The 113,902-nt window shown below is 46.5% G+C and overlaps 6 protein-coding genes, 2 long non-coding RNA genes and 1 pseudogene across 12 annotated transcripts; 6 read left to right on the top strand and 3 right to left on the bottom strand.

The window, feature by feature from the left end:
- The first annotated feature begins 21,795 nt into the window (after positions 1-21,795).
- LOC136495468 (uncharacterized) lies at positions 21,796-35,425 on the top strand. Of its 2 annotated transcripts, XM_066491401.1 has the most exons (22): positions 21,796-22,515; positions 22,725-22,879; positions 22,960-23,032; positions 23,123-23,245; positions 23,351-23,520; positions 27,768-27,926; positions 28,312-28,458; positions 28,647-28,707; positions 29,304-29,608; positions 30,244-30,372; positions 30,470-30,583; positions 30,665-30,751; positions 31,265-31,387; positions 31,514-31,607; positions 31,693-31,827; positions 31,929-32,063; positions 32,239-32,387; positions 32,469-32,600; positions 33,322-33,645; positions 34,035-34,175; positions 34,251-34,416; positions 34,750-35,425. In XM_066491401.1, exons 2-20 carry the CDS (start codon positions 22,796-22,798, stop codon positions 34,167-34,169), a joined length of 2,679 nt encoding a protein of 892 aa, XP_066347498.1. In that variant the 5' UTR covers positions 21,796-22,515; positions 22,725-22,795; the 3' UTR covers positions 34,170-34,175; positions 34,251-34,416; positions 34,750-35,425. The 2 variants fall into 2 exon arrangements, with proteins under 2 accessions (XP_066347498.1, XP_066347497.1); XM_066491400.1 differs by lacking the exons at positions 33,322-33,645; positions 34,035-34,175; positions 34,251-34,416; positions 34,750-35,425 and having other exon boundaries at positions 22,743-22,879; positions 32,469-33,149.
- A 173-nt stretch (positions 35,426-35,598) lies between these two features.
- LOC136495469 (agmatine deiminase) lies at positions 35,599-39,101 on the bottom strand. Of its 2 annotated transcripts, none has more exons than XM_066491402.1 (10): positions 38,828-39,101; positions 37,817-37,930; positions 37,613-37,708; positions 37,452-37,530; positions 37,005-37,048; positions 36,829-36,907; positions 36,596-36,730; positions 36,249-36,483; positions 35,980-36,148; positions 35,599-35,851 (listed from the first exon to the last, which is right to left on the bottom strand). In XM_066491402.1, exons 1-10 carry the CDS (start codon positions 38,918-38,920, stop codon positions 35,759-35,761), a joined length of 1,137 nt encoding a protein of 378 aa, XP_066347499.1. In that variant the 5' UTR covers positions 38,921-39,101; the 3' UTR covers positions 35,599-35,758. The 2 variants fall into 2 exon arrangements, with proteins under 2 accessions (XP_066347499.1, XP_066347500.1); XM_066491403.1 differs by having other exon boundaries at positions 35,980-36,135; positions 36,248-36,483; positions 38,828-39,098.
- Positions 39,102-41,303: 2,202 nt separating this feature from the next.
- On the top strand, positions 41,304-46,717 carry LOC136497205 (probable inactive ATP-dependent zinc metalloprotease FTSHI 3, chloroplastic). Its single transcript, XM_066492986.1, has 5 exons — positions 41,304-42,438; positions 43,411-43,734; positions 43,827-44,127; positions 44,475-44,689; positions 46,079-46,717. The coding sequence occupies exons 1-4, from the start codon at positions 41,521-41,523 to the stop codon at positions 44,669-44,671; spliced, it is 1,740 nt and encodes a 579-aa protein (XP_066349083.1). The 5' UTR covers positions 41,304-41,520; the 3' UTR covers positions 44,672-44,689; positions 46,079-46,717.
- Positions 46,718-47,864: 1,147 nt separating this feature from the next.
- On the top strand, positions 47,865-48,855 carry LOC136498100 (uncharacterized). The gene is made up of 2 exons (XR_010769516.1): positions 47,865-48,324; positions 48,459-48,855. It is a non-coding gene; the product is annotated as an uncharacterized lncRNA (long non-coding RNA).
- Positions 48,856-50,608: 1,753 nt separating this feature from the next.
- On the top strand, positions 50,609-52,831 carry LOC136498417 (uncharacterized). Of its 3 annotated transcripts, none has more exons than XR_010769618.1 (3): positions 50,609-51,622; positions 52,004-52,056; positions 52,588-52,831. It is a non-coding gene; the product is annotated as an uncharacterized lncRNA (long non-coding RNA). The 3 variants fall into 3 exon arrangements; XR_010769617.1 differs by having other exon boundaries at positions 51,746-52,056; XR_010769616.1 differs by having other exon boundaries at positions 51,746-52,056; positions 52,512-52,831.
- Positions 52,832-78,168: 25,337 nt separating this feature from the next.
- LOC136495863 (probable receptor-like protein kinase At2g42960) lies at positions 78,169-79,857 on the top strand. The gene is made up of 7 exons (XM_066491667.1): positions 78,169-78,178; positions 78,258-78,371; positions 78,490-78,609; positions 78,765-78,983; positions 79,082-79,197; positions 79,273-79,536; positions 79,621-79,857. Exons 1-7 carry the CDS (start codon positions 78,169-78,171, stop codon positions 79,855-79,857), a joined length of 1,080 nt encoding a protein of 359 aa, XP_066347764.1.
- A 739-nt stretch (positions 79,858-80,596) lies between these two features.
- Positions 80,597-83,173, bottom strand: LOC136497314 (uncharacterized). Its single transcript, XM_066493108.1, has 4 exons — positions 82,707-83,173; positions 82,366-82,446; positions 81,947-82,086; positions 80,597-81,038 (listed from the first exon to the last, which is right to left on the bottom strand). Exons 1-4 carry the CDS (start codon positions 83,022-83,024, stop codon positions 80,780-80,782), a joined length of 798 nt encoding a protein of 265 aa, XP_066349205.1. The 5' UTR covers positions 83,025-83,173; the 3' UTR covers positions 80,597-80,779.
- Positions 83,174-85,891: 2,718 nt separating this feature from the next.
- Positions 85,892-88,710, bottom strand: LOC136495861 (probable RNA-dependent RNA polymerase 2; annotated as a pseudogene).
- A 14,394-nt stretch (positions 88,711-103,104) lies between these two features.
- LOC136498609 (snakin-2-like) lies at positions 103,105-104,147 on the top strand. The gene is made up of 3 exons (XM_066494499.1): positions 103,105-103,323; positions 103,441-103,513; positions 103,637-104,147. The coding sequence occupies exons 1-3, from the start codon at positions 103,249-103,251 to the stop codon at positions 103,819-103,821; spliced, it is 333 nt and encodes a 110-aa protein (XP_066350596.1). The 5' UTR covers positions 103,105-103,248; the 3' UTR covers positions 103,822-104,147.
- The last annotated feature ends 9,755 nt before the right edge of the window (positions 104,148-113,902 follow it).

Below are 113,902 nucleotides of genomic sequence, written 5' to 3'. Positions count from 1 at the left end.
GCTCGTGGGCTGATCGGACGCACCCCAGTGTCCAGTTGGCTAGCGTCCGGTTGCCCTCGGCTGTCCACATGTCCTCATTCCAACCTCGCATGTTCATCTCCAATGGTCAAGTCCTGAGTGCTCGCCTTGTTAAAGATTGACCGGACGTGTTGCTCATCGTGACCTGACGTAGAAGCACACGACGTCCGTTCATGTCCAGTAAGCATCTAGAGCCAGTTTTTAATGACCGGACGTGTCAGATCAAGTGTGACTAGACACATGTCCATTCTTCTCTATGCTCACCCATGATGCAAACATCGACATACGTCAGCTCGACCTGACACGGCCCCTACGTGTCCGGTCGCAACAACTTCCCAGCGTTCAGTCATGAAGCTGCCCTGCTCCTTCTCTACGTGTGATGACCGGACGTGACGCTGGAGTCGGGTCCAGCGTCTGGTCGCTATACAATGCTCTCGGCCAAACAACACCTCCTTGCTATAATTGACCGGACACGCCCAGGGTGAGTCTGGTCACCCCATGACCAGAGTCTGGTCACACACCTTTGCCTCCTTTTCTTTTTCTAAGTCCACAACCACTTCGCCCTTGCTTCGAACTTGCTAACCACAAAGTATAGAACTTGTGTGCACGTGTGTTAGCATTTTTTTCAAAGCATTTTACAAGGGTCAAAGTTAGCACACTAGGTTTCTAAATGCATATGTAAGAAGCATGTCACCTAGTGGCACTCGATAACCGCTTAGCCAAAGATTTTCCCTCTTTATAGTACGGCTATCGATCCTAAATCACTCACACCCTCTATGGTGTCTTGAGTGCAAACTAAAAATGGCTCCTATCAATATATCTTAGCCTTGAGCCCATTTTTGTTTTTCTCTTTCTTTCTTTTTTCAAATGTGAAGCACTTGATCATCTTTTGGTCATCACCGTCCACCATGATCATCCTCTTGCTCCACCACTTGGCATGGGGCCATCCTTTCATGTCTACAAACTTAGTACAAGGATTAGTCCCTAGGTTTCATCAATTATCCAAAACCAAACTTGGTCTTTCATCCGCGTGTCAGGCTTTGCATCCATTTCCTAAAGTTCATAGCATAGCACTAGAATTGGACACATGCTAGAGCGCGACCGAGTGTGGAGGGGCCACATGTGGCCAATGGCGGGGTAGTGTCTAGGCGGCGTGCGCATGATTGGCAATAGGTTGCATAGGCCAACGGCTGGGTGGAGTCCACGCGGTAGGCTAGGGCATGCGTGGTGGTGGAGATAATATTGTTGGTTCTCTAGGCACTGGTGTTTCTTCTTCTTTTTGGTTATGTGAAAATGGCAACATTGTTGGATGCTAATGGGGTCATGATAATTGAGGCTATCACTATCGTTTGCCCATTGTTGGTGGTCAAAACTAGCAGTGATCAGTGGCGAGCCAAGATTTTAATCTTGGGTATTCTATGGCAGAACTGCCCGAAATAGCACACCTTCAAAGGCACTCATCTTCCACTAGACACTAAGCACCCCAAAAGTTGGCTACATCGGATAGTTCCATCGAGCACACCCCATGGGAGAACTCGAACAATCCACATTTTTCATCTAGAATCTAATAATGAGAACAAGTTTACAATACTTAGTCCATTTCATACAACATGAGTTCTCGGAAATACATTATTACAATACCAAGTTCAGAGTGTGGAATTTAAACAGCGGAATTGAAATATACATCTAACGATAAGATACAAGGATCCATCTATTCCCACTAGAACAATCCTCCACACAACAGCCACTCCTCAAGCCGCACCTACAATAGGAGTAAATAAACCCTGAGTACACAATGTACTCGCAAGACTTACCCAACTGGTGGAAATAATTTCCTGACTCCAAAGAATATGATAAGCTTTATGGTTTGCTGGGTTTCCTTTTTGTGAAAAGCATTACTAGTAGTGAATCCTTATGTATGTGTTTTATTAGCAGTCATGATTAGTTCATTAGCTAACCATTCTATGTAAGCACTTGTTCTACTTTTGAGCAAGTGTTGAGTAATCAGATCCATTCATCCCCTTTCATCTACCAGTTCTTACTATGGTGCTAGACCATAGCCAAGTCATACCATATCACACGGTGATTCGTGAACCAATGTATCCTAGCTAGGTACCCCAAAACACACGCCCCGCTTATACCCCAAGCACAAGCAAGACCAACCCACCACTCTTCTATCAAGGGGTCCAGGTCCCCATCCAAACTTGGACTCCAAGCCCCCACTCCTAAGTCCCAGACTCAGTGTGGTGCTTAGACCTCCACCATCCCCACCTCCAATCAGTCGGTCCAGAAAGAGCCGGAACCCACGACAAAAGAGCAATGAGCCTTCCCGCTCCCATAAGCAAGTATGTGCTTAGGATAATAAGTCTATGACCTGACTACCATCCACAACAACGAATGGTCCTTAACCAACATGGACAGGGAAAATAGTGTAACCAAGCTATGCCCCGTTGACCGTGGGACATAACCTATTACACCCACTAATACTCATACAATATCCCTGCCCGGTCTCCATTTCCTTTCACCATTTTATCATGAGAGTAATAATAATAATCAACTATTGTGAGTAATGGTAGGTTACTCACGCTATCAATAGCCTAAGCATAGTAGCTACTCGACCTATGCTAGCAAGACTCACAGGTAGGTTTATCTATGTATGTAGTTTTAATATAAACCATGTAACATAAATGCACATCACATATATATCCAGTGATTATTCAAAATAAGGGTTATGCACCGGGGCTTGTCTTGGGCAGACGGATTGTCAGCTATGTCAGTCATCAGTGGCTCTGAGGCTTCCTCCTATACGAGAACCTCCTCCTCGTACTCCTTGATCACCTCCTCATACTCCTGCTCTCCGGTGGTCACGAACTCCACCAACTCGTTCTCTACATGCATGCGATGATGATGCAACACTTAACATTTATGCAATAGCAACTCTTAAAATAAGAATACGCATACTAAGCTACTAAGCTAGCTATAATGACTAAGGCACTAAGCTAACTATCAGCTTTACCAAGCAAACTGTTGGGATCAACTAACAAACACCTAGCTTTATAAATGAATGGTATATCTTTATTTCTACTAATGATTTAATGTATATTTGAAATAAAGAACATTTAACTACCCTTATGTTTAGTCTATTCTAAAGCTACAAAAATTACAGTGAGCACTTAATAATACCACAATGCTGCTAAAATTTTTAGGGCTAAAGCTATCGCCAATTTACCACAAAAATTCCTACAATAATTCTCCTAACAATATTAAACATTTTCAAATGATTTAATAGCTCCTGGTATCAACATGTATATATATGAACTAAGTACACTAACAGATAGAGCACAATTTTAGGAACTTAACAAAATTTGTTTTATAATTTTTGGACACCTACATGATTTTATATGATTTACCAAAGACCAGCTCAAAAATTATAATAGAAAATTATTTCTAATTCCTTATGAAAAAGAAAAATGAATTCTCCCTGCGCGGCCCACACGTGCGGCCCACGTGGAGATAGCCCGCGATGGGGAAACCCCACGCGCGCTAACGTTTTTGTAAAATAGACCTCACACTTCTCCCAAATTACAACTAAATACTAACACTATTTCCCCCTCTCTCATAATTTCTTACTTAACCCCTTGGCCTTTCCCTAATTCACCCGCGTGTACCCCTGACGACTCAGTGCACGGCGGCGCGGTGAGCGGCGGCACTGAGCAGCCTACTGCCGGCCACCTAGGGACCTACACGGGCCCACCTAACGGGTCGATCTCCATCTCTGATCCAAGCGGCTATGCTAAGAGGCGGTGTAGGGTGACACGACTGGCTGGGGAAGGTTGCAGCATCGCGTGGCCATCCACGATGGTGATGCCACTAGTTCTAGTGGGCTGGGGTAGCTACAGGCCTAATTGATTAGCGCAGTGAGCGTCAGGAGGCTACCATGGACCAGGCTAAGCTGATAGTTGGGGCAGAAGATGATGGAGGAAGGCTAGGCCACGTGCGATCCGAGCCGTGCAGCGGTGCACCATGGTGGCACGGTTGCGTTAGTGATGAAGGGGAGGCAGTAGCGGTTTGACCAAGACGCGCAAGGTGGATAGGGAGTCAAGGCTGATGCTAGTGGATGCAGGTGAATTGGCTCGGGAGGGACGATGGGAGAGCTATGCCCACACCCGCGTCCGGACGTGGCCTTATCGGCATGGCGGCGGGGAAACTCCAAAATTGGAGCTCGACCGGGAGCTATTCAAGGTGGGGTGGGGATATGTAGCTAGGCAGTTGTACGATAGAGCCAACAACGTGATAAATCAACTTGAGACGATCTCTCCCTGATGAATTTAATGGCGTGGCTCGGTGGCGGCGACAGAGAGAGAACAGAGAGAGAGAGGGAGCGTGGGGGAGGGGCAGCCAATGACTCGGCAAGGGCGTGCCTTGGCGGGACACGGTTGGCGTGACCGGTGCAGCTCGTGGCCAGGCACTAACTGACAGACACGCACGCTCATGACTAGCGTGGCCCGCGCGCCGCAATGCCATCAATGGCAAGGCAGCAGCGACACGGCCACGTGCGTGCAGCGTCAAAGCGGGTCAGCAGCGCAGCACAGCGGTAGGCGTGCAGCGTGGTGATGCGACGGTGGCGGCAGTGGCGGCATCGCGGTGCGGGCATGGAGGAAGCAACAGCACAAGCGGCAGCTGCGGTGACAGGGGCAGTTAGGCGCAGAGCGGACCGGTGGCCTAGCCGTGTGGCCAGAGCAGCCAAGCCATGACAAGGCCACGGCAGGCCATGGCCAGCCGGTGCGCGGCCACGCGTGCGCGCTACGTTACAACCGCACTGGCGACGTGGGTCAGCCACGCATGGTGATCACGCGCACGGCGTCAGACATCACAAAGTTGTGACGTGCACGAATTTTAAAGCGTTGATCACGACCAAACCGTTGCTCCTAAACCTAAACCTAGCTTCACTACACTCAGGATGGCATATGGAACTACTAAATCAAATTATAGCACTACACCACTCCTCAACCCAATCTCTCCAAATAAATTGCTAAACATAGCAAGCTTCTAGCTATCCACAAGCTTAGAATTTTCTAAGTGTTTGAGCTAATCTTAATTTCAGATTGCATTTCTAAGCTACTGAAAATATTAGTTAGCAATATTCTTTTTCAATACCAAGGATTTCATTATCATCTACAAAGTTCACATTTTAAACTTCATTTTAAGTGTCACATACATGTTCTATAGTCATTTTTGCTTAATAAAAATTGGTTTTAAACCATACTTGATATACCTGAACTATTGAATCAACTTTCGTTTAACATTTTATTAATCATTTTAAGTTATAAGAAATTGATCTACATACTTTATCACATGCATTAACACATAAACATGAATGCTCATGACATATTTTAGTAAATGATTTAGGGTGTAACACCGAGGGTGTTACATATTCCTACATAAAAAGAAAATCCAATCCATAGATTCAAAACACAATTCAGAGTAGTACGTTACCTATAATTAAAATACATGACTCAGCTAATCTTTGCTTTATAGTAAATGAAATATCCATGAATGTACATGACTCTAGATCAGTAAATCCTCAACCAATCTTTGCTTTCTAGTTGCAAATTGCAAATGCATACTACAATAATAACTCTCATTGCTTTGATTGCCTACGCTCTGTTCACTACCACTTGCTAGTGCCTGGTGGGCTGCCGCTGGCTCCTGGCCGTTGCACAGCCTAGGCACGGAGGCCTCAGGCCACGTCTGTGTGCCCACGCTATGCAGCTCGCGCCGCCGCGCCGGGATCTTGAGACGCTGTCACGCCGCCACGTCGGTTGGCATAGAGTTAGAGATTTTTTTTAGGGGAGCCTAGAGTTAGAGATTTGGGAATGTGGATTTGTATGTGTCGGTCTCGCTTTGCACTCGTGACTCACATGGTCGGGGAGTCGAGTTGGTAGCAGGGCGTGAGAGCACCATCGCAGAAGGGGAGGAGATACCTCATGGGCCTAGTGCGCCGACCTATTGGCAGTGATGTATGATTATGTAGTTGTGACTCCCAATATCGAAATTAGCATAGAAACATTAAGGGTCTATTTCTAAAAGCTCCAACTCTGTAAAAAAACAGCTCCTAGAGCACTCTCTAAAGTTTAGAGTGGGCCTACCACATGAAGCTGTTACACTCGTTTGGCTTGAAACTCGCCTCCAAATATAGAGAATGAAGGTTTTGGTGGGATGGTCATTCATGCCCTTGGGAGGTAGCATGGTTAATATTTTGGCATATCTAGCATGCTGAGTGAGTGATATTATTTGAAAAGATCTTTGTAAAAAAAAAGGGTGGATTATTATGGTCTTCTTTTCCTTTTAGTTAAGAGTATTAACAAAAAAAGTTCATGGTCGGTCATTTAACTTGGTAAGGAATGTCATCATGGTCCTTGTACTCTGAAAATACAATTTTTGTGTCCCTAAATTTGGTTTTGGGTCCAAATGGGGATTAACCCACTCCATACACTAACGTGGTACGCTGACTGTGCATTAGCACTGACCTAACATGTGGGGGCCACATGTTAGTTATAGAGTAAAGTTCACGGCCAGTCCATGAACTTGGGTTACACCTGGCAAGTGATATATCGTTGTCGGTTCATAGCTATGACCGGCAGTAAAAACCTACCTATCAAGACAAACTTTATACAAAACAACAAAGATATAAAACTTTTAGTTGATAACTTTTAAATTTAAGATGGTCTACTATGTTAAAATATGCAATACTAGTTCTCTGGACCTGTTAAGCAATCTCGGATGGAGACAAAATAAACATCAAATTGTTAGTACTCCATGAAATCTACAACTTTATAGTTATTTTTTTTTCATTTGAGATCATTTAGAGTGTTAAATATACAATATAAGATCTATAATAAAATGTGATTTAAAAGAATAACGTCAGTTATATAGTCACAAGTTGCTACTTAGCTGATATGATAAGAACACTATGCGCGAGGCTTGAGGTCCATCATAGTAGTGTTACCATTGCCATGTTATAATCTGGCAATCATCAATGGCCCTGTTCGCTTCACTGAAAAGCTATGGCTGAAAGTACTTGTTGGTGCGAAAAATGTCCAACAAGTAAATATTTATAGTTTTATCGTATGTTGTGATCAGATGTGGCCTAGCACTCAATAACACAGGAATTTATACTGGTTCAGGCAACGTGCCCTACATCCAGTTTCAGTCGGTCGGTGACTTTATTCCTGAGCCCAGGTGCTCAAAGTTTGCTGTGGGGTTACAAACGAGTAGGAATAAGAAGGGGGTGTTAAAGGCCTGGTCGGACTCTGAACCGAAGGGCTGAGAGTGACGGGGGCTCTAACGTGCGCTAAGTATTGAAGCGTGTACTCTATGTAGCTTTAGAGTTCTAGAGCTATGGAGCTGTTCGAATGCTCAGATTGTCTAGAGCTAGCCAGAGGAGAGAGAGAGAGTCTGAACAACCATCCCTGTTGGGAGAGCGCATCCCTTTTATAGGTGAAGGGGATGACCTTACAAGTTAGAGAGAGAGAGTATGTACGTGTGCTACCTAGCCTTGTTGCTCACGCCATCGGGTACAAGACGATTGTCGGCGCCCACGATACTATTGATGCCCAGATGCGTCTGGCAGGTTTTACCATGTTCGCCTGGTATGGTAAATGTCGGCGCCTACAGTACTTTAAGGCAAATGTCGACGCCCACAACACTGTTTGGGTTCTGACACGCCTAGAAGGTTGCATAGTACCCGTCTGGTATGGCCTGATGGCACTGTCCTGCAGGTGTGCAGGGTGTGGCAGGGTACGGTCCTCGGCATTGCGGTTGACTTGAGTGTCTTATCTTATCTGCTTCACCTGATCCTTGGGTCCTCACCGAGCGGACGTTCCCGGCCGGCCGTTCCCAGTCGGCTCCGACCGTGTCGGTCGGGGAAGAATCACGAGCGGAGGTCCGATGTATCCCCGGTCAAAAAAGCAGGTCAAAGTCGAACTGTGTCCCCTCCTTGGCTAGGCCTTCCGGTGGGAGACCGGATCATTCACCCGACCAGTCGTTAGGTAACTGGGTTGGCCCGGGAGACGCGCGTTGTCGATACGCCGTCTGCTAGGCCGAGTTTTTGCTGGGAAGCGGGTCCATTGGGGACCCCGGTTTTAGGAACCCGACAGTACTGTTCACTGATTTGTTGTGAGAGAAAAATAATGTTCCTTCCAAAAAAATGGATCATAAGACAAGCGAACAGGAAATATCGGTTGTCCACCACCGGTTCTAAAACCCGCAATGATGCATTACTATGCATATCTTTTTTTAGCGGACGGCTCCGATCTCTCAAGTAGGTTGTTCCCTTAGGGGCTAGGGCACATACAACGGGCCTTTTTGAGCCGTCTGCATCGGGAAAATTTGCAAAAACATCCCTCGCGTGCAGCAGACGGGGATGGTGTCATCGTCTCATGAGACGCCGGCTTCGACCAGTGCTCCGAGGAATCAGCTACGGATCAACTGATCTCGTGTGGGTGAGAGGTGAGAGCGACGCAGCCGCCCAAGTGTTTCGTTAGCTTCTTGTCCTTTTCTAAAGAATGCACAAATTTACTAAAATTTATATATAAAATCCATATAAAATCAAATTTGAATCTAAAATTATGATTCAAATTTTGTTAGTTTCTTTTTTACCAGAACTATAACCTACAAGTGATACAACACATGTTACACCTTGAAGGTCCTCTATATATTTTATTTTGTAGAATCATTTGTATATTTTTTAAAAAACTATTTTGCTCAATAGAAAATCAAAAATTACTGTAACCTACTCGTATCAGTAAAATATATTCATAATTGATTATGTTGCCAAAGTTACTAGTCTAAAAATATTGTAATTATATTCAACGTAACTATGCTTGATCTGATTTGTAGCAGCAACTATTTGGTTGTCTGTGCGTGAGTTTTAAAAACTTAGAGACAGTAGACTATTTATGGGTTGTACATGCCCTTAATTGCTTCAACCGCACGTATGTTTTGTTCCACACATCTGCCTTGTTCGTTTGGGCTTGTTTGGCTTATAAGCCATGGTTGAAAGTACTGTTGGCTGGTTTGGTGTAAGAGAAAAATATTGTTCATTGACTGATAAACCATGGCTTATAAGGCAAATACGACCAAGCGAACAGGCTGATCCATTGTACAAGATTCCTATGTTTCTAAATCCTCCATTTTTTACTTGTACTAGGCGAATACCCAGCGCGTTGTTGCGGGTATTTAGAAAGTAATGTCTTATGAATGGCAAATGAATTAATCACGCAAGAAATTGCTTTAGAATTTCATGAAAATGGCACCTTGAATGCCATTGTCGACTTGCACAAAAGTGAAATAAAACTTTACAGGTGAGTTGATCCATCAAAGTAGTACATACACATGAAGATCAATGTCAAATAATTCCCTGGGGCTGAAGCTAATTATAACTATGAAATAATGACCAAACAGGATTGATACGAAAAGTGATGCGGAAGAAACACTAACAGTTGAAAAGTGCTGCAACATGTGTGGGCAAGGTACTTCTCCTTGTGCTAATTTTGCCCCTGGGAAACAACAGTGAAAAAAATGAACCATGCATTCAGCAGAAAAGTAGAATTATCGATCTCACACTGTAACACCCGTGTTTTTGCATCATAATAAAAACCACTAAAAATTTAAACTTTTTAAAACCTTACAACAAATTAAAACTTGATTAATTTATTTTTTGCAAAACCACTTTTAAAATAAAATGTTTTTCTAAAACCCCGCATCAAAATCCACCATATGCATGTCTCGTAGGATTTAGTTGTAGCGCTAGGAATATTTTCTAGGTTTAGAAAAGCGCCTCGTATTTTAAATTTCATTACTTACACCTTGATTGCATGAATGCTTGTCTGAATGCTTGCTTGAATGTTTGAATGTTGCTTGAATGCTTCAACGATTGCATGCATGTGTATAACACCTCTGGTGTTACAAGCTTGCTTAGCACCTAGATTTAGGTCCGAGAGGGATTAGCATAACAAGTTTTCGGGTTTTAAAAATTTATAACGTACGTGAAATGATAAGCCAACCCTATGTAACTCACTTTTGTGGACTCAAATAAATATCTAAGGTAACTTACTTGGTGCGTAAAAGTGCTAATGAAAATCCTAACAAGAAACATGGGATAAGTTGTTTTAATTGTTTGGCATGAAAAATAATTTATATAAACAAAAATAAAATATAACTTGTGTGTAGTACTTAAGTAAAGATGACGAGCAAGTGGTGTAGTTGAAGATGCAACTTTAATTTGTGAAAACAAATGTTGTTAACTAGTGATCTTGGGAGCTCAAAAATCAAATTTGACATTAAGATAAGCTCTTTTCGTTAAGTCGGCAAACACTTGAACCATTGTGTAAAATACCATTTTTGGCTAATTATATTGAGCAAAATAGTTAAATGACGCTTAAATATCTTGCTCCTATGGGTTAGTATAAGGTATGGACTATTGCATGAAATACTTGTTGGTAGCAGTTAATAGGGTTGAGGCCTTTTAAAAATTATAACAAAAGTGTCAATGGTTGTTAGTTCGAACTGAACCTTAAACTTTTCTAAGTATGGGACAAGTAGTAAGACAATCCTATTTGACATTTAATTTCTAACAAAAATGTTTAAACACTAGATCCATGTGTTTTGTTCCGTTGGTTGCTTCTAAGTAAGCACTTGAGCATGGTGTAGGTCGAAGTTGTGTTGGATGTCACGTTGCTCTCGTAAAAATTACCCAAACCTCCTTAGAACGCGTTGTAACCGCGTTGTTGGCGCTCTGTTCGTGAACCAGCACTCCAGCGATGAGCCTATGTTGGCTTCCTTTTATCTCCCTCTATGGTTGCTCTATGGTCGTGACGATTGCTTCGCTAGATGGCTGGCAGTGTTGGCTATGGGTCAGTAAAATTAGTTGAGTTTCAATCGAGGTAACTAGCCACTTTTGCTTTGCTTTTAAAATACGTGCATGACACCGAGCACACCACAAGATGCTTAAAATATGTGCACTACACCAACTCTAATATTGGGAAAGATCAATGCACATGAGATGTATATGCACATCACACCACAAGATGGCTCTTCTTCCACCAAGAAAAAAGACTTGACATTCAAGGCTAACTAAGAGAACAAGGGTAAAGCAAGAGTTGAACATGAGAGCTCAAGTAATGATGAAATTAATGATGCAAGTCTTGCTCTCATGGTGAGAAGAACTGTCAAGATGCTTAAGAAGTTCAACAAGAACGGTGTCAAGTTTGATGGAAAGAAGAAGAAGTTCTTCACTAGCAATAGAGGGAAGCCAATCTCTGAGATGGATTACTATAATTATAGAGAACTTAGTCATCTAGCTCATCAATGTCCTAAGTCCGCAGTCACAGTGTGCGCGGACGCTGTGGGCGTCGGTCTCACGCCATGGCCGGGTCATGGCCGCAGACCAGCTCATGTGCACAAAGGGTGCCACGCAGCGCCTTGGCCTGCCCCGGCTGGCTGCGGTTTGGCTCCTGTTGTGTCGTGCGCTGGCCGAGCCGAGGCTACGGCTACCGTTGCTCAGTCGAAGTGGCTTCTGCCTCACCCCTCGTTTCACCTACCATGTCAAGCATCTAGGTAGGTGTCAATGCCACCATGTCTAGGCCAATGACCTCGGTCGCTGGGGCGATGGTGATGTCCCTCTGCCGCGCTTGCCCCGCTAGCCGACGCCGGTGCGACCTGCTCGGGTCCCGCCGCTCTAATTCAAGCATTTTGTGCCAAGCCTCTAGGTCTCGTCATCTATGCGCATGTGCACGTACTACTGCCATCAATCAGGGTCACCTTGTCTTAATCCGCTCGGGCTCACTCGTGTAACCTCCCCACAGCCACACCATGTGCAGAGCCATCGTTCCATCCTCTTCCTAATCACTAGCTCAGGCTCCGCAGCGCAATTCCCCACATCAGTGGGTGGCATAGGTAGTCAGCTAGGTGCCATGTTCTCCTCATGCCTAGCCGATCACTACCAACCAACAATTTGGCGTTTTGCTCACCGCCGACCATGGGCGCCTTCAAATCGGTAGGTTGGGAGGTAAGGCATGTAGGAGTGGTAGCAGTTCGATTGCTCATAATCCTGAGTTTGCCTTGACTCCCTCCATCCGGTGCTCGTGTTACTTTGGCTAGGATGCTCGACGACGGAGTGTGGGCGCATCGGTGCCACGCTCGGAGCGCCGCCACGTGGTGCGGGCACACGTGGCTAGACCGCCACAGCGCTCCCCTACTTCAACCATCAGTAGGGCATACACCATGGCGAGCTACGGATGCTTCTCTGCCGTCTCTACCTTTCTGTGAGGGCATAGGCTCACTGGAACAATTGCGTCACCACCGTGGATAGCCACTTGCCGTTGTAGCCTATGACAGTGCACCTTTGAGTCCCTAACTGCCAACCATCATAGCATGTTTAGCCTTAGCTGGCAACCGACCTACTAAATGGGTCTGCGTAGGCCCCTGGTGGCCAGCGTGGAAGCCCAGTGCCCCACTCGCCATGCCACCGTGCACGGGGTGGCCGAGGGTGCGCGTGGGGAAATTTGGAAAAATCTAGGGGTTAAGTGAATTCGCTAGAGAAAGGAAGAAATAGTATTAGGACCTAGTTGTGGTTTGGGAAAAGTCTGAGGGCTCATTTGCTAAAGTGCCAGCGTGGGCTCCCCGCAGTGGGCCATCTCGCGCATGGGCCGCGCCCCGTGCTGGGCCGCCGGGCCGAATGGTGGCCACCGACTATTTTCCTTTTCTAAGCATTTTCTAATTTAGTTTGTAAGGTAAACTTGTAAATTCAATATAAAATTGTGTAGTTAACCAAAAATTATGATACTATTTTTGGTAGGTTCCCAAAATCATGATCTATCTGCTAGTATATTTGGTTCACATAGTTTTATAATATTTTCAGAAGTGATCTAATTAATTTGAGAGGCTTAATATTATTAAGATATAAACTTGAAGGAATTTTTGTGATAAAGTGGTGATAGTGTTGGCTCTAAAACTTTCACAGTAAATTCCTAACATTATTAAGTGCTCACTATAGTTTTTGTAGCTCCATAATAATTAGTTTGTTAAGGTAAATGAGCCCTAGTTCGAAAATATATATTTAATCAATAAAATGCCAAAGCACCATAGGGTTGTAGAACTAAAACATTTTTCGGAAATAAGGTCTTACTTGATGAAGTGGATACATAGACTGGTACATTAGTCATTAAAGCTAGGTCGTTAGCTTGTGGAGCATAATCGTATTTTAGAGTTGCAATTGTCGTTGGTTAATTACGTTTTCTGCGTTGCATCCACGTATATCATAATAGGAACAACGATGGATCATGGAGTCGACCGAAAAAGTAGAAAAGATGGTGCCTGATGATTGTGTCGCCATGATGGAATGCTAATTGTTGGTTATATCTTACCCAGGTAAGCCCCGGTGCATAACCCCTATTATTCTGCACTTTATTTTATGCTTGTGCATTAAGTTTTAAGGAGTTGAATGTAACCACTTGCATATATATATATATATATATCCTTATCCTATGAGTCCTACTAGTATGGAAGGATAGTGTAGATTGCTCTGCTATAGGACCCGATAGAAGTTGAGTGATTACCTATCACTCGCGAGAGATAGGAAAGATATTATTGTTGTTATTATATTACTATCACATGGAATATATATGAATGATAATTAGAGATCGGGCGGAATGGTACTTTGGATCTAGACTTGGTTAGGCATTCGAGCGAGGCTCGGATGGCATTTGTTCCGCCTATGTTGATTGAGAACCATCCGTTGCTGTGGATGGTAGTCAGGTCATAGACTTATTATCCTAAGCACATACTTGCTTATGGGAGTGGGAAGGCTCGTTACGCTCTTGTCGTGGGTTCCAGCTCTTTCCGGACTGACTGATTAGAGGCGGGGAAAGGTGGAGATCTAAGCACCATACTGAGACCGGGTCTCAAGTATGGGGGCTTGGAGTCCAAGTTTGGATAGGGACCTGGATCCCATGACAGGAGTATAATGGGTTGGTCTTGTTTGTGCCTAGGGTACAAATGGGACGTGTGTTTTGGGGGTACCCAACTAGAATACATTGGCTTGGGCCATCTTCTCATGTCGCGACGTCGGTGCGCTGGGCGCGCGTGCACGCGCGCATGTGGCCATGCTGGCCGGTTGCTACTGCTGTAGCCTGGCCGTGGTGGGCACGCTGTGAGCCACCGCGCCCACCGCTCACCTACGCCTGGCCGTCCTAAGTCATGCCGCGTTGTTGTCGTTGTCGTCGCGCCCGCCGCTCACCTACGCCTAGCCATCTTGCCACTGTGTCGTGCTGCTGCCGCTACCGTCATGCCGCTTGGGCTTGGCTGAGGACGGCTGCAGTGAGCCGCTGGTCCTGTGCCCTATAGCTCTGCCTCGCACTGCCATCTTGGGTGCTATCATGGCTGTGTTGTGCTGCCATCACGCCCGTACTACTCGCATCGCAATGCTGTCGCTGCCATCGCATCTTCATCGCGTCCGCACCGGTCTGCTACATCTCTGCGCTGTTGTCGGTACTGTGCGTGTCGCCTCTGCCGCACACACGTGGGCGAGCCACCGTTGCCATGCCATTTATGGCATTGTGGCTGCGTGGGCCATGCCAGTCAGGCACGCACGCTCATTGGTTAGCGCCAGTGTGTGGGCCTCCTGGTCCCGCCACTAGCGTTCCGCCAAGGCGTGGATGAGCTGAGCCCACCTGTCGCGCCGTCTCTCTCTTTCCCCCTTTCTTCCTATGTTTTCCGCCACCGTCGCATCACGTCATAGTGAAGCTAGAGAGCGAACACCTCTCATCAATTCCTTGTGCTCGCGTCTCTACCTTCACACCCCCTCTCCAGCCGACCCCACCACGCCATGACTCGCGTCATGTCGAGCTCCAATTTTGGAGCTTTGCCCACCACCATGCCGTTAAGGCCCCTCACCGGCCGCGTCGTGGCCTGCCTCCACCACTTCACCCGCGTCAATTCCTCTATACCACTAGCTCGCCTTAGCTCCCTCTTCATCGTGCGCACGCTAGTCATAGCTCTAGTGCCACCTCCTCATCGCTGACGCGGTCGTGCCTTTGTGGTTCGCTATTCACCTCATAGCACGCACATGGCCAGCCTCGCTCGGGTCGTCTCTGGCCAAGTCGGCTTCTCGGCAAGGTCACTGGTGAGTTGTCGTTGCTCACCCGTTACCCCTACCGCCTTGTTGTTGTTGCGGCTCACCAAAACATCATCGCATTGCCGCAGGGTACCCACCATTGTGGAAAGGTCCTTCTACGGCGTCCAGGCTCGTGCAACCGCCGCCTATCATCTTGCATCGAACCCTAGGTGATCGTCGACCACGTAGATAGGTCAGCGTGGGTCCTGTGTGGCCGACGTAAGCGTCAGTGCCATCGCTCGCCGTGCCGGCGCGCACGGGGATGGTCGAGGGCCTTGCCGTTGTAAAGAGGAGAAGATCCGAGGGTTTCGTTGCAAAGTCACTGATTATAGAAATAGTACGTGTAGTGTTCACGCTATTTTCTGATAATGTGAGGGCGTTTTTGCTAATGTGCCAGCACGCATGGGATCTCCCCACCGTGGGCCGCCTCGCGCTGCAGGCCGGCCTCGCATGGGCCACGCCTAAGGGCCACCGCGTGCTCGCGCGCACGCATTACGCTGCGTGGGCCGCGTTGGGCTGAAATCAGTTTAGCTTTTTTGTGGAGAATAGAAATAGCTTTTCATTTTAATTATGTGCTGAACTTTGGTAATTAATATAAAATAATGTAGGTATTCAGAAATTGTGAAACCAATTTTGTTAACTTCCTAAAATTATGCTATATCTGTTAGTGTATTTAATTCATATATATACTTGTCGATACCAGGAGATATTAAATCATTTGAGAGTGCTTAATATTATTAGGTTAAATATTGTAGGAATTTTTGTGGCAAAATGATGATTGCTTTAGCTTTGAAAATTATGCAGTAGCTTCATGATATTATTATATGCTCACTGTAATTTTTGTAGCTTTAGAATAGATTTAACATAAGGATAGTTAAATGCTTTTTGTTTCAAATATACATTAAATCATTAGTAGAAATAAAGATATATACTTCAATTGTAAAGCTATGTGTTTGTTAGTTAAACCCAACACTTTACTTGATGAAGATGATAGTTAGCTTAGTATCTTAGTCATTAGAGCTAGCTTAGTAGTTTACCATGTGTATTCTTATTTTAAGAGTTGATGTCGCCAAAATGCTAAGTGTTGCATCGTCATCGTATGCATGTAGAGAACGAGTTGGCGGAGATCATAACCATCGGAGATCATGAGTTCGAGGAGGTGATCGAGGAGTATGAGGAGGAGGTCTCGGAGCCACCACTGACTGACTACGCTGACACCACGCCTGCCCAAGGCAAGCTCAGTGTATAACCCTTATTTTGAATGATCACTAGATATATATATATGTGATGTGCATTTATATTACATGATTTATATTAAAACTACATGCATAGATAACCTACCTATGAGTTCTACTAGTATAGATCGAGTAGCTGCTATGCTTAGGCTATCGGTAGCGTGAGTAACCTGCCATTACTCACAATAGGTGATTATTATTATCACCCTCATGATAAAATGGTGAAAAGAAATGAAGACAGGGCAGGGATATGGTACGAGTATTGGTGGGTGTAAGAGGTTGTGTCTTACAGCCAATGGGGTATAGCTTGGTTACACTATTTTCCCTATCCGTGTCGGTTAAGGACTGGCCATTACATTAGATTCTAGTCAGGTCATAGACTTATTATCCTAAGCACATACTTGCTTATGAAAGCGGGAAGGCTCGTTGCTCTCTTGTCGTGGGTTATGGCTCTTTTTGGACCGACTAATTAGAGACAGGGATGGTGGAGGTCTAAGCACCACACTGAGTCCGAGACTTAGGTATGGGGGCTTAGAGTCCATGTTTGGACGGTGACCTGGACCCCTTGATAGGAGAGTGGTGGGTTGGTCCTGCTTGTGTCTAGGGTATAAGCAGGGAGTGTGTTTCAGGGTACCTAGCTAGGATACATTGGTTCGCGAATCATCGTGTAATATGGTACGACTTGTCTATGATCTAGCACCGTGGTAAGAACTAGAAGATAAAAGATGGTAAAATGGATCTGATTGCTCAACTCTTGCTTGAAAGTAGAACAGGTGCTTACATAGAATGGTTAGATAATGATCTAATCATGACTGCTAATAAAACACATACATAATGATTCACTACTAGTAATGCTTTTTCGCAAAAAGGAAACACAGCAAACTATAAAGCCTATCATATCCTTTGGAGTTGGGAAATTATTCCCATTAGTTGGGTAAGCCTTGCGAGTACATTGTGTACTCAGGGTTTGTTCTATCCTGATGCAGGTGCAGCTTGAGGAGTAGCTGTTGTGTGGAGGATTCTTTTAGTGGGCACAGACAGATCCTTGTATCTTATCGTTAATGTTTATTTTAATTTCGCTGTTTAAATTCCGCACTCTAAACTTGGTATTGTAATAATGTATTTATGAGAACTCTTGTTGTATGAAATGGACTAAGTATTGTAAACTTGTTCTCATTATTAGATCCTGGAGGAAAAACGTGGATTGTTTGAGTTCTTCTTTAGGGTGTGCTCGACGGAACCATCCGATGTAGCCAGCTTTTGGGGTGCTTAGGGTCTGGTGGAAGATGAGCGCCACCGGAAGCGTGCTATTCCGTGCAGTTCTACCACAATAGCCTTAGCTAACAACCCATCACCCAATAGGACCAACATGTCTAGGATCATTGATTGCTTATGCTTGTTTTACATGCCTTGCTTGTTATTTTCATGTTTGTGCTTTCTTGCTCGTCGACGCTAGACCACATAGGATAGAAGACGTGGAGAACCCGATGAAGCTCAGAAGATAGGAGCAAGAGGTATAGGAATTAGACGATGATATAATCGTCAGCGAATGGAGACAAGTCCTAACACCTACCCACCCATATCCCTCCACCATATATGCCATCCCTTAACCACCTCCCTTCTACCACCACCACACTTTGCTAGCCTCCACCAAAAACCCTTCGCACTCCATCCCCACCAATTAATTATTGTAACTTATAACACTTAAACCCTTATTGAGAATTATAATGAATTGAGAACTTGATTATGATAATGTGCATAATAATATGGTAAATGGTTACCTAGATATGACATGAGCTTAATAAATTTGACGATAATAACTATGGAACCTAAACTGGTAAAACTTGACTAAACGCCGACAGGGGGCGAGTGAAGGGTAATTTGTGCAGTACAAGTTACCTTGGCAGGTTTGCCTAGTGAGGGTTCCTATTGTGAGATACTCACCTCGGTCACATAAGGACCGGTTCATAGTCCCTCTCGCCTAGTGCGATATTACGTACAACCACATGTCTGTATGGGTAGACTTGATCTCACACGCTGTTAGATAGAAGTATAATTTCTACTAGGAGATCGGTGTTGGCAGTGGAATATCAGGAGCAGACATAGATGCTATGTGATCTTCCATGGTCCGGTTGGCGTGGTTGCTATGTGATCTTCCACGTTAAGCCCCTTGACTTGGCCACGTTCGAGCCCATATTATTATTGTTTATTTTGATGATTTGGTATCATCGGCACTATTATGTTGGGATGATTCGGCATCGTCCGAGATTATATGATGGGATGACGTGTTGTGATTTAGGATTATGAGATGGGACGGTTTGGTATCCTCTCGAGATTAGTGTGTTTTTCAACCCATGAGAAGTCGCGGTAGAGTTATATGGAAATCTGAGGATGCATCCCTTCGGGTACAAGGTCTCGTTAGGCCTATCGCGCCACTAGCCCTGGTGTCGACTACGCCTATCTTGTGGGGAAATTTGTACACCTCTGCAGAGTTTATTGAATCTATTCGAATAGCCATGTCCTTGGAATGGGCAGATGCTAGGATGGGATGCTATGATTAGACTTCTGCAACTGTGATAATCTTGTAAGATGTATTTTACTAATTTGGTAACTCATAATTAACTTCAAAAACTAGTGAGAATGGTAATACTTTGCCAGGGTCCAACCTATAATTATAATTACTTCACCCTACCACCTTTATCTTAACCACCTCCACCACCTCCACATATAACCTTTCCCCTTTCCACCTTCCTCCACCCAAAGTTTAGGGCTTGCTGAGTACTCTATGTACTCAACCCCCTCCATTCTACATTTTTAGAAGTTAAGCTACAAGAGGACATACTAGGATGGAACTTCTGGAGCTACGCCTGGATAGGATACCCAGAGTATACTCAAAGACGGAGCTGTGCGAAGAAGCTATGCTAGGACCGCGACGATTAGGAAATAGGAGCACGCTTAAGGAATAAGGCTAGGGTTACGTCCGCACTCCAAATTGACGTAGGAATAGAGCCACGTTGACATAGGACCGTTGTCTTAAAACTATGATATACGATATGAGGTCGGTGGCCCAAGCTACCCGAACCGTGTAATATGTTTTTCCCATTAGCAATAAAAGTATAGTTTTTTATATCAATCTTGTTCGAATTATGCGTATCAGTTACTGATCTAGGGACTGATACATGATGCACAGAGGATCCTAAATTATAGGGTCCGACACACACCTTCAAAACTCTGAAACCAACATGAAGAAGAAACATAAGCTCTAAGCATTTGCCTGTGGTTTGTCCCCTTCCTTCTGTGTGTAGCACTGTAAATATAGACTGAGAAGCTGAATGAAGTATTATAGTGGAAAATAAAGGCAGATGGCCATGCGTTAGTGGAGGAAAGTGGAGGAGTGGAATGGCATGTTGCATGTGTAATAGTAGATAGAATGTGAAGATCAAACGTAAACCATGAAAAGGCACGATGAATTGTCATGCGGCATGAATGTAGCAATAGAAATAGAAAGGCAGGATGGAAATTAAATAAATTGCCGGTGCATGATGCATGCATGTGGCAGTAGAATGGAAAAGGATTCTACATAAAGCATCTTGAGTTAATGACACAAGTGCTAGGAATAAATTAGGATAGAAAAGGATTCTACATAAAGCATACTTGAGTGACATCAAGTGCTAGGAATAAATTATTGGTGTCATCAGTTAACAATAGAGGTGGAAATGGAAACCGAAGACAAATGATGTTCCCGATGAGCTATTTTCTGTTACATGTCATTAGGTGGAGGTAGATGTGTGAGGCATGAGAGAACGATGACGTGGAGGGCTATGGGATGAGAAAAATAGGTTAGCGGAGTTTTGCTTTATAAGAGTTTAAGGCCCTGTTCGTTTAGCTAAAAATTGACTTATACTAATACATATGCTGTTTTTATTACGAGAGCATAACACTGTTTGTTCGCTCAAAAATACTGTTGAAGTAGTTCCAACAACCTGTTCTTGCTTGAACTTATCAGCTAGTTTATGAACTAAAATTTATAATATTTTTTTTATAATAAAATAGTTTTAACCGGTTTATCGGTCAGCTTTAATACCAACCGAACAGGTTTATAGAGCGTGTCTAGCGTGTTGGGCTTGCGAGAGAACGCACTAGCAGTGGCTCTGTGTCGCCCCGGACGTCGTCCATGCCATCCCAGACGTCGTTCATGCCGTCTGCCGCTTCCCACGCGTATCCAATGCGTAACACCCGATTTACTTACTTTTGAAACATCCAGATACAATAGTTGTAATATAAAAAAAGACAGATAAAACACTTGAAACAAGCGTCTGAAACACTTGCGAAAACGTCTAAAAAACATTTGAAATTCATTGCAAACATATGCAACATTCAAATAAAACACTTGCAAATATACATATGAAACACCTGAAAACACTTGAAACATATGCTTGCAACGTGCATATATATGCAACATACAGATCTACTTTTGTAAGATCTAGACAAATAAAATACTGGTAACATTCGTCTGGAACAGATGAAACATTTAGAACATACACTTGAAACATACGTGCATAGCCATTATAACATGTGCAGCATCCCGATCTACTTTTGCGACATCAATATACAACACTTGCATACATCTAAAACATCTGAACACTTGAAACATATTATTACACCACGTGTTTTCAGCGTAGCATCTACTCGTTGTTTGGACGAATGAAGGCTCGTCGATGTGGAGCTCGAAGCCGCTGAGTGGCGCGGAGATCGTCGGTGTAGAGCTCGTTGGTGACACGGACCTCGATATAAGTAGAGGCAGACAGATAGAGCGCGGTCGTGTCGGGAGGCCTGAGTTAGGAAACGAGCTAGCAAATGCCTAGCGTGTCAGGCTCGCCATGCCCGGCGCGGGCGGACGCCAGGTGCGCGAGCGGAGGTGACATGGGCGAGGATGAGGTCGAGGTCCGTTCTACAAGTAGAGCAAGCGGGTGACGCAGGCGGGGCGGCGTGCATGGGCGAGCCTTTCCGTTCGCCTGAACTCTCGGCACGGCCTCCTGGCTCAACAGCTCGCTTATTCTGCAACTATCGCAAATGCACCGAGTCTACAAGTCTACTCCGAGCAAATTTCTATCACCACTACATCGTGCATACACGCGCCCAGCTGGATGAGCCGAGAAAGCTTATGTACTCAAACAACAGGCCACAAAATATTAGCCAGATTAAGCAAATATATTTTTTAGATTAATAAGGAATAAAACATCCCGGCCTTGTTAAGCAAATAATTTTGGCTCTGTTTAGATCTACAGAACTAACAACTAGTTAACTAATTTTTAGTCCCTAAATACTAAATAGGTAGACTAATTCTTAGTTCACTAGTCATAGATTAGTTGTTAATTCCCTGGTTCACTCATATAAGCTAATAGGACTAGTTGTTAGTCTTAGTTCATCCAAACAACTCCTTAATGTACCAAATCTCGCTAAACAGCAGACCCATGCCTAATCTGAGTGTCAACAATAAGTTTTGAACTTGATTGTTGAATCTAACTTTATACTAAATTGCAGGGCAAATTGAATGGTAGTTTCTTGAATTGCTAGATGAATTTTGCCAAATTATATGTGATGTTTTTTTGTGCGGCGTACTGAAAAAATTGGTAAACTCTTCTCAATCTCGTCCTGGTTCGAATTGTTTTCTATTATTACAGGCCGCATGTTATGGGCCTGTCAGCCTGTGGGCCGTTACATATCTCAACCCTCTCTCTTGGTCTGCCTGTCCATCCCGGCAAAGGCCTCCGCCTCCGCCGCCGCCTTCCGCCTGTTCTCAGCCCCTCCCGCACAGGCACAGCTGCACTCGTCCTGCTTCTCGTTTTCTCCCCGAACGGCTGAGCCCTAGCGAGCAGGTAGCGGCGGCCGGTGGCGGGCAGGGGCGCTGGGCGCAGGGCAGCCGCGAGCCGCCACTGCAGTCGGGAGCGCGTCGGCGTCGACGGGGGCTCACCGGCAGCGGCAGGGGCACTAAGGGCCGCGCGTCGGGCGGACGGCAGAGGGCGGCAGCACCAGCACAAGCGCAGCAACGACTAGCGAGGCGCGAGTCTGAATTTCCCTCATTCTGTAAGTTCAAACAGAGACATTCAGTTTGTCCCCAAATTACTTAGTCAAATATGTGTTAAAGAATTTCAGTTCATGCTCAATTATGTGTTATATATTTTCTATACGTATATTATGCAATTTCAACCATGCGGCATTATACTTATACATGTCAAATATTAGTTTTTTTTTGTTGTGAATTTTTTATATCCCTGTACATTTCTAATAACCAGCCCAAAATCCTGGGCCAGCCACTGCCCTCGAAGTGCCAGCGCAGTGAACACCGCTCTCCCATACCAGCGCCATGGGGCGCCCAAAGGGTGGCGCGGCGTCCTCCTCGAAGAAGGCGAAGCCGAAGCAGAAACAGCGAGGTGGCGTAGACTTCAAGGTACCACCAGCCCACCGATTTTGCTCTCTCCGAGACCTGATTCTAGGTTGCCGTGTTAAACCTTTTTCTGGCGGTTGCAGAAGTACAAGCACAAGGTCGGGCGCAAGCTTCCGCCGCCGAAGAATGCCACCAACACGGAGATCAAGTCCAAAGGTACGCCAGCCAAGGCAACCTTTTTTCTATTCTTTTTTGCCCTGCAATTTTAGGTTTTGTATTGTGAACTCGTGTTGTGTGTGCGTCCAGCGATCGTGCTGCCGGAGCAGAGCATGGCCTCGGAGAGGACGGGCATAGCAGTGAACAAGCGCGGGCTCACGCTGCGGGAGCTCCTGCAGCAGACGGGGCACTACAATGCCAATGTGCGTCGAGGTGAGTTTTTTCTCTAGTCTGTACGATGACACATTGGATAAACTAACATGATGCTCAATGCATCCTTAGCATCTAACTGTGTATATGTTTTTCTTTACGCTGAAGCTGCACTGAATGGAATAAAGGACATTGTTGTCAAGCACCCAACAGAGCTTAAACTGCACAAGGTTGCTATAATTGAGAAGCTGCAGGAAAGGATATGCGATACCGACAAGGTGGTCCGTGAATCACTATACACTATACTGCAGTCTCTGATCTTCCCATCTTTGAAAGAGGTATATCTCTTTCTCCCCCTTTTCTCTACTTTTGCTTGATTAGATAGATCTTTTAATTGAAATGGTTACTCATGATTGTTAGACTGCTATATTATGGGCTATTAGCATTGTCGTATGGGCTGTTATGTCCTGGGCTTGGGCTATAGGCGCCCCTTGGGGTTTTATGGTAGATGATCTTGGTTTATGCAAGGATCACCATTGATTGGGTGTTTCTATAAACCCTTGACAATCCTTGCCTATATATTGTACTCATTTGGTACCTCCATAATCAATCTACTAAGTTTTCCCGAGCCATCTCTTCTTTCATGGTATCAGAGAGTCTGGGTATTCCTGATTCTACCTCCGCTGCCCTAGCGCGCCTCCTCTCCTCGGCTGCGCTCCTCCCCAGCGCCCCCCCCTCGGCTGCGCTCCTCCCACCCATCTGGCTCCCTACTGCGATGCCTGGACTCCTCCCCCCCTCCCCAACACAGCCGCCACCCGCCGGGCCGCCGGCCAATCCAATTGCTGCCGAAAGAAATCCCCACGTGTTTCAAGCCTGGACAATCGATGCCAGCATAATCACGTTTAGATCTGCACTTCGTCTGTCCAAGTCTCGAGGCCGAATGGCGAAATTGGTATTTCAGTGGTGGCCGATTTTGCCGATGGAAAAGTGGTTGCGCTGTCTGCTGCCGATGCGATGCGCGCGCCTGCCGCAGCAATCCAGCTGCAGCATGCAGCCCCGCAGCCGCCGCTGAAAGGAGCCCAGGCTGCCGCTTTGGAGCGCGCCGCCGACCGCCCATGCTCGCGACGCCTGGCAGCGCCGAGACAGGAACGCGCCGACGCTGGCTCCCGCGGACGGGGATGATGAGGACGACCTCTCCGATCACGCCTCCAACCACAACGACAACACCGATCTGCATCAAGCCCTCCTTCTGCAAGAGGCTGCTGCAATCGCCAACCTCCACTCCTAGGCTGTTGCGGTCCAGAACATCTGCAATCTTGTCACGGTTGTTCTCGACCTCAACGCCGGCAATTTCAATCGGTGGCGCGATCAGTTCCTCATCGTTGGGAAGTATTCCCTTCAACACCATGTCCTGCAGGACTTACCGGCGCCTGGTTTCCCTGACTGGCAGGGCATGGATTGCGTTGTCAAGTCATGGATCCTCTGCACCATAGTTTTTACGGCGGCGTGGTGAGGCGCGGCGACCCACCACCTTCACACCTTTACAGCGTCTATGGCGCGCGGCGTGGCGACGCCATACACACATCGGCGTGGCGAATACATACATTATAGTCTAGGATATTAGAAAATTATATTGACAAATGGTAATGCAAATGTAGCTTAAAAGGTATAGTCTACAATATTAGCAAATCAAAATAGCAATGTAAATGTAGCACAAAAGACATAGAACTCTCTCATCTCTCAAACTTCCAAATCTCTCATCTCTCAAAAGTCGTCCCATGCATCCTAACTCAACCGCCTCGGTAAATCAGGCCTAGCCCGCTAGCCCACACCAGTCCACTACCATCACCAATATATAAACGAAATCAGAAACCCTAGAGACTCCACCCTCTCTCCTCTCCTCACTCCACTCTCCAGAGCGACGACGCTCAAGCGCGACTCCCTCTCCTCCGAGCGATTGCGCTCAAGCGCGACTCCCTCTCCTCCGAGCGACTCCCCCTCTCCCCCAGCGACGGCGCACAGGACCGCGCCCCTCTCCCTCCCCCACACCCTCCCTCTCTCCCACCTGACCGCGCCCCTCCGACCGGAGCCAGCTCCCTCTTCTCCCTCTCTGACCGGTGGCATCGGCGCGTGTGGAGGCCGGATCCGGCGGCGGCGAGGCCAGATCTGGCTCAGCTGCCTCGTCTCCCTCCCTGAGCAGCGCGGATCCGTGGCGCGCAGGGGCGGCCACGGCGGCGCAGCGCAGGAACCCTCCACCGACGGCGGGCTCGCGGTGTCCTTCCACGGCGACGGCTAGCTGGTCGCGAGCACGGGGGCGGGCGGAGGGCGACCGTCCCGGCGGCCGACGGCGGCGGCGACTCGGAGGGCTGCTTGCGGTTGCGTCTCGGGCTCGGTCTCGGAGGGCTCCAATCGGCCACTCGGCCTATACAGGTACCCTCACGGCCTCACCCTCACCCTCACCGATGTCACCATCGCCTGCACGGCCACGTGCGGCACCGACTTCTTCGACCTTGCCGTCACCTGCAGCTTTGGCCGAGCCGCGCGGACCTCCGCTCGGTTTCCCACCGCTGCCCGTCCTCCCGGTGCCCGCAGTCCGTCACGTCTACACGCGCCGGGAGCGCCCAGCTACTGTCCGACCACCTGCTGCTGCTGTTCAGTCAGCCGCTGTTCCGCCAGCTGCTGCCCCTACGCCGCGCCAGGAGAGCCCAGCTGTTGAGCGCCCAGCTGCTGCACCTGCGCCATTGCCTAAGGGTGCTGTTGCTGTCCCCCCAGTGATCAACCAGCACCCCATGGCCACGCGCGCGAAGACCGGCTTCCGGATTCTGCTCTGTATCATGCTACGCCACTGTCTCCAATGCCCAAGAGTCCAAGACCTTCCGCAGCGCACTCGCCGATCCGAATTGGCGTGCTGCTATGGAGGAAGAACATGCTACTCTTCTCCAAAACCACACATGGGATCTTGTTCCCCACCCCCCTCGGGCTAATGTGGTCACTGGGAAGTGGATTTTCAAGCACAAGTTCAACGCCGACGGGTCACTTGAGCGGTACAAGGCACGCTGGGTCCTTCGTGGCTTCACTCAGCGGCCTGGCGTGGATTTTTCAGAGACTTTCAGTCCAGTTGTGAAGCCTGCCACAGTTCGCACCGTGCTTTCTCTGGCTTTGTCTCACCAGAGGCCCGTGCACCAGCTCGATGTGAAGAATGCCTTCCTACATGGCACCTTGTCAGAGACAGTGTATTGTGTACAGCCGTCTGGCTTTGAGGATCCCACCCACCCGGACTTCGTGTGTCAGCTCAACAAGTCCTTGTATGGGTTGAAGCAGGCTCCTCGCGCTTGGTACAGTCGGTTCGCCACTTTTCTGTTGTCTCTCGGGTTTGTCGAAGCCAAGTCAAACACCTCGCTCTTCGTCTACAGGCGCGGCTCAGATATTGCCTATCTCCTCCTGTATGTGGATGACATCGTCCTCACAGCCTCCTCCTCGGGTCTCCTTCGACGGATCATTTCGGCCCTCCAACAGGAGTTCTCAATGAAGGATCTTGGCAAACCGCATCACTTTCTCGGTATGCATGTTCAGCAGTGTGGTGACGGTCTCTTCCTTTCACAACAACAGTATATGATGGATGTCTTGGACCGTTCTGGGATGGCTGAGTGTAAGTCGTGCTCTACTCCAGTCGACACAAACCCCAAGGTTGCAGCTGCTGATGGTCCTCCTGTGGCTGATGCAACAGATTATCGAAATCTTGCTGGCGCATTACAGTATCTGACCTTCACACGGCCTGACATCGCCTATGATGTCCAGCAAGTCTGCCTTCACATGTATGACCCACGGGCACCACACTTGGCAGCACTCAAGTGCATCCTTTGCTATGTTCGGGGCACTCTCCACTTGGGTCTACTATTGCGGCCATCTCCCTCCACTGATCTTGTGGTCTACACTGACGCTGATTGGGCTGGTTGCCCTGACACGCGCAAGTCCACCTCGGGCTACACCGTGTTCCTCGGTGATAATCTCGTCTCCTGGTCCTCCAAGCGTCAGAATACAGTCTCCAGATCCAGTGCTGAAGCTGAGTACCGCGCAGTGGCCAATGGTGTTGCTGAGGCGTCTTGGCTGCATCAGCTCCTGCTCGAGCTCCATGCCCCCCTTCGGCGAGCTACTTTGGTCTATTGTGACAACATTAGCGTTGTCTACATGTCTTCCAACCCGGTTCAGCATCAGCGCACCAAGCACATCGAGATTGACCTCCATTTCGTTCGGGAGAAGGTTGCCGCTGGTCATGTTCATGTCCTGCATGTGCCAACCTGATGTTCTTACATGTTGCATTGCATCTTGACATTCCAGTTTTCTGTAAATACACCAGTAACAAACTAATAACAATTAATATTGTTCGTGTGGTATCATGCTCTCTACTAACCACAGTATGACGCCTGCTTATTTGTTGCATTCACAAATATATCGTAGAAGTTTATCTTTTTATTTTTGGCAATTTCAAGCGCATCGTTCTTTATTTGCGTAGCTTTGTTATGCCTTGCCCAGTTAATTTTTCTAGCTTTTGGCTTCAGATGTGAGACTATATTTCTGCTTACAGGATAATGCTATATCTATGCGGAGTACACTGTTTTTGCTGATGGCTAATATTCTGAATGGAACGACCCATCTCTCTGTGGATATCCAGCTAATGGCTTTCAGGTTTTTGGAGCTTGTGGTTCTTAATTTCTCGTCATCCTTTTCTAGTTATGCTGAACAGGTAAGTGAGCTGCTTTCACAGTTGGTGTATTGAATGATGAGACACTTCTATTGTTCTGAGAAAATTATTTTGCTGTGAGATGTATATTCCTTGCTTCTATTGCTTAATTAGTTGTACTATCTCCATCCATTAATATCTGACATTGGTTAGTTCAATTTTGAACTAACCAGTGTCAAATGTTAATTTATGGAGAGAGTACTTTTTTCTAAAACTTGAATCTGTTGACTACCACAACTTGTTTCATAGTCCAGCTTTTATCAAGTAACTATACCTACTAAGGAATATATGTTTTATTCGAATTGCTTCTCACTCCTAGAAATTGTATATTTGCTGACCATATCCATTACCAACTTATAGTTTCATTTGTATTATCTTTTTATGACAGACCTTCAACAATTTTGTTGCCGTACTGAGCAATGACAGAATCAACCTACATGATAGGAATAAACTTAACAGTGTCCTTAGTGGGCTTGGGCACTGCCTTTCCTTGGTTTCTAAAGCGATAGAAAATGATGATACATCAAATCGACAGGTTTGTATGCTGAACTCAGTAAATAATCTTTTGTATTTTTAATAGAATAAAATGTACATTCCTCGCACGTTTGTAGCTACAGTGAGAAACTTGATGAAGTAGAAAATCTGTGTGTTCTGGAATGTGTATGTGTTAAAAAACATTATAGCTATACTCCATTGATGAAAGCCTTTGCTCATCGCCTACAGGCTCATAACCTCTCTGCAAGGGAACTTTGGAAATTTACCACTGATGAAGACAGCGCAGGAGGTAGCTAAGCCTTCCCAACTCTCTCCTCCTTATCTTTTAGTTATAGAATCTGCTATGCAATTTATGTTGTTGAGCCATCTTTTATTGGGACAAAGTAGCACTTGAATGTGAATTTAATGTTGCCTGCCAATATCCTCAGAGATTGCTCGAGATGAACTACACAAATCACTCACAGTTTGCTACATTTATTTTTGTTTTCATGGTACTTCTAGTTTGCTGGTCTTCCTAAAATGAATGACAGAATGTTAAAAGTCGTAAATCTTGCATAATATTAGATGGCTCTGTTAGAGTAGCACTTCTGTTTTCTTTCTTATCATTGGATTGGTAAGTGTTCAATCAGCATTCGGGTTACTTAATGGAGAGTTTATGGAAATTTTGGTACTTTTAATTCATATACCAAGAGTGCAGACAATATTTTTAAAGAAATGACTCTCTTAAGGATCATTAATTCATCATAATATAAACAGCTGTTTCAACCCTTCCAGATCTTTTTTCCTTTTTGAATCACTGTACTTACTACCTGATTTGATGTTATTTGTTTATGTCCCGTTCATTCAACTTTGTTATTGTTATCATATACTTCTTCTGTACTGCAGGGGCATTTTCAATGTCCAATTTATTAGTGAAGCTTCAGAACCTTGTCCAAATCCTCATTAATTCTGTAGAGGTTTCAGCTTCAGATCTCTGTGCAAAGTCGGCTCTTGATGCTCAGTCAAGTGAAGCGTTGCTATCAGCCCTTCATTGTCTGGATCTAATATGTAGGATATTTGTTCATGAGGTGAAGAAACCTCAGTTGAAATTCCCCATATCCAAAACTCAGTGTGGGCCTGACTGGTTGAGAAGTTCCTTACTGGTACATCTAAAGAATTTATGGGGAGTGAAGCGTTTGTTTCATGGAAAGGTACGAAAGTTGTTCCCTTGATGTTACCACCACCAACTGGTTTTAGAATAACTTCTTGATCAACCCAAAAGAGAGTAACATAAGTATTCTTTTCCTTGCAAAGAAAAAGAAGAAACATGCATGGTTTTGATTTGCTAGACTTAGGTAGAGTTGTAGGAACTGAGTACCTTTTCATGGAACTCAGGAGCAACAATATACCATGCTACGGTTGTGTTGTATTTATGTATAATTGCATATGCTTAAGCCTAATCAAGCTATGCTTGAGTTAGCTCAGCGCAGCTGAGTCTAAGGCATGGGCTCAAATGGCTTGTTGAGCTTGAGCATTTTTGGCAGCGCTACATGCATCACATGTTTTGAGGGCTCAGTTCATGTTTGAGCATTTTTTGCTGCCCTATGAATACACAGACTTCATGCACTGACGTTTGCTTTGTTTCTAGACTTGTTAATTGTAAAAATGATAGTTCCGGGACAACACTTGGATCATGACTAGACAACCATTCCGCTGGATTTTGTCGCTGATGATGTGTTCCTATCAAGATTTAATTTTCTGATTTAGATATCTGTTTATGCTTTAGAATAAAATTATGGTTGTATCTTTTGCACCTTACTTATTGCAAACTTCTTTCTCATGGCAGGGAGACGACAAATTTTTCATTTTCAATTTAAGGATTGCTGAAATATTTCTGCGTTCGAATGTATGGATAGATAACACTGTGTTTTCAGCTGAAGAATTTTGCCTTTTTGTGTCTTCTCTGTTCGCAAAGGTTGTTCCTTGCTCATCAATTTTAACTGCATGGATACTGTTTTGTCATTATGTTATGTATTTGCATTATCTATTTAACATCCTTTTGTTTTTATCAGGCAAAAACACTTCGCAATAAGGATCTCATCGAGATGTATTTGAGCCCACTTATAACTTGCATTCCAGGTCTTATATCCAATGCCCCAGATGACTCAAAAGGCTATTTGTTGGAGGTATTGATTGATTTGCTTTCTAGTCTGTAACATTTTTATATTATTGCATTTGCCAAAATAAAACACTTTGTTCAAGTGCAGGCATTTACGGACGCATTTAGAGATTGCAAGGTGGATTCCAAGCTAATTTTGCCATATTTGGATGCAGTTGGAGAAATGCTGCTTCCTGTAGGTTCTTTATCTGACACTATGCTAAACATACCATTTACATGCTTAAGTATTAATTATTCTGTATGTAAATGTATGGCATCTTGAACAAGATTCAATCAAACCTTTAAAAATTGACTACTAATATTATGAGAAAATATATCCAGATTAAAGATTGACTTGTTGCTTGACTGGAAGTAAAGATATGTTCTTTGTAAAAGATGCCTTCGTCACACAATGTTTTTGTAGGTTTCACTAGCACATTGCAATTAAAGCAAAGTTGGCTCTTTGAAACCATTGGAGGTCTAAAATGCCTCACATTTTTATACATACAACAGTAAGTAGGGCTTGAAGGAGAGCATGTGGCGTGCCCAATGAAAACCACTAAATCATTGATGATACGCAAAAAAAGAAGAAGATAATTTAGCTAAAAGATAATTACACCTAGAACTTCTTGGTAACAGTTACACAAAAAAGAGATGTTTGTGGATCCTGACATATGATGTATAATATCTTCCCCTTGTCTATGGTTAGGAGAAAACAGGCATATGGCTTGCTGAAAATGATTCAGGTGTGTTAGGCTATCATGACGCATGGATACAGGAGCTACCTGGAATTTTGCTACAATCAATTGATAAAGCCCCCTTAGTTACAAAGGTCTGCTATAGGTTTTATTTATCCACTAAGAATCGTTATGCTTGATATGTGATCTGGAGTTTGTATACTTTGAGCATACTAAAGCTTTGTCGCTTGTCTATTCCATGGCTGTCTGGATTATTTTAGGTTGCTTTGGAGCTTCTTCTAAGAATTGGGCAATACTTCCCCACAGTGGACTGTGGAAGCCTGCGCCCCTTCATAAAGTTATTTGGTGTTGAATGTAATTACTACACAGTGATCATCTTACCGTTTTATTTTATTTATCATTCTTTTTTTTGTTTTGAACTAATGTCTTTTACTGACAGCATTACCAGGAACTATGGATCTTGGTCCTTTTGTTAAACTTCCTCACGATTGCCAAGAACTTGCCATTTCATGCCTTTATTATTTCCCCAGTCTGCTCCCTGACATCGTTGGGCCATTGGCCTCAGCTTGCTTAAGTAAGCTATTTTGCTTAAGTTGTCGCCACTTGATTTTGTAGCACTATAGTTGATTTTCATGTTATAAATTCTGGGTACTCCATATAACCTATGAAATCCAGGTGATGTGCTGGAACCCACCATACTGTTCAGGGTCATTGAGGTCCTACAGTCAACATACAAGGCTGGTAGTTTACATATAACAGAGCAACTCAGTTTCTTGTTGCTGCTAATGGCAAGATTCAGAGTTCATCCTGGTGATTACTGAACATTCTTTCCATTTACTGCCGTCTGCTAGTAAAATTCAGATGTTGCTCTTAATGGATTGATTATTTTATCTGAATATGTGTCTTCAATAATTCTGGTGTTTCATTACCTGGGCCTCTTTGTTTTCCTCTGACAAGTATATTTTATTTTATTAAATTAATCTAGGGGACTTAGTTACTCTGGAGGGTTCTAGCAAGGTCTCAAATTGGGATACTTTCAAGTCGTTGAATCGCCTAATTTTGACTTCCCTATCTGAAATGGGTGATGGCTCTCTGGTCCTTGAATTGATATGGAATAACTTATCTAATGCAATTGTGAGTTTTTCTAAACTTTGCTTCCATTTCATGTTTTATCGCAACAACCATTAAACTCACCTGTCATTTGCTTTATTGCAGGCTCAAAAACCATCGTTGCATAACATGAATGGTTTGTTTAGAATTATTGTTACACTTGATGCCGGAACTAGTAAGCTCATGAATGGCGATGTTGTAAAGCTTATAGCTGGTTACTTGGTTGATGCATCTTTGGTGCGTACTTTTTTCCAATTTTAGAGCTCTGACACTCATACTTGGGTGATTTGATACATTTTTTCCATTATTTTGCTCTAACTAATCTTCAGGAGAACAGGGAGGCATATTATTTTATTGAAAATTCAAAAGGGTGGTTAAGTTGGCATGGGAGCAATATTATTTTACTCGAAATTCCGAAAGGATTTGATACATTTTTCCCCATTATTTTGCTCTAACTAATCTTCAAGGGAACAGGGACACATAGTATTTTATTCAAAATTCAAAAGGGTGGTTAACTTGGCACGGGAGGAATAGTATTTTACTCAAATTCCGAAAGGGTGATTAGGTTGGCGTCTCCCAAGTCCCAAATATAAATCACAGTTTCAATGATAGTGCATACTTTGTAGTGAGATTGAAAAAATCATATTGAATCGTATAATGGCCAATACTCGCATTATCTAGCAAGTCCAAGGATATGGCACACCCTGTTCGCTTCGCTGAAAAGCCATAGCTGAAAGTACTGTTCGCTGATTTGTTGTGAGAGAAAAACACTCTTCCTTCGCTGAAACAGTATGGCTCATAAGACAAGCGAACAGGGCCAATTGGATGCGAAGCACCACTCTTTTATTTAGCTGAACTGGCTGCAGATGTTCCCAGTTCCCGCGATTGTTTTATACTGTACATTCTGGTTCTGAATAGGAATATATCTCACCCCCACTGAATATGTTTTTATCTGCAGATCTGTCTAAAACCATTGAATTTGGGTTTTCAACCCGATAAGACAAGACTATTTCAGTACTTTATCAAGCCATGCACCATCATGTTTGACAAGAATGACAAGGTTCTTCGCAGCACATTGGAGATACTCAAATCTTTTGTAACAGGAGATGATCATCTGCTTTCATCTATCTCCAAATTAAACTACCCAGGAGAGCTGTCATGTCGAGTTTGCATTGCCACAACCATACTCATTTTCCTATGCAATGACCAGAAACTCCATAGGAATCTTTCTCTTGGCAAATCGGTTATTAAAGGCATCCTGGAATATGTAAGGCATCAGCTGGTAAGTGATGGTTAGCAATTACAGAAATGGTTTTGTTTAATTGTCATATTGATTAATAAATTTAAATTTCCTAGCCATAAAATTGTTTTTTTTATTTAATGTCAGTTTGTGGATGAGTGTATCCCCCCCCCCCCCCCCCCCCCCCCAAAAAAAAAAAAAGAGAGGAGGGAAGTCCCAACAGAAATCGTTTTGCTTGTTGATGTCTCAATTAATTACGGATTTCCTAGCTTAAAAAAACTGTTTGACTTGTGCTAAGCTAAATCAGTTTCTTGATTCTTGATTTATCATGCTCAAATGTAGTTGTGGGAGTTTGGGATATATACTACTGTTCAAAGTTCATGCAGACTTGTTCTTCTAATTGTTTCACATTATGTTGATTCCTGCTGCAGGATTCTAGTGTGCCTGATGTAACACATGTAGAAAAACAAAAGTTAAAATCTGCTTTTGAGCAACTCAAGACCAAAGCATTGCAGTTGAATTGCTGGGCTAGAAGTGAGCTGGAGGGGCTTTCAAGTGCTACGTGATGTAAAGTGAGTTTTTTTTTTGTGACTATATGATGCTACTAGTTTTGTTGAATGCAAATGAGCAATTCAATTGTATTCCAGGATATGGGCAACACCATATTATTGTTTCTTCCACATGATTGACAGAGATGGATAGAGTTTCACAAGAGAGGATTGGGGTCGCCATTCACAGTCAGGGTGCATGCCATTTTCTAACTTGATACATTTGTGCACCCCAGGTTCTGGCTGTTACGGATAGGGTACAAAGGTCAGTATTTAGAATTTTGGATACACATGATAAGTGCTTACGTATATCAGCCAATTAAGTGGGTTTCATCAACCCCCAGACTTTAGTAGTCTAATCGAACCAGTATAACACAGGAAGAAATGGTTCTTGTTTATCGATGTACCCATATATACCCGTTTTCTTAATTTTCACATATATAGTTGTAATGGCCAACAAACCTGTTACCACTCATCAGTTAACTAGTAGCTCTGGATTCTGAAGCACAAACCGTCCAGTAGATCTATAATAATGATCCTGCTTGTAGTTTGCTTACTTGTACTCCCTGTTCATCCAATAACAGTCCTATTACTGCAGGTGTGACCTGCCTCTTATCAAAGTATCGAACAATTCAATGTTCATGTCGGCAATGTGTTGAGTGCCCGAAACGCTGATCACCAACTCCAAGTAGACTAGCTGATGCGATGACCTCATAGGTGGACTTGAACAAAACTCTGTACCGCTATGTAAATGCAGAAATTTTGATATCACATTTATTTCAGGCCTCCAGTCTCATTGGTTGTCCCAGTTTATTTTCTTTTGTTCCTGAAAGTTTTGGTGGCCTATCGGTCAATCGGTCATCATTTGATCTGATTGCTTGCCCCAGATGCACGGCTGGTTCTGTAGGCGCCGTTTGCGGGTGTGGTTAGGAGGCGCCAGAGGGCCAGCTAGTTTGGTGACTGCTGTCTGCTGTGCTTTTTGGAGTGGGGACTTAAAGGCACGACTATTAAAGAATTGTTGCCGTTATAGATGACGAAGGATTGAGGTGGTTAAACTCTAATGCAGACCAATGCGTCTATTTTATGCAATGGTTTCACTTTCACCACTCTCTATTCATGGAAATCTCATTGGAAGCCAATGCTAGCTTTTTAATCCTCTCTTTGCCATGTGAGTTCCTCTTCGTTCTGACAAAAGCGCTACGAGTTTACAACACGCGGTGGCTTGCGTTTTAGGTTAGGTGAAGCCATCGCTCTCGCTCCTTGTGCCTTAATAAGGCCAACTTGAGTTGATCCGGATGCATATACATGGTGCGGATGTGGACTCCGGGACTACCGGACCCGTAGCGTTGGGCGTGGCCCAACTACCTGAATAGATCTCATTACATAACAGTCGAATAGGTGGGGTCTTTCTGCGTGGCGTCTGTACCGTATATAGTACTCGTATATAGTATTTGACTATTCGTCATCGTCAACGAACTGATGACGGGTCTTATTTCCCGCGCATGTTGGCGAGCGTGATAACGACCAGAGATCAATTCACCTACTAAATACTAGTAGTATACACAATGATGCTACCAGCACGCTCTTTATCGCGACGTTGGTTTCACCTAGGACGACGGGCGCACGGGTTGCTGCTGCGTGATGCAGTGAATGTTCCCGCCTCCCAGCACGATCTCTCGTGCGCCTTCAACCATCACCACCTGCGTGCCAAACCACACCCTTCATCACACCATGCTTCTAACCTCAATTAAGTTCCACCGCACACAATGCGAGCCGCCTTAAGCCCTTAAACGTTTGGAGGTAGAATGCACAGTCAAGATAATACTACCTCGTGATCAGGAAACGCCTTCTGGAGAACCGCATGTGCCTCCTTGTCCCGCTTGTTGTCGCTGAAAGAAGGCGCTATAATCCCGCCATTGGCGATGTAGAAGTTCACGTACGAGGCGGCCAATCTCGTGCCCGGTTCCCTCGGACAAGCATGCCCCTGAAACCCCGTCCAGACATCTTCGCTGTTAGCAACCCCTAGGATCGATACTTTCATGCAAAGGGCAGATATATACCAACACGGATAACCAGTGTAGCTGTGTGATACTGACCGTTGAAACAACACCCGCTGCCTCTTCTTCTGTCATGTACAGAGGCCCCGGGACGTGGATCTTCAGCACTTGGAGCTGCCGTCCTTTCGCGTCAACGGACTGAGAGAGAACAGCCAGTGCCTCGACTGACCGTTCATACTGAGGGTCCTTCTCATCATCGGTCCACGACAGTAGGATCACACCAGGTTTAATGAAACAGCACATATTGTCAACGTGGCCATTTGTATCCTCATCACCTGGGGCATGGTCAAAGGCTTATTTATCAAGTAATAAGGCGAGCACCCAGATGTAGGAAACAGAAATGTTTTTACAGTATAGCACATCTTTAAGAGCCAATTTTGTGTTTACCGTAAAGTCCACGAGGTATCCAGATGACCTTTGAGACTCCAAGAAAATCCTTCAGCTCATTCTCTATCTCTAGTTTCGTCATGTTGGGGTTTCTGTTAGGATTCAACAAGCATTCTTCTGTTGTAATGCATGTACCTGATGAAATGTGACCATTAATCATGAAGGAAATAATAGAAGACATAAACTGATAAACTATCTATACATTGACAAAGATAGGAACATATCGGCCAGACCTTCTCCATCTACATGAATGCTTCCACCCTCAAGGATTATTTTTTGCGGAAACCTAGGGATCCTCTCAATCTCGACTATCTGGAATCCACGACCGAAACAGTAAAGAGAGCAATCAGCACGGAAAATAGTCTGGCACAAACATCAGTTTGTTCTTGAACAGGGCTCAGATGCTTACTTTCTTGGCAACATCGCTGTCAAGACTCCAATCGTCATAGATTCCTGTAGTGCAGAAGTAACAAAACTCGCTTATTTGTTCGCAAAAAAAAAAGGAGAAAAAAAAGCTGGTTTTTTTCATGAAAATAAGGTAATTGATATTGGGGTCATCAGTTTATAATGTTAAGAAAGTCTTATTCCGAAAACAAATAAGTGCTTCTATGCATGCTCTCCTAGAGCAAACCAGATCCACGGCCTTGTATTACCTTTGGAAATCACTTGCTGGTTGCTACTAAAATTAGTTATGTTGTTAAGTATGGATTAAGAATTGGAAATTTGGAACCTTTGCGTGAACAATAGTAGTAGATATTTTGTGAGGAAAAGAAACCATCATCAGAAAGACATCATAACTGAAATAAGCAGTATGAAAAAAATGCAGAACAAACATGCATAGTTCAATTAAACATACCTCCCCAGGCATTAAATTGCCAATCAATTCCTGCTATTGTTTGTTCTGCGTTTCCTGAGTCACCTTTACGAGTGATAAACTAAAAACCAGGAACACTGTTAGCAAGTAAAAACACCGGACTGAAAAGAGAATAAAAGAAGACAAAGATTTAAGTGGCGCACAGTGGGTCCCATGTCGCGGAACCAGGAATCATTCATGCTCATCTCAACCACCCTGATGTTGGTCTGATGTTCCATCAGCTCGTGGACTTTGGGGTACTACCAGAAACAAAAATGTGAAAATGAGTACCAGTGTTACTGTACCATGTATGGTAATGAAGTAGCCCACAACACAGTTGAAATTGCAGAGATGAGACCATCTGATACCTGCTTGGCACTTGCACATAACGTGACGTGTTCAAACTTTGAAATGGCAATTGCAGCTCTCACAAATACCTCTTGAGCTGGACCAGCATTCTCCCTCCAGTTATCTGGACGCTCCTGGCATTCAAAAGAAATATGAAAATGTGTATAATGATAATGCATCTAGAAATGTTCACGGGAGTCTTATAAGCACATTCATATAATGGTTAGTAGTGGAAGATAGAAGGGACGGAAAATTATTAGGACCATCCTATACTATGCTTGCACGTTCTCTTTGGTACAATGAACATCAGGTTCAGTTTAGTATATATGTTGGAAAGTAGCAGGACCAGGTTATTTATGTATTCCCATAGGCCATCATCGGCAGATTAGGATATGGTATGTTACACATCAGAGTTGGTGTGCCTGCTTACGATTCGGTGAGCACTGCGGCCGCACATGATCGATCCAGACTATGCAGTTCACCCGGACTGAACCTCTGTTCTGATAGACGGCAAGCCAAGAGACTAGCTTCTGTCAGACAAGTCTTGGTGGCGCAAAAGCAGTTGGAAAGAATCATCCTACTTTTGGTTTCTTTTCCTAAAAGCTCCGTCTCATGTTCCGGAGTAGGCGAGAGAAATTCCTCGCAAAAGGAAGCGAGAAATCGCACGCGCAGCACTGAATCTCATAACCCTGAACCATGATTCCACAAGCACAAGCAACCATTTCCCAACCAAACATTTGACGCACTGTCGAGATCAGAACCAGCCATTTCCCAATCAAACATTTGACGCACTGCCGAGATCAGAACCAGCCATTTCCCAACCAAACATGTGACGCCGTGTCGAGATCAGAATCAGATTCCTGCGTCACAAGCACAAGACACGGATGGCTGCAACTGCAACCCCGCAACACGGAGCCCCAAAATGAAATCACGAAGAACATGGAAGGAGCAACACGAATATGAGAGGCGAATCGGAGAGGGAGAAGCAGGGGGGGGGGGGGGGGGGGGGGGGGGGGGGGCGGCGTACGTACGGGCCATCCCATCCAGCACTGCTCGTGCGGCTCCCACTCCGCCGGCATCCGGAACCCCATCTTGGCCGGGCGCCCCTCGAGGACCTTCAACATCTCCGCTCCTCCTCTCTAAACCCTGGAATCGGCCGCCTCGACTGATCTGCCGCTGGGCTGGTGCTTGCCTGCTCCGTGCTCCCGCGGGCCGCTTTTATATAGCGCGGCCTGACAGAAAGACGGAGGAGGAGGATTTGGAGGAAGAGAGGATCGGGAGGCACGTGACGGCGTTGCCCCCGGCGATGCCGATGCGCCTGGGCGTTTTCTGCTGCGCCGCGCCTAAGGCTGGACGAAAAACTTCTCGTTAGCTCGTTCGGCTTGTGGCTGGCTCGACTCGGCTCGGCTCGGCTCATAACGAGCCGAGCCGAGCTAAGATTTTAGCTCGTTAGCTATAATGAGCCAACTCGAGCCAGCTCGCGAGTCGCTCGCGAGCTAAACGAGCCAAGCTTCCAGGAAAAAAAGTATCAAAACTTGTATTAGTTTTTGTATTACTTCATGTCTTGCACTTTACAATTGACTGGTAACTGGTCTAGACCCTATAAATTGACTGATAACTGGTCTAGATGCATTTCTTTTGTATTATTATTATTCTCAAACTTTAGATAAATGCAAATATTATATTTTGTGTATTTTTTATACCTGGCTCGCGAGCTTAACGAGCCAGCTCGAGCTTTTAACGAGCCGAGCCGAGCCGAGCTGGCTTTCTAGCTCGTTAGGATAACGAGCCGAGCCGAGCTAGCTCGTTATCTTAACGAGCCAGAACGAGCCGAGCCCAAACGAGCCGAGCCGGCTCGTTATCCAGGGCTAGCCGCGCCGCAGCCTCACTGGCCAGTGGGGCCGCCGCTGAGAGACGGGCGCTCGGTCAGGCCGCGAGCCCCAACGGTGCAGGGAATCCGACGAAGGACTCAAGGGACGCAGCGATAGAGATGGGCAAGTGAATCTCACACTGGCCCGTGGGACCGATGCCGCGAAGATATGCCTGTGAGTAGAGCTGGCTGAAAAGGGTACGGATTTTTTTTTTAGGGGTAGAGATCTTTATGTATCTGAGTCCAAATATTCAACATTCGATACCATATCTGTATTTAAATACTCAAATCGTGTATTTATAATGTCAATATCCAACCGTATCATATCCAATATGGTTGACAGTATTCGTATTCGAATATAAATCCGAACATAAATATGAAAATAAATGTAATATCAGTGATATCCGTATCTAACTCGTTTTCATCCCTGGCTGTGACTACTGCAGTGCTGCCAGTAGAGGAGGATGAATCCAACCAGGGCCCACCGGTCAGGCCGCCTGTGTGCGCGACACTTGCCAGCTGCAAGGCACAAGCCGACACAGAGGGCAAGGAAAGCTGATTGCCCAGCAAGGAAATCCTTGCCAACGAAGGCAAGTCAAATCGGCTCGTCGCCTGGGCAAGGCCGCCATTGAATCGAAGTCCTCAGCCACCCAAATCAGCCTCCACTGCCACCGAATTGGCCCGTGTCACCATCGAATCAGCCTCTACCCTACAGATCGATCTCCGATCCTTTGCCGCTGAATTAGAGTCTGAATCGGCTTCTAAAATGACATCGGTGTTACTGCTGAGGGCTAACGGTGTTAAACATAAGGTAAAAAGACCATATTACTCCTCTGTATGTATGGTTGGATATATGTACTGTACAATAAGTATGACTAGATATTATATATATATGCACTGACCAGACAACATTTTTTATACAGAAAATACAATGGACAACCATAACAAATATATATAGGTGCTTTAAGATAGCAATTAAGATCAACAATTCACATGAGCTTAGAATTAGAACAAGTGCATACAAATGGGTTTTCCATACATAAATAAGTTGGACACAAGTTTTAAAGTTCACACATACACAAACATCTAAAACTCATGGCACAACTTCATACATAAACAGTGTTAGGATATTCATATTGAGATCATAGGCTAAGCCAACTTTTACTTTTTGTGGCCGTTGCAGGGCTGGCAAAGGCTATTGTTTTGCTTCTTGTGGCTATTCTTGGGCTGTCAAATGGCACAATATCAATCTTTGCACCTCCTCTAGCAACATCTTTGCTATTCGCTTTGGTCTTCATATTTCTTTTTGGCATTTGCCTTCACAAATTTTTTCGCATTGACCTTCACAGGAAACTCAACAGAAAATGGTTCGGGCTGATTTGAACCACTAAAAATATGTTTTTTTTAGAAACACCTTCAAATATGTATGTATCAAAAGATTATCCGGTGCGAAATGCAAAAAAACTTTGGGCTGATCGGGAGTTGGCCAAATTCAAACACGTCTCATCCATACCGGGCTGGTCGCCTGGCCCAAGCTGGACCTTCACCCGTAACCACACAGCCCATGGATCAGCCGAATCAAGAAGAGCCCACGGTGACCAATTTCTTCTTCCACACAAAAAAAATCTCCTCGGCCATATCCGTCGATCAGTCGCCCAGCAGAGCAATCTCAGAATTCGGACATCACACGAGCACACGCTGCAGAACCCAATCGAGAGTCGCCGCACGCTTTGCTCCGCCGTCTCCTCCTCCGCGGAGTAATTCCGTCGAACGCCTCGCGAGCACGCGCTCTCGCACCGCCCTCGTCCTTTGTCCGATCGAATGCCGTAACGCCGCGGAAGGGCGCGCGCGGCGATGCTTGCCATGGCTTCGCTCTGCCCCTTGTCCGCCGCGCCCACTTTCCCGCGCGCTCGTCGTGCCGCAAGCTTCAGGAGCCCCGCTTCCTGGAGCGGCCTCGCCGCGACCGCGAGCAATGCCAATGTCTGCGGCTGTGGACTTCTGCCCACCGGAGGCTACGCGAGGCTGCGGTCGCGGTTAAGGAGCCCCGTGCGCGCCAAGATCGACGAGGCGGGCAAGGACACGGGCGCCGGTCTGGGCTTCCCCCCGCCCCGCCGCAGGAAGCTGCGGCTGCGCCTCCGGCCGCGGCTGCGCCTCCTGTGGTGGCGGCTCCGGCGGCTTTCGCCGCGGGAGCTCGCGGCCGACGCCGGGGCCGCGCTGTGGCGCGCCGTCCGCCGCGTGCCCCCCGCGGCCGCGGCGCCGGTCGTCCTGGCGCTTCTCCTCGCCGCCGCGCGGCTCGCGCTGCCCAAGAACGTGGCCCGGGAGGTGGCCTACTCGGACCTCGTCGCGGGGCTCCGCGAGGGCGCCGTGGCCGCCGTCGCGTTCGAGGAGGACTCGCGCCGTATCTACTTCAGCAAGAAAGATGGGGACGACGGTGGCTCCGACACGAGCGAGGCCGGTGAGAGCGCTGCTGTGGCGGCGCCGAAGTGGCCGTACTACGCGCGGAGGGTGCCGCACGATGAGGGCTTCCTGCTCGGGCTAATGCGGGAGGGCGGGGTGGACTACCGGTCGGCGCCGCGGCCTGCTGGGAGGCTGCTGGTGGACATGCTGAGCACGCTGCTCACGCTCTGGGTCTCGCTGGTGCCCATGATGTGGTTCATACAGCGGCAGATGTCTGGTGGGGGCGGTGCTGACAAACGACGCAAACCGAGGAAGCAGATGGTGGGCTTTGACGATGTTCAGGGCGTAGATGAAGCGAAGGAGGAGCTTGTTGAGGTATATGTGGTTTTCGCATTGCTTACTCATTGACTGTTCTTTGTGATGCTTGATGAATGTGGGAAGACAAAAACGATTAAACAAGAGACTTTTCATCTTAAATGAAAGGCAATTAGACATAGCTTTAAATAGGAACAGAGATGGAATATCCACATTTGATATAGCAGTTTAGGAAATGTCAATCAATCATACTGTATTGCCGTGGGCTTGCTTTTGTTTTGTATTTTCACAATTACTAGGAATGTATCTAATGACACTCACCTTTACCATTTAATCATGTGCGTACATCACAGCAGAACTATGATCCATTTATAATTGAAAATGGAAATGCCAAAGTTTGATTTTGCCTTCACTCGCTCTTGCGTTATGCATTAATCGGATAGTGTATGACTTCAAACTTCTGCAATGTCTGTTTCACATTTGTTAGACTCCTAAGAGCCTACTTCGTCCATTATGACACAAATTTAAAGGCTTCATGCACCATTTGGGTCAGTGATCACTTTGAAGTAATTTTTGTCACATCATAAGAAGAAGCAAAACTTTGTAATACAAATGTTACAATAGGATCTTTTAAGTTTCATTGAGGGGAATGAAGCCTGGTTGCCCTGTAGTTTCTAAATTTTACAATGTGCTGCAAGTAGTTCATTGATGAAAATTGCAAATGCTGGGAGCACTCTGAAAATGAACAGAGATGTGATAGCTCCTGGAAGTCTGGGACTACAGGACAGATATAAACTGTTGGATGATTAATTCGAACTTCTATCTTGCATTTATATTGGCCTAAAAAATATCCCTTAGTAAGTGACTAAGTGTTGAATGCTGCTTTTCTTCCAGTAACTAGGAATTGCGTATTTGTGTTGGACTGAAGTTATTTATTTTTCCATTGGAAGAATTAGTTTTGTATTAGTGTTTACTCAATCTGGATGATGATCATTAAGAACCTTAGTAAAACATGGCAATTTTCCAATGTAGATAGTGAGTTGTCTGCATGGTTCACTGAACTACAAGAAGCTTGGAGCAAAATTGCCCAGGGGTGTTCTGCTTGTTGGCCCTCCTGGAACTGGGAAGACTCTGTTAGCAAGGGCAGTTGCTGGAGAGGCTGGAATTCCATTTTTCTCTGTTTCTGCTAGTGAGTTTGTTGAAGTTTTCGTTGGACGAGGTGCAGCCCGAGTCAGGGATTTGTTCAAGGAGGCCAAAGAGGCTGCCCCGTCAATCATTTTTATTGATGAACTTGATGCCGTGGGTGGAAGTCGAGGTAGAAGTTTTAATGATGAGAGGGACCAAACTCTAAACCAGGTGTGGTTTTTGGCACTCTTATGATCTTTCATATCCTGCATCTAATGACATCACTAAAAGTATATTTTCTTGATTTTCTCTATGATGAATAGCTGCTTACCGAAATGGATGGTTTTGACTCGGACATGAAAGTTATTGTCATGGCTGCTACTAACAGGCCAAAAGCACTGGATGCTGCTCTTTGTCGACCTGGCCGCTTCTCCAGAAAGGTTGTTGTTGGTAGGCCTGATGTGGAGGGCCGCAAAAAGATTCTGGCTGTTCATCTAAGGAATATTCCTTTGGAAGAGGATCGCGAAGTAATTAGTGATCTGGTTGCTAGAGTAACCCCAGGATTGGTCGGTGCAGATCTAGCAAACATTGTTAATGAAGCTGCTCTACTAGCTGCACGAAGAGGTAAGTAAGATCACTTATCTAAGGTACTGAAAGGTAGATTACATATCATTTGCTGCTCATGCATCAGATATGTGTTGATACCAATGAATTTTTTTCTAGATTCAGTGGTGCTTTGAATTACATGGTTTAAAACTTAACAATTTTTTTGTCCATGTTTGAAACCTGTTACTGGGATATTTTTCCTACTATGCTATTGGAAATTATTACTGGAGTAGTCATAATTCCACTTACTGTTCGTGTTCTACTTGTGTACTTCAAAATGAGGATTGGTTAATCTCTAATGAATGGGTTTTAAGGCAATTGTAGAATATATATTAATATGGAACTTATTGGTGTTGATCTTCCAGGTCGGAATACTGTGTCCCGGGAGGATATTATGGATGCAATCGAGAGGGAGAAATACGGGGTCAACGGGAGACAAGAAATTGATGATTCTGAAAGGCAAGGCCTCACCAAGTTATTTCCGTGGCTACCTAAATCTGGAAATAAACCATCAAGCCCTGACGATTTCCGAGGACTGATGGGTTATCATACATTAAGCTAACTTAGCAGCTCTTGCAAGGTATGTTCAGATTTGAGCACAGCCTCACTTGTTTCTATCCCCTCAGAATAACACTGCCTCATATTCTTGATGTTCATCAAAATGTTCCTTTCAAACTCATTTAGTTGGGTTTACTTGGTCAGTTGGATCAACTCTATTCACTATTTAAAAGTACTTCCTCCATTCCAAATTTTAAGTTGTTTTGGCTTTTTTAGATACATAGCTTTTGCTATGTACCTAGATATACGCTATGTCTGTATATACAGTAAAAACTATGTATCTAGAAAAGCCAAAACAACTTACGATTTGGAATGGAGGGAGTACTTAAAAGATGTCATTGATGTTACTTAACAGCATTCCTTTGGGAAAAAAATTGCATTTGAGAAATTGGTGTAAACTGTACTAATATTTTGCTTTCCAAAATGTACATATAGTCTGGGTTTTTACTTACCTTGCCTGGTACGACTGTGCCATTTGTTCAGATTTTCCCTGTGTTTGATGCTGATTCTCCAAACCTAGCTAGAGCTCTGTTGCTTGCTAGTGAGGAGCTTATATTTTGGGGTTTGTCAGGGGCACGAGGTATGGTATCAATTACCTCCTTGCCCTGGGGCCGAATGGGAGTTAATTTTGGGCCGAGGTCACCTACTTTGTGTGATAAGGGTGTGTCTGTTTAATTTGAACACATTGGTGTGAGTGGGTGTCTTGTATGGGTTCCTTTCCCATTTTTTCTTCTTAATATAATGATGAGCAGTTCTCCTGCGTGTTCGAGAAAAAAAAAATCCCTAATACATCCTTTCGATGGATCAACAGAGCTTGTATATATTTCCCACCTTTCCCCCTCAGCTTCAGCTTTTTGGTCACCTTATTGGCACATGAAATCACCTAAAAATATGTAGCATGGAAGCCTATGCACATGTAAGATCAACAACTCAAGATCTATCATGCACCTTTGAAAGGAAAAAATGTAGCAGGCAAACTCAATAACGCCTGAAACCAGGATGTTTCCAGGTCTAACCAGATCCTGACCAGTTTTGGGTCCACACTGTGTAGGTTTGGGGCTAGCTACCTAGATGATGGGGTACTGAAAAATATCGCCCACATTCCTCCCAACAACTACAGTGGAGGGTATTGATTGTTAGAACAACTCGATGACAAATCGTCCACTTTTTCATCATGTCTTGGTTTTCTTATCCTTGCTGAAGATGTGTCATGTTGTTATGTTATCCCTTACAAGATGTTACCTTTTTAGTTCTGTAAGTTTTAGGGTGATTACACCATTTGAATCGGTTGCGTGCCTTTTTGTACATGCTTCCTTTTTCTACCTTCGATTTCAGTACGCAGTACAGCTATAGAAAACCATGACCTTTTGTCTGCCTGAAATCTTATTTGGCTTTTGCTTGTGTTGTGCAGAACTGAGAAAGAATATAAACTGCAACTAAATCTGGGAAACTGTTGCCTGTAGTTTTATGTATATCAGCAAATATACATCTCGATAGTATGTAAGAAGGATGTTGCAAATTGCAACCAGTGGCTATTGGTACTTTCAGAAGAAAGCTGTTACAAACTACATGAGGACAGTTTGTGAATACAGAATTCCAAGATTTTTCCTAGCTTAAGGGCCTGTTTGGATACCTAATCAGTTTCATGCTTCGTAATTTTGTTAGAAACATCGCTCAAGTTTCGTCGCATAGCCTGCAGTGTTGATAGAATAGGCTAAAATAGCTAGCAAGCTAGTGGCGCTCCTGCTGCTGTACACAGATCAGTCATTCATCTGATTCTTCCCAACTAGAAGTCTGGAAGTTCTGCTGCGAGTTGGATGTGCAACGCTGTGCAAGTTTACAAATGCAATGTCAAGTGCACATGGGAACTGAATCTGCAGCGATGTGCAAGAAATACACGGCATCATATTTTACAGTTCACACTGAGCAACAGTTAATTTCTTTTCCTGTTAACTTACACTACCGCTATCCTGTATATTCATTGAATTACTGTCAAGAACAAACTCCCACTCTAGAAATTTGGGATGTGAAATCACTTAATCTTTCAACATGTATGCACTCCCTCTGGTTAAAAATATATGCACTGCCCCTGGTTAAAAGTACTTGTCACATTTTACTCTGCAGTCTTTGATGTTGATGCACATCTTTGACCACTAATATCTTCTAGAATATATTCTTAAAATCCTTCAAGTTTGGGTTTTGCAAGTATTGTTCAATATACAAATCTACATATGTATCTTACTTGTTTCCGAACTAAATAATGTAGTATTTAAGCTTTAATCAAATTCTGTCTCAACGGTATATGTTTTTTTCACCAGAGAGACCCTGTAAATTAATTAATTTCTTCGATGCACATGTTTTTTTTTTAAATCAAACCATGGTAGTAATCTTTACTCTGCTCATTTATGTTCCATTTCCTCGGGCGTCTGCTTGATCGTTGGCCCTTCAATAGTGATATTTTTTGGCCATAGGGACCCTCTTGCATGACTGAATGGATTCCTTAGCTTGACAGTGTGGAATCCTGAATAGTGATATTTTTTTGCCATAGGGGGACACTAAGTCTAATTAGTTCATGATTTGATAACATACAGTAAACATGTGCTAATGACGGATTGATTAGATTTAATAAATTTGTCTCACGGATTACTGAAGACTTGTGGAATTTGTTTTATTATTACTATTCAAACACTAGATGTGACATCCTCATATGACACCTGATGTAACATCACTAAATTTTAGCCCCTGGATTTAAACGCCCCTTAAGGTGAAATCCTGAAGCAGGAGGCAGAGTACCCTTAACACCCCCTAAGGTGGAATCCTGAAGCAGGAGGCAGAGTACCCTGAAGCAGCAAGGCAGAGTACCCTGGCGTTCGCCTTCCTGCAGCAGGTGTCGTCCCAGATCTATGAAGCCAACATTTAAAAGCCAAAAAGATGGCCAGCTCCTCCGAACGAACCAGTGGCCACGTCACCCAAAATGTGCCCTTCCGTTGGATCTCGATCTGTGTGGCCACGATTTGCTGAATCAGCTTCCAGCGAAATCAGCTTATTGCATGAATCTTGTTTACTTTCTGCTCCTCCTCTGTAGACATCTGCTCCTCCTCTGTAGAAATTTTTTGAATCTAGCTTCCGCTCCACATTTTACTGCCCAGATATTTACATCGGCACCTCGGCTTCTGCCCGATCCGGCCTCACCAACCTTCTCTTCTGCACGTCTTCCTACTCTTCGATCCCTCTCTCCCGACGCCGTCGGTGCCACGCCTCGAGCGGCCCGACCACGTCGGTCGCCGGCCCTCGGCGCCGCGGTGCCCAGCCTCCTCCTCCTCCACGCTCCTCTCCCTCCCGAGACCCGACGCGAGCAAGGCGGCCGTGTTCTCCTCGCCGGCGTTGTGCCGTCCACGACGCCACTCCCCTCGTCAGCTCCGCGACCGCGTTCTCCTCGCCGGTGTCGTGTGGTCCGCGACGCTAGCCGAGATTGTGTTGCCGCTTCCGCCGTTCCCCTTCGTTCCCCTTTTTGGCTGACGTGCTACGCCATTTGCCGGAGTCGTCGGGTCCCAGAAGGACGGCCGGCTCAGTTGCGGCCACAACCCTAATAGTAATTCCGCCGTCCTTCCCCTCACCCTTTCTTCTTGGTTCGTCGCCAGGTTCAGTTCTTCTCAGGTTAGGTCTCCCATTTTCCCTTCCGGTTTACTCCTCATTCATTTCCTTGTTCTAGATCTGGATGATTTCTTCTTCCAATTAGCGATTAGTTCGCTCATTCGAATTCTTGTTTTGTTGATGGTGATGTGCTACAGGTGGCCCTAGGTGCTTGTGGTGGAAGTCGTGAGGGGCCGCGCGCGCGCTGTCCTGCTCTGCGTTTCTCACTCTGGCCAGAATCGGAACAGCGGTTCAATGGTTGAACGAGCTGCCCTGCATCTCTGACTCCTTTTCTTATTGTTTTCCTATCCCGTTCCTGAGCTATGTGCCGTGCCTGGAGGAGCTGCATGCTCTTTCTTTTTCCTTTTTACGTTTGTGTTCTTCCTGATTGATCTTGTATATTCTATCAGAGTTTGGGTTTTTCGATGTGCTCCTTCAAATTGATTTTTTGCCGCATTTGGGTACTGTTCTCGTAGTCATGAATAGTTCAGATTGGTTCCTATGTTTCTTTATACTTGATTCGTCAAAATAATTCATTGTACATTTTTAATTACATATTAGATTGATCTGTTGGCTCATCAGTGTTGCTTCATTGTGAACTGCACCAAGGCATTGCAAAATGCTATATCATGGTCCCTGCCCTTCTCCCAAACCAATAGGTGCAGGTGCTAGGTGATATGTCACAGGCATCAGGTCAAATATTATTGTTTCTTATCCACGCCATCATGCTCCATATATATGCCCTTTACCTAGACACAGATTCATATGCATGGATATAATTCTAAAATCATAGATTTGGTGGTTCATACAGTTTATTTTTCTGCATTGCTATTTGCTCATATGTGATTATTATAGATATGGTCTGTTGATGGTTTAGCGATTGTTTGACCATGTTCCTTTTGTTATTTTTTTACAGGGTTCAGGTTTGCGGACACAAATAGTTCCAACAGCCTTGTCTTTTCAACAGATTCTCGTTTCAGAGCATTAGCGCCAGGCTTGTATTTTGCCTTCACTTTTTTTTCTCTCTTCCTACATAATATATTTGTGCTGTATGAATGAAACACCTAGGAGCTTATTAGCTTGACACATGCATAGATTTGGATGACAGGCCCAGAACCAAGAGTCCAAAGGAGTAGGTAGGTCGCCAACTCACCATTGAGCCTAAACGTTTGTTTTATTGCTTGCAACTGCCCTCGTTATTTGTCTAAAACAATAGCCAAAGAACCATAAATATAGCACCAAAAGATAGCTGGACGACATTTTGTGTACACCGGCTTAGAGATCAGCTACCGTGTATAGCTTTTTCACTATAAAATACTTATCCCAATTAAATCTTAAGAATGTTTTGTTTTCTGATAATAGGTACCTTAGTTTTCTTTGACATTTTCATATCACCTCATCGAATGCTTGGTACAACAAAGAGGAATAGAGCGACCTCAAAGTACACTAGAATTAAAATTACAGTGTGGTTCTCTTTGTCAGATTCGTATCCTTTATGTCGTAGGATTGTAAAATTCACCTCTCCCTACTCTATATGCACAGTGGTAAACCATGTGTTTCATCATCAAAGATACCCAGTTTAGTACACCTTATAACATTCAAGCTACAGTTCGTTTGACATATGAGTTGTGCTTTCGGCTCACTTAACACCATCCAAACCGAGTTGCATGGTTCTGGTGCAATGGTTTTTACTCAACATTTAGGCTACACTTCCTTTGGAAATGTTGGAAGCAAAAAATTAGTACATGTACAGGGCTTATAATGATATATGATATGCATGAATCTGTTGGAGAGCTTGTGCGTAGGTGCGTACCAATCAGTTCTTTTGAGGAAACATATAAGTTGATGACTTTCTTGTACTTTTGTCCAATCTGTAATTTTCTATGTATATGGCCAGATACTCCTACAACATGATCAGGTGGTGATCTACAATATCTGATGATTACATCATAAATTATGTTTAACTTTTACAGCAATGATCTCGGGAGATCTTTCCTTCTTGTGTTTTTCTTTTTCTAGAATTGAGCCTATTTTCGGTGAGTTCCGTTCTTAATGTTTGACTGATTTGGTGTGTTCAAGTTTTATTAGAGTCAAATTGGGTTTGAACCCATTCCTGGTGAATTTTGGACGGCCTCCGTTTGTACACTGCATACTATTGTGCTTTTGAAACAATGGTTTTCACATACACAGCAATAGCAAAAGCAGCACTCTTCTAATTTTTAGAGCCGTGACTCCTTCCCAGCAACAGTTACCTACTCATTGTCCTTATCTAATTTTCCCACCTTTTATTGGTTTTTTTTTGGTGAATTTGAGAGTTGTTTAGTCAGCAGGCTTATGTACTGTTCCGAAACTTATTGAGAAGCAATAGTTGCCAGGCTGTTTTGGTTTCTCAGTCTAGCTGCAATGCAGCGTGTGCTGTTCCTCCGATCGCCAGATAGCTGCTGACTGAGTTTGGACAACAAGTTCAATCCGCTGAACCTGGTAGCTGCATCTCCTTTCAGTGTTTTAGTCATCGGGAGTAGTAGGATTTCGGTGGCTGCAATCTACCAGGAAAACATCAGTTGTAGCTAGGCCAATATTATCTATGCACTCCATAGCTTGTGTAACAAATTTGTACTATTCTGGAATTCCGAATACAGGTATCTTATTTGCATTTGCTTTTTTCAGTTCCTAAGTCCCATGAACCTAGACAAAGGAAGTTATCAGTCATGGTTGATCCTATCCGTTTTACCTTGAATCGTTGCATCCATTGTAAAATGCTTATCTACTTTTACCTGTTTAAAACTGAAAGCTGAGTGCTGATCAGGTACTTCTTTGCATCCATCTAGAATCCACTGTTCTCTATTTTTATACATAAAAATAAATGTATTGTCTTCTATCTCCTGCTTGTTTCAAAGTTCTGCTATACACATATTAGAGGTTCATACTATGATAGTATAAGTCTTGAATTTCCATCGGTAGTTCTACATTTGCCTACCACATTAACAAGCAATTTATCCATTGCAAGCTTGGGATCAAAAGAACAAAATCAATGATGCTTTGTACATTCATTAAAATATTGTGTTTCTTGTGCTTACTCACACTTAAATTTGAAGCTCCCTCTTCATGACACTGCTTAACTGCTAATGTCGATTTATTGTACAGAGTATTGCTTCATCTGGTTGATCTGCTATTTTTTTTATAATGCCTCTTCTGAGAAGATTACATTTTAAGTTTACATAAGCTAGCCTTGTATCTTGCTTCCAGTAATTTGTTAACATGGTGGTACACTCTATTTTTTCAGAGAAACAAGAGGCAGTGAGGAAGCTGATGGAGACCTCAGGTATCTATGAATCTTTTTTCTAGATCTCTGAATGTCTTCCCTCCTAATGCTACAGCTGTCATATCCTCCATTGATTACTATATGCCTTCAATACGTTGGGGCTAAAGAGAATTCAAGGTGTAGTTTTTTTAGAGCAAGGTGGTGCTGGAGGTTTTGTCGGTATCAAATTGAAAAATCCTGAAATGAAACGTGTGTGTGCTTCTATGGAATAATTGCATTATGGTTCTACCTCTGCTTTCTATTAGGTAACTAAAGGTACCTGTACAGATAAAAAGTGGTATGCATTTCCATCAATTTTGTACCATTAAATGGTGCATTAACAACTGTGTTCCCTGGACTAAATATAGTGGCCTGATCCTATTCATGGCTGCTGATATGCAGGTTCTTTCCCTTATCAAGATCTCGGGTTGATGATATTTGTAGCTCATTCTAAGGTATCCTGTTTCTTTGATGTTAGGTTCTCATAGTACATGCTCATTTCTTTTTATTAATCTTACATATAGCGCCATGATCCTTTTCATGGACAAGTGCTCTGCCAATTTGAGTTTTTCAATGGTTCTTCCACAAACATACCATGTCACAATTCTTTGACTGCCTCATCCAATAAGAGATTGAGAAATGTATCATGATCCGTGTTAGGATTCGATTCCTATATTTTTTTTAGATTCAACGCTTTTCCTTGTGTTCTATTTTTTAGATTTAAGAGGAATATATATCAACTGAGTTTAGGATAATAGGTACATTTAACTATGCCCAGCTTTACCCACTGTTAACATGATTTCACCATGATATGATATTTTATTACAATCTAGGTTTACCGTACACACATTATTCTTCAATTTAGTTTGCAAACAAATAATAGTACTGAGTCCTATTTTTTGCATTTCAGTATTGGCAGCCATTCATCAATAATTTAACGTACCCACTGATCACAGCTTGCTAAGAGAACTTTCTATTTACATCAGCACCATCATGCATCGCCTATCACCAGACCTTCACCAGCACCACCACACATCAGCAGCGCTACTACCACCGAAGACAACTATTTGTGTACACCGGCTTAGAGATCAGCTACCGTGTATAGCTTTTCCACAATAAAATACTTATCCCTGTAATATATTTCAATAGACCTGTATAACCTCTGAACGTGCTACCGCGCGAGCGCGCGGAATCGCGCGCCAATCGACTAGTTGATTGGAATCCTGAAGCAGGAAGACGCAGAGCTGGGCCGTGCAGCAGCAGCGGTAGCAAGCTGGCTAACACAACTATGGCCCATCACCCAGCGTGCCTGCTCCCTAACATCGCAGCCCACTCCTCGGCTGCTTGCCCACCACTGCAGTGTTACTGTTAACGATATCATTTCCTTTAGGCCCCGTTTAGTTGCCAAAAAAATTTTGCATAGTAACTGTCACATCGAATCTTGCGGCACATGCATGGAGTACTAAATGTAGACGAAAAAAAAACTAATTACACAGTTGGTCGAGAAATCGCGAGACGAAACTTTTGAACCTAATTAATCCATAATTAGACACTAATTACCAAATACAAACGAAATGCTACAGTGAGCCAAAATCCAAAAATTTTTGGATCTAAACACACCCTTACTTTTGAACGCGGGGGTTGGCTCCTATCAGGCTATCACGCACGACTTCTTTGTTCTATGGGCGGAGCTACAGCAAATACGAGAGAAGTACACCTTTCATTATAGGTGCAATGATCTATGACATATGGGTGTAAATATGGTGAAAATTTACCTCTTTCTACAGTGCTTTTAATTTTCCGTGGATGATGCTGCACCTAGCAATTAAGTTGATGAGCCATACTATGAAGCTATGGGAGAGAGTTATCGAGCATCGCTTGAGAGCAATAACGCGGGTCTCTATGAACTAATTTGGTTTCATGCCCGGAAGGTCAACCATGGAAGCCATTTTCTTAATAAGACAAGTTATGGAGCGGTATAGGGAGAAGAAGAAGGACCTACACATGATTTTTATTGACTTGGAGAAGGCTTATGATAAAATACCAAGGGATGTTATGTGGTGGACGTTGGACAAACATAAAGTCCCAACGAAGTACGTCGGGCTCATTAAGGACATGTACAGCAATGTTGTGACTAGAGTTCGAACAAATGATGGAGACACGGATGACTTCCTGATTAGGATAGGACTACATCAAGGGTCAGCTTTGAGCCCTTATTTGTTTGCTTTAGTGATGGATGAGGTCACAAGGGACATACAATGGGACATCCCTTGGTGTATGCTTTTCGCGGACGATGTAGTGCTAGTTGATGAAAGCCGGACAGGAGTGAATCAGAAACTAGAGTTATGACGGGAGACTTTGGAGTCCAAAGGTTTTAGACTTAGTAGAACTAAAACTGAGTATATGAGATGTGACTTCGGCACTACTACTCGGGAGGAGTAAGATGTTAGTTTGGAAGGTCAAGTAATGCCTAGGAAGGATACCTTTCGATATTTAGGATCAATGCTACAGAGGGACGGGGATATTGATGAAGATATTAGCCATAGAATCAAAGCAGGGTGGATGAAGTGACGGCAAGCGTCTGGTGTCCTATGCGACAAAAGGGTACCACAGAAGCTAAAAGGCAAGTTTTATAGGACGGCGATTAGACCTGCTATGTTGTATGGTGCAGAATGTTGGCCTACGAAAAGACGACATATTCAACAGCTAAGTGTCGCGGAAATACGTATGTTGCGTTGGATTTGTGGTCATACAAGAAGGGATCGAATTCGGAACGATGATATACGTGAGAGATTAGGGGTAGCGCCAATTGAAGAAAAGCTTGTCCAACACCGGTTGAGATGGTTTGGACATGTGCAACGGAGACCTCCAGATGCACCGGTGCGTAGTGGAATCCTAAGTCAGGATAGTAACGTGAAGAGAGGCAGAGGAAGACTGAAGTTGACTTGGGTAGAGGCAATAAAAGGAGACTTGAAAGAATGGAATATACCCAAAGACTTAGCCTTAGATAGGAGTGCTTGGAAGACAGCTATTCACGTGCCTGAACCTTGATTGCTTTTGTTGGGTTTCAACTCTAGCCTACCCCAATTTGTTTGGGACTTAAAGGCTTTGTTGTTGTTGTTGTTGTTGATGCTGCACCTAGCACTCGAATATAGCTCCGCCCATGTCTGTGAAGCATTAAAAGAATATCTATAACCGGATGATATTATGTTAAAAAAATCCAACTCATATCTCAAACTCAACGTCCTAGTCCGGGGATCGACCACTCAGAAGGATTTGTTTAACTCTACTCCAAATGTATTCAATACATCCCAACCTGCATAGATTGAGAGGGGTTGAAGTAAAAAAATAGTTAATTTTTCTATCTCGGTCTTTTTCGACTCAACGCGTCCAAACAAGTCCTAAACTAAAAGGAAATTGCTGACGCCCGGATGTCTGATGGGATAGGATTCCATCGGACGGTACCGAACGGCCTATCAGAAATATGCCGTACTCCCACCTTATCGTTGTAGTCCTTCCCCGTCTGCCTCGTCTCGCCCCACACACGTACCCTGCCCCCGTTCGCCTCGCCTCGCCCCGCGCTCGCTACCCCATCCCCGTAAACCCCTCCTCTCTCTTCGCGCGAGCGGGTCCTAGGAGCCGAGATGACGACGAGCACGTCCCGTCCACAGGACCCTAGGCGCGCTGCGTCCCACATCCGTCAGCCCCCGGCTCACCATGCCCCTTCCCACGGCGCTCGGGCCGTACCCCAATGACTCTTTGAACATATATCTGAAACACGAAACACTTGCAACATGAAACATTTGAATGCAACACACGTCTGAAGCAGATGAAACATTTGGAGCATACACTTGCAACATATGCGTGAAAATATATGCAACATCCAGATAAAACACTTACAACTTACGACCTGATTGACCTCGAAAAGCCTTCTACTGTCAGAGAGACGCATATCTGATCCTGTGGCGATGCCGACATGACCTAATAATTGGGAAGCCATGCAAGGGCTGCAAAATCAGGACATGCACCCCTAGCAAAAAGGAAGCTTCTCCTGCTCTTCCTCAGCAAGGAAAAGGGGGCGAAAGGTGGCAGAGCAGATTCTGAATGTCATGAACAAGATCAACTACATGGCTTGGCTTTGTATCATTCAGCCTGTTCACTGGTTGGTTTCTGAGCTGATAAGCCCGGCTGGTGCTGGTTTGTTGTGAGGGAAAAATACGGTACCATAGCTGGTAAGCTCAGGCTGAAACCAACAAGCGAACAGGCTGATTGTATGTTCTCTGTGTACTGCTGCTGAGACCATGTTCTTGAGGATCAAATCACAAGCTCAGAAGAGGAAAAAAAACATGGGAACTGATTTGTAGCTTTCACTCTTTTATTCCCAGTGCATGCATCTATGACTGCTAGATGAAGCTTACTTATCCTTCAAGACAGAATTCAATGTGCTGCAATTTGGTATGACACTATTCTGCAGTAGTTTTCAGATATGATGCAGATGACACATGACCACCAAGATTGTTTGAAGCAATTGCCTGCAAATTGTGAGCTACTGTCAAAGAGTCATCTGGCAACAGTTGGTGAACTATATAAATGTTGTGACTTGTACGCTTCCTGATAATATATTTAAATAACTACTAACTAGTACTCCCTCCATTCCAAATTATAATTCGTACTATATTTTTACATAACTTTTGATACATCTAGATATACGCTATATTTAGATATATAGTAAGATCTATTTATGTAGAAAAGTCAGAACGATTTCTAAATTGAAACAGAGGGAGTATTAGATACCTTCCGTCCGTGAACAAGAGTTGGGAATGGTTGGAGGAATATTGCTCAGAGGCTTGTAGCAAAATACGTGTACAAATGACAGCTAGTACTCGTCATACATACAGGGAGGGCCAATTGAGGACAGATGTAAAGGTAATCCCTAGTTGTATTCTGCTGCGAAATTAGGAATGCAGGATGCTATATGATGATATGACATGACATGATGCTGACACCAGAGATAAGCACACCTTCATTTTTGCCATTTTCTCATGGAATCAGAAAAATCAGCTGGGAAGAGCGTAGAGATGACCATACATCATTGCTTTGGCACAATGCTGAAGAAGGCCTCAGGTTGATGGCACTGATTGGAAGCCCAGATGCCAACTTACTAGAGCCAAGTGTGTAACAACTCAGGTTATATTTTTCAAGACAAAGATTAAACTAATTATTTACATGCTGCCACGAGACGGAGTTATACGCAGACAAGTATTTTTTTCCATGTATAATTGGATGAATATATCCCCCAGAGCCAAAGGGGGAAGAGATGAGATCGATGATAAGGAACAAGAGGATTAAGGAAGAAGACAAGTGAGATGACGGAGAATATTGTAAGAGACAAGAAGCGAAAGCAAGAACAAAGCGGTGCATTGATGAGTGACTTTCAGCTGCGAAAGACCTAGAGCTCTGAGCCGAATACTCTATGCCGTAGGCTTCTGGTTGAGTTGCTTTCCCGACAAAAAGCTCATTCCCACTCGTCCCCTGTATAACGCCATTTCAGATGCTTTTACAATGACCGTCGATCACTGCCGATTGCTTGGTAATAACTAATTAAGTTCATGCATGAACTAACAACACTTTACTTGCGTTCAATAAGAGCATATATGACTTTTGTTGTTTGCATTTCTTTCATACTGTCCTTGCATGGTGGTAATTAGCTCATGGAGTATATTTTATTTTTGCAAGCTGTTATACTTTTTCAACTGGGGTGTATATACTCCCTCCGGTCACAAATTTTTTATCATTTTGAATTACAGCATGTTTGAACTCCTAAACATCCATACCCCTTTGAAAAATTCAAATCAACTTCAATTTTGAAAAAAAAATAGTATGGCTCAGTTTCTCTTCATCAATAGTAGTTCAAGAAATTATAATTTTAATTTGCTATATTTTGCATATGTTCTATACTACTCAATTCATTCCAAATTACAAATCGTTTTAGCTTTTCTAATTAAGTATATAGTTTTTACCATGTATCTAGATATACGCTATATCTACATACATAGAGCAAAAGCTGTGCTATGCACCTAGAAAAGATAAAATGACTTACAATTCGGAACAAATGGAGTACTAACGAATGCCAAACTAGTGTCTGCAAGTGACTGATATGTTGTCGTAAACGGCAGTTAGATGACTTGACCAGAGAGAGGGAGTAATCCCTAGTGGTACTGCATCCAACGGTATTAAACATAATTAAATTCAGTATATATACACGTAATTAAATTCTTACTGCCGTAACAAGACGTTGTCATACATACGCTCACTCTTCAATTCAGCGTACATGTGAATTCAATATTCTATATTTATTTGTGTGCATGATAAGAGAAAATGTAATGTTATATATCTGTGAATAAGGCATGAACATACATAGTCCACCTCTCTTCCCTTGACCACTCATATGTATGGTCCCAGAAGTTCTGAGTAGGTATCTCCATATCCTTTAAAAAAAAGGTATCTTCATATATCCACTGGGGAAGAAATGCCTCTTCGTTCACATGCACATATATATTGTCCAAGAAACGATAGACAAATTAAAAATTCGTACTAGTGATAAGATTTTATTTTGCAGGTGCCAGCAGTGATTTTAATATCTTTTACCACTACTATACATCCAGTTATGCAGAAAAAGATTGGCATCATGCATAGTATGACAGCTTCTGAAAATTTAAAATATAAAATGAGAAATGCATGATGTATATAGGCAATATTGAGAGCATTGTCTTGATTCATAAGAAAGTATGTTGCTATTGGTAAAATTACACGCATGAATAATATAAGTGTTGTGTGCACACGGGATATCCTTGTGAACAAATAAAAGTTGATCTCTGATTCAGCAGCCCTTCAAGTATACATATCTTGTAATTTTTCCTTTGTGAATAATAATACAAACACATACACTCATACATGTACGCACACTCACCCTACCGCTAAGATGGAGGCCGAGTCGGTTGATCATGAGATTAACGAAGTCACTATATACGTCTCGCTATTGACAGATACATCGTCTGCGAGCACCTATGTCATGTCGAGCGAGGACTCGAACCTAGCTAGGTGATGAACAGGTTTCACCACAAGCAACCAACTAATAAGTTACGCTCAGTTCGCATACATATCTTATATATTTGGCTTACTGAAAACAATTGATATTTGAAATTTATAAAACACACAACTTTATAATACATCGCTATCGTTTGTTGAGAGAGAGCGAGACCAATTCAAATAGCACCCATATATTACATACTACCATCATCAACTTATTATTCACTCAATTATACATGCATGCATGCACACCCAGATCTCTTACAACCCCCCCCCCCCCCCCCCCCCCCCCCCTATACATATATGGCTACATTACATTATTCGCCTTCAGTCGAGCACCGAGCATCTATATATATATGACTAAGTACACACGTACGTGACGACTATATATGTTGAGATATGCTCGAAGAAGATCAGTCGTTGATCTATATATAACTATAGCTAATTCTTGTAGACGATGATAATAAACCTCGACGTCGAGATTATATATTAACGCCAGCACGCATGCATATATACGCGGCAGCAGCCGCAGCAGCAGCATCTAGACGACGAGGCGCCTCTGGTGGAAGGTGGCGATGAAGTCGGAGGCCTTCTGGTCGACGTCGCGCTCGCCGACCCACCGCCCGTTGTCCTCGTCGCTGGAACGCACCTTGCGCAGCCTCGCCGGGACCTCCCAGCCGCTGTCGCTCGCCTCGTCGTCGACGGAGTAACGCCTCGACTTGCGTGAGAAGTTGAAGATGCAGAAGAACGACCTCCCTCCCATATACTAGCTAGCTTTGCTCTCTCCTCTACCTCGAGATCTTGTCTGGTAGTTATACTACACCGTACCTGTGCAATGCAATACGCTAGCTTTTTATTAAGAAGCTCTGCTTGTAGTTTAGAGAGAGAAAGAGACGGAGATATTAGCAGCTACTCTAGCTGTGCCTAGCTAGCCAGTGGTTGGAGCGTTGCTGTCTTGGGAAGCTGAGAAGAGGCCGCACCTCAATTTATAGTGTGGTCGTGGCCGGAAGAGGCCGGCCGGGGCCTGTATGTGTGCATGGAATGCGAGCGAGCGAGCTCAGTGGAGCGGCGGATTAGGGTTCATCTCGATCCGGTCTAGCTTAGCTAGCCAGACAGCACAAACAAAGGCGCCTGATCGAGGAAATCGAGCGCGGACGGCATGGATCGTATGGTCTGGTAAAGGGTCGAGATCCAACGGTGGGGATTGCTTGACACGATAAGATGCTAAAGTGCGCCTGTGGATGTTCTGTAGCGCATGATAAGCCATCTTTAAGCAAAGCGCGGCAGGCAAAGCGCGGTTTCGTTGCCGAGCCTCAGCTTTGCATTATACTGAGGACGTACGGATTTGAGAGAGCGAGCGCGGTGGTCACCTTGGTGCTCAAGTGACCTCGTCATTTGCCTCCCTGCTATATAGCTATGTTAGCCTTTCTTAGACAGAGAGACTGTCTCATATGAATATGACCTTCATCCAACTATGTCCCTGAATGCTTAATTGTTTGGTCTCCATATGCAACTGTGGCCTGCCTTGCATGTCTCCAAGCTGGTTAAATGGAAATAAATGTGCATACATGCTGCCATTTGCCCATTTATTTCCGCAGCAGATAGTATTGTCTAGTTGCATAGCCACCTCTTCTGGAATATAGAGTAAGTGATTGTCCATATACATCCACCTACGCAAGTATTGTCCAGGTTGCATATAGCCAAAATCCTTTTAGGCTCTGTTTGGATGTAGATATTGGACTAGAGGTGTTGAATTGGGTGCCAATAATACCAAAACAACCTTAGAATGGAATTAGGTTCAATACCAAATCTTTTGTTTGGTTGTACATAGAATTGGTAGCTATAATCAAGAAAGGTTACAATGCCAAATTCTATTTGGATGTCCATGCATTGAAACGGCCGGCCATCTCCCTCGTCCCCCCCCCCCCCCCCCGTCCCTCCTCTCTGTCCGAGATCTCCACCAGGGCTCTCCACCAACGAGATCTCCTCAGCCCGAGCTCTCCACCGATGAGGTGTCAGCCCAGGCTCTCCACCGGCGAGTCAACTTGTCCTTCCTCTTTGCTAGCGAGCTCGCTCCGTCTTCCCACTCTGTCTCCCACATCACGCCCTTCCTCCCTGTCATCGGCAAGGTCCGCTCTGTCATCCTTCTCTGCTGGCAAGATCTCGTCCGCCCTTCCTCTCCGCGTTGCCTCTGCTCGATCCCTCTGCTGGCGAGGTCCCTCCGTCCTCCCTCTTTACCTCTCCACATCGCCGCCGGCCGCGGGGAAGGAAGAGAAGGGGTGGTCACCGCCAGCCACAGGGAAGAAGAGAAGGGGTGGTGGTCGCCACCAGCCACGGGGAAGAAGAGTAGGGGTGCTCGCCGCCGGCCATGGGGAGGAAGAGCAGGGGTGCTTGCTGCCGACGAGGTGTCCTCAACCCAGCGGCGATGGTGGGCTGGACCCTCTGGCAGTGGGACCTTCTGTTCTCACGCTCGAGTACGGAGGGATTGAGCTCGGTATTGGAAGAGAGTAGATTTAGCTGTAGCCGAATACCAAGGAAATGGGCTTCAATTCCATCTCTCGATGCCAAAGACATCCAAACAATAGAATTGGAAAAACTCGATTCCAATTCCAATGTTTAGGTCTAAATATCTACATCCAAACGGGGTGTTATATTTTAGAACGGAAGTCGTAGGTAATGCCTATATTGTATATACTCCCTATGTCCTGAAATATACTGAATTTTGAGTTGTCCTAAGTCAACAAACTAATCTAAATTGACCAAGTTTCTTAGAAAGAATGAATAATATTTGCGATATCAAATGAGCATTATTAGATACCATATGAAATGTATTTTTATAGTTTACCTATTTTAGGTTGTAGATGTTAATACTTTTCTATATAAATTTAATAAAATTAAAGGTAGTTTGACTCAGGATAAGCTCATTATATTTCAAGAAAAAGAGAGTAGGACGAGGCGAGTTAAAAAAAAAGAGCTAGGCTTAGGCTGGTAAGTTAAGTTATAAGACAAAAGAGTGACTAGGCCATAAAAGTAAAGCCTAATCTCACAAAACATAGTCACTTCACCTATGCTATATGATTGTCTTGATTGGGGCTAGGTGCACACCCTTAGCCTACACACTGGCTAGGGGGTGTGCATTGAGCCCCAAGGCAATCATATGACATCCAAAACACAATACTCAAATTTGCTAGTTGCTACACAACTTCAGCCCTACATTCTGAGCCGTGCATGCATGCATGGCTAATTGGCATGCCAGTATTATAAGCTGAATGATCGATCAAGATGTGGCATGACGCTGTTTACCCAGTATAAAACATTTTATGGCTGTCATCGCATTATTAGTCTAAAAAAGGCAGCAAAAGCACAATCATGAGAGATACTATAGCTGCATCCCCATCCCATTCCTTAGTTCCAGACCCTTTTCGTTTTAAAGGAACCACACGTTATTTGGATTTGTACGTCGTTCAACGCACATATGCATCCATGTACATATATAGGTACGCGCGTGCGTAACACACCATGGACAGAAATATATGAAGAAATATGATTTTGTATGTACGATGAAATTGATGCAAACTAGATGGCAGTCGAGTCGGGACTTGATGTACAACGATCGATCCTGCTTAGTGCTTACCTATATATATACTCCTTCCGTAAAAAAATGCAATTATGAGATTTATGTAAGTTAATTTTTTAGCTTAACTTTGACCAAAATTACAGATAATAATATTAATATTTATATCTCCAACTAGATTTGCTAATTAATTTAATGCTACTTATTATATAATTTTTTTAGTATTTTTTTATATAATTTTGATCAAATTATAATCTATAATTTTTATTTAAAAAGAATTCAAATTATATGCAATTTCATAGGGGGCACTGTGGGGTACGACCCCGGATACCCACGACAGACCACATGGGCTGCGCCCCTAGGGGTGGCCCAGCCCACAAGAAGAAGCCTTGCGAGGCACGACTTTGCTCGGCGCCTTTCGCAAGACACCGGGAAGATATCCTGAAGATACTACGAGACCTGTTAGGATATGTATGATCCCAAGATTCCTGTAATCAGTTATTACTTTCCGATTATCTCTCAGATCTAACCGACTTGTAACCCTGCCTCTCGGACTATATAAGACGGGTAGGGACCCCCTCTAAAATCACGGCATGTCATACGATAGCTAATACAAACCAACAGACCACAGGAGTAGGGTATTACGTCATACTGACGGCCTGAACCTGTCTAACTCGTGTGTCTCTGTTGCTTTCTTGTTCTTGATCTCACGCTCTTCTACCGATCAATCTATCTTCGTGGGATATCCCTCGGAGGACTGCCGACGATATTCTGTCGACAGTTGGCGCGTCAGGTAGGGGCTAGCGTGTTGTTTCCTCGTCGAGCAAGATGGCTTTTTTCGCAGGCTCTTCGTCCCTCCCGCAGCCTAGCCAAATCTTCACGGTCAGATCCATCTCGTGGGTCATCAACGCCGACGGAGTCGGAGAGCTCCTCGAGCCGGTGCAGATCCGCTCTGTGCCGACCACCCTCGCACCTGCAGATCCGATCTTGGATCCACTTCTAAGGTCGCCTTCATCAACGACTCGTCGTTCGCTTCCTCGTTACCAGAGGAGGCACATCAACAATGACGATCTGATCGAATCCATCGATCGGGTCGGCCTGAAGCTCGCCAATTGCCTCTCCGTCGCCGAATCAGCCCTGGACACTTTCGTTCGGCGCCGACCACTCTCCGATCCGGATCCATTAGAAGCTGCTTGGCAAACTCCGAGGGTTACGGCCCTACCCTTCGGGCTCGCCAATACCGCCGCCACGTACCAAGACGCCCTGAGGGCCAAATGCGCCGACTAGGTGGGGGATATCCATCCTCTCGCCGACCAGCTCCCGTCGACGATCAACATGCTGCACGCCAGCCGATGCCCCGGAGCATCCCTCCAAACCATCTTGGAGGAAAATCCGGACTCCAAATCTCAGGGCTCCACAGAGACCCTCACCGAAACCTTCACCGAGCAACCTCCTCTCTCGCCTTTTTGGGGTGGAGCCATCTTCAATGTTAGTATCGACAGCCCCCCTCGGAACGGCGAAACCGATGAGGAACGCGCCGCTCGTGAAAACAGGATGTCAACCGCACGCAGCGCCGCGAAAACGAGCACACCCTCGCGATGGCCGAGGCCGCTCGCGACAACCAATTTGACTCGCAAGGGAGGCCGCTTCATCGCAACCTTGACGAAGATTTTCTCCATGTCGATGGTCACGACGTCTACAAAACTCCAAGCGCTAACCTGGCCGTAGCTACCAATGAACTCGCCCGGCTCCTGCAAACTCCCGAGGTCGCCAAGGTCACTGCCATGCTAAAAGCGGCGCGCTGTCAGGTCAACAATATCCGCCAGGACCAAAGACCTTCATGCTCGACAAGCACGATTCATCGATCAGCTGCGCCAAGATCCAATCGCCGCCCCAGCCAAAGCCGTTTCGCCGACCAGTCACTGCCCCTCCATGGTGGAGTTGGGGGCCACCACGCCGAGCACCATCGCTAGCACGACCAGGAGGTCGAACAGGACGCTCGAGTGCACCTCAGCAATCTCCAGGATGCACGACGGTGTATCGAGCAGCGTCGCTTCGGTCGCCATGAAGATGAAGTACGCCACCGCCAGGAGTATGAGCGAGAGTACGGTAACCCGGACTCAGCTCTAGAGCCGATCGCCACCGGCAACGCGCAGATGATGGAGCCGGCAATCCCGAAGGACCTCCGGCATTCACCAGGGCACTCCAAACACTGCAGTGGCCCCATGGTTTTAAAATCACTAGGGTCGAGCCCTATGAAGGAAGGATGAACCCAACCCAGTGGCTGTAGGCTTACGCCACTGCCGTTCGCGTCGCCGGAGGCGACACCAACATCATGGCAAATTACCTCCCTGTCATGCTCACGCCAGCTGCCATGAGTTGGTTCACAAGCCTCGCCCTGGACTCCATTGCATCTTGGGAAGAGCTGAAGAAAGTTTTCACCGACAACTACATGGCTACATGTACGCGTCCGGGCACCAAGCATGATCTCAACCGCATCACCCAAAAGCCGTCCGAGCTCCTCCAAAGCTATACCAGATGCTTCTCTGAGATGAGGAATTCTATTCCCAACATCACAGAAGCTGAGGTCATCACCGCCTTCGTCCGAGGACTTCATCACCGCGAGCTCCGTTCCAAGTTCAACCGAAAGCCACCTACAGGCATCGGTGAGATGATCATGACCGCCAACTAGTACGCTAATGCCGAGGAAGCCGAGGTGCGTTTTAATGAAGATACAGACACTAATCGCTCGCCTCGCCACTACAACGACCGCACTAACGATCGACGGCACAACAACCGCTGCTACGACGATCGTAGTTTCCACCGGGATAGCGGACGTGATCGGCCAGAAGGGTTCAAGCCTGATCAGAATCGCTGCCGCCGACCAGACCACTTCGTTGCCAACATCAATGAACGGCGAGCCAAGCGTAACTATGATGAGCAGTATAAGAAGATCCTTGACGGCCCATGCCCCCTACATAAGAATGCCAAACACAAGATGAAAGACTGCCTTAGTTTGGCCAAGGAGTTCCAGGACAAGAAGCTGGATGACGACGCCAATGGGAACGGAGGCTGCCGACCACCTGGGAGCAATAATAATGCCTTCCAGGATCATGACAAGGTGGTCACCACCATCTTCGGAGGCCTTGCCTCCAATGAGAGCAGAAGAGAACGGAAGCTCGCCGCCTGACGAGTGCTCACCGTCGCTTTAGAGGAAACCATGGCCAACCCCAGCTACCGCCCATGGTCCGAGGTCCCCATCACCTTCAGTAGGGGCAACCAGTGGGTGGACATACCCTACATAGGGCATTTTCCCCTCATCCTCAACGCGACTGTCCAGAAGGTATTCTTCAGAAAAGTCCTCGTCGACGGTGGGAGCGCTTTGAACCTACTCTTCGCCGGGGCCCTAAGAGAGTTGGGTCTCAGGATAAAGGATCCCACGCCCTCGGATTCCTCCTTCTGGGGCATGGTACCTAGAAGGGCATCCAGACCACATGGAGAGATTACCCTACTAGTACAGTTCGGCACGGCAAGCAACTATCGCATCGAGCATATCAACTTCTATGTCGCTGACTTCGACACCGCCTACCACGCCATACTTGGTCGACCGGCTCTAGCCAAGTTCATGGCCATACCGCACTATGCGTATCTGGTGTTAAAGATGCCTTCGCCTATAGGAGTCCTATCTCTGCGCGCCAACCTCTCCGTCGCCTATGCTTGCGAGACAGAGAGTCTCGCGCTCGCCGAAGCCACCGACCTCTCCATCTAGATGGCTAGCGTAGTCGCCGAAGCTAAGATGGCGCCCGCCGATGACATGGAGATCCCAGAGCTAGAGCTTCCTTGCGCTTCTACCAAGTCCAAGGAAGTCAAGGAGGTTGGCCTTGGCCTCGACGACCCCTCCAAGACTGTGAAGATCGGGGCTCACCTTGACCCAAATAGGAAAGCGTGCTCATCTCCTTCCTACATGCCAACGCTGACGTGTTTGCTTGGAAACCTACAGACATACCGGGGGTACCAATGGAGAAGATCGAGCACTCCTTGAATGTCTCACCGACCGCCAAACCGATCAAGAAGAAACTCCGCCGATTCGCGCCAGACAAGAAGGAGGCTATTAGGGTAGAAATAAAATGGCTCTTAGCTGCTGGATTTATAAAAGAAGTGTATCATCTAGATTAGTTAGCTAATCCTGTTCTCATTCGAAAAAAGAATAAAGAATGGAGAATGTGTGTTGATTATACTGATCTTAACAAACACTGCCCTAAAGACCCATTCGGCCTGCCTCGAATAGACGAGGTTGTAGACTCCACTGCCGGCTACGAACTGCTCTCCTTTCTTGACTATTACTCCGGCTATCATCAGATCTCCCTCAAGGAAGAAGACCAAGTCAAGACGTCGTTCATCACACCTTTCGGTGCATACTGCTACACCACTATGTCCTTTGGACTCAAAAACGTTGGGGCGACATATCAAAGGGCTATTCAGATGTGCCTCGACCAACAGATCGGCCGCAACATCGAAGCCTACATCGACGATGTGGTCATCAAGACCAAAACCGCCAAAAATCTTATCGCTGACCTTGAAGAAACATTCTCCAACTTGAACAAATATCGATAGAAGCTGAACCCTTCAAAGTGGATCTTTGGAGTTCCATCCAATATACTGCTGGGCTACATCATTAGTGCTCGAGGCATTGAACCAAACCCTGACAAGGTCTCCGCCATCACCAACATGAAGCGGCCAACATGCGTCAAGGATATACAGAACCTTACAGGCTACATGGCCGCGTTAAGTCGCTTCATCTCGCGCCTCGATGAAAAAGGGCTACCTTTCTTCAAGCTCCTTAAAGCCTCTGAGCATTTTTCCTGGTCAGAGGAGGCAGACATAGCTTTCGAGCAGCTCAAGTTGTTCTTAACAAAACCTCCGATCATGACAGCGCCACGGCCAGATGAAACTCTGTTGATTTACATCGCCGCCACTTCTCGCGTCGTCAGCACGGCTATTGTCGTCGAACGCGAAGAGTCTGGGCATGCCTACAAGGTGCAACGTCCGATATACTTCATCAGCGAGGTGCTTAATGAGCCTAAAACTCGTTATTCTTAGGTACAGAAGCTGTTATACGCAATTCTGATTACATCGCGAAAGCTCCGACACTACTTCGAGTATTACAAGATCACCGTGGTTACTGAGTTCCCTCTAGGGGACATTCTCCACAACAAAGAGGCCAACGGCCGCATCATTAAGTGGGCTATTGAGCTCGGCACTTACTCCATTGAATTCAGAAGCAGACCTACCATTAAGTCATAGGCGCTTGCTGATTTCGTCGCTGAGTGGACCGAGATCCAAGAACCCATTGCCGCCACTTGCCTCGAGCACTGGGTGATGTATTTTGACGGCACCCTTAACATCAGCGATGCCGGCGCGGGCATTCTGTTCATTACGGTGACCAAAGATAAGCTCCGCTATGTCCTCCGGATACACTTTCCGACCTCCAACAATGCCGCGGAATACGAAGCATATCTCCATGGTCTACGAATAGCTATCGAGCTCAGCGTCAAATGACTTATGGTGTACGGGGACTCCACGCTGGTTATCAACCAGCTCAATAAAGATTGGTCCTGTTCTAGTGAGAAAATGGACGCATACTGCGCCGAAATCAGGAAGCTTGAAGGGAAGTTCTACGGTATCGAGTACTACCACGTGGTACGAGATCAAAATCAACCAGCCGACCAGCTCTCAAAAATAGGTTCGTCTCGCGCCACGGTTCCGCCGAGGGTCTTCATGCAAGATCTCCTAGTGCCATCCATTAAAGAAGAAAAGGAAGTTGTGGACGTTCCTCCTGTCGAGCAGTTCATCAAGTACCTCACCAGCGCTGAAGTACCCACCGACAAGATCAAAACCGAACGTCTAATTCGCTGAAGTAAGCATTACATGCTGGTAGACGGTAACCTGATGAGGAAGAGTGCCAAGGTAGGGATACTGCAGAAATGCATCATCCAAGACGACGATGTGAAGCTACTTTCTGAAATTCACTCTGGTTCCTGTGGCAATCACGCGGCTTTGAGAACCCTGGTCGACAAAGCTTTCTGAGCAGGTTTTTACTGGCCCACGGCCATCTCCGATGCAGAAGACCTCGTTCGACGATGTGAGGGGTGTTAGTTTTTTGCCAAGCAAATACATGTACCAGCACAAGAACTGCAGACCATCCCAGCTTCCTAGCCATTAGCATGCTGGGGACTAGACATGATTGGGCCTTTCAAGCCAGCGCCAGGAGGTTTCCGATATGTATATGTCGCCATTGATAAGTTCTCCAAGTGGATCGAGTACAAACTGCTCGTTTCAGCTACTGCAAAGAAAGCAGTCGACCTCTTTGAAGATATCATACATAGGTTCGGTCTCTCGAACAGCATTATCACTGACCTTGGAACCACATTTACCGGCCATCATTTTTGGGACTTCTGTGAAGACCGGTGCATCTCCGTTAAATACGTTTCCATTGCTCATCCTAGAACTAATGGCCAGGTTGAGCGGGCTAATGGAATGATCCTTGACGCCCTCAAAAAGAGGCCATATCAGAAAGAAGAAAAGCATCCGGGCAGATAGCTCAAAGAGCTACCGGCTATGGTCTGGGCACTACGCACTCAAGCTAGTCGCAGTACCAGCGTGTCTCCATATTTTTTGGTCTACGGCTCAGAGGCCATACTATAGCAGATGTTGCCTTCCGAGCACCCAAGGTGGAAAATTATGTTGAAGAGCAAGCCACGGCTGTTCGAACAGAGGACATTGACTGGGCCGAGGAAGAACGCCTGATCACCTACGTCCACACAACCAAGTATCTAGAAGATCTACGAAGGTACTATAACCGCAACGTAAAAGGTCGTTCATTCACCGTCGGCGACCTCGTTCTCCGCAGAAAACAAAAGACCGAAGGGTTGCACAAACTTTCTTCTCCTTGGGAAGGGCCCTACGTCGTCAAAGAGGTCACCCGGCCAGGATCTTATCGCTTATGTGACTTAGATGGGATTGATGTTCCAAACTCATGGCACATCGAGCACCTTATTTGTTTCTACCCTTGAAACGCTCTAGATATGTACCTCCATTTTATGATGAATAAAGTTTTGGTCTCCATAATTTGTCTCCATTTTTTCCCTTTTAACTTTCGACCTCCGCGTACGGTCACCGAGCATTACGATACTCCAAAACGATCTCCAAAATCGCCAAACGGTTTTCTCCAAAATCGCTGAACGATCTCTCCAAAACGCCGACACATTTTCACCAAAAAAGCGCCGAATAATTTTTCTCCAAACACATCTCCTCCAAATCGCCAACGTGTCTCGCCACATGTTTTTCTCCAAACCGCCAAATAATTTGCTTTAAACCTTTAAAGATTTTTCGCCGATCAGCGAGCAGCCTACTTTCTTTTCTGTTCTCTTCGGGGAAGACCCAGCCTCCGATCTCTCCCTACACGTGCCATGGGCTCCACGCTCTGTGTTAAGGGTGGTCGGATGTGGTTCCTTGGTCACGCCTGTTTTTCCTTCACGTGCATGGGCTCTGCGCTCGATGTTATAGGTTATGGGCTATCCGAGGCCGAGAGCTCAGAGCAGAATTTATTGCTCGGTCACCGTTTATGCCATCTACAGTCATTTTGATAACTGTCGAGCAGCATACGTTTCGCTATTTTCTCTATGGAGAAGGCTCAGTCTCTGATCTCTCTCTACACATGCTACGGGCTCCACGCTCTACGTTATGGGCGGTCGGCTGTGGTTCCTTGGTCACATCTGTTCCCCCTACATGTGCTTGGGCTCCGCGCTCGATGTCATGGACTATGGGCTAGCTGAGGCCATGGGGGTTAGTAGCAAACTAATTGCTCGGACTTTACTTATACTTCGTATAAATATCTTATGGTCATAACTACGAAGATTTTTTTGCCGAAATACAATCTAACTGCATACACACGCACTTTATAACATTTATCGTATATATAAGTGTTCATGCGCTTTCGCGCGTTCTAATTGCATTGTGCAGAAATTACAGATGATATCAGCCAAGCGGATCATTGGGCTACGTCATTGCCATTCGTTTCACCAAACAGATCTATGTCGCCGGCCAGTTTCTTCGCTGCGTCCTCCACCTCATCCTCTAGCTTCTGGGTCTCCGCATCGCTCAGTCCTTTGGCGAAACCACCCCCTATCGACTGAACGTCGATGGTTGGGTAGTGGGACCAAACAACCGCAAAGACATGAGTAGCAACGGTCGTAATGGCATCGCGGTTGAAGATCCTGAAATTCTCCCTTGCTGCCTTGCACCTCTGGATGATGGTATCTGACCCTTGCCTCCTATCATCAAGTCGGGGTGCCATTTCTGGGTCGACGCAGTCAAGCACTGGTTTTATTGCGGTAACTACAGCATTGAAGTTGTCTTTTTGGACCTGGGCTTCCTGCACCAGAACATCGAATTGTGCCTTGGCTTTACGGCGATAACCTGCAAACATTACAATGTTCCGTCATACCAGAAAAGTACTTCAGCAGTAATTCCGACCAGGAGGTATTCACCTTTTAGCTCTTCGGCCAGTTTGTTTGCTCGCTCTGACTCTTTTGCTTTCTCTTGTTGGATTTGCTCGACGGTTTTGCGAAGCTGGCCGAGCTCTGCATCTCGCTCTGCAAGCAAAATAGTTATCACCCAAAAGATGGTTGTTCAAACAAATACAAAGTCTATTCGCCGATAATCATACCTGTGTTCTGATCGGTTAGGCTTTTGAGCTGCTGGTTTTTCTTTTCCAACTGGTCGGAAGCATTTTTTAGTTGTTCCGACATAACGGCCAGCTGCTCGGACTTCTTCTGTAGATGTTCAGATGCTATTGTCAACTGATCGGATTTCCTCTACAGCTGCTCGGTTGCAGCTGCCAACTGCTCGGACAGAACCCCCTTCTGATGTTCTAGGTCCTGCGAATTGGACTCTGCAAGGTCTCGCTCGCGTCGGGCCCTCTGGATGTTCTTCTCATATAGGTTCATTGCCTCCCGGAGTTTCTTGTTCTCTTCGGCAAGGGGCTCCATCCTCTTTATCAGTTGATGCCGCTGCTCGGCTGTACATGTTATACCCTGTGGATGTATAATGCCAGTGATGAACTTCGATCTCCAACACCATTTATTAATATTATAGTTGCAGTACTAACCTCGATTTGAGTCATTACTCTAGCTACCGTGGATCTCAGCCTCTTCATCTCCTTGGTGGTGTCTTCATCCTCGATAACTACCACTTCTTCCCCATGTTTTCGGATAATCCGGATGGATTGGGGTTGAGGTTTGGCTCGCTCGATTTCCTCAACCTCGTCCTCTTCCACCGTCGCTCGAGGCACCACTAGGGGGCTCTGTGGTCGGACAGCGGCTCTGACCATTCCTGGCGTCGCTACGGGTGGTACAATTTGTTCCTTGGCCGTCGTTGGAGTTGCTTCCCTAGCCTCCGGTGCATCAACAACAGCTGCAGCTTCCGCTCCCAAAGTACCGGCGTTTTCAGTTGTAGCCTCGGTCGTTGTCGCCGATGCGCCTGTTGTTTGCGCTAATGGTTTGCCATCGCCGGGACCGCCGGCAGTGGCAGTTGACCTCTCTTCTAGTTGCCGAGCACTCGGGGACTCCGGGACAGGAGCAGTCGGTGTTGTTTCTACCGCGGGTGCGGTCCTCGATGTTGCTCTACATAATGTCGGCTTGTCGGTATTCAAAAGAGGTCAAGGAACAACATTACTACTACAAGACAAATATACTCACGGTTTGGTCTTCCGGTTCAACTTCTTGAACCGGCGATATCTGCCTGATCCTCTAGGTGCAGCTGCGTGGTCCACCTCAGTGCTCTGCTGGGGAGGTTCCCGCTCTTCTTCAGAAGACCGCCAATCCATTTGGTGTTTCGGAGCCCTCTCCACATGCTGCTCCGAGGTTACTCCCGTTTGTTGCTCGGGGACTCCGGTCGTCTGCACCGCCGGGACTTCCATCATCGGTTGTGCAGGAATTTCTTTCGCTCTCTAAACGGGGACTTCAGCGCGGAGTGGTGGCTCCTTCGTGCTTGGCGGACGCGCTATTAGGTATTCATCATCGTCAGACCACTCCAACACTGCAGTCCTTCGCGGTCGAGTGGTCTGGTCATCATCAAGCGAGATGCCGCCCGGTTTGTAGGAAGTGGTGCCCGCCGTCTTTCTCCTCTTCTGAGCCGGCTCGTCTACCGCTGGCCTTTTCCCATGGATTTTCTCTGATACTGGGATGCACTATCCGACGAGGCGCTCAACCCCTCCTCTTCAGGTTGCGGCGGTCATCGGCTGTCTACTCCCGTCGGCCATTCACTCCTCAGTACACCTGAGAAGTATACGGCTCTATCCTATGAGTGGATCTTTTTATAGGTGAATGAGTCTAGATGTTTGGAAATGACGACAGATTAAAAGCATCAGGAAAATAATGCTGAGACGTTTACTTGGGGTGGCTGGTTTCTGCAGTTGAAGGGTTTTGAATACCCTGGCATGTTGAACGAGACATGCGAAGTGAACAACTCTACAGCTCGCTCTTCGATAACCTCCTTCAATAGCATATCCGGTTTCTCCTGGGTACCGTCAGTTTCCCCTTTGAATTCAAAGGCAGGATGAGCTCTCTCCTTGCAGGGTTGAACGTGACACGATATAAAACTCACTGCTACCAATCCGTCGTTGATATTCACACCTCGGATTAAGTCAAGAAGTTCTTTCACTTGGTCCATGTCAGCGTTTCTTGGCATCTCCGACCAGCACTTCTGGTTCTCCGGGATGTGATCAGGGTCACAGCGGATGGCTGGGTCAGTCTGCCTTATGTAGAACCACCTTGCGTTCTAGTTTTTCAATGATGTGTTCAGTCGCACAGTAAGATATTCACCTGCCATTCTGTCACGCAGTTGAAGGTATACTCCGCCGACCACCTTGGAACCACCTTCGCCTCTCTTCTTCAGCTAGAATAGATAACGGAAAAGGTTGAAGTAGGGAAGGATACCAAGGAATGCCTCACAGAAGTGGATAAAGATAGAGATGTGAAGAATGGTATTTAGGTGGATATTGCACAAACTGACTACCCATAGCTCCAACAAATCCCTAAGGAATGGATGAACAGGGAATCCCAACCCACGCCAAAAGTAATCTTCAAATACTACAACTTCGTCGGTATGAGGTGTTGGAAAGGGCTCACCGAGGGCCGGGCGCCATCCGGCGGTCGCGTGGTCAGGAAGAACGCCTGCCTCAACTAGTCTGTTCAGCTCTACCTCTCCAGTGCGCGACGGCACCCACTCTTCATCCCTCTGGGCCTCGGTGCCCGCTTTCTTCAGGCTCGTCTTCTTCGATTTCACGGCTCCCTTCTTCGGCGCCATCCTTCAGATTCCGATTAGGGTTTGGCGACGGAGGCAGATGTGCCTGTGAATCTAGAAATGCGGGAGTATTGGAGAAAGACGAAGTGGCAAGGGTGGGAGTGGGGACTGCTGCGGCGCAGTTATAAAGCACTTTCCCCACCTTTTTGCATCCGAGGGTTTTTGGGAAATCGTTCCCGCGATCTGCGCTGCTCTGAATTCTCCAACGCGGTTTAATGGGCCGTGAACTGGGCTTTCACGCAACCGTAGCCCATGTCGCTCATTTATCGCCGCCTTTGTTGCTACTCGCCGAATAATCACCGATTTCTCCGACATTTATTGAGGCTCAGTAACCGTTACTGTACAGCCGTCACTCTGATTTTTTCGCCACGGTTTGATTGCTCCGATATCTCCGCTTGCAGCTCGGGGATTGGCTGCCTGCTCGGCTGGTTTTCTACTTTCTGACCCTGGCACCACATGACTACGTTATCGACTGTCAGGCTCGGGGACTAAGTGGGCACACTTCACCTTGCGGTGAATGTGCTTGATTTTTCTGGAAGACTCCGCGACTCTGAAAGCCGAAGAAGATTATCTCCTTTCCTCGTGGTCGGACTCTAAGTGGGCACACTTGGTCCACTAAGAGGAAATTTTTAATTCTAGACTTGAGCTCCTTACACCCTTATGGCAAGCCGTGCTTGGGGCATGCTGCTCGGCGATGGTCCACGCTGCTCGGCTATGATGCACGCTGCTCGGCAACTGCACACAGCTGCTCGGTGACTCATCACGATGGTCGGACCATGATTTGGACTGCTCGGCTTTGGTTCGCACCTGCTCGGACAAGCTCAAGACGGTGTTGCACAACGGGTACAAGGCGCTCGGGGACTAGCTGTGGGGGGTACGACCCCGGATACCCACGGCAGACCACATGGGCTGCGCCCCTAGGGGTGGCCCAGCCCACAAGAAGAAGCCTTGCGAGGCACGACTTTGCTCGACGCCTTCCGCAAGACATCAGGAAGATATCCTGAAGATACTACGAGACCTGCTAGGATATGTATGATCCCAAGATTCCTGTATTCAGTTATTACTTTCCGGTTATCTCTCAGATCTAATCGACTTGTAACCCTGCCTCCCGGACTATATAAGGCGGGCAGGGACCCCCTCTAAAATCACGGCATGTCATACGATAGCTAATATAAACCAACAGACCACAGGAGTAGGGTATTACGTCATACTGATGGCCTGAACCTGTCTAACTCGTGTGTCTCTGTTGCTTTCTTGTTGTTGATCTCACGCTCTTCTACCTATCAATTTACCTTCGTGGAATACCCCTCGGAGGACTGCCGACGATATTCTGTCGACAGTCACATCAATTCATTTTCTTGTTTAGGCTTGCATATTTATTTTCTCCCTCAAAAGTAACTGACAAGCGACAAGATGTACATGCGAGAGTTGTAAAAATAATACTAATAAATAAAGCTAATGGTCTGTCGCTTTTGTTGCCTTGAGGCTTACGAAGTGGCTGAAATATGGGCAATCCTGTACTGTACATCATGCTCCCTAAGTTCCAAAATGCGTGGTCATAAACTTTCTTCTTTATCTTTTTATCAAATTTGTATAAATTATATACAGTACCAATGATTTTATTATTTAAACAATTAATATAACATATTTGATATTGTAGATGTTTATATTTTTTAGACTGATCAACAAAGTTGGGAAAGTTTGACTAAAACTACAACGACTAACATTTTGGAACAAAGTGAATGCTACTTTAATGAAGCAGGAAACAACTACAATGATGTTCACCAAGAAAACCTGTTTTAATTAGTAAAAAAAAAGGTTTTGACGTGTTCAATAATGCTTACATGATGATGGTTTTCTAAAAACATGACCAGAGGGTGAACCCTACCCCTAGCATTAGAAATCGCTAGGCGACAATAACAAACCACGACTAACAAACACACCCCATGTTTCAAATTATAGTTCACTTTACTTTAGTTTTGACTTAAATCAAACTTTGCTAACTTTTTAGAAAAAATATATTAACATCCATAAGTTCAAATAAGTGCACACGGAGAATTTAGTTAAATTACTTTGGTGTTATAGATATTGCAAAATTAGAGAAGTTTGACTTAGGATAAAGCAAAGTGACATATAGTTTGAAATGGATGGAGTATATCTCACGTCCCAAGATTGTCTTAGCTCAATCGCCTTATCCATAGGAACAAATGTGCTTCATGTGTAGCAGTAATCATACATCCTTAACCCCTAAGCAGTGAGTCCTGAAGATGAGATATGCTGCAATCTACTCTTCAACGTTCTTCTATATATCGTGTGTAGTGTGTACACACAACTGGCAGATGCGCTGTTGCAATCACAAAAGGGCAGAGGCTGTTGTATTGTCTCTGTCGAGCCCTGCACCTTGTAGCCTGCGGTGAACACCTGCCTCTCCCTTGATCTGAGGCTTGCTGCGCAATCTGAATTTGCATCTCCCAGTTGGTCAAGGGTGTCTGCTGATCGATTGTTTTGCTTGGAGCCTCCAGACTTGACCAGTTGATCAAGAGGGACATATATGGGATCCAACTAAGACGAAAGGGTTAATGTCAGCATGACACGACATGCGAAATAGCGTGACATCATGACTGAAGTAATAATATATGATCAATTAAATTTCATAAGCACAAGAAAAGTGACAGCAAAGAAGTAATTTAAAAGACCAGTCCTCTGTAGTTTTTCATCTATTTACTAGTAGTTTTTTACCCAAGTCATTAATTAATTTATAACCTAACATGAATTGCATATCGAAAAGGAAATCCGTTGCAGTGGCATTTTACTAAACTATTACAGGCTTTCAGATGGTATCATTCTCAAATAGGGTTAGTTGCGTTGGCTACTGAAGGGTTGATAAAATCAGTCAACAAATACAATAGCAATACGCCAACAAGCAGCAAGGTTCAATGCTGCGAGACCGAAGATTTCTCTTGGTTTTCCCTAACATACTAACATAGTAACATGAACTTGAACAAATCAATGTACAACCATCTTATTCTTCGAATCAGAGTATCAGATATAGAGATCACCAGAAGACGACTAAACAGAAAAAAAAAAGCCTTTGTGGATGTCAAAGATACTGTATGCTAGATTCTCACATGAAGCAAAAAAAATGACAAGAAAAAGATGATACATTCATTTTTAGGAAGAGCCATAGCAGCCATTTGTTTCTCTCAAAACCATGTGTTCTTTTAAGATTATAATTGATTGACCTAGCTACTAGGTATTATGAACAAAAAATGGTTGTAGTATTGTTTCATGGTCACTGTGGACCCACGAAAGCGATGCTCTGGCTCATTTTTTTAGACCCCTTCTCAAGGCCGTTTCAAGCCGGCTTTTGCTGTAGAGAAAATAGTTTGCCTGAGAATCAGATGCATCCGAACAGGAATTTGCTGGAGAAAGAATCTTCTATCTCAAGAAGCAATAGAAGGTATTATACTGTTGAAAGCTGAAACAACACAGTATCAAATCCTAAAGGTACTGTTCAAATTGAAATGTGAAATGACACGGTATCAAATCTCAAGGCATATAAATACAGTTGAAGCAATATGGTATCAAATTCTCCCACCAATTGTGTTTCACTAAGGAACCTACATTTGATGGCGTCATGCAATTTAGTCTTCATCTTTTTCAAATGAAATAGGACAGGATCACTCCCTATAAATTATCCCTGGGTGTTCAGTTCACAGATCCAAACAAGAAATTGCAAAGTAGTACATTGTAGTACATCTGGCGAGTTCGAGTCGATTATAACAACTTACCATCCACATATCCAACAAATCCATCAACATCAGGCTGAACAGCAGTAAAAAAAACAACAGACAGTTGAAGAAGACAAAGTGTGCCTGAAAGAGCAGGGAGGATACATTAGTGTACAAAATACTTAGATGGTTTGTTCCAATAGTTAATGTTTAAAGAACAAAGATGATGTTGTTTCTAACTCCTAATTTGGCTCATCTGAAGTCGTCAAAGTAGAGAAGTGTTCCAGTAATCTACTTTATATTTTACATTATTAAACTATGCATATAGAGTTGCCACGTTTGACATTTGTCTATCTATCCTCCGCTTTATTGCAAATGCACAGATTAATAGAAAGGGTGAAAACTAATGGATCTCCACTAACCCAAACCCATCAACACACCAATCCAAGTCCATCTGTACATGTACAATCATACTTGACACATTGATGTTGGAACCCGAATTTCTGATCCAGACCCAAAACAAATTATGGGATATAATATTTTTTTTGTGCTCTTGGCTTCTTCCGTGCCTATGCCTTGGCCGGCGATGGTCAGTCATTAACATTTCACTTATGGGATATAATATTTTTTGTGCTTTTGGCTTCTTCCATGCCTATGCCATTGGCCGGCAACAATCATAACACTTCATTGGTAATAACGGCTGCTTATAGGTTGCCCATGAGACAAACTTGTTTTGATTATTAGAACAACCACAAGGTGCGTGAGAAGCATTCTCGTGTTCTTCTCATACACCCCGTTAGCTGAAGGGAATGCATAGAGGTTTGTTTCTTTTACCTCTCTCGCTCATGCCTTTCTACTTGATCTTTCAAGCTTTGAGCTCCTCAAAATTTATCAGCAGGATATGAAGCGTTGCTAGGATGCCTCATTGCTGGGGTGATAATTGGGGCCATTGCTATTTTCTGCCATGTCAGGAGAAGAGCCAGCAAGTTTCAACCATCAAGAAACGATATCGGTAATTTCACTAACTAATTAATTGCACATCATGCATATAGAAGTTACTGAGATGAGTTTTTTTAGCCACTAATAGCAATATGAATTTACGAAGTCGCACATGTTATTTTTTCTTGCAGAGGTCGCGGTGGCATCCCTTGAGTATGAGGAGACTACCTGCAAGCCGATGTCGATCAAAGAAATATACACAGCAACTGAAAGCTTGAGTCCATCAAACATCATTGGACAGGGTATTGCAGGTACGTGTCCATAATAGCTGATTCACGATTATGGTATCTGTACCATAAAGCAAGCAGAAAGTATATTTTTCATCCAAGAACATGAGACTTAGAAACCATAATGTTGAAGTATGTTGTTCTTTATGGTGTGCAACTTGTTCCTCTTGTGGTTCCAGGGAAGGTCTACAGAGGAGTGCTTGCAAATGGCTGGCCTGTTGCAGTGAAGCACATCGTTAAGAATGAGCATGCAGAAACCTTCCTAAGGGAAGTTAAAAGCCTGTCACATGTCAGTCACCCGAATCTTGTGTCATTAAGAGGTTACTGTGACGGACAGGAGGAGTGTTTTCTTGTGTATGAGCTGTGCATCAACGGTAACCTATCAGAATGGCTATTTGGTGAGTAACAGGATAGCCTAAACATTTAAAGTGATGACTAGAACTCTAGAAATCTATACATTATTGCATAATTGAAGAAAAGAATAATTTGATTCTAGGAAAAGATAAGAACCTTTCATGGATTCAGAGGCTTCAGATAGCACTTGGAAGTGCTTGTGGCCTTTGGTTCCTGCACATATATCCTGAAGGCTGCATCGTTCACCGTGACATCAAGGTTTGTTGCATGATCTGAAAGGCTTCAGTGCATTTATAGATTCATGTTTAGTCAAACTCATACTTGCTATGACAGCCAACCAATATACTTCTTGGGGTTGATATGGAACCCAAGCTGTCGGATTTTGGACTCTCAAGGGTCATGGACTTAGGTGTGTCGCATGTAAGCTCTGAAGTCAGAGGAACGTTTGGCTATGTTGATTCAGAATACCGCCACAACCACAGGGTGAATGCTGCAGGGGATGTGTACAGCTTCGGCATGGTGCTCCTGCAACTCCTGTCAGGAAAACGAGCAATCAACATCATGAATACTGCTATGCCAATGTCACTGGACAAAATGGTAAGATCATAAGCAGTTAAAGTAAGATATTACATTCTGAGATGAATAATTGATTGAGCCGAATATGTGTACTGTCATTCCCAGGCTTCTACACTTATCCAAGATGGCAATGTATCGGAGTTTGCTGATCCTAGGTTGAATGGAGAGTATTCAACAGAGGCATTTGATCTCAGTTTGAAGCTTGCTCTGTTATGCACTGGCCACAAGAAGCAACGGCCATCCATGGAGCAAGTTGTATCAAGGCTTGAGAAAGCTCTTGAGATCTCCATGGGAGATGATGCAAAGCGCAACAACATTAGCATTGTCAAATCCCTTGCATAGCTACTATGTGTAATCCTTAAACCCCTTGATGTTTACATGACCATGCTTAAACATTTTTGTGCACTAATTGAACAAAAACCAATTGAGACATTGAGTGGTGAGAAATTTACATGAGAAAACTTTTAAGACAAACCAATAGAATTACTACACGCCTATAACCAGAGATATTTAAAGACCAAATCTAGGGACAGACAGCCTGAATGGCTGTCGTTTACGCTGCTGGGCTGGCTGCTGTGGCTGTGCGCTGCCCTTGGGCTCGCTGCCATAGCACCTTGGCACCTGTCCAGCAGCAGCTGCAGCTGCAGCGCTTTGTAGCACCGACGATCAGGGCCAGTACTACAATCCAGACTTCTATTATAACACAGGCTTGGATATTTCAGCACTTTTTCTATCACAGTATACAGAGAAGTATAACTAGAGCAGAGGAAAACCAATAAAAAGAGTCAAGCATGATACCTCTTAGAAAGACAATGATCCAGATAATGATAACGAGTTTAATGCAGCACTTGAATTCACTACGATGATCCAAGTGAATATGCTCTCTTTCAACTTACTACAAAAGGAAACACCTGTAAGTGCACAACGCGCGATAATTAGCTTGGCAGATATCATCACGTTACAGCATATACCAACTAGTACCAAATGAAAAATATGGTCATGCGTGCCTTGAATACCAATCATATGATCCACCTCCATGCGACCAATGAAAAAGATGAAATTCTTTCTCAACAGAAATCAATGTCATCCGTATAACTTTATTCCATAACAATATATGTTTCCAGAAATACAGGGCTATACATAGGTGCACTAGCAATCATCCAGGTAGTAATTAAATCTAATTACAACATAATGCAGAAACCAGACTGTTAGTAAACAGATATTCTGCACAGATTGGAAGAAAAATGCACAATAGCAACACAAATTATTGAAGTGTCAGTTCATTCAGTGCATCTGTATAATCCTTTTGATTCATCGAAAGGACGCACAAGCCATGCGGGAGAAAAAGATAAATGGCAAGAAATATTATCACTCCGAGATCAGCTTCTTCGCCTATAGCAGGTTGAGGGGGTTGACGCAAGTATATCTGACTGGCACACCACATACAATACAGGGTGGCTATCATCAGGATGAGAAAGAAAGACTGGTTTGATTTTTCTGCTGCAGACCTTCCATGCTTCACTCTGCCAAAACAAGGAACTCGTGTTTACAGAACTGCAATAAGGATTTGTAATGTTTTCCAGAAGGGAAAAGGTTTTGTAACGGATGGAGTGATGGAAACATTGAAAACTCAAGTGAGCATATGTAAGATAGGTCTAAAAAAAAAGGGCGTACCCAGTGCAGAGAGCTCCCGCTCTGTGCGGGGTTTGGGGAAGGGTGTCAGTGGCAAGCCTTACCCTCGCCTGTGCAATGCGAGGAGACCGCGGCTCGAACCCGGGACCTTATGCACAGGAGAACAGACTATCTTTGCATAAAAAGAAAGAAAGACAGGTTTGATACAACACTAGGCTGCTGTCTTGCAGTCTGCTGGCCAGAACACTTGAAACTATTATACAAAAATAGAACAGAAACAACCTAAAACATACAAGTTATACAACAGGCACACTAAATAAAGAAACAGAATTTCGAATGATCTGGTGCCAACACTTTACACTTCTGGGGTGATAAGGATTGCCTATTTCCATCCATTACAAATGTGGGGGAAAAAAGTGATACAACTGAACATACCCAGGCCTAAATGACCAAACAGCATAATCAACTCCATACCAAACAGGGTAATGAAAACCACAGACACCAAAAGTAGATGTTCTAAATTCTAGAGTTGTACATAAAAAGTTTTTCCTTTTCTATTTTAATATACTGAGGAAAACCATAACTTCTATAGAGAATCAATTAGAATTACTTGTTCTGTATACAAGGAACCGAGAATTTAAGTTGTGTTTGTAGTGGCATAGCAGTGAGGTGCCAAAATGTGCTGCACTACTTATAACAGTACGTGATATAGCTAGCTACTTGCAAGTAACCTAATCTAGTTTCTGTGTAACATTTTTTTAGTTTGTACTAGGGATAGTGCATGCAAAAAAGCTGTCACCTGTTGATGTACACAAATCCCCCCATGAGGCAAGTGCAAAGAAGTCCTACGACGAGCACTGCATCTGGATTGATAGGAGCACGGCCTTTCCACCAACCAGTGCTCAGGATCCAAGTGTACATTGTAGAATGTCCATTCTCCTGCAGCAGTATAACATGAATTCAGTTGGGGAAAATGACACATTCAATTCCAAAGTATGAAAGGGAAAGCTTCATTTGTGATTTGAACAAATGTTACTTCACATGCAGAAACATCATGCCAGTTGGATTAGGTGGATATCTCTAGAACAACTTTTTTCCAAGCTGTTAAGCACACACTGTTAAAGTTAGGACATCAATTCTAAGATATGCCTCCCCCATTCACGAGACATCCATTGCCGACTTTCAGTTAACAAAAATTCCAAACTACTGTATGCTCACCTCAAACAAGTGATCCAAGAAAAAGTGAGAGAGCGAGCCGGCAAAGATCAGCAAGAAACACTGCCTCTTTCTTAATGGTACCTGCAACGACACCAAGATTAAACAAATCAGGCACGCAACACTAGATTGATACAGAGGCTTTTGGACTGTGAAGCTACTAAACACTATTCTGCAACAGAGGATTAAGATAATGCGGCATTTGGAATGGCATTGACACCAAGTGTTGCTAGACTCTGAACGCAGCCGTACTGAATAGTAGATTAAAAAAGGGCCATGCAAAAATAGCAAATCCAAGGCGGCGAAAGAAAGATTCATGAGGAATTGAAAACTCCAGCACCCACCCCGGAGGGGGAGTCGAGGACGCCGGCGAGGAGCAGCCGGCGGGAGAACCAGGCGTAGGCCCAGGCGAGCGGGAGGCCGAGGAGGAGCGGGTAGTAGAAGGGGTGGTGCACGGCCATGGCGAGGTCCCCCGCGGCGGAGGCCGAAGGGAGGAAAGAGCACAGCCACTCGGCGAAGCAGCCGAGGTCCGGACCGAGGAACGCGTTCGCTGCGTAGACGGCGCAGTGGTGCGGCCCGAAGCGGCGGTCCGGGCCGGCGAGCCGAGACAGCGCCGCACCGCCTGTCAGAGCGTACAGCAGGTGCGCCCCTGGCCCCGGCATCCCGCTCCTTTGGCCGCTGATAAGCTGGCTCAGTCGCCGCCGCCGGCCGACGGAGGCGTGGCGCGCGGTGGTGTTTGTAGGTTCGTTTGGTGGGAGGAGTAGAGAGGAATCGGGAGACGAGCTTCCCTGTAGGCGACGACGACGGTGGGTTATTGGTCGAGGCTTTTAGGTGTATGCGAAAGTTTATAATTACTTATAAGCTATTAAAAATTTGATAGCACACGAGTGTCATCGTTCTGAATTTTTTTTTCTCTCCAAGCCATTCCGTTGGTGTTCTGTTTGTTTTCACCGTTTGGAAGTCCTGGCAAGTGGGGTCCGGTCAGTCAAAACGTCCATAATAGCCCTCTCATCCCTGTCCTCTCTCTCAAACTCTCGGCCTCACGCCAGTGTCTAGCATGGCGCCCTCACAGCGGACCGCGCGGCGGTGCTACTGGTGGGCTGTGCGTCCATGCGCCACGCCTCGGAGCTCCACGCCGGCGTGGACCAGGACAAAGCCGTGGCCTTCCGTCTCCGGCGCGCGTACGCCGCGTCCGGCCACCTAGACCTCGCCGTGGCGCTGCTCCGCCGCACGCCCGACCCGACCGTCATCTTCTACACCTCCGCCATCCACGCGCATTCCTCTCGAGGCCTCCACCACGCGGCGCTGGCGCTCCTCTCCGAGATACTGTTGTCCCCCCCATGGCCTCCTCCCTACAGCGCACACCCTCTCGGCCTCCCTCCCGGCTTGCAGCGGCCTCGCGGTCGGGCGCGCGCTGCACGGGTACGCCATGAAGTTGGCGCTCTCCGGCGAACAGTACATGGCCACCGCGCTGCTGGGCATGTACGCGCGAGCTGGGGACGCGCTGCTGGGCATGTACGCGGTGGCGTCTTCGCGGTCAAGTCCGCTCCCGCGGGGACGGCAGCGGCCGAGCACCTGCGGCGTGAGGGGGGCATCCTGTCCGCACTTCGGTCCCCGCATGTCGTCCCCTGCCTAGGCGTCCGCGCCGTGCCCGATGGGGGCTGCCAGCTGCTCCTCGAGTTCGTGCACGGCTACGAAGTCGTCCGCCGTGAAGTAGCGCGCGAAGACGCAGCCCGGCACGCACCTGCGCCGCAGCGTCCTGCACGCCCCGCACGGCGCCCCCGGCCCCGCCCCCGCCACCGCCTGCTCCTCGTCGTCCGACATCTCCTGCTCCGCTCACGTTCGCGCCCGACGGAGCTCCGGCCGCCGCGAGCGCGGGCGCGGGGGAGCTCCGCCCCAGCCGCCGCGGACGCGCGCGGACGAGCTCCGCCCCTGCCGCACGCACGAGAAAAAGAGAGAGAGAGTTTGAGAGAGAGGATAGGGATGAGAGAGGTATTATGGACGTTTTGACTGCCCGGGTCTCCTTGTCAGGACTCCCAAACGGTGAAAACGAACATAACATCGACGGAATGGCTTGGAGAGCAAAGAAGTTCAGAACGATGGTACTCGTGTACGGTCAATTTTTTTAATAACTTATGTGTAATTATAAACTTTCTTAATGACATGCATAGAAAAGCCTCATCTTGATTTGGTTTAGGCAGCTTTTCCTTTCGGTAGTCGTCTCGTCTCACTCGCGCGGTCTCGCCTTCCGCGGTTTCCTCTTCTCCTGCTGTCACCGCGAGACGCCAATGTAACGGTTAACGGTCACGTGTTTTGACCTGGACTCAACCCTGGTCAGCATGCGTTGCAGGTTCTAGTGGTCTGGTCATAAATAGTCCTAGCTGGAACGTGGACAACTGTTTTTGGCTAAAATATAAATATAGCTCTAATACTAATGTGGTGACTTCTAGCTTTCTATAAGAGCTTATGTATGATAACCACTTTATGAGCCAAATCTATACGTACATATTTGACGCTTATGTTTCCAAATTTAATACTTTTGATAACTACTAACCGCTAAAGTTTCAAAACTTTGTTAATCCAAAATGGCACTGCTAGTGTCCGGACGTTTGGACGGACGCCTCCTGCTACAGTATGTTGCGCCTCTGTGTTTGTGAGTGCAATGAGGAAGGCCATGAGGCCGGCGCAGCAGAAGAACTTGGCGACGAAGACAATGCTGTGGCCCTGTGCTTCGGCGCCGTCAATCCACTACAGTGGGCGAAGGCTGGCAATGGCAGCGCGTGGCCAGCCGTACCAGGCTCTCCCAGCGCAGCAGGGAGAGGAGAGGAGGGACGTCCCGGTGGAGAGGAGCAGAGGGAGTTGCCTTCTTGCCGACTGTCGAGGAAGAGAGCGACGGGACAAGAATCGCGTGACTGAGCGTCGACTTCTGGATGTGAGGGGGTGCAGGAAGAAGACCAAACATTGGTTTCTGGTTGCAGCACTGCTGGTTCGATGCGTCTGGATAGAAAGGGAACGTCCGAATGCTCTAAATAAAGCATTACCGTAATAAAAAAAAGAAAAAGTCTACTTAACTCTTCACCTATCAACCATGGTCTACTTCACTCCCCAAACTATAAAACCGTCTATTTTACCCCTGAACTTTTCAAAACCGTCTATTTTACTCCCCGGGCGGTTTTCGACGGTGGTTTTGCTACAGTAACGATGGTTTTGCTATAGTGGCGATGGTTTTGTCTTTTTTTTTTAATTTCTGATGAATCTTTAAAAAATCATAGTAAATCACAGAAAAATTATAAAATGGAAAATCTAATTTTGTTGGACTCCACATGAGTAGATCTACACAATGAACATATAATATGATATACTTTATTACAAAATTTTTGCTGTAGTTTTAGATTAATTGAAAAATCTAATTTTGTCTGTAATTAATTGGAACAATTGCAGCTTCTGTGGTCCAATTATGGTGAAATTTTTATGGTAGGCTAATTATTGTATGCTTAAACTATAATAAAAATTTCGTACTCATTGAACTTCATAGGAGTGCTTCTGCGTTCTCCTCGTGGCGCAGGGCTGCACGGTTGAGCTTGCCGAGGACACCGTTGGAGACGTACATTGGCCTCTCCCATCGTTCCATGAAGTCTGGAACTCCCAGGGCCTCAGCGCCAGGGGCATCTCGGCTGGAGCTCCTGTCTTGGCAAAGTCGACAGCCATGGAGTGCAGGGCGGCCAGCTGGAGGCACTCAGGGCTGCTTCTGAATTTGCATGCAGATGTTCATTTGTAACATTTTGCTCAAGCGAAAATAACCATGCAAGATGGCGAAATATGCAGGCATTTGCTGAATGTTCATAGTGAGCATAATGCACATACCATCTTAATACCATGCTGACTGGACTAAAATGTGGTCTTAACAGCGAGTTCTATATGCTCATTATTGCCCTATCAGCACCTGTTTCATGAGGTTAATCCTAAATGCATACACACATTTTAGAAACATGCAAGGTTCCTTAGCTCCGTACATATCATTATCATTAAAATGCCTTAATCCATCGTCTCAGGAAAGATCGCTTATAAACTGATATTTTGCGACTATAGAAATCCGATTAACTGAATAAGAACAACAGCAAATCAACCATAGTATATACATATAATCCAGAAAAATGAGCGAATGAAAGACACTCAAGAGTATGGAGTGTGCCTCGAGTCTAACAGCATGGTCCATTATGCGTGGCCTCGTTGCAGTGTAGTCCATAGGTGCATCAACCTTCTCCGGAGTCAGTTTGTCATCCCAAGTCATAAAGAAGAGGTCGCCATCCAAATTGCCACCCGAGCATTCATTTGGATGAGGCCTAATTAATTTGAAGATTACAAGTAAGGATAGTGCAAGCATTGACAACATTAATCCAAATGGTTAATTGTAAACTACAAAATCAACATAATATGGATAACATTGCTAGCAGAGACAGATACAGTGTCTTAGTTCAGTAGACAGGCTGCTTCACAGCCATGGACAGAGAAATTGAACTCCACATTCTAAAGATAAGTCATTTTTCAGCTTCAGAATAGCAAACATACCTTTCCCCTCTCTGAGGAAATACAACACAATCAATAAGACCCCTAGCATCCAATGCAGGGTCATATACAGCTTCAAGTACTCTGACATCACCAGGATGGAGACATGGGTTTTTTGTGATTGCAACTTTTCCAACAATTACAGCTGTTTTGCCATCATCATTGCAAAATAATGGCTGTTCACTGTACTTCTGCTCCTTGCGATTCTTTGTAATTCTGATGTAAACTTGGCCATAGTCTAATTTGCAGGTTTCATCCAAACAACCAATAAGAACACGGCCTTTCTAGACATGAATCTTACACCTAGTTCTTATGTCGGTCAGCCTATTAGCCCGATGGGCTTTAAGAATCATTAACAGGTAAGGCTCTGAACTTGGTTCATAGCCTTGCAGCAGCATCTCAGCTGCCGTCTTGGTATCAGCACCACCGATTTTCCCTAGGACAGATAAAGCGGCTTTTTTGTTTGTTAGCATTCCATCTGATTCGTGCATATCATCTTGTTGCATCGATTCAAATATTTCATCCTTTATCCCCAATGTCGAAAGAAGAGGGATAATTTCACGGTTCACGTAACATGGCTGAGACTTGCTCCAATTTGTAATGTTCAGCATAGTGCTCTTCGATTCAAACTTCTTCATACTAGGTCGTAGAGAAAGATTGAAAAAGGAAGTAGGGTCAACAGCGACGACTCCTTTATAGCCCCCATACCTTATTTGAAAAGCAGAGGGAAGGTGAGCAGGGTCTAATCCAATTAACTTGGCAACATTTCTGGCAAATCTAGTAGAAATCTTTCCGATACCATCAGAAAATATATATTTAGTGCCATCAGTTGTGACTTCAATATCTGGAATTACTTCTACATCATATGATGTGACTTCTAATGTTTGCCAGGAGGAGCTAAACAGTTGGCCCATTCTAGCTGCACACTTGGAGACTGAACGGATATCTTCAAAGTGGCCCATCCACCTCCTTATACCCTCAGCAGTCAAAGAATTATTTGAAGCAAACATCCAAACAGAATTACCAGGAAGTTGACTTGCTGAAAAGGCCAAAAATTCATATTTTTTGGGGCCAATGCAAAATCCTTCCTTTAGAATGGAGAGAATACGATGTGATACAGGCCAGTTTTCAAGGGTGTAGAAAAGAAACCTTGTTCAGTTCTAGCTGACAATGCATTGGGAGAAAGCTTGCTCCAATCTTCATCAACAAAAGTAACTCGAGCAAAGTCAGAAGCATACTGAGAGTGGTACTTAACCACATAATTTGAAACTTCTTCCTCAGGTCCCAAACAGTATATTTTTGATGGTGTGATGTGAATTCTGTAACACCCCATCAATTTTCCACCCTCCTTGTTGGACAACAAGGCTTTCTTGCTCATACTCATGCTATGAGCCTCATGTCTGATAAATTGCAAAGGTTCATAGCAGGTAGATTTTAATTTGCTCATTTTCTCAAACATTCTCCTTAAAGTATCGATTGACAGCTCTTCAAGGACTTTAAACAGATCAGCGTTAACATGCCTGGCAACTAGCTTCCCCATGTGAACAAGACAGTTCAGACGAAAAAGAACTTCATTGTAGAAATTTTTATTAGGCTATTCACCCTTCCTCTAGCCATTAGGACCTTTCAGGTGGTCCGGTCGGAGGCTGGACCCTCCAGCGGGCTGGAGGAGGCTGACGTGGTGTGGCCCTGTCCTGAGGACCCGACGAAGGTTCAGTTCATCCTTCGGGATTCGCAGGAGTGCCAGCTCTAGGACATCCTCGGGGGGAGAGGACTTGCCATGGAGTCCAATCTTGCCAAGCTGTCAGTGAAGCTTGAGGATGTCCGGGAGCAGGTTAAGTATGTCCAGCAGTTGGTCAAGGGCGACATGCAACTTGCCGTGGAGGTGAGTTTTCCGCGCTTGTCCTTGACCCCTTGGTCTCTCGTTGGTTGCCTCAGCATGTTTGCTTTTTGTTTTTGTAGGGTCTATAGGAGATGTCGTGCCGCAAGTCCCGTTTCCTCCGGATGGAGCACGTCCGGATGGGCGAGCTTGAGCGTCAGCTAAAGTCCGCCCACCGTGAGTCCTAGGACCGGGCGGTGGAAGCGACCGAGGTGCGGACGGCGAAGCATCTCGCGGCGGAGCGGGCGACCGCCGCTGAGCGGGGGCTTGAGGCGGCGAAGGCCCGCTAGGCGGAGACCGAGGCGGAGCTGCGGAAGTCCCTGGTGGACAACGAGGCGGCGCTCCAAAAATCCCTAGAGACCCTTGAGTCAGAGTGGAACGCCCTAGAGTCGGCGCGAAAGGCCTTGGTGTCGGAGCAAAAGGCCTGGTCGGAGGTAGACCAGGAAGTGCTCGCGTTTTGCGGCTAGGTGATGGGGACGGAGGAGACGAACGCCCGGCTGCGCGAGCAGGTGGCCCGGCAGGCGGAGGGACTCTCCGCCCTCGAGAACTTTCGCCTTGGTACGTACCTTTTCTATTTTTCATCGTGTTAGGTTTCTTCTTTTAGCTTGTTTCTGAGCTTGTCGCCCTTCTTCCATAGCTGGGCGGAAAGGTGGAGTAGTTGGAGCAGGACCTGGAGACGGCCAATGCGACGCTTGGCCGGAATGCGGAGGTGTTGGCCAAGTCCCTTGAGGAGCGACGAGCTCTCGAGGGGGAACTTGACCAAATTCGCAATGTTGCCCAGCTCGTCATCTTGGAGGTCTTCGGGTCGGTGCCAAGTACCAGCGCGTCTGTCATCCGGCTGGCGAAGGTTCCGGATGAGGTCCGGACCCTCGGTACCCACGGGCTGTTCTATGGAGTGTCGAGGGTGTTGACTTCGGTGGCGACGTACCACCCAAACCTGGACTTCGCCACCATCTATAGTGGGTATGCCGACGGCTGTAGCACGGAGGACATCTAGTCGCTCGGGGAGAGCTTGCTGCCATACGCAAGGTTGTTGGCCGAGCAAGTCTCCGCGCAGTGGGTAATGGATGCTCGTCGTGCAGACATGGCCGGAAGCGTGCGTCAGGAGGACGTCGCCCAGCCTGCAGATGGCGCAGAGCTTGGGGTCAGAAGTGGACATCGTTCCGCCTTCAACCGAGCCGAACGTCGTCCAGCAGGGGAGTGAGCAGCCCATGCCTTCGCCGGCCGCACCGACAGCAGATGTCGCTGGGCAGCCCCAATAGCTTGTAAAGTATAACTAGTTTAGCAGATGTAAAAAGTTAAGTTCGTTGGGGAGCCCCCGTGTAAACATTCTTGTGTACTCAATGACTACAATCGGTTTCGTTTTTTGTGATGGAGTCATTCCGTTCGGGGAAGCTCATCCCATTCGTTCCTTAGTTTTACCTTAGCATAATTTTATTTGTTTATTCTTTCTTTTTCGTGCTTGCCCGTTCGTCCCGTAGGCTGCAACCTTAGGAGCCCGGGCGTGGCCCGCGAGGCTCAGCTGTTCGTAACCGTAGGTAGAGACGGGGTGCGATCGGTCGGAATATTTTAAAACAAAGCTACATAAGGTAATTTAAAGGAACGAACTACCCTTTTGTTCGGGTAGGAAGGAGTTTTACTATGTGACAGTAAACAAAAAGAGAGGTAGTAGTGCACCCTCGTGGAGCCCCGAGCGATGCAGGCCGAAAGTGTTCAGGTCGGGGCGCTTTTATAGGAGCAAACGTTAAGTAAACAATGGCAAGATTGAATTTTAGGGGAAGAAAACGATATAGTTGTTCCAAGCGTTGGTGAGAATATCGTCGTTGTCGTCCTTCAGTCGATAGGCGTCCGGTCGGATCACCTCGACCTTCTGTCATCGAGATCCTTGCCCGCTACGTCCCCTTTCTTGGCTGCTGCTTGTTCGTCTTTTTCTTCCTTCGGCCCGGCAGCCTATCACAGAAGGCGCTTGAGGAGCTCGCAGTCCTTGTAGAGGTGTTTGATGGGTAGGCGTGGTTGGTGCACGGGCTCTCCATGAGCTCGTTGAAGTGGCCCAGAAGGTCCTGCTGGGGCTGCTTGCCCGTGTGATCAGCCGTGGCGACCAACGCGGAATTGGCCAATCGGCGGCGATCTTTTCTGTTCTTTTTTCCCCTCTACGTGGAGGGGCCCTCATCCTGATCCTGACGCTTGGCTTTGCCTTTGCCTCGGCCTCCGTTGGAGCGTTGCAGGAGTGGCGCTCTCTAGATGCGTCGGACAAAGGCCCATGGTCCCGAATCATCTGGGCTGGGACTCCGGTTGCTGATGACGCTGCGAGCGTCTTGGTTCGGCCTGAGCCGCTCATGTACAGGCGGTCGGTGCGGAGCGATCGCCAAGTCAAGACGAGGCGAAGATGCAACCTCCTATGCCACGCTCGGCGGTCGTAGTGGTGGGCGGGTGGAACGATTCGTCTAGTGCGTCCCCACTCCTCTGTTGGGGAGAGAGGCCGCGAGTCGGTGTCGCGATATGGAGCTCTCCGCCTATTGAACGGCAGCGGTTTCCACCATTGCACGGAGGTTCCGGTGGATCGCCTGTTCTTGGGGGGTCGTTCGGTTCAGGAAGGCCGCGCAGAAGCATTGCCGCAGCGGCGATGTTCTAATTGGCCCGAGCGAACTATGGGGGATCGTCCCCCATCCATGGTGTTTGCGCTGGACCTGACGGGCGTGACCTCGAGCGCCGCTCGTCGGTTTCTGCGCATGGGGCGTAGTGTGGTGCGCCGAGCGCGCTGGCGCAGTCAACGGCTGGTTCAACCGCTATTGTAGTAGCTCCTCGCCGTGCTCTCATGTGAGCGCGGGGGTCTCTGCATGAGGGTCTGGAGGGGTGTGAGTCTGCAAGGACTCCATTACCACCTGTGGCTGTTCCGGAGCGTCCGCCATAGCGCACTCTCGGGACGGACAGTGGCTAGGCGCCACGTCGCCGATGCTGGAGCCATCACTCTCAACATCGTCACCCATGAGGTCGAGGAAATAGGTGGGAGCATATCTCGCCATCCCCACGAATTCGGATGTGAGAGGGGGCGGCGCCGGCATCCTTTGGAGCCCCCGGGCGTACGCGTCCGCGGGTGACGCGAGGCCGTAGGGGAACCGGTCGCATGGCGGTCGCGGCGGGGACAACGAGGTCCCTCCGGATAATCGGCGGAAGATAGAGAATAACAAGTAATTAACAACTTGTACATTACTCACAGCGGGGTTTGAGCAGAGAGTTTGCTCAGAATGAAGCGCAGGTATCTCGTCGTTGAAGTCGTCATGCGTCCCGGAGCCGATGGAGGGTGCCCCTCCGACGGGCGTTGGAACGAGTGCCTCCTCGCGGAGGTGTAGTACGTCGAACCGATCGGCGAAGAAGTCTAGGCATCCAAAGAGGAAGGCCTAGGACGGCTTGGAGATGGGTGGAACCCACATCCCAACAGGTGGGAGTGCGGGAAACTTCAGTGAGCCGAAGCGAGTCGTATCGCTTGAGCTCGCCATGGCGAAGGTGGCGGAAAAGTGGGTCATCCGATGACCAAAAAGTGTTGAGCGTACAATGTCTTCCCCACGGACGACGTCAACTGCCAGTGCAGAAAGTGACCAACACGTAAATATTTATAGTTTTACCGTACGTTGTGATCGGAGGTGGCCTAACACTCAATGACACAGGGTTTATACTTGTTCAGGCAACGTGCCCTACGTCCAGTTTGAGTCGGTTGGTGACTTTATTCTTGAGTCCAGGTGCTCAAAGTTTGCAGTGAGGTTACAAACAAGGAGGAGAAAGATGGGGGTACAAGAGGTCCAATCGAACTCTGGTCAGAGGGACCGAGAGCGACAGGAGCTCCACTATATGCTAAGTGTTCGAGCGGGTGCTCGTGGTTTGAACCTGGTGGTTCTGCTATTGTGTCCTAGTGAACTTGATCGATCTAATGAATCTACCTATTGGGAGAGAGCGCATCCCCTTTTATAGATGAAGGGGATGACCTTACAAGTGAAAGTGAGAGAGTACGTATGCTACTAAGCCTTGTTGCCCATGCCGGCGGGTACAGGATGATGGTAGGCGTCCACAATACTGTTGAATGTCAGATGCACATGGGAGGTTGTGTTGTCTTCTTAGGGTATGGTAGACGTCGGCGTCTGCCACACTGTTGATACCTGGAGGCATGCAAGGGGTTTTACCATGTTCACCTGGTACGGTAAAATGCCGGCGCCCACAACATTGTCGATGCCCAGAGGCATGGGGGAGCCTTACCGTATGTGAGTTAATGACGTCCACAATACTGTAGGGGAAAATGTCGGCGCCTACAACACTGCTTGGGTACACTGCTTGAGTTCTGTCGTGCAAGGGAGGTCGTAGAGTGCTGTTTCTGCAGGTGTACAGGGTACGGTCCCTGGTATTGCGGTTTGACTTGTGCGCCCTGCCTTACTTTCTCCGTCTGTTTCCTGGTCTTTACCGAGCGGGCGTCCCCGGTCGGTTGGTCCCAGTCGGCTCTGATCGCGTCAGTCGGAGAAGAGCAGTGAACAGGGGTTTGGCGCATCCCCGGTCGGAGACGCGGGTTGGAGTCGGAAGCGGTGTTTGGCCAGGCTTTCCGGTCGGAGAGGTCGTCCGGAGGCGAGCTGCAGACCGAAATGAGCGCTCCGGTCAAAGAGGCGCGCCGGAGTCGGAAGCGGGTGCCATTCCTCCTCGACCAGGCCTTTCGGTCGGAGGTTGGATCGCCCCTCTGGCCTGTCGTTTAGGTACTTGGGACGGCACATGAGTTGCGCGTTGTCTGCTTGAGCCGAGCCTTTGTTGGAAAGCCGGTCCGCGAGGGGCCCTGGGTTTATGAACCCGACACCATGACACCATAGAAGTTAACTTCATGCGATTTTAGATTATCACATAGACAGATCAAGCCTTGAGCCACTTTGGCCTACTGTGGCCTCTAGATCACTCGACCATATGAATCTGGCTATGTAAAGATAGGACAATATTAGGATATCTCCTAATTGACATGATATAACTGAATATTAATCCAAATTGACTTGTGCTCTTATCCTTAGTGATGCAAGGAAATTCATGGGAATCTTTCTAGAACACTAGGTCTACTCTATACTATGCCAATCTGTCACTGGTGATTAAGGGTATATCGCTACATGTCATTAGTATCTCACAGTGCTAAAACACAGGTTGCTCACCTGAGACGGTAAGCAAAGTAGTGATTCCATCTGGTTCCGTCCAATTGAATCTGCAGCGAACGTTAGTGTCTTCCCTCGGACAATATTCAAGAACAGCTGAGGTTCAAACATTACCATGTCAAAACCATGTGGCATCCACTTCCAGTTTACATAATCCATTTGCTTCCCATACTTCCCACAGTTTCTTGACTCTGGCATTGTAGGGCATGTTATGTTACTGTAGAGTGGACCTCTGAAATCTCTGACCCATGTGCCGTTGAAAAGATTGCAGGCTTTGTCATCGTGACCTATAAAAAGATCAAAATCCTATGATATTTCTTGGGTAGAGCTCTTTTGAAACTATTAGGAAATGTTAGCGGCCGGCGGTCGCCAATCTTTGTTTACTGATATGTGACAGTTGAATTGTATCGAGAATTCGAGATGCATTCAAATTTTCAGAGGCAAAGGGGTCTCTTTTTCTTTGTTTATTTTTATTTTTTACTTATGTTTTTATAAGGTTTTGAAATGATCTTTTTGGCATTCTCCCCTTTCTCATAATCTAAATCTGGCATGCAGACCATTACAAGGTTCACCATATACAGATTATATGAAAGCTGAAGAAGTCATTTGAATATGCAGAGACAGGTGGGTTTGATATGCTTTTCAAATCGCAGGCTTGCTAAACTTGCTGTCTACGATTTTGATAGAAAACAAAACTTGACTTGCTGTAGAGCATCGATCTGGTATCTTATGCTGCAGCTAATTTTATATTCAAAACGGGGGGAAAAAAGAACCGGTAAATTTTGGGGAAAAAAAAAAGAAGTCTCACTTGGAACTCAAGTACTCTAGAAATCTGGCTAAGAAAGTAAGAATGCAACACTTGTAGCAATGCTGCATGATGAAAGAGCAAATAAATATGTGCTAGTGAGTAGAGGCATACCAGTCATAGGAGAGCGGTACAAAGTCGCAGGATGATGTGTAGGGAGGAGGAGGACGAATAACACTGTGGTGACCATCACTGCTAGTGATACTGTTCTTCCACCAGGAAATACATGGTTAGGTCTTCTGGTGTGGTTTCGGCCATGGAGATCCGGAGGTGCTACGCTTTCCTTAGCCATGGCCATGGGTAAGGCGGTCCTAAGCTGATGGTAAAGAAGCCACCATCTTCATCATATATATTCCAATGGCTTGCTGGGAGCCATTGATGACTCTAGACAAACGTGCATTCCTTCATTTGTTTTCTTTGTTCGTGATAAAGAAGTCATTGCAAGCCTGCTGGGACTGGGCGCCATTGATGCCCCTGGAGCTCCAAGTTCCATGAGAGCAAGCAATGCGCATAGACGAATGTGCATTTTTCTTCATTATTTTCTTTGTTCGTGGTATTGCTGGTCCTACCTATTTTTTATTTTCTCCTAGGAATCAAGGGAGCGGGGTGCTTCACCAAGTTCAATGGTTATGATGGTAAACGGTGGGTCACTAGGAATGGTTAATCAAAGTATGTGACATTTTATAGTCGTGTAATGCCTTGATGTTTTCAATCGACTATAAGGTGGGTGGGTGCATCTGAATTTTCTCAGCAACAGTGGAATAAGACGCTGGCTCAGTACGAGTTTCTCTTGAAAAGTCAAAGCTGAGAGTACATCGGAGTGTAGAGTAGTCCGATCTACTATAAACTTTATTCTCGTATACCAAATACGATCCCTCCTGCAGTTTTGCTAAAGGCATGTTTGCCACAGCTCAGCTTTAGTGAAGCTGTTTTTTTTTTCTTTTGGAAAAATAGCTTTACGAGCACCTTTTTTTTTTTACGAAGCTGAGCTGTTTTGAAAAAAGTGGATGACAAAATAGCTTCACCAACAGTTCATAAGGGAGAGAGCTAGGATAAGCTATTATTTTCAGTTTCATCCCAACTCATATTTTTGTGAGAGGAGAAAAACAACTTCACTCATAAAACTGTTTTGGAAATGAGTGTTTGGTAAAAAACAGCTCACAACAACTTGCTGTGCCAATCAGGCTCTAAAATTGCTTTCGACAAACTATGGTATGCTCTATGTTTCTGTTGTGAATTGTGATGCATATTTCTTGAAGTTGAAGGTACTCACGTTTATTTTTTGAATGTTGCCAACTTACCATGTTTTCCCAAACTACAGTAGTCAAAGTCAAACGTGGCTCTTTGTTTCTGAATAGGATCAATTTTTTTTCATGCATATGGTAGTATGGTACTCCAAAAAGAACGTAATTCTAGTACAATATTATTTTTTTATCCTAAGTTGAATCAATTATAGATAAAAAAAGTATCAATATTTATGATACCAAATAAATATTATTAGATTAACTACAAAATGTATTTTTATAATAAATTATTTTGGAGCCGTAAATATAAATAGTATTTACTAGAAATTTGGTTAAACATAAACCACTTATGCTAGCACATAATTCGTAGTTGCATTTTTTTCTCGACAGAGGGAGTACCTCTGAACGGCCCTGGCTGAACAACAATCCTGAGCACGGACCCTATTGAGCTTAACCAGTTGACAGACGTCTCATATTATTTATCGTTTTTTATTTTCGTGCCACAAGTTTGACTAGATTTATAAAAAATACGTGCAACATCTGTATCTCTAAATAAATTTATTATAAAAATAAATTTAAAGATCTATCTAATGATATTAATTATATATTATAAATATTAATATCTTTTTATTTAAAATTACCCCCTCCGTCCCAAAAAGTATATAATCTTGCATTTCAAATATTGTCCAAAAAGAATATAATTGTAGAGTTAGAGATCACCTTTTTCAATGAGACCCACCAATTAAAAATATCTCTACTCTATATGACTTAAAAACTACTCACTCCGTCCAAAAAGAATGGAATCCTGGTGTAAATCATGTCTCAAAATAGATGCAATTCTAAGTCATGTTCGTTTGGCTTATAAGTCGTACTTTTTCAGCCAACGAACATTATTTTTCTCTCATAACAAATCAGTCAACAATACTTTCCGTCATGGCTTATCAGCCAAGCGAACAGGACACTAAGTGATGATCAACTGTCCATTCCTCTGTCTTACCAGAAGTCCTACTTGTGAAGAATTCTTCAGAATTCCTACTTCCTCTGTCTTACCTGCGAATAATTCTCTAAAGATGCAACGATGGAGAGCGAGGGTACATGTGTAATTTCACGGCTCTACTAGTTATAATTAATGCTCTGTTTGCTTGACTGATAAGCTATGACTGAAAGTACCGTTGGCTGATTTGCTGTGAGAGAAAAATACTATTCATTGTCTTAAAAAATACGGTTTGTAAGTCAAATGAACAAGGCTTAAAATTATTTCTCGTGAAGAGAGAACTATAGCTATTTTGGGACAGACGTGGTAAGTATTTCGTAGGATGCCTCCGACGACAGACAGAAGTACTTTGTAGGATGCAGAAGAAGAAGGCCCGGCTAAGAGCGGGCCAGCCGCGTTGTAGTGTCCGTCACCGTGAGCCGTGAAAACTGGAATCACTTGCCACTTGCCAGCCTTCGACCGACGGAGCGTTTTCCGTTTGGGTGTGGTCTGGGGATGAGCAGCCTACGCCCTACAGGGACATGGCACGCTCGGCGCTCGCCGCTATAGCTGGCCATTCGGGCTGCTCGGTACGGGCCCATGCTAGGCACGGCCCGGTAGGGCACGGCACGGTAGAGCACGACGGGCCACCGGGCCATGCCGCCCCAGTCCACCGTGCCTAACCGATGGCCCAGGCACGGCCTGTCGGGCCACTTTCCGTGCCGGGCCGGCCCGGAAAGCATGGTCTTTTTAACAGGCCAGGTCGGTCCGAGGCCCACCTCAGCAGGGGAAAGGAGAGAGGACGGAGGACGAGGTCAAAACGGCGGCGGCGGGTGGCACGGAGGGCAGGAGGCCCGTCTCCCGCGTCGCGTGTGGGGAGAAGCGGGGTGCGAATGCGGCCATCCCGAAGCCCGCAACCACAACCAAGAGAGAGAGAGAGAGAGGCGGGGGAGGGGAGGCCGTCGGCGCAAGCTACTTGAGTCACGAGAGGTGGTGGGCTGGCGGTGACCGCCGGATCCGGCGGCAGGAGCCAGGAGGAGGATGGAGGAGGCCGGATCCGTGGAGGATGGAGGAGGCCGCCCGCTCGACGCTACTGCTGCTGCCGAGCTCGACGTCGCGCACCCGAGGCAGGTCCGGCTGGAGGCGGCGGCCGCGCACCCACGCGTGGCAGGAGGAGGCAGGGGCAGCCCACGGGAGGTGACGGTGGACGCCATTGAGGAGGATCCGGCCGCGTGCAGCAAGAAGAGGTACGGAGGTGAGGAGCCCCGAGCCCATGGCGGTGCACCTCAGCGGCGGAGTGGAGAAGGACGAACGGAGGAGCGAGCTTGCGCGTGTGGGAAAGGGAGTCGGCGCGTGTGGGAAAGGGGGACGGAGGGCGAGCCAGGCGAGGCGAGGGCAAGCTTGCGCTGTGGTGTGGAGCCGGCCCGTGCGCTTTTATATGCGGAGGGGACGGAGGCAGGGAAGGTGGGCCGGCCGCGCTGGGCCTTGGGGAGGGGAGGATGAGTGAGGAGGGGGAGGGGGTGGCCGGGCCACTATTGGGCCGGCTGACGCAGGTCGGGCTGTGCCGTGCCAGCCCACGGGCCTGAGCAGCGGCCCAGGCATGGCCTGCTCCCTCGGGCCGGGCCAGTTCGGGCCCACATATCACCGGGCCATGCTGTGCTCGTGTCAGACTAAAAAAGCGGGCTTCGTACCGTATCATCGTGCCTCGGGCTGCATGGCCAGCTATACTCGCCGCTCGCCAGGCACCGACAAATATCTCTTGAAAAAAAAAACGCTATTTTCATAGCGTTCGACTGGTACACTCCCAGCGTTCCAATTTATTTCAGCTTATTCTCTCTAATACTATTTAATCATCAAAATCATCCAAAATTCGCTATTTAATGCAGCAGCCGAACACATTGTTTATCTTCTGAAGTATCCACGAAGTTTAGTTCTGCTGCTCGACTCGAAAACTGGGTACGCGGCCCAGCTCACGCATTATCTCGCTCTGAGTGCCCTGGACTGGATGACGCACGCGCGAAACAGCACAAACGACAAGCGCGACTGACACTGGGCCCGTCTCTGGCCCCTAAGATTCCCTCCTTCCACGGGTCCACTGGGCTACGGGCCGTGGTGTGGGGGTACTGTACCCGTTTGCGCTTGCTCTGGCCGGATCCGACAAGGCCTAGCGACGCGTGAGTGCGTGACGCCTCCCCACAGGAATGCGTCGTAGGCAGCTCGTACTCCGTGGCAGTGGCAGGCACGGGCCGCTCGCCCACACCACAGGACGCTGCAGCCAGTAGCAGGGCAGGGCAGCGCACGCCCGCACATGCTCCCGGCCCTCGGTGGAACGCAGCTCAGCACCAGCAGCCTGCACAGCCCCACCCCTGCGCGGCTGCGCCCGCCCTTGCGTCGAGCACCACACCAGTCACACACCACGCCACCGTGCGTGTGCAGAGACCCTTCGCGGTGCACAGATTCGATGTCCCAAACACGTCTGCTAGCATCGACGTTAGGGGCAACCACAATGGGGAGAGGCAGCAGGCAGGCACCGCACGAATTGAAGCGGCCGCCGCTGCCCGCGCGCAGCCATGGGAGAAACGAGTTCCAGGTCACGTAAGGAACAGGGAGGGCTATGAGGACATTGTGGGGAGTCAAAACGGTTTGAAGATTCCTCTATTATCAAAAAGGATATTAGAGGCTGTTCACGATGAACTTCAAAGACGGAGGTGTCATTAGCGTCTACTCATAAAGCCCTTGTTAATGTCGATTAACAAAGGTAGATTTCTTGCCCGCCTCTAATGTTTTTTCCTATTGTTTTTAAAAACAACTTAGCCTTTGTGTAGATCTACAAGGCCCGCTGAGCCCTTCACTGTCGCCCTTGACCATCCTCTGAGTCGGAGTCCTCGAGATTGGGGAGTCCATGCCCCAGGTTTGGTGCTTGGACGACCCTTCTTGACGTTGGTAGTAGCTTTTGTTCGTAAAGTTGCACCGAATCCGCAATGCTCTCATCAGATTAGGGTAAGGAAACAAAGGCCACACAAATCAAAACCACATTGCAGTGCACAAAAAGAAAAAAAAGGATCCAACATGGCTTGCAATCGGGTGACGTAGATACAAATCAACGACAAGCTCACCTAAAGGGAAAAGGTAGGGGATGGAGAGAGACCGACATGACTGTTGCCATGGCTGCCGACACTATCGACACCTTCACATCGAGGCCCTTGTATCCATTTGTCACTATGAAGGCGTGTGTTACGCCTCCATGCTTAGGTTGCCTCTATCTCCACGGTTCGTTCAATGCGGCTCCTCTCCTTGCTGTGTCGAGGCACTCGACCTAGTCATGGCTCCCCTTCCTGTGCCCCGGTGCTTCTCGCCCTCCCCATGCCATCTTCGGTGTCTCATACGCCAATGTCTACTTGAATGGATTTGATAACCTTGAATTAAGAGCTCATATTGGAGTAGATGCAAAGAAAACTGACCATCAAAAGTAGGGAGAGCCCTTAAATAAAGAATAGAGACCCCTATTTGAGGTTTATGCTGGAGTTTCTCTAACTTATATTATTTGTATTTAGAGAGGGATTTGGGCCTAGGGACTACAGAGCCAAGGCCCTAAAACATGCCCCGAAATATTTTTTACTAGCAGGGAGCCCCGCGCTTTGCGCGGGTAATAGTGGGGAAAAAATATTTGTATTGCGTCCAAAAAAAGAAGGAAAAAACAGGGTGGTACTGTTCCTTAACGGGTAAGTACTGTTCAAAAACCCGGTTACTGTTTACGAAAACCCGTTACTGTTCAGCAGGGAAAACACATCGCGCGTTGACTGTGCCGGTAACAGTGTTCTGTGAGAGCAGACGGAGTTTTTGGATTGCACGCTTATTATACTATTGTATAGATGACTGTGCCGGTAACAGTGTTCTGTGAGAGCAGACGGAGTTTTTGGATTGCACGCTTATTATACTATTGTATAGATGGGTTCCTGGTTCCTGATTTTTTTTCTTCTTAAATACGTAAAAGATTTACGTATCATTATAATTAACAAAAAGAGTTTGACACGTTCCGGATGAACGCGCTAGATGGTTTTATAGTTATTAGTGGACTTACCTAGGAGACTGTTATAAACTATAGTATTACATAAATGGTAAACAACCGAACTAAAAACATCGCTGCAACCTAGGAAGCTAGGCGGCCCTGCTGCTGGCTGAGAAGAGCGCTCTTCTGCTCGCCCTGCTGTTGGTTGATGGGAACAACTCGTCTAGGGCTGCCACGTGGCTTGGCGTCAGGTTCTCTATGAATATGGCGTCGTATGCTCCCTTAAACTGCAACAGGGGTGAAGCTGCCTATGCTGTGGGGAGTGCCAATACACCCAAGGTAAAAACAAAATTAAGTGCTAACAATCTCAAATTACCACAGGTGCACCCCCCTCAGCCAAGGTTCATGCACCCCACTGCCCAACGTGGAATACTGGAAGCGTGAAAGAGTTTTAGTAGACCAATGCCAATCCAAAACTAAGGCATATAAGTTTACAATAACTGCTCGCTTGCTAATTGGCTCAGTTATAGGAATAGATATGAAATATATGAATAGGTGTACTCGTTTGTATTGGGAGATTTTTTTTTTCCAGTTGAGACATAGATAGGCCGGATACCAATTACATATGAGATAAGTTAATGAGTCTCGTTTTTATTATTTTGTAATTAGGAGATAGGCTTGACTTGTCAAACTATAAGGTTCTATAAGAGTTTAGTATTTAAAATTAGTGGACCATAGTAGTATGTCATTTGGGTTACTAGTATTGTCATATCGATATTGTAAAAATGTAATTAGATAAATGAACTAGGAGTCGGTTTTTAGCTTCATCGGTCCCGTTCGCTGGTTTGAAACTTGGCTGAAATTGGCTGAAAACACTGTTCCGGCTGAATTGTTGTGAGAGAAAAACACTGTTCCGGTTGAAAAAAGAAGCCAAACAAGCCATTTTTAAGACAAGCGAACGGGGCCATCGGCTCTAGCTCATCTGCGCACTCTAGCAAGGGACCACATCGCTTTAGAGCCATGCCAAATAGGATTTAAGTAGAACTGAAGTGTTGCACTCAGAGTTTGACTTACTGGTTGAGAGACACAAACTCGAGGAGACCGATGGGATAGAAAATCATGAAATCCCTAAAACTTCAATCAAAAAGTATAAAATTTTGGCTAGAATTTTAGAAAGTTCAACAAATATTGTCCGAATGAAATGGCCATTACTCGTATGTAAATTTACTAGAGGTCAATGATAGAACAAAAAATCAACGAAATTCGGTCAAATTTCTGAACCCTTTATGCAACCCCCCCCCCCCCCCCCCCCCCTCGTTGGAGCTCTAACTTCGCCACTGATCTGCAATTTGTTTAGAAAATTACAGTCGTGAGAGAAGTTTTGCTAGGTCTTTGTTTTAGATTAGAGTATAATCTTTTCATGACACTGCAGCTCTCCGTAATAATCACTAATCAGTGATAGAAGTGTGGTGCCCTGTCAGTTGGACAAAACCCATTCGGCCTGTTTACTGGTTGGTTTCTGGGCTGGTTTAGACTGGCTGGTGCTGGTTTATTGTGAGAGGAAAACACTGTTGACTGGCTGGTTTGGGCTGGTTGAAACCAACCAGCGAACAGGCTGATTTACTTAGGGCCTGTTTAGTTGCAAAAAAATTTTGCATAGTACTTGTCACATCAATCTTGCGGCACATGTATGGAGTACTAAATGTAGACGAAAAAAACTAATTGCACAGTTAGGTGAGAAATCGCGAGACGAAACTTTTGAACATATTAGTCTATAATTAGACACTAATTGCCAAATATAAACGAAAGTGCTATGATAGCCAAAATCCAAAAATTTTGGATCTATACGGGGCCTTAAGGCGATTGGGCGAGGCAGCGCAGAGCCGTAAAGTGCAGTGCAGGCCACCTGCTCACTCCGCGGGCGCGGCGCGCGCGCTGCCCCGGCGCCAACCTGGCGCATTTACCGCGCCCAGGATCGCACACAAAACTGACGCGCTCCATCAGACATTCAGATCAGACCATCACTCCCCAGACTACAGCGGCAGCGCCAGCACACTTCTTCACCCACAGGCACAGCTTCACTTTCACTCTGGCTATTTAACCCTGGCCAGCTTTCGCCTTCGCCAGTTCACCACACAAGAAGAGGAGGCCCCAGCCTCTCCACAGCTCTCGAGAAACCTCCATCCACTCCAGGGCTCCAGGCTCCATCCTTCCTCCAGTGTCCAGAGGCACCACACCAATGGCTCCCAGCAAGCTCGCGGTGGTCATGGCCTTGGTAGCGTCTCTCCTCCTGCTCACCAACAGCAACACCAAGGTAATGCGTCCATGGTGAAACCGATTAGGCGATTAGTAGTCCATTCTTGTCGTCCTGCCTCCTGATTTCTCTCTGAAACTGAAACCCTCTGATGGGCTTGGTCTGTTCGACGAGCAGGCTGCTCCGGGCGGCTACCCACCGGCTCCTCCGCTCGGCCCTCCGCCGCACCAGATCGTCGACCCCGCCAAAGGTACAGCCACCGCAAAATAGTCGTCAGCCTCTGTGGCATGATCCTTGTTTGTTCTCTCGCGTCGCCTGACCCTTTGCCGGTATTTTCCTCGGCGTGCTGCGGCGGCGGGGCGCTTGCATGCAGACTGCGGGGGCGCGTGCGACGTGCGGTGCGGCGCGCAGTCGCGCAAGAACCGGTGCGCCCGGGCGTGCCTCAAGTGCTGCAGCGTCTGCCGCTGCGTGCCGGCAGGCACGGCCGGCAACCAGCAGACGTGCGGCAAGTGCTACACCGATTGGACCACGCACGGCAACAGGACCAAGTGCCCGTGAGTCCGAGAGAATGGGGGTGGAGGCTGGGGGTGGCAGCGTGTTCCCCGTCCGAAAGCAGCCTGAGTTCGTGGGCGCACCAATGGCGCCACGTTTTGTATGATCCGACATTCCGACCCCGTCGGCGTAGATGTAGGCTGTAGCTATCTAGCTAGCTGCTGGTTGTTGTGCATGTGCTGTTTGTTTGTTGGTAGTACGTACTCCTATCTTTTGTGATGATGATGTTGATGGGCTTGTGGTGACTCTGTTCCTGTAAAAATCCGTAGCAGTAAAATCCATCTGGGGTGCATCAATGTCCCAAATTTCTAGTGTTTTTGCTTGCCACTGTTTACCTTATTAGCTGCCGGTTGTTCATTTGTTCAGCAGCAAATACAGAGTCTTACAATGTCAAAGAATGTAACTCCCGTATAACAGCCGGATTAGCATTCTACTCACAACTATGGGATGAAAATGAAAACAGATCGGATATTACATTTGTTTTTATATTTCTGGTCGGATTTGGATCCAAATACGGATAGTGTCAGCCATGCCGGATAGAATATGATTGGATGACGACATCATAAATATATAATTTGAGTATTCGGATACAGATACGGTATCGGATGTTGAATATCTAGATTTGGATACGGATAGATCTAAACCCTTCTAAACGGATTCGGTATCGAATAGGTTGAAAAATATCCATACCCTTCTCATCACTGCTTACAACCATGGATCGCAAAGGGATTAAAAGTAAATAAATTTGTCCTGGCAGTAAGGCCTGTTTCGCATGCTCATGAAACGCCATAATGTACGGCAGGGTCGCCAGGACACGATGATTGTTTAATGACCAACCCCTGCAAATGCATAGGCCAGTCCGGCATGGCAACTGAGGCCTGGTTTAGTTCAAAAAAAAATTTCCAACCTAAATTATTACATCGAATCTTACGGTATATGCATGGAGTATTAAATATAGACGAAAAAAACTAATTGCACATTTTGGAAATCGCGAGACGAATGTTTTAAGACTAATTAGTCTATGATTAGCCATAAGTGCTACAGTAACTAACATGCGCTAATGATTGATTAATTAGGCTTAATAAATTCGTCTCGTAGTTTTCAGATGAGCTATGTAATTAGTTTTTTTATTAGTATCCGAAAACTTCTTTCGACATCCCTAAAATATCCGATGTGACATTCAAAATTTTTCATTTCGTGAACTAAACACAGAGATTACGATAAGCTTAGTGGGTCTTCGCATGAAACATCAGGACGGTGAAAGAAAAATACTAACGGGCGACCAACTGAGGCAAAGGCAAATGCCAAGTCCATCTGTTCTCCAGCAACGTACTCGTAGCCTCCGTCTCATGTTCCTGTCGTGTTGCTCGGGCCGCACATATGCATTATGCATGTCCATGGCCCATGGCGGCACTAGTAAAAATCAGGAATGGGTTGAATGGAACGAACGCTCATGAAACATGTCGCTGGTCACCACGCCTGCGTGGCTGCATCATACTAGCACTTGCAGCGCCACCAAGCTCCACTGAGCTTTTGCCCTGTTCGGGCTGATTTGTTGTGTTCGCTGACCGAAAAAGTATGACCTTATAAATCTCGTTGCCGTGCGCCGCACCCGTACAGAATGAAGAGTTGGAGACCAGATGAACCTTAGCGGCTCATGCTTATCTGCCAGATTGCCAGCTTGGAGCCGTAAGCAATGAATACTGCATCAACGCTAATATTTAGCTTTTTCATTTGCTCGTATACGATCGAAGATTATAAGCTAGAATAATATTTTTCTCTCACACCAAACTCGTCAGCAGTAAATAATCTACGATTGCTTACGACGAAACGAACAGGCTGATTAGTTTTCAGCTAGGCCCCGTTCGCTCGGAGGAATTTTGGAGGAATTTGTGAGAGGAAAACACTGTTCCGGATGAAAAAAAGAAGCGGATCAAGCCGGGTTTAAGGGCACGTGCCCTTAAACCCGGCTTGATCCGCTTCTTTTTTTCATCCGGAACAGTGTTTTCCTCTCACAAATTTCTCCAGATTATGGTGTGGGTTGCATTCGAATCGGTGTCGGGCAGGTCACACTCACACGTCGACCACACGGGGCCGGCACCAAAGGTGGCAAGGAGGAGTCTCGAGAGTCGATGGACTCCGCAGTGGTAACTGCTCAGTGGTCACCACTCACCACTCACCACCGGCGAAGGATTGTCGAGGGAAACAGGCAGAAACAGTGATGAAGGAGCTGGATCGATCCTCTACTTGAAAGCCCATATCCAGTCCATATGAATTGGTGGCCTGCCCACATCGCGGGCTCTCATCCGCTGGTCCACGGCCCGTCCCTGCGCTCACGCTAGTGAGTAAGCCCACCTGCGCGCTGCAACATCTCTTCAAAAGGAAAAAGTTCACATTACCTATCTCAATTTTTGCGAAAGTCCGTTTTTCCTCTTATCGGGTTCATAAACCCGGGGTCCCTCATGGACCTACTTCCCAGCAAAAGATCTTCCCAGCAGATGACGTTGCGAACGACGTGCAACTCCTGGATCGGCCCAAAAACCTAACGACAGGCCAGAAGGGCGATCCAATCTCCGACCGAGAGGAACGACGCTCACTTTTGACTCCGGCCCGCATCTTTGACTGGAAGGCCTGACCAAGGAGGAATGGCGCTCGCTTCCGACTTTGGCCCGCCTCTCCGACCAGAAGGCCTGGCCAAGGAGGCTTCTGACTCCGACATGCGTCTCCGACCGGGGATGCACCGAACCTCTGCTTACAGCTCTTCTCCGACTAGCGTAGTTGGAGCCGACTGGGACCAACCGACCGGAGACGCCCGCTCGGTGAGGACCTAGAAAACGAGCGGAGCAAGTAAGGCAAGACGCTCAAGTCAACCACAATACTAAGGACCGTACCCTATACACCTATAGGATAGTACCGATAGGGCATGTCAGAAGGGTGCCCTACCACTTTTCAGGCATATCCAAACCCAAGCAGTGTTGTGGGCGCCGACATTTGCCCTACAGTGTTGTAGACACCATCAATTCCCATACCAGACGAACACGGCAAAACCCCCCACATGCCTCTAGGCATCAACAGTATTGTGGGCGCCGTCATTTGCCATACATGGTGAATGTGGTAAAACCTCCCACATGCGTCTGACATAAACAGTATTGTGGGCGCCTACAATCATCTTGTACCCGATGGCATGGGCAACAATACTTAGTAGCATACATGCACTCTCCCTCTCTCACTTGTAAGGCCATCCCCTTCATCTATAAAAGGGGATGCGCTCTCTCCCAATGATGATCGAATCAATTCACGACGATTCGACCACCGCGATCGAGTCACAGAGTTGAACAACCTACGATTCGAAAGATTCCAACAGAGCACATGCTCAAATACTTAGCGCACGTAGGAGCTCCCGTCTCTCTCGACCCTTCGATCCAGAGTCCGACCGAACCTCTTGCACCCCCATCTTACTCTCTCTCATTTGTAACACTACAGCAAACTTCGATCACCTAGGCTCAGGAATAAAGTCACCGACCGACTCAAACTGGACGTAGGACACGTTACCTGAACCAGTATAAATCCTGTGTCATTGAGTGCTAAGCTATATCCGATCACAATGTACGGTAAAACTATAAATATTTACGTGTTGGTCAATTTCTACACCGACAGTTGGCGTTGTCCGTGGGGAGGACGCCGTACGTTCATGCTTTTGGTCATTGGATGACCCACTTTTCTGCCATCTTTGTTATGGCGGGCACGAGCGATATGACTCGCTTTGGCTCACTAGAGTTTCCCGCACTCCCACCTATTGGGATGTGGGATCCTCCCATCTTCGAGCCATCCTAGGCCTTCCTCTTTGGGAGCCTAGACTTCATCGTTGACCGGCTTAGCTCTAGGACTCCTAGTGACTTCAACGACAAGGCACCTGCGCTTTGCTCCGAGCCCGCTCAGGGCTCAAACCCAACTATGAGTAACGTACATTTTGTTATTTACTCGCTATTTACTGTCTTTTGTTGATTCTCCGGATGGACCCCGTTATCCCTGCCGTGACCGCCATGTGACCGGTTTCCCTATGGCCTTGTGTCCCCCATAGATGTGTACGCTCGAGGGCTCCAAAGGATGCTGGCACCACCCCCTCTCACATCTAAATTAATGGGGATGGTGAGCTACGCTCCCGCATCTTTTTATGACTTCATGGATGACGATGTTGAGAGCGATGACTCCAGCATCGGTGATGTCATGACACCTATCCACCCTCTGTCCTGTGAGTGTGCTATGACGGATGCCCTGGGATAGCCGTCGGTTGTGGCAGAGTCTCTTTAGACCCACACCCCTCTGGACCCTCATGCGGATGCCCTCGCATGTGCCTAGGAGCATGGCCAGGAGCTATGATAATGGCTCAGTGCAGCACGCTGCTCCCCATGCGTGTAACCCGGCAAGCAGCGCCTGGAGTCGCGCCCACCAGGTCTAGCGCAACATCATTGATGGGGGAATGATCCCCCACAGTTTGCTTGGGCTGGCTAGAATGTCGCCACCGCGGCGATGCTTTTGCACGCCCTTCTCGAGCCTACCGACCCACAGGAGCAGATGATCCACCAAAACCTCTGGGCGCTGGTGGAGACCGCCACCATCCATCAAGCGGAAAGCTCCGCGTCATGCCATTGACTCGTGGCCTCTCTCCCCGCCAGGGGAGAGGGTATGCACCAGACGAATCGCTTCATCCGCTCGCCACTACAGCCACCAGGCATGGAATAGGAGGGCGCAGCGGTGCCGCGGCTTGACCTAGCACCTGCTCTGCACCGACTGCCTGTGCACGAATGCCTCGGGCTGAATCGAGACGCTCGCAACATCATTAGCAACCGGCGTCGGACCTAGAATGATGATGACGTCCATCGAGCGGCGGTGAGAACAGGCAACACGGGCTCTGACTAGACCATCGAGGGGACTAGTGAAACACACCCCAGGCGTGGTCATCGACCCAATGACCGGAGTCCTAGCCCGGATGGCCCGGGACCACGGGCCTTTGGCCGACGCATCCAGAGAGGGCCGTTCCCACAACACTTTCGATCGTCGACCAACATCGCCAAATATACCAGGGAGACGAATCTTGGTATATGGCTCGAATACTTTTGGCTCGCCTGCTGAGCCAGAGGAGTGGATGATGACCACTTCACCATTCAGTATGTCCCTATCTGCGTGGGGGGACATGTTCGGGCATGGCTCAAATTTCTCCCACAAGACAGCATCCACGACTGGGCGAACCTCAAGAGGATCTTCATTGAGAACTTCTAGGGCACATATGTCCGCCCTGGGAACTCCTGGGACCTCAAGAGCTGCCAGCAGGAGCCCAACGAGTCCATGCGGGATTACATCCAAAGATTCTTAAAGCGGTGCAACTCCCTTCCTGATGTCATCGAAGCGGACGTCATCAGTGCATTCCTCTCTGGAAGAACCCGTGAGTCTTTGATTCATAAACTTGGCGGTCTAAAGCCCTAGACCACCCGTGACTTGCTCGACGTCGCTACAAACCACGCCTCTGACAAGGAGGTGGTCGGAGCGGTCTTCAATGGAGGTCAGGACAAGCGCTAGGCCAAGCGTGAGGATCAAGACGAGGGCCCCTCCACACAGAGGGGCAAAAAGAATAAGAAGGATTGGCGCTGACTTGCCAACTCTACGTTGGTTGCCGTAGCTGATCACGTGGGCAAGCATCCCTAGCAGGGCCAGCCTGACCACTTCGACAAGCTCATGGACAGCTCCTGCACCAACCATGCTTACCCCATTAAACACCTCTACAAGGACTACGAGCTCCTCAAGCGCTTCCTATGATAGGCCGGTGGGCCAAAAGAAGGAAAGGGCAAGGAGGCGGCAGCCAAGAAAGGAGGTGCTACGGGCAAGGATGGGGACAATTTTCTCGACCCTGAGGTGTGCATCATGATCTTTGGGGGATCCGATGCTATCTACTCTAAGCGCCATCACAAAGTGTGCTACAAAGAGGCATGCGTCGCCGAAACGACCATCCCCTCCTTCCTTCGCTGGTTGGAATCTCCAATCACTTTCGATCAGAGGGACCACCCTTCCCATGTCACCCGACCGGGATGCTACCCGCTCATCATCGACCCTATCATCCGCAAGAAGCGCCTCACAAAGGTGCTGATGGACGAAGGCAGCGGTCTCAACATCCTCTACGTCAACACCCTTGACACCATGTGCATCCCCCGGTCAGAGCTCTGCCCAACAAGTTCTCCCTTCCACGGCGTGATCTTGGGAGCACAGGCATACCCACTCAGGCAAATCAGCCTACCCATCACGTTTGGCGACCGAGCCAACTTTCGCTCAGAGGTGCTAATCTTCAAGGTGGTGGACTTCCCGGGGTCTTACCACTTCATCTTGGGGCGGCCATGCTACACCAAGTTCATGGTGGTCCCTAACTACACCTACCTAAAGTTGAAGATGCCAGGACTAAATGACGTTATCACTATAGGTAGCACCTTTTCGCACGCCTTCACATGCGACCACAAGCATTATGAGCTCACCACTGCCGTCATCAACTCTTCCAAGCTCCCATGGCTTGGGGAGTTGTCAACCCTAGTAGTCCTAGACTGCAACAAGACAACCTCCTCGGCTGCCTTCTACCCACTCGAGGAAACTAAGGCGGTGGGGATCAACCCCAATGACCCTACCAAGATGGTGCGGATCGGGACCCAGCTCCCGTCCAAATAGGAATGCGAGCTCGCTGACTTTCTACGCGCAATCATGATGTCTTCACACGGAAACCTTTTGACATGCCATGCATACCGCGGGAGGTCACCGAGCACGCACTACGCCTCATCCTAGGCTCGAAGCTCGCCAAGCAATGCCTGTGTCGCTTTGACGATGAGAGGCGTAGGGCCATAGGCGAGGAGGTCACCAAACTCCTGGCAGCCGGCTTCATCAAGGAGGTATACCACTCCGACTGGCTTGCCAATCCTGTTCTTGTAAAAAAGAAGACTAGGAAATGTAGAATGTGCGTTGATTATACTAGCCTCAACAAAGTGTGTCCAAAGGATCACTTTTCCTTTGCCATGCATAGACCAGATAGTCGACTCCACCTCAGGATATAAGATCCTCTCCTTTTTGGATGCCTACTCAGGCTATCACCAGATCATGATGAAAGAGTCCAACCAGCTCATAACATCGTTCATCACCCCATATGGTTCGTACTATTACATAACCATGACTTTTGGTCTGAAGAACGCCGGCGCCACCTACCAAAGGTGCATGCAGCAATGCTTCACCGATCAAATCGACCCACTCGATCAGCCTGATCAAGCCAAGCGGCCAAAACCAACAATCGCTGTCTATGTTAATGATATAGTGGTCAAAACAGCTCAAGCTTGCGACCTGATCGTGAACTTTGCCACGACATTCGCGAACCTCCGAAGGTTCAACATCAAATTGAATCCCGAAAAATATGTTTTTGGGGTTCCAAAGGGGAAGCTGCTTGAATACATCATGTTTGAACGCGGCATTGAGGCCAACCCCAAAAAAATCATGGCCATCTCCAACATGGGCCCTATATGCAACATCAAGGGCATACAAAGGCTCACCGGCTATTTGGCCGCCCTGAGCCGATTCATCTCCTAGCTCGACAAATGGGGGATGCCCCTTACAAGCTACTCAAAAGGACAGACGCGTTCGTCTGGATTGAGAAAGCACAGCAGGCTTTGGAGAGCCTCAAAGCATCACTGACGTCGGCCCCAATCCTTGTCACTCCTGAACGAGGAGAACCCCTCCTCCTCTACGTCGCGACAAGCAACCATGTGGTGAGCGCCACCCTAGTCATCAAAAGGGAGGAGCCAAGACACCACCTTAAGGTCCAGCGACCCATATACTTCATTAGAGAGGTACTTACCAACCCCAAGGTTTGGTACACCTAGGTATAGAAACTCCTATATGCCATGCTGATGGCAACCTAGAAACTCCTACACTACTTCACCGACCACGAAGTCGTGGTTGTCACTTCATACCCGCTCGAAGACATCATCTACAACTACGACGCCGTGGGATGGATCTCCAAGTGGGCACTCGAACTCATGGGCCACGACATCAGGTACATTCCTCATACCACTATTAAATCTCTAGCTCTCATAGACTTTGTCATTGAATGGATGAAGGTCCAGCTTCTAACCCTAGATGTCACCCATGAGTACTAGATGATGTACTTCAATGGGTCCGTAATGGCGCTCGGCTCGAGGGCTAGAGTGGTTTTGATCTCCCAGGATAGGAGTAGGCTCCACTATGCGATTCACCTCCACTTTTTGTCCTCAAACAATGCCACAGAATATGAGGCTCTCATCAATGGACTACGCATCACCATCGAGCTCGGCGCTACGCGACTCTATGTTCATGGCGACTCGGAGCTGGTCGTCGACCAGGCCATGAAGGAGTCCTCCTACAAAAGCCCCCTCATGGTAGCATACTACCAGGAGGTGCACAAGCTCAAGGACAAATTCTAGGGGATCGAGCTACACCATGTCCTCGAAAAGGACAATAATGCCACCGATTTTCTTGCAAAATTGGTTGCCAGGTGGGTTCTATCTCCGGATGGGGTCTTCATCAACAACCTTCATGAACCATCTGCCCACATCCAAGAAGGTCTAATCCAGACACACCCCAACGCTAACCCAGCGCTTGGGGGCTCCAACCCTAGTGCCCCCGTGATGGCGTCGCCCACCGACGTCGCCATGGTGGCACTCGATCAAGCCAACTAGCGAGTGCCGCTACTCGCCTACCTCCTCGAGGAGGTTCTCCCACCCAAAAGGACTGAAGTGTGATGGATTGCTCAATGTGCCAAGACATTCATCATGATTAGCAACGAGCTCTACAAACGAAGTCCGTCGAGAGTACTCATGAAATGTGTCCCTGGTGACCAAGGGAAACACCTCCTCCTCAAGGTCCATGCTGGAATCTACACACATCACGTGGCCCCAAGGTCACTGGTTGGAAAAGCCTTTCACCAATTTTTTACTGGCCCACCGCACTATGAGATGCAGAGGAGGTCGTCCGCAGGTGTGAGGGGTGCCAGTTCTATGCTTAGCAAACGCACTTGCCGGCATAGAAGCTTCAAAAAATCCCCATCACCTGGCCGTTCATGGGTCTGGGGCCTCGATATGGTAGGACCACTCAAAAAGGGCCTAGACGGCTTCACTCACCTACTCATAGTGGTCAACAAGTTCACCAAGTGAATAGAGGCGAAGCCCATCACCAACATCCACTTGGAAGAGACAGTCAAGTTCTTCCTCGACATCATATACCGGTTCAGCGTTCCTAACTGTATCATCACTGACCACAGGACTAACTTCACTGGGAAGAAGTTCCTAGACTTCAGTGATGGATACGGCATTAGGATTAACTAGGCCTCGGTCAGACATCCACGTACTAACGGTCAAGTTGAGCGTGCTAATGGCATGGTCCTCCAAGGACTTAAGCCACACATCTTCGACCGACTCAACAAGTACATCAGACGATGGGTTGTAAAGGTCCCAGCGATCCTCTGGAGCCTAAGGACGACCCCAAACCGATCGATAGGGTTCACACCCTTCTTCTTGGCCTACGGAGCTAAAGCAGTGCTGCCCTCCGACCTCAACCATGGCGCCCCAAGAGTAATGGCTTTCAACCACAACTAAGCCACGATGGATCAGCAAGACATAGTCAACCTACTCGAGGAGGCCCATAAGACGGTCGTTGTCTACTCTGCTCACTACCAGTAGACTCTTCGCTGGTACCACGAGAGGAAATTCAGAGGAAGGATCCTCGAGGTCAGAGACCTCATGCTTTGAAGGACCCAATCGACCAAGGAGAAGCATAAACTCTCTCCACCTTGGGAATGACCCTATGTGGTGACCGAAGTGATTCGATCAGGTGCCTACCGACTAAAGGGCAACAACAACGATGTTCTCACCAATACTTGGAACGTCAAACAGTTACGTCGTTTCTTCCCCTAAAAATTCGGTCTTATCGCTTTCTTTCATTCAACGTTTGCTCCTACAAAGCACCCCGGCCCGAACACTTTTGGCCTGGGTCGCTCGGGGGCTCCTCAAGGGTGCGATACCACCTCTCT

The sequence above is a fragment of the Miscanthus floridulus genome, chromosome 12 (assembly GCF_019320115.1).
Source record: "Miscanthus floridulus cultivar M001 chromosome 12, ASM1932011v1, whole genome shotgun sequence".
Lineage (NCBI taxonomy): Eukaryota > Viridiplantae > Streptophyta > Magnoliopsida > Poales > Poaceae > Miscanthus > Miscanthus floridulus.
This window is presented reverse-complemented; position numbering and strand designations above follow the sequence as displayed.

Coding starts and splice junctions, on each gene's coding strand:
- LOC136497205 (XM_066492986.1), top strand. CDS start 41,521: ATGCTTGCCATGGCTTCGCTCTGCCCCTTGTCCGCCGCGCCCACTTTC. Junction 42,439..43,410: donor CGAAGGAGGAGCTTGTTGAG/GTATATGTGGTT, acceptor TTTCCAATGTAG/ATAGTGAGTTGTCTGCATGG. Junction 44,128..44,474: donor TCTACTAGCTGCACGAAGAG/GTAAGTAAGATC, acceptor TTGATCTTCCAG/GTCGGAATACTGTGTCCCGG.
- LOC136498609 (XM_066494499.1), top strand. CDS start 103,249: ATGGCTCCCAGCAAGCTCGCGGTGGTCATGGCCTTGGTAGCGTCTCTC. Junction 103,324..103,440: donor TCACCAACAGCAACACCAAG/GTAATGCGTCCA, acceptor TTCGACGAGCAG/GCTGCTCCGGGCGGCTACCC. Junction 103,514..103,636: donor GATCGTCGACCCCGCCAAAG/GTACAGCCACCG, acceptor GCTTGCATGCAG/ACTGCGGGGGCGCGTGCGAC.
- LOC136495468 (XM_066491401.1), top strand. CDS start 22,796: ATGGGGCGCCCAAAGGGTGGCGCGGCGTCCTCCTCGAAGAAGGCGAAG. Junction 22,880..22,959: donor GAGGTGGCGTAGACTTCAAG/GTACCACCAGCC, acceptor TGGCGGTTGCAG/AAGTACAAGCACAAGGTCGG. Junction 30,752..31,264: donor TTGGAGAAATGCTGCTTCCT/GTAGGTTCTTTA, acceptor GTCTATGGTTAG/GAGAAAACAGGCATATGGCT.
- LOC136497314 (XM_066493108.1), bottom strand. CDS start 83,024: ATGCCGGGGCCAGGGGCGCACCTGCTGTACGCTCTGACAGGCGGTGCG. Junction 82,447..82,706: donor TCCTCGACTCCCCCTCCGGG/GTGGGTGCTGGA, acceptor GTGTCGTTGCAG/GTACCATTAAGAAAGAGGCA. Junction 82,087..82,365: donor TCTTGGATCACTTGTTTGAG/GTGAGCATACAG, acceptor ATACTGCTGCAG/GAGAATGGACATTCTACAAT.
- LOC136495469 (XM_066491402.1), bottom strand. CDS start 38,920: ATGTTGAAGGTCCTCGAGGGGCGCCCGGCCAAGATGGGGTTCCGGATG. Junction 36,484..36,595: donor GATACCTCGTGGACTTTACG/GTAAACACAAAA, acceptor ACCATGCCCCAG/GTGATGAGGATACAAATGGC. Junction 36,149..36,248: donor GCAGCGGGTGTTGTTTCAAC/GGTCAGTATCAC, acceptor CGAAGATGTCTG/GACGGGGTTTCAGGGGCATG.
- LOC136495863 (XM_066491667.1), top strand. Junction 78,372..78,489: donor ACCATCAAGAAACGATATCG/GTAATTTCACTA, acceptor TTTTTCTTGCAG/AGGTCGCGGTGGCATCCCTT. Junction 78,610..78,764: donor CATTGGACAGGGTATTGCAG/GTACGTGTCCAT, acceptor TTGTGGTTCCAG/GGAAGGTCTACAGAGGAGTG.